This window comes from Vitis vinifera, chromosome 1 (assembly GCF_030704535.1).
Source record: "Vitis vinifera cultivar Pinot Noir 40024 chromosome 1, ASM3070453v1".
Lineage (NCBI taxonomy): Eukaryota > Viridiplantae > Streptophyta > Magnoliopsida > Vitales > Vitaceae > Vitis > Vitis vinifera.
Genome location: NC_081805.1, coordinates 26154702 through 26298880, shown reverse-complemented (window position 1 = coordinate 26298880; position 144179 = coordinate 26154702). Strand labels below are relative to the sequence as shown.

The 144179-nt window shown below is 31.3% G+C and overlaps 11 protein-coding genes and 2 long non-coding RNA genes across 20 annotated transcripts; 5 read left to right on the top strand and 8 right to left on the bottom strand.

Moving 5' to 3' along the window:
* Window positions 1-1530: 1530 nt before the first annotated feature.
* Window positions 1531-3298, bottom strand: LOC104880754 (uncharacterized). Its single transcript, XM_010658431.3, has 2 exons — window positions 3019-3298; window positions 1531-2587 (listed from the first exon to the last, which is right to left on the bottom strand). The coding sequence occupies exons 1-2, from the start codon at window positions 3024-3026 to the stop codon at window positions 2248-2250; spliced, it is 348 nt and encodes a 115-aa protein (XP_010656733.1). The 5' UTR covers window positions 3027-3298; the 3' UTR covers window positions 1531-2247.
* A 6892-nt stretch (window positions 3299-10190) lies between these two features.
* On the bottom strand, window positions 10191-12080 carry LOC104880633 (uncharacterized). Its single transcript, XM_010657914.3, has 2 exons — window positions 11789-12080; window positions 10191-11356 (listed from the first exon to the last, which is right to left on the bottom strand). Exons 1-2 carry the CDS (start codon window positions 11914-11916, stop codon window positions 11017-11019), a joined length of 468 nt encoding a protein of 155 aa, XP_010656216.1. The 5' UTR covers window positions 11917-12080; the 3' UTR covers window positions 10191-11016.
* A 10295-nt stretch (window positions 12081-22375) lies between these two features.
* LOC104880634 (uncharacterized) lies at window positions 22376-24132 on the bottom strand. Its single transcript, XM_019222310.2, has 2 exons — window positions 23823-24132; window positions 22376-23391 (listed from the first exon to the last, which is right to left on the bottom strand). Exons 1-2 carry the CDS (start codon window positions 23828-23830, stop codon window positions 23052-23054), a joined length of 348 nt encoding a protein of 115 aa, XP_019077855.1. The 5' UTR covers window positions 23831-24132; the 3' UTR covers window positions 22376-23051.
* A 10788-nt stretch (window positions 24133-34920) lies between these two features.
* Window positions 34921-36779, bottom strand: LOC104880748 (uncharacterized). Its single transcript, XM_010658416.3, has 2 exons — window positions 36422-36779; window positions 34921-35990 (listed from the first exon to the last, which is right to left on the bottom strand). Exons 1-2 carry the CDS (start codon window positions 36427-36429, stop codon window positions 35651-35653), a joined length of 348 nt encoding a protein of 115 aa, XP_010656718.1. The 5' UTR covers window positions 36430-36779; the 3' UTR covers window positions 34921-35650.
* Window positions 36780-53705: 16926 nt separating this feature from the next.
* LOC100853551 (uncharacterized) lies at window positions 53706-55534 on the bottom strand. Its single transcript, XR_786837.3, has 2 exons — window positions 55236-55534; window positions 53706-54169 (listed from the first exon to the last, which is right to left on the bottom strand). It is a non-coding gene; the product is annotated as an uncharacterized LOC100853551 (long non-coding RNA).
* A 1659-nt stretch (window positions 55535-57193) lies between these two features.
* Window positions 57194-59228, top strand: LOC100248988 (uncharacterized). 2 transcript variants are annotated; one of them, XM_002273733.4, is made up of 3 exons: window positions 57194-57315; window positions 57965-58692; window positions 58774-59228. In XM_002273733.4, exons 2-3 carry the CDS (start codon window positions 58066-58068, stop codon window positions 58984-58986), a joined length of 840 nt encoding a protein of 279 aa, XP_002273769.1. In that variant the 5' UTR covers window positions 57194-57315; window positions 57965-58065; the 3' UTR covers window positions 58987-59228. The 2 variants fall into 2 exon arrangements, with proteins under 2 accessions (XP_002273769.1, XP_010656202.1); XM_010657900.3 differs by having other exon boundaries at window positions 57232-57315; window positions 57954-58692.
* Window positions 59229-63085: 3857 nt separating this feature from the next.
* Window positions 63086-64376, top strand: LOC100254092 (uncharacterized). The gene has a single exon (XM_002273698.4). The coding sequence runs from the start codon at window positions 63217-63219 to the stop codon at window positions 64018-64020; it is 804 nt and encodes a 267-aa protein (XP_002273734.1). The 5' UTR covers window positions 63086-63216; the 3' UTR covers window positions 64021-64376.
* Window positions 64377-69976: 5600 nt separating this feature from the next.
* Window positions 69977-73924, bottom strand: LOC100243839 (uncharacterized). 4 transcript variants are annotated; one of them, XR_009465375.1, is made up of 5 exons: window positions 73810-73924; window positions 71720-73708; window positions 71003-71602; window positions 70497-70665; window positions 69977-70321 (listed from the first exon to the last, which is right to left on the bottom strand). It is a non-coding gene; the product is annotated as an uncharacterized LOC100243839 (long non-coding RNA). The 4 variants fall into 4 exon arrangements; XR_002030882.2 differs by having other exon boundaries at window positions 71003-71895; window positions 72712-73708; XR_002030880.2 differs by having other exon boundaries at window positions 71003-72746; window positions 73426-73708.
* Window positions 73653-78180, top strand: LOC100266157 (protein LAZY 1). Of its 3 annotated transcripts, XM_010657870.3 has the most exons (5): window positions 73653-73733; window positions 73844-73910; window positions 75642-76408; window positions 77119-77404; window positions 77823-78115. In XM_010657870.3, exons 1-5 carry the CDS (start codon window positions 73728-73730, stop codon window positions 77840-77842), a joined length of 1146 nt encoding a protein of 381 aa, XP_010656172.1. In that variant the 5' UTR covers window positions 73653-73727; the 3' UTR covers window positions 77843-78115. The 3 variants fall into 3 exon arrangements, with proteins under 3 accessions (XP_010656172.1, XP_019077836.1, XP_059591716.1); XM_019222291.2 differs by lacking the exon at window positions 77823-78115 and having other exon boundaries at window positions 77119-77457; XM_059735733.1 differs by lacking the exon at window positions 73653-73733 and having other exon boundaries at window positions 73838-73910; window positions 77823-78180.
* A 2442-nt stretch (window positions 78181-80622) lies between these two features.
* Window positions 80623-82534, bottom strand: LOC109121405 (pentatricopeptide repeat-containing protein At4g21065). 2 transcript variants are annotated; one of them, XM_010657881.3, is made up of 2 exons: window positions 82138-82534; window positions 80623-82024 (listed from the first exon to the last, which is right to left on the bottom strand). In XM_010657881.3, the coding sequence occupies exons 1-2, from the start codon at window positions 82420-82422 to the stop codon at window positions 80768-80770; spliced, it is 1542 nt and encodes a 513-aa protein (XP_010656183.1). In that variant the 5' UTR covers window positions 82423-82534; the 3' UTR covers window positions 80623-80767. The 2 variants fall into 2 exon arrangements, with proteins under 2 accessions (XP_010656183.1, XP_019077830.1); XM_019222285.2 differs by having other exon boundaries at window positions 80623-82530.
* Window positions 82535-84628: 2094 nt separating this feature from the next.
* Window positions 84629-91812, bottom strand: LOC100259208 (sphingosine-1-phosphate lyase). The gene is made up of 15 exons (XM_002273459.4): window positions 91396-91812; window positions 91246-91291; window positions 89682-89833; window positions 89495-89554; window positions 87856-88080; window positions 87623-87764; window positions 87319-87369; window positions 87155-87246; window positions 86833-86959; window positions 85988-86003; window positions 85780-85887; window positions 85616-85670; window positions 85377-85523; window positions 85016-85094; window positions 84629-84923 (listed from the first exon to the last, which is right to left on the bottom strand). Exons 1-15 carry the CDS (start codon window positions 91584-91586, stop codon window positions 84801-84803), a joined length of 1614 nt encoding a protein of 537 aa, XP_002273495.1. The 5' UTR covers window positions 91587-91812; the 3' UTR covers window positions 84629-84800.
* Window positions 91813-107721: 15909 nt separating this feature from the next.
* On the top strand, window positions 107722-109289 carry LOC100254080 (probable WRKY transcription factor 75). The gene is made up of 2 exons (XM_002275540.4): window positions 107722-108420; window positions 108953-109289. Exons 1-2 carry the CDS (start codon window positions 108029-108031, stop codon window positions 109128-109130), a joined length of 570 nt encoding a protein of 189 aa, XP_002275576.1. The 5' UTR covers window positions 107722-108028; the 3' UTR covers window positions 109131-109289.
* An 8145-nt stretch (window positions 109290-117434) lies between these two features.
* LOC100248973 (uncharacterized) lies at window positions 117435-134502 on the top strand. The gene is made up of 14 exons (XM_002270143.4): window positions 117435-117713; window positions 119769-119842; window positions 120636-120713; window positions 122549-122624; window positions 126640-126704; window positions 127144-127245; window positions 131901-131990; window positions 132082-132156; window positions 132265-132297; window positions 132394-132474; window positions 132725-132787; window positions 133005-133088; window positions 133829-133864; window positions 133954-134502. Exons 1-14 carry the CDS (start codon window positions 117671-117673, stop codon window positions 134134-134136), a joined length of 1083 nt encoding a protein of 360 aa, XP_002270179.1. The 5' UTR covers window positions 117435-117670; the 3' UTR covers window positions 134137-134502.
* The last annotated feature ends 9677 nt before the right edge of the window (window positions 134503-144179 follow it).

Sequence of the window (144179 nt, the reverse complement as noted above, 5' to 3'; positions counted from 1 at the left end):
TATTATTTAGAAATTATTCCATAATTTATAATTTAATGAATAATTATTTATCTATTTGTTGATAATAGTCATTGTTAAGATATAAAAGTATTTTACAAATATTGAATATTATATTAAACAATAGCATATATTAGTATTATATTATATTGTGTATAGATATAGTTTTAATATTTAAATTGTTTATATTTTCCTATAATCTTTTAAAGTATTAAAAGTTTGTTTTGTTTATTTACTTTAATGTTTTTATTTAGTTAAGATTAGATAAATAAGAAAGAGATAAGAAGTTAGTTATCTTTTTAGTATCCTTATCCTTATCCTTATAACTTCATCTTTTTTATAGAGAGACAAAGGAGTAAATATATATATATATATATATATATATATATATATATATATATATATATATATATATATATATATATATAATATTATTATTAAAGAATTTTAAATATTTATTTTAAATCTAAAAATTAAAATTTTACCCCTTTTTTTTAATTCAATAATTCAGAATCTATATGAAAATTTTATATCAATTTTTATTTCTATTTAGATTTAATACACATTTAAAATTTAAATAAATAAACAACCACTTTTTGTGGGCTTATGATTTGGCTCAATTAGATTGGAGACCAAACTATCCTAAGTGATATGGGTATCCAACCATTAGTTGAATAATATTTGTTTTAATAAATTATTTTCTTAAGTTTGATTTTAAAAAAAGAATTGTTAATACCATGAAAAAAGGGAAAATATTAGAAGACTTTTCTTGGAAAAATAAGAAAGTTTGGGAAAAGTAAACTCCTCAATAATTTAATTTTTTTTATAGAAAAAATTGGATACAATGTAATAAAATAAAATTATTTGAAAAAAAATATGAGTAACCTTTTGAATACAAAAAGACCAAATACATTTTACTTAACCAAATTGTAAGTAAAATTCATATTTATGATCTTCTATTAAATAATTTAAAAAGTTTTTAATTTATAAAATCAAAATACTATGTACGCCCAAAAATTTTGCTTTTATGAAAATAAAATATTACATAAGCATATAAATTATTTATAATTAATTAAACTTAAAATATTATTTATAAATTTTGTATAAAATCGGAAGATCATATTTGACTGGTCCAATATAACATGGGATAGGATAAGAAAACAGATATTATATCTTATCTCATGTTTGGTTAGTGATGAGATAAGATGAGTTATCCTATCACTTATCATATCCTATGTTGAACAAATATGGGATAAGATAAATGGGATTAGATAAATTTTAATGGATTTTTTTTCATACCATATTATATGACTAAAATAGGTTTCAATTATTAGGTTTAATATTATTTAGAAATTATTCTTAGGTTTAAAAATTCTCAAGCCAATCGTTTACTTTTTATTACTTTCATAAACATCTTTTACCTAATTTTTTTTCCTAATCCTTGAAGTAAAATAAAAAGTTTCCCTTAAAATCAATCAACAAATCATATTTTTAATACCAATTTATAGGTAATTGGAGAGATTCGTAGGACCAGCAGAGAAGGCATTTACAGAGAATCCACCAGAAAGGCGTGTTGTGGAAGTACCTGGATTGTGAAGCAATTCTTGGAGGATCTTGGACCTTTGTGCGGCTTAGAGAGAAGATGTTGATGATACGATTAAGCATTTGTACTCGCCTGATCTAAGTCTTGGTTGGGGAATACATGTGATTTAGGAGGTGAACTTGTTGAGGAGGAAGGAGGATCGGATTGTTTGGATGCTGCCATTAGCAAGCTTGTTGATCTTGGAATGAAGACGTAATTTTCTTGCCCTTTCATCGATCTAGTTGGTTTCCAAAGGCTATGTAAAAGTAGTTTCTATTTTCCTTGGTTTTTCAATATGCCCATTTGCTTGGAATTCTGATCCCTTAAAGCCTGTATCTTATTCTCAAATCTTTTCTTATCCGATGAAGTCCAATAGTATTAAATTAATGGAATTAAATATGAAGAAGAAAGAGATCCATAACAATTATATGCTTGAATGCTTTCAAAATGAGTATGATCCATAAAAAGGAGACTATTACAAGAGATGTGTATGATCAAAAGGTAGCTTTTTAGTGCATTTTAGTGTAACATCATGATCATAAATGCATATGTTGTAGCATGACATACCAATTCAAACACACATCCAATCATTTGGAATACATTCATGCAAAAAAATCTGATGTAATTGTTATGGGTCACTTTCTTCTTCATAATTTAATTTCATTAACTTAATTGGATAAGAAAAGATTTGAGAAGATAAAATCAGAATTCCAAGCAAAATGGGCATATGCAAAGAACAAGGAAAATAGGAACGAAATAAGGGACCGATGTCTTCTTACAACAAATATCTCTCGCTTGAACTCTGTGGCAAGACATCCAATGGCTATGTCATCTCCAAAAGCCGCTGCCTGACCTTCTCTATTCTCATCTACAGTCAATAAACACTCCTCGGAGATGATGCCATATTCATCATCAGGAGAACCAGAGATAGACATGTATTTGGCCCAACTCCCGCCGTCGTCCACAGCAATACATCTCTCTTTGTAAATAGACTCTGCTGCCATTTCTCTTCAATCATGAAAAGTAAAATAATAAAACCTCAGAAAACAAATTGATAGAACATAATGTTACAACAACCGGCCAAATTCATCATCAGTTTAAGCTTTTTTTCATACATCAGAATTTTCTTTAACATACTTTTACATTTCTGAAGCAAGGTTCATTAAAATCAATCTCTGCAATCCAATATAACAAAGAAAGATTCAGCAGAAACCAAGATGCATTTAGAGTAACAACCAGATGCTTACTGAGAGAAGGGGGAAAGTAAGAGAAAAGAAATGAAGGGAGAAGAGCCCAAGAAACAGAACGTTTAGAGCATTTCCCATTCTTTTCCTCTTCCAAGTCCCAACAACCAAACCAAGGGGAAAATGCTCAAGAAATAGAGCCTTTTTCCACCAACCTAACAGAGCCTCTCATCGATGAAAAAACAAGAAAATTACCTCTGCATTCCCGGATAAACATGCTCGTTAATGGAAGCATCCAAACCCACGATCCTCCTTCCTTCACCTCCTGATCACAAGTATTACACAACCAGGCCTCAGATAGGGGAGTACATATGCTGAATCGCATCGGCACCTTCTCTCCACGCTGCTGAAAGACCCACGGTCTTCCAAGAACCGCTTCACCATCCCCGCCGGAGCTCCCGCGCCTCGATCTCGCACCTCATCGCCCCTTCGTAGACGCAGTTAAGAAGAAGAGACTGTGCCATCGGGGTCCACATCTCCGCCGTTTGAATAAAACAATAAAATAATACATTTAACTTGTTCCAAAAAGGTTTAAAAACGTGAAAATCTTAAAATCATTATAAATTTTATTTTATTCAAGAAAACTATTATCATATTTTATTTGAGTGTGTTAAATTATTTTTTAGAATTTTAATCATTTTTATTTTGCTTTAATTGTTAAATAATTTTATTAGATAAACTTAAAAATTTAAAAGTTTTAATCACAATTTGAAGACCATTTCTTAGTAAAAAGAGACAAAAATATATTTCTTCTTTTATAATTAATTGATGTAAATTAATTTTCAATACAAAATTAGATTAATACAAATGAAAGTATAGTTTGATATAAAAATTAATACATTATTCAATTTGATATAAAGGTATAGTTTTTATTTATTTATTAGTTATAATGGGCAAAAAATTAATTTAATTTGAAAAAAAAAATTATATGACATCTTCTAAGTCCATAGATATACAAATTAGTTATGTATTTACTATATTCTAAGGAAAAATAAAAAATACTTAGATAAAATAGAGGTCAAAATATTAAATATGAAAAATGGCTTTTTTTTTTTAAATTGTATTATCTTTCATAAATATGAAAATTTTTATTTTGTTTCATAAATATAAAAATATTTGTTAGCCTAAGGGTTCTCCTAATCAGGTTTTGATGATAACAAACCATGATTAAGTAACTAATTATTTTAAATTGTTAAGAATCTCAGGCATAATCTCAAAAATTCATCAAGGACCAAACGAATACGGGATCGAGACCATTTGGAAGACTTGTGATCATAGGAAATGAATGTAAAATGATAGCATGAGTGCACTTAGAATGTTCATACCTTTTCATGCATCTTAGAAAACTCGGTTTATTCTTTAAAACTTGATTTTCTTTAAAACCCGAGTTTTATCAAATATACCTTAGGCAAATTGACTCAAATATGACATATTAACTCACCTAAAGATCTTGCCTAAGTATTGGAAAAGAAAGAAATAAAAAAGGATAGGTTTTCAGGGCAAAAAGGCTCATCCGGTCGAGGCTATGGCCAACCGGCTCAACCGGTTGGGGAACCGGTCAACCGGTTTCCCTTGTCCGGTCGAGGTCCGGTCGAGGGAGGCACAAAAACCTTCTCTCTGTCCCAGTAGCTTTGTCTTCCCGATCGAGCCCCACCCTTGTCCGGTCGAGGCAACGGTAACCTGCCATGCATTAAATGCTCTAACGGCTAGTGATCCGGTCGACCCTTTGCTCGTCCGGTCGAGGCTACTTTCTGCTGTTTTTGTCTCCTGAGCTTAGAAACCTATAAATTGAGAGCTCCTCTTCATTTATGACTAAGAGAACAATTGCATTCAAAGCCTACTTACCTGTTCTTGATCTAAAAAGCTCTCATCTTCATTCTTAGTGCATTAAACCATCACTTGCATATTCTTAGTGCGCTCTTGCAATTCATCCTAGCTTTCTCTTGTACTTGAGCCTTCCTTAAGCTAGGTTGAGAGTTTCATCCTTGTGTAAACTGAGTGTGAAAGCCTTCAAGTGGTTCAAATCTTGAAGAGATTGTGTAAGAGCCCATTGGAGCCGGAATCCAAGTGTAAGACGATTGAAAGCTTGATTGAAACTTCAAGTTAGTGGAACCCTCACTCGGTTAGGAGATTGAGGAGAGTGAACATAGGCAAAGGAGTGCCGAACCACTATAAATCTGAGTTTGAATTCTCTAACTTTATCTCTTTCCTTTATTTATTTTGTGCATATATTATTGTGTGGAAAAAGATTTTGAAAAACCCAATTCACCCCCCCTTTTGGGTATTTTCCTTAATTATTCATAGCCTTTGTTTTATCAATATTATTTTTATTTTAATTAAAACTTAAATCATATTATATAATTTTAATTTTATGATATAAAAATATTTCCTAATAAAATATTGTATTATATTTCATAAATGTAATATAATTATTTTGGTATTATTTCTCCAAATAAATTTTAAGGAAAGGTTGTTTGTTTTTTAGTTTTTTTTTTCTGAAAGTAATTTCTGATTTTAAGTTGTTTATTTTTTAATTATTGTAATTAATTATTTATGATAATTATAATATTTGTTTGTATTAGCATAATTAAAATAGGATAAATTCATTAAATATATGGAAAGATTAACAAGAAATAAAACTCCTTTCACATAGAACTCGACTTTCTCTAGCTTAAAATTTTATTAAAACAAATATTAGTCACCTAATGCTTGGATATTCTTTGGAATTTATTTATTAATTTATGGATATAATAGCTAGAAAATGTCTATAAATTGCATGATTTTATTTGTATAGATAAGATAAAATTAAATAACAATATTTTAAATTTTATAAACAATCAATTCCAAGACAAAATTCAAGATTCTTTAATATTAATTTTCTATAAACCAATTTTAAATTAAAATTTTGATTTACATAAATTACAAAATAAAATTTGGTCTAAATTACAAAACATTGCAAAATTGATTAAGAACTAAAATTTTATTTTATCAACATTATTCAAGGAATCGATAAAATAAGATAAGATAAATAATAATATAAAAAACTAAAAAATCTTGATTTGATGCACACAATTACAAAGTTTATAAAATATCTATCTTTTATTTTATTATCATTTCTAAATAATATTAAATGTGAAAAATAGTTTTTAAAAATATTGTATGATCTTTCATAAATATGAAAATTTTGATTTTATAAAAGTATAAAGACAAAAGAGAGATAAAAAATGTAAATAAATAAATAAAATAAAAATATAAAAGAATAAGGAAAGTTGTAATTTGATACATACCATTATCCTTATAAGTCTTTAATTGTCAGGAAGTTGCTTAGATATCCTCTCATAGAATATTCAAATAGTAATTTTTGTTTGTCTCTTTTTTTAAAGGATGAATAATGCATATACTTGTAAATAAGATTTATTTCAATAATTTTCTTTATGAATATTTTAGTTTAATTAGGATTTTTTATTAATAATAATAAATTTTATACGGGTTATGGAGTCTTTTTTTTTTTTTAAAAAAAAAGAGTTATTTAAAAACTCTTATTATTTTTATAAATACAATTTTATTTATGAAAATAATATAAAATAATTTTTAAAAACTCTTCTTAAAAATTGTTTTTTGAACCATTTTTTAAAACATTTCCAAACACACCCTTAACCTTTTTATCTCTTTATTTCCATACTTTCCCAAAATTTGAGTCAACTTGAATTATTTTTAAATTAGTAAGTGTCTATCTTTTTTATAACCATATTTTTTATATAGGCTATTTTCAAATAAACATTAAAAACGTAAAACATTAGGATTCGTTTTCTTGATCTTTTATTATTTTCATCTATTTAATAACTGGTTGTCTTTCTGAGTTCTTCCGTCTATACGACTTGACAGGCGTTGTGACTCAAAGAGGCAATCCCAGCTCTCCTAAACTTGGCATGACATCTACTCTTGCATAAAGATGATAGAAGATAGAGGGAGTTGATAAACTCCAAATTAGAATGATAATGGAAAAGAAGGAATCCATCAAGAATTGCATATATATATATATATATATATATATATATATATATATGGTGGTGAGCAATTTCTCTTCAACCTCTGAATTCTTCTTATTTTGAAATCGGAAAACCCTTAAAAGAAACATATTAAGTCATAAGGGTACGTCTTGTATAGCTTAGGGCTTCCATGGAGCCCTTTTTAGACTTGGTCTCCTTTCTTCTTCATCATTCGTCATCTATAATCCCAACCAGTTGAGATTGCATAAGTCCTGGATTCCTTCATCTCTATATTTTTTCAAAAGTTATGATCAAAGGTTGTTCTTTTTTCATCTCTGTTATATCTAATTTAAATATGTTATTGTGAAGGTGAGGTGATGTGAAGTCATTTATCTTATGGTTCAATAATAGTTAGTGTGGGTGCGATTCTATATTCTCTGATAGGGTTCCACATGTTTGAACACTAAAAAGGAATATAGGATCGTTACCTACCCTTACTTTTAATCCATAAAATGCAGTCAAAGCAACTTTCTCATGGTAATTAAGGACTTCCAAGGGTAAGTGTCAACATCTCAAGCCAATCTTTTACTTTTTATTACTTTCATAAACATCTTTTACATAATATTTTTTTTTCCTAATCCTTGAAGTAAAACAGAAAGTTTCCCTTAAAATCAATCATCAAATCATGTTTTTAAAACCAATTTTGGAGACAACTCAAATATTTTCTTGTATAACTTTATTTTCCTTTGGATTTATAGTAACTTGAGCATTTGTAGATCCTAAACTAAACATTTATATTATATTTGTTGATGACTTCAATAAATATAAATATTTAGTTGCTATTATTTGTTATATAATTATTGAATGGGTTTTTTTAAATCGTTGAAGAAGAATTTTCCTATCATACTATATGACTAAAACAGAGTTGTTGTTTTTTTGTTTTTTGTTTTTTGTTTTTTTTAAAGACAAAAGCAAACTTTTTGTTAAAAGCAATTTGATTTCAAACTTTGGGTTATATATTTATTTATTTATTTTTTATAATTTGTTATAATTTCTTTTTTGTTTTTTAATGCTTAATAGAAAAAAATGTTACAAAAATAAACAATTTAATACTTAACACTATTAAATGTTATTTAGTTTTAATTTCTATTTAGAATTAAGTAAAAAAAAAAAAACAAACAAACACCACCTAAATTTTAATATTAATTTAGAAATTATTTTATAATTTATAATTTTTTAAATATTTATTTATATATTTGTTGATAATAGTCTTGTTTAAGATATAAAAATATTTTGCAAATATTAAATATTATATTAAACAATACCATATGTTGGTATCATACTATATTGTATTATACATATAGTTTTAACGGTCCAAATTCCTTTTTATTGTAGTAAATAATTATTTATTTATTTGTTGATAATAGTCAGGACATAAAAGTATTTTATAAATATTAATATTATATTAAAAAATACTATATATTAGTATTATAGATATAGTTTTAAATTTCAATTATCCAAAATTCCTTTTTATTATACCTTTTTAAATTATTTTGGTTTCTAATATTTGAATTGATTATATTTTTCTAGAATCTTTTAAAATACAATTTAATTTGTTTTTATATTTTAATTCAGTTAAGATTACTTTTAAAAAATAAATAAATAAAAATAGTTAATTATCCTTTTAATATCTTTATCCTTATATCTTCCTCCCTTTCACGGAGAGATAAAGGATTAAATATTTTTAAAGAATTTTAGACATTCATTTTAACTCTTAAAATTAGAAATTTTACTTCTTTTTTTTAATTCAATAATTTAGAATCTATATGATGTTTGCATATAAACATTTATATTTATTGAATTATATATGATGTTTGCATATAAACATTTGTATTATATCTGTTGGATTTTTTTTTTTTTTAAGGAGGAGTTTCACACCATACTATATGACTAAAATAGGTTTCAATTCTTAGGTTTAATATTATTTAGAAATTATTCCATAATTTATAATTTAATGAATAATTATTTATCTATTTGTTGATAATAGTCATTGTTAAGATATAAAAGTATTTTACAAATATTAAATATTATATTAAACAATACCATATATTAGTATTATATTATATTGTGTATAGATATAGTTTTAATATTTAAATTGTTTATATTTTCCTATAATCTTTTAAAGTATTAAAAGTTTGTTTTGTTTATTTACTTTAATGTTTTTATTTAGTTAAGATTAGTTTAAAAGATAAATAAGAAAGAGATAAGAAGTTAGTTATCTTTTTAGTATCCTTATCCTTATAACTTCATCTTTTTTATAGAGAGATAAAGGAGTAAATATATATATATATATATATATATATAATATTATTAAAGAATTTTAAATATTTATTTTAAATATAAAAATTAAAATTTTACCCCTTTTTTTAATTCAATAATTCAGAATCTATATGAAATTTTTATTTCTATTTAGATTTAATACACATTTAAAATTTAAATAAATAAACAACCACTTTTTGTGGGCTTATGATTTGGCCCAATTAGATTGGAGACCAAACTATCCTAAGTGATATGGGTATCCAACCATTAGTTGAATAATATTTGTTTTAATAAATTATTTTCTTAAGTTTGATTTTTAAAAAAGAATTTTTAATACCATGAAAAAAAGGGAAAATATTAGAAGACTTTTCTTGGAAAAATAAGAAAGTTTGGGAAAAGTAAACTCCTCAATAATTTAAATTTTTTTTTTTATAGAAAAAATTGGATATAATGTAATAAAATAAAATTATTTGAAAAAAATATGAGTAACCTTTTGAATACAAAAAGACCAATTACATTTTACTTAACTTAAAGAAATTGTAAGTAAAAATCATATTTATGATCTTCTATTAAATAATTTAAAAAGTTTTTAATTTATAAAATCAAAATACCATGTACGCCCAAAAATTTTGCTTTTATGAAAATAAAATATTACATAAGCATATAAATTATTTATAATTAATTAAACTTAAAATATTATTTATAAATTTTGTATAAAATCAGAAGATCATATTTGATTGGTCCAATATAACATGGGATAGGATAAAAAAACAAATATTATATCTTATCTCATGTTTGGTTAGTGATGGGATAAGATGAGTTATCCTATCACTTATCATATCTTATGTTGAACAAATATGGGATAAGATAAATGGGAATGCATAAATTTTAATGGATTTTTTTTTTCATACCATATTATATGACTAAAATAGGTTTCAATTATTAGGTTTAATATTATTTAGAAATTATTCTTAGGTTTAGAAATTCTAAAGCCAATCGTTTACTTTTTATTACTTTCATAAACATTTTTTACCTAATTTTTTTTCCTAATCCTTGAAGTAAAATAAAAAGTTTCCCTTAAAATCAATCAACAAATCATATTTTTAAAACCAATTTATAGGTAATTGGAGAGATCCGTAGGACCAGCAGAGAAGGCATTTACAGAGAATCCACCAGAAAGACGTGTTGTGGAAGTACCTGGATTGTGAAGCAATTCTTGGAGGATCTTGGACCTTTGTGCTGCTTAGAGAGAAGATGTTGATGATACGATTAAGCATTTGTACTCACCTGATCTAAGGCTTGGTTGGAGAATACATGTGATTTAGGAGGTGAACTTGTTGAGGAGGAAGGAGGATCGGATTGTTTGGATGCTGCCATTAGCAAGCTTGTTGATCTTGGAATGAAGACTAATTTTCTTGCCCTTTCATCGATCTAGTTGGTTTCCAAAGGCTATGTAAAAGTAGTTTCTATTTTCCTTGGTTTTTCAATATGCCCATTGGCTTGGAATTCTGATTCCTTAAAGTCTGTATCTTATTCTCAAATCTTTTCTTATCCGATGAAGTCCAATAGTATTAAATTAATGGAATTAAATATGAAGAAGAAAGAGATCCATAACAATTATATGCTTGAATGCTTTCAAAATGAGTATGATCCATAAAAAGGAGACTATTACAAGACACAAAGAAATAAGAACCATTTTAGATGTCTATGATCAAAAGGTAGCTTTTTAGTGCATTTTAGTGTAACATCATGATCATAAATGCATATGTTGTAGCATGACATACCAATTCAAACACACATCCAATCATTTGGAATACATTCATGCAAAAAAATCTGATGTAATTGTTATGGGTCTCTTTCTTCTTCATAATTTAATTTCATTAACTTAATTGGATAAGAAAAGATTTGAGAAGATAAAATCAGAATTCCAAGCAAAATGGGCATACGCAAAGAACAAGGAAAATAGGAACGAAATAAGGGACCAATGTCTTCTTACAACAAATATCTCTCGCTTGAACTCTGTGGCAAGACATCCAATGGCTATGTCATCTCCAAAAGCCGCTGCCTGACCTTCTCTATTCTCATCTACAGTCAATAAACACTCCTCGGAGATGATGTCATATTCATCATCAGGAGAACCAGAGATAGACATGTATTTGGCCCAACTCCCGCCGTCGTCCACAGCAATACATCTCTCTTTGTAAATAGACTCTGCTGCCATTCCTCTTCAATCATGAAAAGTAAAATAATAAAACCTCAGAAAACAAATTGATAGAACTTAATGTTACAACAACCGGCCAAATTCATCATCAGTTTAAGCTTTTTTTCATACATCAGAATTTTCTTTAACATACTTTTACATTTCTAAAGCAAGGTTCATTAAAATCAATCTCTGCAATCCAATATAACAAAGAAAGATTCAGCAGAAACCAAGATGCATTTAGAGTAACAACCAGATGCTTACTGAGAGAAGGGGGGAAAGTAAGAGAAAAGAAATGAAGGGAGAAGAGCCCAAGAAACAGAACGTTTAGAGCATTTCCCATTCTTTTCCTCTTCCAAGTCCCAACAACCAAACCAAGGGGAAAATGCTCAAGAAATAGAGCCTTTTTCCACCAACCTAACAGAGCCTTTCATCGATGAAAAAACAAGAAAATTACCTCTGCATTTCCGGATAAACATGCTCGTTAATGGAAGCACCCAAACCCACGATCCTCCTTCCTAGCCAACGATCACAAGTATTACACAACCAGACCTCAGATAGGGGAGTACATATGCTGAATCGCATCGGCACCTTCTCTCCACGCTGCTGAAAGACCCACGGTCTTCCAAGAACCGCTTCACCATCCCCGCCGGAGCTCCCGCGCCTCGATCTCGCACCTCATCGCCCCTTCGTAGACGCAGTTAAGAAGAAGAGACTGTGCCATCGGGGTCCACATCTCCGCCGTTTGAATAAAACAATAAAATAATACATTTAACTTGTTCCAAAAAGGTTTAAAAACATGAAAATCTTAAAATCATTATAAATTTTATTTTATTCAAGAAATCTATTATCATATTTTATTTGAGTGTGTTAAATTATTTTTTAGAATTTTAATCATTTTTATTTTGCTTTAATTGTTAAATAATTTTATTAGATAAACTTAAAAATTTAAAAGTTTTAATCACAATTTGAAGACCATTTCTTAGTAAAAAGAGACAAAAATATATTTCTTCTTTTATAATTAATTGATGTAAATTAATTTTCAATACAAAATTAGATTAATACAAATGAAAGTATAGTTTGATATAAAAATTAATACATTATTCAATTTGATATAAAGGTATAGTTTTTATTTATTTATCAGTTATAATGGGCAAAAAATTAATTTAATTTGAAAAAAAAATTATATGACATCTTCTAAGTCCATAGATATACAAATTAGTTATGTATTTACTATATTCTATGGAAAAATAAAAAATACTTAGATAAAATAGAGGTCAAAATATTAAATATGAAAAATGGCTTTTTTTTTTAAATTGTATTATCTTTCATAAATATGAAAAATTTTATTTTGTTTCATAAATATAAAAATATTATTTTAATTTTAATTAAAACTTAAATCATATTATATAATTTTAATTTTATGATATAAAAATATTTCCTAATAAAATATTGTATTATATTTCATAAATGTAATATAATTATTTTGGTATTATTTATCCATATAAATTTTAAGGAAAGGTTGTTTGTTTTTTAGTTTTTTTTTTTCTGAAAGTAATTTTAGATTTTAAGTTGTTTATTTTTTAATTATTGTAATTAATTATTTATTATAATTATAATATTTGTTTGTATTAGCATAATTAAAATAGGACAAATTCATTAAATATATGGAAAGATTAACAAGAAATAAAACTCCTTTCACATAGAACTCGACTTTCTCTAGCTTAAAATTTTATTAAAACAAATATTAGTCACCAAATGCTTGGAAATTCTTTGGAATTTATTTATTAATTTATGTATATAATAGCTAGAAAAAGTCTATAAATTGCATGATTTTATTTGTATAGATAAGATAAAATTAAATAACAATATTTTAAATTTTATAAACAATCAATTCCAAGACAAAATTCAAGATTCTTTAATATTAATTTTCTACAAACCAATTTTAAATTTAAATTTTGATTTACATAAATTACAAAATAAAATTTGGTCTAAATTACAAAACATTGCAAAATTGATTAAGAACTAAAATTTTATTTTATCAACATTATTCAAGGAATCGATAAAATAAGATAAGATAAATAATAATATAAAAAACTAAAAAATCTTGATTTGATGCACACAATTACAAAGTTTATAAAATATCTATCTTTTATTTTATTATCATTTCTAAATAATATTAAATATGAAAAATAGTTTTTAGAAATATTGTATGATCTTTCATAAATAAGAAATTTTTGATTTTATAAAAGTATAAAGACAAAAGAGAGATAAAAAATGTAAATAAATTAATAAAATAAAAATATGAAAGAATAAGAAAAGTTGTAATTTGATACATACCATTATCCTTACAAGTCTTTAATTGTCTGGAAGTTGCTTTGACATCCTCTCATAGAATATTCAAACGGTAATGAGTAGTGATAAATAGTATCTAAATAGTAAAAGTTGTTTATTAATTTGACAACCTTGATTTCAAAACGAAAACGTGTAAGATACATGGCTTTTTCACCTTCAACAACCCAATAGAAACTTAATGCTTTCATCCGAAGGGGGAGAAAAGGAAGCCAGTTGTCTTCTACAATTATTCAAGCACGTAGATTTCATCAAGATTCAAGTCCGATATTTTTCCTATAAATAGAAATGCAACCTTCATCACAAGGTAGATACGCAAAAACGAACAACAAGTTTTCTAAAAATTCTCTTTCTAGCTTTTGTAATCTCTTTTAAAAAATCTAGTCCTTTGTATTCATCCATTTGTAGTCATCCCTCTACTGTTGTAATCAAAGTATATTTTAAATACAAAATTTATTTTCATATTCAAATATTTGTGTTCTTATGTTGAAATTTTTGCAATAAATTAGACAGAATTAGACAGTAATTATTTATGTTTCATGCTTGGATTCCTTAAACAAATTTAATATTTTGTGTGCATGAACTGTTGTATGTCCTGGGTGTGAAATGGTATCAGAGCATTTCACACCCAAGACATACAACAGTTCATGCACACAAAATATTAAATTTGTTTAAGGAATCTAAGCATAAAACAGAAATAATTACTGTCTAATTATTGCAAAAATTTAAACATAAGAACAAGAATATTTGAATCTAAAAATAACTTTTGTATTGAAAATATACCTTAATTACAAGAGAGATTTCATAACTTTTGTATTGAAAATATACTTTGATTACAAGAGAGAATTGTCGATTACAAATAGACTTTGAAGTTGTATATCTATTTATGGGAAAACTATCGGACTTGAGTCTTGATGAAATCCGCATGCTTGAATAATTACAGAAGATAACCAGTTTTCTTTTCTCCATCTTCAAACAAAAACATTAAGTTTTTGTAGGGTTGTTGAAGGTGAAAAGGTCATGTATCTTGCACGTTTTCGTTTTGAAATCAAAGTTACCAAATTAATATACAACTTTTACTATTTACACACTATTTGACATTATTTAGATACTATTTATCACTATTCACTACAATTTTTATTTATTTTTACTAAATAAATACAAAAAGACAAATGTATAAAGATATAAATGTACAAAAGATTCTTAAAATCTTTTATCTAAATTGACCCATAGTTTTACCATACAAGATGAACTCAGGGTCTACATATGAATCATCTTATAAAGTTGTATTTTCAGTTTCTTCATTATTTTGAGAGTTTGAATAAGTCCTTGACGATATTGTTCTAAATCTGTAACAACTACTAATGAAGTTTGACATTTGCTTTTAAGAGTTAGGAACTATGCCTGAGTCCGTCCTTGAGAAAAGCTTGCTGAATCTTTTGAATTTGATGATCTTAACCTTGAAATTATTTGCAAAATCTTTTGTTGACAAACGAACTTGTGATTAAATTTGTCCCACCATTTGATGGTGAATTATCTGGAGATAAATTCATTACAAATAGGAAAAATCTATGATCTATTACAAAGTCATTTATATGTCTAGTATTATTGAAAAATTTTCAAATTAATGTCAATATTCGTATCTTCAAAATTACCTTTGTCAACTCTTCAATATATGCGTTTTTCATCTAAACCATCTTTAATCTTCACAAAAACAACTTTTAATGGGTGTCTTTTAACAACCCCCATAAGTTTTTCTATGTTCAAGTCTTCTTGATCTTGAAAGAGTTTGTTACAACTCTCCAAAATTTTATTTTCTTATGGGCACTGCCTCATCACTACATCTAAGAAGGCGATGAGGTGCGAGATCGATGCGTGAGAGCTTTGGCGGTCATCCCGACGAATGGTGAAATGATTCTTGGATGATCTTGGATCTTTGAGCAGTGTGAAGGGAAGGTGCTAACGATGTGATTAAGCATATGTACTTGCTTGATCCGAGGTGTGGTTGGGGAATCCATGTGATTCAGGAGGTGAAGTTTTTGGCAAGGAAGGAGTATCGGTTTGGATACTGCCATTAGCGAGCTTATCGATCCTGGAATGCAGAGGTAATTTTCTTGCTTTTTCATCGATCTAGTTGGTTTCCAAGAGACAAATGCTTAATCTTATCATCAACATACACCATCTCTCTAAGCTGCTCAAAAATCCAAGATCCTCCAAGATCACTTCACGGCTTCACCGTTCACCACCGGAGCTCCCACGCAGTAACCTCGCACAAGCCACCAATCTCGCTGCCACCCCCGACTCATTGATCTGGTAAAAAGAAATAGTACATGGATGTAAATAAATGAGACCTATTTTAATCATAGGTATCATAAGAAAATTCTTCTTCAACACATAAAAAAATCCATTAAAAAAATTATACAAGAAAATATTTAAAAATTAAAAAAAAAATCCAAAAATATGTTCAATGTCCAACTAAACATTTATATTTCTTGAACTCATCAACAAATAACAATATAAATAGAAGGAATTCGGTATTTTTTTTTAGGTTTAAAATAATAATAATTAAATTTATAAGAATAAAAAAATAGGAATTTACCACTTTGATATTGAAATCGACCACAATCTTTAAGAATTATATCAAGAGAAAATATATATATATAAATTTACCACGATCTTCAAAAATTATTTCATGTTGATCACAAGTTGAAACACGATAATAAAAACATGAGAAAACAAAGGTTATGCTTAGTTAAGAAAAACACCTAAAAAGGGGGGGTGAATTGGGTTTTTAAAATCTTTTCAATCACAACAAATTCAAACACAATATAAGCAAAATAAAGAGATAAAGTTTAGAGAATTCAAACTCAGGTTTATAGTGGTTCGACACTTCCTTGCATACGTCCACTCTCCTCAATCTCCTAATTGAGTGAGGGTTCCACTAACTTGAAGCTTCAACCAAGCTTCCAATCTTCTTACACTTTGATTCCGGCTCCAATGGACTCTTACACAATCTCTTCAAGATTCAAACCTCTTGAAAGCTTTGACACTCAGATTTTTACAAGAAATAATCCCTCAACCTAGCTTAAGGATAGCTCAAATACAAGACAAAGCTAGGATGACACACAAAAGTGCACTAGAAGATATGCAAGTGATGATTTAATGCACTATGAAAGAAATGAGAGCTTTTTGATCAAGAACGGGTAGGTAGGCTATTGAATGCAAGTATTCTCTTCTCAATAAATGAAGTGGAGCTCTCAATTTATAGGTTTTTAAGCTCGAGAGTCAAAAATAGCAAAAAGTAACCTCGTCCGATCGAGTTAGGGGTCGACTGGTTCACTAGCAGTTGGAGCATTTAATGCATGATAGGTTACCTTTGCCTCGACCAGACCTCAACCGGTCCTCGACCGGGAAAAGAAGGCTACTGGGAGAGAGAGAAACTTTTTGGCCTCCCTCGACCAATCCTCGACCGGACGAGCACAACCGGTCAACCGATTCCTCAACCGGTTGAGCCGGTTGGCCATAACCTTGACCGGTTAAGCCTTTTTGACCCCGAAAACCTATTTTTTAATCCCTTTCTTTTTTAACACTTAAGCAATGTCTTTAGGTGAATTATTAAGTCAATTATAAAACATTTTGCCTAATGTACATTAGTTAAAAACTCGAGTTTTAATGAAATCGAAGTTTTAAAGAATAAACCGAGTTTTCTAAGTTGCATGAAACGTATGAAAGTCCTAAGTGCACTCATGCATTCATCTTACATTAGTTTCTTATGATCACAAGTCTTCCAAGCGTCTCGATCTTGTATCCATTTGGTCCTTTGATGAATTTTCGAGTTTATGCCTGAGATTCTTAACCATTAAACAAATTAGTCACTTAACCACGGTTTGTTATCATCAAAACCCGATTAGGAGAGCCCTTGAGCTAACAAAATATTTTCTTAATTCTTTCACATGCCAAATGTGTGTAGGACATATTACTTATGCATCCTAGATTTTGTTGAATTGGGATCACATTTTTCTTATGAGACCAATTTAGGGTCTCTCCCTTTTATAGGAAGTTACAAGAGATATTTATGAATGATCATCCACAAGTTACCATAGTGGTACAAAATCTCATATTTTATAATAGATTTTTAATATTTGAATTGATTATATTTTTCTAGAATCTTTTAAACTACAATTAATTTGTTTTTATATTTTAATTTAGTTAAGATTACTTAAAAAAAAAAATAGTTGGTTATCCTTTTAAATCCTTATCCTTATATCTTTCCCCCTTTCATGGAGAGATAAAGGATTAAATATATATTTTTTATATAATTTTTAAATGGAGTTTTTTTTGTTTGTTTAAGGAGGAGTTTCATACCATACTATATAACTAAAATAGGTTTCAATTCTTAGGTTTAATATTTTTAAAAAATTATTCTATAATTTATAATTTAATAAATATTTATTTATTTATTTATTTATTTATTTGTTGATAATAGTCATGGTTAAGATATAAAACTATTTTTTAAATATTAAATAATATGTACTACATTGTATTGTGTATAAGTATAGTTTTAACATTTAAATTGTTTATATTTTCATATAATCTTTTAAAGTACTAAAAGTTTGTTTTGTTTATTTATTTAATGTTTTTATTTAATTAAGGTTAGTTTAAAAGATAAATAAGAAGTTAGTTATCTTTTTAATATCCTTATCCTTATAACTTCATCTTTTTTTATAGAGAGATAAAGGATTAAATAAATATTTTTAATATTATTAAAGAATTTTAGATATTCATTTTAAATCTAAAAATTAGAATTTTACATTTTTTTCTTTAACTCAATAATTTAGAATCAATATGAAATTTTTATATCCATTTTTACTTCTATCTAGATTTATTACACATTATTTGGCCCAATTAGGTTGGACACCAAACTACCTATCATGGATATGTTTGGAAAACGTAAATTGAAAAATATATTTTATTTAACATAAAAAAAAAAAATCATCAATAAAAATCATGGTTTTAAAAACTAGATTTGCTGGTTCGATTTGGCGAATTGGATTGTGATTGAACTGAAATCAGACCGGGTGAACTGACGGTCCAACCGGCGAACTGGACAAATCGGTCAGTTCCATCAAAACCATCCGATTCAATTTTATTTTATTTTTCCTACATGCGCAGTTGTTCACATTGTTGTCAGCCACTAGAGCATTGTTTCGCTAGCAGCACCCCTCCCAAAACGTTGCAAAGCCTCATCGCCAACCACTCAACACCCACCCCAACCCCCCTACGTGCCCCTAAGCCCAGCAACTACAAAATTCCCCTACAACACCCCTCCCCAAAATGCTGCAAAGCCTCGTCACCGGCCACTCAACCTCCCCACCCCCCGTCGTGCGCCCCAGGCCTAACTGCAAAATTCCCCCAAAATCCCCTTGCGTTTTGCCTTCCTAGTTCCCACCGCCTTCCATTTTTGTTTTTTAAAATTTAATTTTTAATTTTTATATTTAATATCTTAATATTTAATTTCTTAATTTTTTTATTATAATTGTAATGATATATTTAATATTTAAAATTTTTATTTTTATTTTATTTATTGCACATTGAAATTTTAATTTATTAAAATTATTGGGTTAATTGACATCTATAGGTAAAAAAACTTTGTGAAAAAACTCAACATACAAAGTAGATATTATCAAAATTTAGATAAAATTTATTATTTTTATTTATTAATTTTTTAATTTTAATAATATATAAAATATATATTTATGACGGTTCAACTGCCCGTCCAACCATTGAACCGTGAACCGATAACTATTGAACTGTGAATCGGTAACTATTGAACCGTAAAACAATAAATTTTTTGGTTCAATTACTGGTTCTGAAAACATTAATAAAAATAATAAGAAAATTTTTTATTATATGAAATCAAGAGAAAATAATATTTAGTTGTGAAATGTTGAAATAATTCCACGTTTGTGAATTTACTTTTCTTTGAATTCTCCCCATATATTTAATTTTTTAATGTTTATCATAAAATTTATATTTTTAAAGAGAAACAATGGAGAACTAGAAAAAAGTGATTCTTTTAATATATTTGTTTGTATCTTTTTTATATTAGTCTCTTTTTCAAGAATGAATAATCGTCTTTAATTTAAATAAGACTTATTTTCAAAATTTTATTTATAAATATTTTAATTTAATACTTTTATAATAATAAATTTTGTAGAGTCTTTAAAAAAGGGTTTACTTAGAGCTAGTTTGGTCATTTTTTCAATATAAAACATTTTTAAAAAATATTAAGTAAAAATACTATTAAACAATATTTAGTTTTTATTTGTATTTAGAATTAAGTAAAAATAAATAAACACCACCTAAATTTTAATATTAAATTAGAAATTATTTTATAATTTATAATTTGTTAAATAATTATTTATATATTTATTGATACTAGTCTTGTTTAAGATATAAAAATATTTTGCAAATATTAAATATTCTATGAAACAATACTATATATTGGTATCATACTATATTGTATTATACATATAGTTTTAACGGTCCAAATTCCCTTTTATTGTAGTAAATAATTATTTATTTATTTGTTGATAATAGTCAGGATATAAAAGTATTTTATAAATATTAATATTATATTAAAAAAATACTATATATTAGTATTATAGATATAGTTTTAAATTTCAATTATCCAAAATTCCTTTTTATTATACCTTTTTAAATTATTTTGGTTTCTAATATTTGAATTGATTATATTTTTCTAGAATCTTTTAAAATACAATTTAATTTGTTTTTATATTTTAATTTAGTTAAGATTACTTTAAAAAATAAATAAATAAAAATAGTTAGTTATCCTTTTAATATCCTTATCCTTATATCTTCCTCCATTTCATGGAGAGACAAAGGATTAAATATTTTTAAAGAATTTTAGATATTCATTTTAACTCTTCAAATTAGAAATTTTACTTCTTTTTTTTTAATTCAATAATTTAGAATCTATATGATGTTTGCACATAAACATTTATATTTATTGAATTCTATATGATGTTTGCATATAAACATTTGTATTATATCTGTTGGATTTTTTTTTTTTTTAAGGAGGAGTTTCACACCATACTATATGACTAAAATAGGTTTCAATTCTTAGGTTTAATATTATTTAGAAATTATTCCATAATTTATAATTTAATGAATAATTATTTATCTATTTGTTGATAATAGTCATTGTTAAGATATAAAAGTATTTTACAAATATTGAATATTATATTAAACAATAGCATATATTAGTATTATATTATATTGTGTATAGATATAGTTTTAATATTTAAATTGTTTATATTTTCCTATAATCTTTTAAAGTATTAAAAGTTTGTTTTGTTTATTTACTTTAATGTTTTTATTTAGTTAAGATTAGTTTAAAAGATAAATAATAAAGAGATAAGAAGTTAGTTATCTTTTTAGTATCCTTATCCTTATAACTTCATCTTTTTTATAGAGAGATAAAGGAGTAAATATATATATATATATATATATATATATATAATATTATTAAAGAATTTTAAATATTTATTTTAAATCTAAAAATTAAAATTTTACCCCTTTTTTTTAATTCAATAATTCAGAATCTATATGAAATTTTTATATCCATTTTTATTTCTATTTAGATTTAATACACATTTAAAATTTAAATAAATAAACAACCACTTTTTGTGGGCTTATGATTTGGCCCAATTAGATTGGAGACCAAACTATCCTAAGTGATATGGGTATCCAACCATTAGTTGAATAATATTTGTTTTAATAAATTATTTTCTTAAGTTTGATTTTTAAAAAAGAATTGTTAATACCATGAAAAAAAGGGAAAATATTAGAAGACTTTTCTTGGAAAAATAAGAAAGTTTGGGAAAAGTAAACTCCTCAATAATTTAATTTTTTTTTTATAGAAAAAATTGGATATAATGTAATAAAATAAAATTATTTGAAAAAAATATGAGTAACCTTTTGAATACAAAAAGACCAAATACATTTTACTTAACTTAAAGAAATTGTAAGTAAAAATCATATTTATGATCTTCTATTAAATAATTTAAAAAGTTTTTAATTTATAAAATCAAAATACCATGTACGCCCAAAAATTTTGCTTTTATGAAAATAAAATATTACATAAGCATATAAATTATTTATAATTAATTAAACTTAAAATATTATTTATAAATTTTGTATAAAATCCGAAGATCATATTTGATTGGTCCAATATAACATGGGATAGGATAAAAAAATAAATATTATATCTTATCTCATGTTTGGTTAGTGATGGGATAAGATGAGTTATCCTATCACTTATCATATCCTATGTTGAACAAATATGGGATAAGATAAATGGGATTAGATAAATTTTAATAGATTTTTTTTCATACCATATTATATGACTAAAATAGGTTTCAATTATTAGGTTTAATATTATTTAGAAATCATTCTTAGGTTTAGAAATTCTAAAGCCAATCGTTTACTTTTTATTACTTTCATAAACATTTTTTACCTAATTTTTTTTCCTAATCCTTGAAGTAAAATAAAAAATTTCCCTTAAAATCAATCAACAAATCTTATTTTTAATACCAATTTATAGGTAATTGGAGAGATCCGTAGGACTAGCAGAGAAGGCATTTAAAGAGAATCCACCAAAAAGGCGTGTTGTGGAAGTACCTGGATTGTGAAGCAATTCTTGGAGGATCTTGGACCTTTGTGCGGCTTAGAGAGAAGATGTTGATGATACGATTAAGCATTTGTACTCGCCTGATCTAAGTCTTGGTTGGGGAATACATGTGATTTAGGAGGTGAACTTGTTGAGGAGGAAGGAGGATCGGATTGTTTGGATGCTGCCATTAGCAAGCTTGTTGATCTTGGAATGAAGACGTAATTTTCTTGCCCTTTCATCGATCTAGTTGGTTTCCAAAGGCTATGTAAAAGTAGTTTCTATTTTCCTTGGTTTTTCAATATGCCCATTTGCTTGGAATTCTGATCCCTTAAAGCCTGTATCTTATTCTCAAATCTTTTCTTATCCGATGAAGTCCAATAGTATTAAATTAATGGAATTAAATATGAAGAAGAAAGAGATCCATAACAATTATATGTTTGAATGCTTTCAAAATGAGTATGATCCATAAAAAGGAGACTATTACAAGAGATGTGTATGATCAAAAGGTAGCTTTTTAGTGCATTTTAGTGTAACATCATGATCATAAATGCATATGTTGTAGCATGACATACCAATTCAAACACACATCCAATCATTTGGAATACATTCATGCAAAAAAATCTGATGTAATTGTTATGGGTCTCTTTCTTCTTCATAATTTAATTTCATTAACTTAATTGGATAAGAAAAGATTTGAGAAGATAAAATCAGAATTCCAAGCAAAATGGGCATATGCAAAGAACAAGGAAAATAGGAACGAAATAAGGGACCGATGTCTTCTTACAACAAATATCTCTCGCTTGAACTCTGTGGCAAGACATCCAATGGCTATGTCATCTCCAAAAGCCGCTGCCTGACCTTCTCTATTCTCATCTACAGTCAATAAACACTCCTCGGAGATGATGTCATATTCATCATCAGGAGAACCAGAGATAGACATGTATTTGGCCCAACTCCCGCCGTCGTCCACAGCAATACATCTCTCTTTGTAAATAGACTCTGCTGCCATTCCTCTCCAATCATGAAAAGTAAAATAATAAAACCTCAGAAAACAAATTGATAGAACTTAATGTTACAACAACCGGCCAAATTCATCATCAGTTAAAGCTTTTTTTCATACATCAGAATTTTCTTTAACATACTTTTACATTTCTAAAGCAAGGTTCATTAAAATCAATCTCTGCAATCCAATATAACAAAGAAAGATTCAGCAGAAACCAAGATGCATTTAGAGTAACAACCAGATGCTTACTGAGAGAAGGGGGAAAGTAAGAGAAAAGAAATGAAGGGAGAAGAGCCCAAGAAACAGAACGTTTAGAGCATTTCCCATTCTTTTCCTCTTCCAAGTCCCAACAACCAAACCAAGGGGAAAATGCTCAAGAAATAGAGCCTTTTTCCACCAACCTAACAGAGCCTCTCATCGATGAAAAAACAAGAAAATTACCTCTGCATTCCCGGATAAACATGCTCGTTAATGGAAGCATCCAAACCCACGATCCTCCTTCCTTCACCTCCTGATCACAAGTATTACACAACCAGGCCTCAGATAGGGGAGTACATATGCTGAATCGCATCGGCACCTTCTCTCCACGCTGCTGAAAGACCCACGGTCTTCCAAGAACCGCTTCACCATCCCCGCCGGAGCTCCCGCGCCTCGATCTCGCACCTCATCGCCCCTTCGTAGACGCAGTTAAGAAGAAGAGACTGTGCCATCGGGGTCCACATCTCCGCCGTTTGAATAAAACAATAAAATAATACATTTAACTTGTTCCAAAAAGGTTTAAAAACATGAAAATCTTAAAATCATTATAAATTTTATTTTATTCAAGAAATCTATTATCATATTTTATTTGAGTGTGTTAAATTATTTTTTAGAATTTTAATCATTTTTATTTTGCTTTAATTGTTAAATAATTTTATTAGAAAAACTTAAAAATTTAAAAGTTTTAATCACAATTTGAAGACCATTTCTTAGTAAAAAGAGACAAAAATATATTTCTTCTTTTATAATTAATTGATGTAAATTAATTTTCAATACAAAATTAGATTAATACAAATGAAAGTATAGTTTGATATAAAAATTAATACATTATTCAATTTGATATAAAGGTATAGTTTTTATTTATTTATCAGTTATAATGGGCAAAAAATTAATTTAATTTGAAAAAAAAATTATATGACATCTTCTAAGTCCATAGATATACAAATTAGTTATGTATTTACTATATTCTAAGGAAAAATAAAAAATACTTAGATAAAATAGAGGTCAAAATATTAAATATGAAAAATGGCTTTTTTTTTAAAATTGTATTATCTTTCATAAATATGAAAAATTTTATTTTGTTTCATAAATATAAAAATATTATTTTAATTTTAATTAAAACTTAAATCATATTATATAATTTTAATTTTATGATATAAAAATATTTCCTAATAAAATATTGTATTATATTTCATAAATGTAATATAATTATTTTGGTATTATTTCTCCACATAAATTTTAAGGAAAGGTTGTTTGTTTTTTAGTTTTTTTTTTCTGAAAGTAATTTCGGATTTTAAGTTGTTTATTTTTTAATTATTGTAATTAATTATTTATGATAATTATAATATTTGTTTGTATTAGCATTGTTAATGTATATTATGGGTATATTATATGGGTATATTATGTTATGGGTTTTAGGCCCAGTTAGGTTACTTGTACCGCACACATATGCCTCCTATATAAAGGCACTGATGTATATTCTTTCTCCTATGAAAATACAATACAATTGTTCAGTATTTCTAACATGGTATCAGAGTCACTGCTCTGACCCTTTCTTAGCAGTCTGTCTTCATTAGTGTGACTTCCTTTCTTTTTAACGCTTCCGCCAATCACAACTGCTGCCGCAGCCTTTTGCCGTTGAACCTCCGACGTCATCCAGGCGTCGTCCTTGGGTTCCGGACTTGCAGTCCTTAAGGAGTTTCACACCGCACAAGATCACTGTTTTTCGCATCACCGCTGCGAATATTGCTCCGATTTCAATTTTGACGGTACCACTGAGATCGTCCAGCGCCGATCTACACATTCGTGGAAACCTCTTCGCCATCGGAGCCCGTACGTCATTCTCTCTACCACGTCAGCGCCACGTCAGCCCTAGCTACGTCACCACTGCTGACGCGTCAATGCCACGTTAGCCCTAGCTGACATCATCTACACGTCATCCGTTGACCAACGTTGACCGTTGACCCGCGTTGACCGTTTACCCGCGTTGACCGTTGACTTTGCCATCGTTGACCGTTGACTTTTTCCAGGGTTGACCAGGTTCTCCTTACCCAGTTTTTCGCGTAGATTTCACTTTTGCAGTCTGTTTTTGCATATTGTGTCTCTAAATGGATAAAAAGGATATTTTTCTTTCTCGCCCCATCAATACTGTATTGGAGGGAAATAAAAATTACTTATCTTGGTCTCAAGCTATGCGCAGTTTTCTTAAGGGTCGCATGCTCTGGCATTATTGTACTGGTGTAATGACTATTCCTGTCAAGGGAGCAAGTGAAGGAGATGCTGTTTTTCTTAATCGCATGATTGAATGGGATAGTCATAACCACATGATCCTCACATGGATTCGGAACACTTCCATTCCCTCTATTTCCAATCTGATGGGCAGCTTTGATGATGCAAAATCTGCATGGGATATGTTGGGTAAAAAGTACTCCACTACTCATGGATCCCTGAAATATCAGTTAGTGGTTGAATTACATCAACTCAGACAAGAACCAGGGCAATCCATCAATGACTATTATGATCAGCTTCGCTTTATTTAGGACCAAATTGACCTTTCTGATCCAACTTGGACATGCTCAAAAGATGCTCAGCAATATGCTTCCATTAGAGATGAATTTCGCCTCTATGAATTCTTGATGTCACTTCACAAGGACTTTGAGCCCATTCGTGGTCAGCTACTCAATCGCAGTCCTGCTCCCTCTCTTGATACTGCTGTAAATGAGTTGGTTAGAGAAGAAGCTCGTCTTGCAACCCTTCAAGCCCAGAATAAGTTCAATGTTTTGGCTATTACTCCATCTACTCCACTCATAGAGCAACCCCAGCAATCAGGTGATTCTTATGGCTCTAGCAATCGTCGCAAGCAGACCAACAAAAAGTTCTGCAACTATTGCAAGCGTCCTGGCCACACCATTGAGACTTGTTACCGTCATAACAAATCTACTGCTGTTGTTGCTAATATTGAGCCTACTCCGCCAATGGCTTCTACCTCAGTTGAGTCCAAGTCTTCTAGATCTACTATCAACCTCTCCTCCACTGAACTACATGAGATCATAGCTCAGGTTGTTCGTATGGCTGGTAATGCATCTCTTTCCACTGCCTTATCTGTTCTACCTGGTAAGTCTCAAACTTGGCTTTTTGATTCTGCCTGCTGCAATCATATGACACCTCACTCATCCCTATTCTCCAAACTTGACCCTGCACCACATCCTCTAAATATTCATATAGCTGATGGTTCCACCATGCATGGGAATAGTCTAGGTTTTGTTTCAACCTCTAATCTTTCTGTTCCTGGAGTCTTCCATGTTCCTGACCTATCCTATAATTTGTGCTCTGTGGGACAATTAGTTGAACTAGGTTATCGCCTTATTTTTTACTATTCTGGGTGTATTGTGCAGGATCCGAGGACGGGGCAGGAGCTTGGGACCGGTCCTAGAGTTGGGCGTATGTTTCCCGTGAGCAATCTTCATCTTCCACCTGTTGCTCCTGTTTCTATTGCTACTGCAGCTGCTGCAGTTTCTTCCTTACCTTTTCTTGCACTTTGGCATTCTCGTCTTGGTCATGCATCATCTTCTCGGGTACAACAGTTAGTGTCTAGGGGTCTGTTGGGTTCTGTGTCTAAAGACATTTTTTATTGTACTTCTTGTCAGTTAGGAAAACAGCCAGCTTTGCCTTTTAATAACAGTGAATCCATTTCTAATAGTATTTTTGAGTTAATTCATTCTGATGTTTGGGGACCTTCTCCTGTTGCTAGTATTGGTGGATCTCGATACTTTGTTGTTTTTATTGATGATTATTCTCGTTATAGTTGGATTTTCCCTATGAAATCTCGTTCCGAAATTTTATCAATATATAGCAATTTTGCAAAAATGATTGAAACACAATTCTCCAAACGTATCAAAACTTTTCAATCTGATAATGCTCTTGAATATACTTAACATGTGTTTCAAGCTCTGTTACATTCCTATGGCACTGTACATCATCTAACTTGTCCAGGTACATCTCAGCAAAATGGTCGAGCCGAAAGAAAACTTCGTCATATTCTTGACACTGTTCGTGCTCTGCTTCTTTTTGCCAAAATTCCTGCCCCATTTTGGGGTGAAGCGGCTCTTCATGTTGTTCATGCAATTAACCGTATTCCAAGTGCTGTCATCCATAATCAGACTCCGTATGAGCATCTCTTTGGGTCACCCCCTGTCTATCATCACCTTCGCTCATTTGGATCTGCTTGTTTTGTTCTTCTTCAGTCTCATGAGCACAACAAACTTGAGCCTCGCTCTAGACTCTGTTGTTTTCTTGGTTATGGTGAAACTCAAAAGGGGTATAGGTGTTATGATCCTGTCTCTCATCGTCTTCGTGTTTCTCGTAATGTTGTCTTTTGGGAACATCGATTGTTTGTTGAACTCTCTCACTTTCGTTCTTCCTTGACTAACTCCTCTGTTTTAGAAATCTTTCCAGATGAGTCTCTTGTTCCTTCTACAAATACTTTTGATCCTCCTTTGGACTTCTCTCCAGATATTTTTGATGCTTCTCCTAGACAGGTTGCAGATGAACAGATTGATGACGAGCTACCCCACTTTGAGACTGGGTCCCCTGCTCCTACTCTGCCTAAAGATCCTCCACAAGACATTCCACCTCGCCACTCAACCCGGGTAAGATCCATTCCTCCACACCTACTTGACTATCATTGTTACACTGCCCTTGCTACACTTCACGAGCCTCAAACCTATCGTGAGGCCTTTACTGACCCTTTATGGCAGATTGCTATGAAAGAGGAACTTGATGCATTAACCAAAAACCATACTTGGGACCTGGTTCCTCTCCCTCCTGGACAGTCTGTGGTTGGTTGTAAGTGGATCTATAAGATCAAGACTCGCTCTGATGGATCCGTTGAGCGCTACAAGGCTCGTCTTGTTGCCAAAGGCTTTACACAGGAATATGGGATTGATTATGAAGAGACTTTTGCTCCAGTTGCTCGTATCTCATCTGTTCGTGCTCTCTTAGCTGTTGCTGCTGCTCGTCAATGGGACCTTTTTTCAGATGGATGTTAAAAATGCCTTCCTTAATGGGGATCTGAGTGAAGCAGTCTATATGCAACCTCCTCCTGGTCTCTCTGTTGAATCAAACAAGGTTTGTCATCTTCGACGTGCACTTTATGGTCTTAAACAAGCCCCACGAGCTTGGTTTGCCAAGTTCAGCTCCACTATTTTTCGCTTGGGTTACACTACCAGTCCGTATGATTCTGCCTTATTTCTTCATTGTACTGATAAAGACACTATTTTGCTTCTTCTATATGTGGATGATATGATCATAACTGGTAATGACCTTAGTGGCATTCAAGAACTCAAGGATTTTCTCAGTCAGCAGTTTGAGATGAAAGATCTTGGACATCTCAGCTATTTCCTGGGTCTTGAAATTACTCATTCCACAGATGGTCTTTATATTACTCAAGCCAAGTATGCTTCTGATCTGCTGTCTCAAGCCGGACTCACTGATAGTAAGAATGTTGACACTCCAGTCGAACTTAATGCGCATCTGACACCCTCCGGGGAGAAACCATTGTCCAATCCTTCTCTTTACAGACGATTGGTTGGCAGCTTAGTTTATCTCACAGTTACTCGTCCAGACATCTCCTATGTTGTTCATCAGGTGAGCCAGTATTTGTCTGCTCCATGATCAACTCACTATGTTGTTGTTCTGCGCATTCTTCGATACCTGAAGGGTACCATTTTTCATGACCTTTTCTACTCAGCTCAATCTCCTCTTGTACTCCGTGCATTCTCTGATGCTGATTGGGCAGGAGATCCTACTGATCGTAGGTCCACTACAGGTTACTGCTTCCTTCTTGGTTCTTCTTTGATTTCTTGGAGAAGTAAGAAACAAACTTTTGTGGCCCGCTCCAGTACTGAAGCAGAATATCGTGCCCTTGCTGATACCACATCTGAGCTTCTTTGGCTAAGATGGCTTCTTAAGGATTTGGGTGTGTCCACCTCCTCTGCTACTCCCCTTTATTGTGACAACCAGAGTGCCATTCATATTGCTCACAATGATGTCTTTCATGAACGGACTAAACACATCGAGATTGATTGTCATTTTATCCGTTATCATCTTGTCCATGGTGCTCTTAAGCTTTTCTTCGTCTCCTCCAAAGATCAGCTTGCAGATATCTTCACCAAGTCACTTCCTACAAGACGCACTCGTGATTTAATTGACAACCTCAAGTTGGTCTCACATCCACCTTGAGTTTGAGGGGGGCTGTTAATGTATATTATGGGTATATTATATGGGTATATTATGTTATAGGCTTTAGGCCCAGTTAGGTTACTTGTACCGCACACATATGCCTCCTATATAAAGGCACTGATGTATATTCTTTCTCCTATGAAAATACAATACAATTGTTCAGTATTTCTAACAAGCATAATTAAAATAGGATAAATTCATTAAATATATGGAAAGATTAACAAGAAATAAAACTCCTTTCACATAGAACTCGACTTTCTCTAGCTTAAAATTTTATTAAAACAAATATTAGTCACCTAATGCTTGGATATTCTTTGGAATTTATTTATTAATTTATGGATATAATAGCTAGAAAATGTCTATAAATTCCATGATTTTATTTGTATGGATAAGATAAAATTAAATAACAATATTTTAAATTTTATAAACAATCAATTCCAAGACAAAATTCAAGATTCTTTAATATTAATTTTCTATAAACCAATTTTAAATTAAAATTTTGATTTACATAAATTACAAAATAAAATTTGGTCTAAATTACAAAACATTGCAAAATTGATTAAGAACTAAAATTTTATTTTATCAACATTATTCAAGGAATCGATAAAATAAGATAAGATAAATAATAATATAAAAAACTAAAAAATCTTGATTTGATGCACACAATTACAAAGTTTATAAAATATCTATCTTTTATTTTATTATCATTTCTAAATAATATTAAATGTGAAAAATAGTTTTTAAAAATATTGTATGATCTTTCATAAATATGAAAATTTTGATTTTATAAAAGTATAAAGACAAAAGAGAGATAAAAAATGTAAATAAATAAATAAAATAAAAATATAAAAGAATAAGGAAAGTTGTAATTTGATACATACCATTATCCTTATAAGTCTTTAATTGTCAGGAAGTTGCTTTGACATCCTCTCATAGAATATTCAAATAGTAATTTTTGTTTGTCTCTTTTTTTAAAGGATGAATAATGCATATACTTGTAAATAAGATTTATTTCAATAAATTTATTTATGAATATTTTAGTTTAATTAGGATTTTTTATTAATAATAATAAATTTTATACGGGTTATGGAGTCTTTTTTTTAAAAAAAAAAAAAAAGAGTTATTTAAAAACTCTTATTATTTTTATAAATACAATTTTATTTATGAAAATAATATAAAATAATTTTTAAAAACTCTTCTTAAAAATTTTTTTTTGAACCATTTTTTAAAACATTTCCAAACACACCCTTAACCTTTTTATCTCTTTATTTCCATACTTTCCCAAAATTTGAGTCAACTTGAATTATTTTTAAATTAGTAAGTGTCTATCTTTTTTATAACCACATTTTTTATATAGGCTATTTTCAAATAAACATTAAAAACGTAAAACATTAGGATTCGTTTTCTTGATCTTTTATTATTTTCATCTATTTAATAATTGGTTGTCTTTCGAGTTCTTCCGTCTATACGACTTGACAAGCGTTGTGACTCAAAGAGGCAATCCCAACTCTCCTAAACTTGGCATGACATCTACTCTTGCATAAAGATGATAAAAGAGAGAGGGAGTTGATAAACTCCAAATTAGAATGATAATGGAAAAGAAGGAATCCATCAAGAATTGCATATATATATATATATATGGTGGTGAGCAATTTCTCTTCAACCTCTGAATTCTTCTTATTTTGAAATCGGAAAACCCTTAAAAGAAACATATTAAGTCATAAGGGTACGTCTTGTATGGCTTAGGGCTTCCATGGAGCCCTTTTTAGACTTGGTCTCCTTTCTTCTTCATCATTCGTCATCTATAATCCCAACCAGTTGAGATTGCATAAGTCTTGGATTCCTTCATCTCTATATTTTTTCAAAAGTTATGATCAAAGGTTGTTTTTTTTTCATCTCTCTTATATCTAATTTAAATATGTTATTGTGAAGGTGAGGTGATGTGAAGTCATTTATCTTATGGTTCAATAATAGTTAGTGTGGGTGCGATTCTATATTCTCTGATAGGGTTCCACATGTTTGAACACTAAAAAGGAATATAGGATTGTTACCTACCCTTACTTTTAATCCATAAAATGCAGTCAAAGCAACTTTCTCATGGTAATTAAGGACTTCCAAGGGTAAGTGTTAACATCTCAAGCCAATCTTTTACTTTTTATTACTTTCATAAACATCTTTTACATAATATTTTTTTTTTTTCCTAATCCTTGAAGTAAAATAGAAAGTTTCCCTTAAAATCAATCATCAAATCATGTTTTTAAAACCAATTTTGGAGACAACTCAAATATTTTCTTGTATAACTTTATTTTCCTTTGGATTTATAGTAACTTGAGCATTTGTAGATCCTAAACTAAACATTTATATTATATTTGTTGATGACTTCAATAAATATAAATATTTAGTTGCTATTATTTGTTATATAATTATTGAATGGGTTTTTTTAAATCGTTGAAGAAGAATTTTCCTATCATACTATATAACTAAAACAGAGTTGTTGTTTTTTTTGTTTTTTGCTTTTTGTTTTTTTTTTAAGAAAAAGCAAACTTTTTGTTAAAAGCAATTTGATTTCAAACTTTGGGTTATTTATTTTTGTTTTTATTTTTTTATAATTTGTTATAATTTTTTTTTTTTGTTTTTTAATGCTTAATAGAAAAAAAAATGTTACAAAAATAAACAATTTAATACTTAACACTATTAAATGTTATTTAGTTTTAATTTCTATTTAGAATTAAGTAAAAAAAAACAAACAAACAAACAAATACCACCTAAATTTTAATATTAATTTAGAAATTATTTTATAATTTATAATTTGTTAAATATTTATTTATATATTTGTTGATAATAGTCTTGTTTAAGATATAAAAATATTTTGCAAATATTAAATATTATATTAAACAATACCATATGTTGGTATCATACTATATTGTATTATACATATAGTTTTAATGGTCCAAATTCCTTTTTATTGTAGTAAATAATTATTTATTTATTTGTTGATAATAGTCAGGATATAAAAGTATTTTATAAATATTGATATTATATTAAAAAAAAATACTATATATTAGTATTATAGATATAGTTTTAAATTTCAATTATCCAAAATTCCTTTTTATTATACCTTTTTAAATTATTTTGGTTTCTAATATTTGAATTGATTATATTTTTCTAGAATCTTTTAAAATACAATTTAATTTGTTTTTATATTTTAATTTAGTTAAGATTACTTTTAAAAAATAAATAAATAAAAATAGTTAGTTATCCTTTTAATATCTTTATCCTTATATCTTCCTCCCTTTCACGGATAGATAAAGGATTAAATATTTTTAAAGAATTTTAGACATTCATTTTAACTCTTAAAATTAGAAATTTTACTTCTTTTTTTTAATTCAATAATTTAGAATCTATGTGATGTTTGCATATAAACATTTATATTTATTGAATTCTATATGATGTCTGCATATAAACATTTATATTATATATGTTGGATTTTTTTTTTTTTTTTTTAAGGAGTTTCACACCATACTATATGACTAAAATAGGTTTCAATTCTTAGGTTTAATATTATTTAGAAATTATTCCATAATTTATAATTTAATGAATAATTATTTATCTATTTGTTGATAATAGTCATTGTTAAGATATAAAAGTATTTTACAAATATTGAATATTATATTAAACAATAGCATATATTAGTATTATATTATATTGTGTATAGATATAGTTTTAATATTTAAATTGTTTATATTTTCCTATAATCTTTTAAAGTATTAAAAGTTTGTTTTGTTTATTTACTTTAATGTTTTTATTTAGTTAAGATTAGTTTAAAAGATAAATAATAAAGAGATAAGAAGTTAGTTATCTTTTTAGTATCCTTATCCTTATAACTTCATCTTTTTTATAGAGAGATAAAGGAGTAAATATATATATATATATATATATATATATAATATTATTAAAGAATTTTAAATATTTATTTTAAATCTAAAAATTAAAATTTTACCCCTTTTTTTTAATTCAATAATTCAGAATCTATATGAAATTTTTATATCCATTTTTATTTCTATTTAGATTTAATACACATTTAAAATTTAAATAAATAAACAACCACTTTTTGTGGGCTTATGATTTGGCCCAATTAGATTGGAGACCAAACTATCCTAAGTGATATGGGTATCCAACCATTAGTTGAATAATATTTGTTTTAATAAATTATTTTCTTAAGTTTGATTTTTAAAAAAGAATTGTTAATACCATGAAAAAAAGGGAAAATATTAGAAGACTTTTCTTGGAAAAATAAGAAAGTTTGGGAAAAGTAAACTCCTCAATAATTTAATTTTTTTTTATAGAAAAAATTGGATATAATGTAATAAAATAAAATTATTTGAAAAAAATATGAGTAACCTTTTGAATACAAAAAGACCAAATACATTTTACTTAACTTAAAGAAATTGTAAGTAAAAATCATATTTATGATCTTCTATTAAATAATTTAAAAAGTTTTTAATTTATAAAATCAAAATACCATGTACGCCCAAAAATTTTGCTTTTATGAAAATAAAATATTACATAAGCATATAAATTATTTATAATTAATTAAACTTAAAATATTATTTATAAATCTTGTATAAAATCCGAAGATCATATTTGATTGGTCCAATATAACATGGGATAGGATAAAAAAACAAATATTATATCTTATCTCATGTTTGGTTAGTGATGGGATAAGATGAGTTATCCTATCACTTATCATATCCTATGTTGAATAAATATGGGATAAGATAAATGGGATTAGATAAATTTTAATGGATTTTTTTTTCATACCATATTATATGACTAAAATAGGTTTCAATTATTAGGTTTAATATTATTTAGAAATCATTCTTAGGTTTAGAAATTCTAAAGCCAATCGTTTACTTTTTATTACTTTCATAAACATTTTTTACCTAATTTTTTTCCTAATCCTTGAAGTAAAATAAAAAGTTTCCCTTAAAATCAATCAACAAATCTTATTTTTAATACCAATTTATAGGTAATTGGAGAGATCCGTAGGACCAGCAGAGAAGGCATTTACAGAGAATCCACCAGAAAGGCGTGTTGTGGAAGTACCTGGATTGTGAAGCAATTCTTGGAGGATCTTGGACCTTTGTGCGGCTTAGAGAGAAGGTGTTGATGATACGATTAAGCATTTGTACTCGCCTGATCTAAGTCTTGGTTGGGGAATACATGTGATTTAGGAGGTGAACTTGTTGAGGAGGAAGGAGGATCGGATTGTTTGGATGCTGCCATTAGCAAGCTTGTTGATCTTGGAATGAAGACGTAATTTTCTTGCCCTTTCATCGATCTAGTTGGTTTCCAAAGGCTATGTAAAAGTAGTTTCTATTTTCCTTGGTTTTTCAATATGCCCATTTGCTTGGAATTCTGATCCCTTAAAGCCTGTATCTTATTCTCAAATCTTTTCTTATCCGATGAAGTCCAATAGTATTAAATTAATGGAATTAAATATGAAGAAGAAAGAGATCCATAACAATTATATGCTTGAATGCTTTCAAAATGAGTATGATCCATAAAAAGGAGACTATTACAAGAGATGTGTATGATCAAAAGGTAGCTTTTTAGTGCATTTTAGTGTAACATCATGATCATAAATGCATATGTTGTAGCATGACATACCAATTCAAACACACATCCAATCATTTGGAATACATTCATGCAAAAAAATCTGATGTAATTGTTATGGATCTCTTTCTTCTTCATAATTTAATTTCATTAACTTAATTGGATAAGAAAAGATTTGAGAAAATAAAATCAGAATTCCAAGCAAAATGGGCATATGCAAAGAACAAGGAAAATAGGAACGAAATAAGGGACCGATGTCTTCTTACAACAAATATCTCTCGCTTGAACTCTGTGGCAAGACATCCAATGGCTATGTCATCTCCAAAAGCCGCTGCCTGACCTTCTCTATTCTCATCTACAGTCAATAAACACTCCTCGGAGATGATGCCATATTCATCATCAGGAGAACCAGAGATAGACATGTATTTGGCCCAACTCCCGCCGTCGTCCACAGCAATACATCTCTCTTTGTAAATAGACTCTGCTGCCATTTCTCTTCAATCATGAAAAGTAAAATAATAAAACCTCAGAAAACAAATTGATAGAACATAATGTTACAACAACCGGCCAAATTCATCATCAGTTTAAGCTTTTTTTCATACATCAGAATTTTCTTTAACATACTTTTACATTTCTGAAGCAAGGTTCATTAAAATCAATCTCTGCAATCCAATATAACAAAGAAAGATTCAGCAGAAACCAAGATGCATTTAGAGTAACAACCAGATGCTTACTGAGAGAAGGGGGAAAGTAAGAGAAAAGAAATGAAGGGAGAAGAGCCCAAGAAACAGAACGTTTAGAGCATTTCCCATTCTTTTCCTCTTCCAAGTCCCAACAACCAAACCAAGGGGAAAATGCTCAAGAAATAGAGCCTTTTTCCACCAACCTAACAGAGCCTCTCATCGATGAAAAAACAAGAAAATTACCTCTGCATTCCCGGATAAACATGCTCGTTAATGGAAGCATCCAAACCCACGATCCTCCTTCCTTCACCTCCTGATCACAAGTATTACACAACCAGGCCTCAGATAGGGGAGTACATATGCTGAATCGCATCGGCACCTTCTCTCCACGCTGCTGAAAGACCCACGGTCTTCCAAGAACCGCTTCACCATCCCCGCCGGAGCTCCCGCGCCTCGATCTCGCACCTCATCGCCCCTTCGTAGACGCAGTTAAGAAGAAGAGACTGTGCCATCGGGGTCCACATCTCCGCCGTTTGAATAAAATAATAAAATAATACATTTAACTTGTTCCAAAAAGGTTTAAAAACATGAAAATCTTAAAATCATTATAAATTTTATTTTATTCAAGAAATCTATTATCATATTTTATTTGAGTGTGTTAAATTATTTTTTAGAATTTTAATCATTTTTATTTTGCTTTAATTGTTAAATAATTTTATTAGAAAAACTTAAAAATTTAAAAGTTTTAATCACAATTTGAAGACCATTTCTTAGTAAAAAGAGACAAAAATATATTTCTTCTTTTATAATTAATTGATGTAAATTAATTTTCAATACAAAATTAGATTAATACAAATGAAAGTATAGTTTGATATAAAAATTAATACATTATTCAATTTGATATAAAGGTATAGTTTTTATTTATTTATCAGTTATAATGGGCAAAAAATTAATTTAATTTGAAAAAAAAATTATATGACATCTTCTAAGTCCATAGATATACAAATTAGTTATGTATTTACTATATTCTAAGGAAAAATAAAAAATACTTAGATAAAATAGAGGTCAAAATATTAAATATGAAAAATGGCTTTTTTTTTTTAAATTGTATTATCTTTCATAAATATGAAAAATTTTATTTTGTTTCATAAATATAAAAATATTATTTTAATTTTAATTAAAACTTAAATCATATTATATAATTTTAATTTTATGATATAAAAATATTTCCTAATAAAATATTGTATTATATTTCATAAATGTAATATAATTATTTTGGTATTATTTCTCCATATAAATTTTAAGGAAAGGTTGTTTGTTTTTTAGTTTTTTTTTTCTGAAAGTAATTTCGGATTTTAAGTTGTTTATTTTTTAATTATTGTAATTAATTATTTATGATAATTATAATATTTGTTTGTATTAGCATAATTAAAATAGGACAAATTCATTAAATATATGGAAAGATTAACAAGAAATAAAACTCCTTTCACATAGAACTCGACTTTCTCTAGCTTAAAATTTTATTAAAACAAATATTAGTCACCTAATGCTTGGAAATTCTTTGGAATTTATTTATTAATTTATGGATATAATAGCTAGAAAATGTCTATAAATTCCATGATTTTATTTGTATGGATAAGATAAAATTAAATAACAATATTTTAAATTTTATAAACAATCAATTCCAAGACAAAATTCAAGATTCTTTAATATTAATTTTCTACAAACCAATTTTAAATTAAAATTTTGATTTACATAAATTACAAAATAAAATTTGGTCTAAATTACAAAACATTGCAAAATTGATTAAGAACTAAAATTTTATTTTATCAACATTATTCAAGGAATCGATAAAATAAGATAAGATAAATAATAATATAAAAAACTAAAAAATCTTGATTTGATGCACACAATTACAAAGTTTATAAAATATCTATCTTTTATTTTATTATCATTTCTAAATAATATTAAATATGAAAAATAGTTTTTAGAAATATTGTATGATCTTTCATAAATAAGAAATTTTTGATTTTATAAAAGTATAAAGACAAAAGAGAGATAAAAAAATGTAAATAAATTAATAAAATAAAAATATGAAAGAATAAGGAAAGTTGTAATTTGATACATACCATTATCCTTACAAGTCTTTAATTGTCAGGAAGTTGCTTTGACATCCTCTCATAGAATATTCAAACGGTAATGAGTAGTGATAAATAGTATCTAAATAGTAAAAGTTGTTTATTAATTTGACAACCTTGATTTCAAAACGAAAAAGTGTAAGATACATGGCTTTTTCACCTTCAACAACCTAATAGAAGCTTAATGCTTTCATCCGAAGGGGGAGAAAATGAAGCCAGTTGTCTTCTACAATTATTCAAGCACGTAGATTTCATCAAGATTCAAGTCCGATATTTTTCCTATAAATAGAAATGCAACCTTCATCACAAGGTAGATGCGCAAAAATGAACAACAAGTTTTCTAAAAATTCTCTTTCTAGCTTTTGTAATCTCATTTAAAAGATCTAGTCCTTTGTATTCATCCATTTGTAGTCATCCCTCTACTGTTGTAATCAAAGTATATTTTAAATACAAAATTTATTTTCATATTCAAATATTTGTGTTCTTATGTTGAAATTTTTGCAATAAATTAGACAGAATTAGACAGTAATTATTTATGTTTCATGCTTGGATTCCTTAAACAAATTTAATATTTTGTGTGCATGAACTGTTGTATGTCCTGGGTGTGAAATGGTATCAGAGCATTTCACACCCAGGACATACAACAGTTCATACACACAAAATATTAAATTTGTTTAAGGAATCTAAGCATAAAACAGAAATAATTACTATCTAATTATTGCAAAAATTTAAACATAAGAACAAGAATATTTGAATCTAAAAATAACTTTTGTATTGAAAATATACCTTAATTACAAGAGAGATTTCATAACTTTTGTATTGAAAATATACTTTGATTACAAGAGAGAATTGTTGATTACAAATAGACTTTGAAGTTGTATATCTATTTATGGGAAAACTATCGGACTTGAGTCTTGATGAAATCCGCATGCTTGAATAATTACAAAAGATAACCAGTTTTCTTTTCTACATCTTCAAACAAAAACATTAAGTTTTTGTAGGGTTGTTGAAGGTGAAAAGGTCATGTATCTTGCACGTTTTCGTTTTGAAATCAAAGTTACCAAATTAATATACAACTTTTACTATTTAGACACTATTTGACATTATTTAGATACTATTTGTCACTATTCACTACAATTTTTATTTATTTTTACTAAATAAATACAAAAAGACAAATGTATAAAGATATAAATGTACAAAAGATTCTTAAAATCTTTTATCTAAATTGACCCATAGTTTTACCATACAAGATGAACTCAGGGTCTACATATGAATCATCTGATAAAGTTGTATTTTCAGTTTCTTCATTATTTTGAGAGTTTGAATAAGTCCTTGACGATATTGTTCTAAATCTGTAACAACTACTAATGAAGTTTGACATTTTCTTTTAAGAGTTAGGAACTATGCTTGAGTCCGTCCTTGAGAAAAGCTTGCTAAATCTTTTGAATTTGATGATCTTGACCTTGAAATTATTTGCAAAATCTTTTGTTGACAAACGAACTTGTGATTAAATTTGTCCCACCATTTGATGGTGAATTATCTGGAGATAAATTCATTACAAATAGGAAAAATCTATGATCTATTACAAAGTCATTTATATGTCTAGTATTATTGAAAAATGTTCAAATTAATGTCAATATTCGTATCTTCAAAATTACCTTTGTCAACTCTTTAATATATGTGTTTTTCATCTAAACCATCTTTAATCTTCACAAAAACAACTTTTAATGGGTGTCTTTTAACAACCCCCAAAAGTTTTTCTATGTTCAAGTCTTCTTGATCTTGAAAGAGTTTGTTACAACTCTCCAAAATTTTATTTTCTTATGGGCACTGCCTCATCACTACATCTAAGAAGGCGATGAGGTGCGAGATCGATGCGTGAGAGCTTTGGCGGTCATCCCGACGAATGGTGAAATGATTCCTTGGACGATCTTGGATCTTTGAGCAGTGTGAAGGGAAGGTGCTAACGATGTGATTAAGCATATGTACTCGCTCGATCTGAGGTGTGGTTGGGGAATCCATGTGATTCAGGAGGTGAAGTTTTTGGCGAGGAAGGAGTATCGGTTTGGATACTGCCATTAACGAGCTTATCGATCCTGGAATGCAGAGGTAATTTTCTTGCTTTTTCATCGATCTAGTTGGTTTCCAAGAGACAAATGCTTAATCTTATCATCAACATACACCATCTCTCTAAGCTGCTCAAAAATCCAAGATCCTCCAAGATCACTTCACGGCTTCACCGTTCACCACCGGAGCTCCCACGCATTAACCTCGCACAAGCCACCAATCTCGCTGCCACCGCTGACTCATTGATCTGGTAAAAAGAAATAGTACATGGATGTAAAGAAATGAGACATATTTTAATCATAGGTATCATAAGAAAATTCTTCTTCAACACGTAAAAAAATCCATTAAAAAAATTATACAAGAAAATATTTAAAAATAGAAAAAAAAATCCAAAAATATGTTCAATGTCCAACTAAACATTTATATTTCTTGAACTCATCAACAAATACCAATATAAATAGAAGGAATTCGGTATTTTTTTTTAGGTTTAAAATAATAATAATTAAATTTATAAGAATAAAAAATAGGAATTTACCACTTTGATATTGAAATCGACCACAATCTTTAAGAATTATATCAAGAGAAAATATATATATATAAATTTACCACGATCTTCAAAAATTATTTCATGTTGATCACAAGTTGAAACACGATAATAAAATCATGAGAAAACAAAGGCTATGCTTAGTTAAGAAAAACACCTAAAAAAGGGGGGTGAATTGGGTTTTTAAAATCTTTTCAATCACAACAAATTCAAACACAATATAAGCAAAATAAAGAGATAGAGTTTAGAGAATTCAAACTCAGGTTTATAGTGGTTCGACACTTCCTTGCATACGTCCACTCTCCTCAATCTCCTAACCGAGTGAGGGTTCCACTAACTTGAAGCTTCAACCAAGCTTCCAATCTTCTTACACTTTGATTCCGGCTCCAATGGACTCTTACACAATCTCTTCAAGATTCAAACCTCTTGAAAGCTTTGACACTCAGATTTTTACAAGAAATAATCCCTCAACCTAGCTTAAGGATAGCTCAAATACAAGACAAAGCTAGGATGACACACAAAAGTGCACTAGAGGATATGCAAGTGATGATTTAATGCACTATGAAAGAAATGAGAGCTTTTTGATAAAGAACGGGTAGGTAGGCTATTGAATGCAAGTATTCTCTTCTCAATAAATGAAGTGGAGCTCTCAATTTATAGGTTTCTAAGCTCGAGAGTCAAAAATAGCAAAAAGTAACCTCGTCCGATCGAGTTAGGGGTCGACTGGTTCACTAGCAGTTGGAGCATTTAATGCATGACAAGTTACCTTTGCCTCGACCAGACCTCAACCGGTCCTCGACCGGGAAAAGAAGGCTACTGGTAGAGAGAGAAACTTTTTGGCCTCCCTCGACCAGTCCTCGACCGGACGAGCACAACCGGTCAACCGATTCCTCAACCGGTTGAGCCGATTGGCCATAACCTTGACCGGTTAAGCCTTTTTGACCTCGAAAACCTATTTTTTAATCCCTTTCTTTTATAACACTTAAGCAAAGTCTTTAGGTGAATTATTAAGTCAATTATAAAACATTTTGGCTAAGGTACATTAGTTAAAAACTCGAGTTTTAATGAAATCGATGTTTTAAAGAATAAACCGAGTTTTCTAAGTTGCATGAAACGTATGAAAGTCCTAAGTGCACTCATGCATTCATCTTACATTAGTTTCTTATGATCACAAGTCTTCCAAGCGTCTCGATCTTGTATCCATTTGGTCCTTTGATGAATTTTCGAGTTTATGCCTGAGATTCTTAACCATTAAACAAATTAGTCACTTAACCATGGTTTGTTATCATCAAAACCCGATTAGGAGAGCCCTTGAGCTAACAAAATATTTTCTTAATTCTTTCACATGCCAAATGTGTGTAGGACATATTACTTATGCATCCTAGATTTTGTTGAATTGGGATCACATTTTTCTTATGAGACCAATTTAATGATAATTTATCTCACTAAAAATTTTAATGTCTACAAAAAACACTTAAATCTCAAAAATATTGAAAATTTTCATTTTTCTATATCGAAGCATAAGGAAATGATATTTTTTTAAAATAAAAATATTATTAAACTAACAGTTGGCTATTCTTATCCTTAATATAAATAGGAATAAAATTTTCAATAAAAAGTAAAAAATAAAATGTAAAATTTCTAATTTTTAGATTTAAAATGAATAACCAAAAATTCTTTAAAAATATTAATATTTATTTTCAGACATAATTATTAGAGAATTCATTACAATAGATTTTCTTTCTATTTTCATATTTTTGTAATTAGTTTTAATTTCCTATTTTTGTGTTTTAGGCTAATTTTAGGATTGTTTCCTATTTTTGTATTTTGGGTAGATTGTTTCCTATTTTTGTGTTTTAGGTTTTGTGTATATACATTCATTCTTAATCAATGGAAAAGTCAAGTCATTGTTTCTCAATAATCCTCTCTCTACTTCAACATGGTATCAAGAGCCTAATCTTCTTAGGTGTATTTTCTTCCTTTTTTTTCCTTCTCCTTAATGGCTTCCGGTTCATCCTTCTCTTCCACCAATGATCCTATCACCATCCAAAACTCTCAAGATCCTCAACATCCCCTCCTTACAATCAATCTCTCCAATATCACCAAATTGACATCCATCAATTATCTCACATAGAGCCTTCAAATCCAATCTCTTCTTGAAGGTTATGATCTTCATCACTTCATTGATGGCGCTCGTACTCCACCACCACCCACCGTCACTGTCACTGGTGTTGCATCCCCAAACTCGGCATACACAACCTAGAAGCGTCAAGATCGTCTCATCTTTAGCGCTCTCCTTGGTGCTATCTCCGTTTGACTACAACCGCTTATTGCTCGCACCACCACTTCCCTTGATGCATGACAAACCTTAGCCAATACCTATGTCAAACCATCTCGTTGTCATATTAAACAATTGAAGGAACAATTAAAGCGGTGTACCAAGGGCTCAAAATCAATTAGTGAATATATGCAGGCTATAAAAACTCGTGCCAATGAACTTGCCCTTTTGGGGAAGCTAATTGATGATGAGGATCTTATTGATCGGGTTCTTGAAGGACTAAGCGATGAGTACAAATCCGTCATTGATGCAATTAATGTCCGTGACATGTCAATTTCTTTTGCTAAGCTCCATGAGAAACTTTTCAACAAAGAAGCATCTCTTCAGATCGCTCAACCATCTCCTCTATCACTACCAGCAATGGAAAATCCTACAGCCTTCCGGAATAGTCCAAATTGGCGTCCACCAACCACCACTCCACAACAACCAGGCCCTACCACTGCGTTTTCTCCTCATGATCAATGCCAACCTAAACCTTATTTGGGTCATTGTCAAGCATGCGGTATTCAAGGACACACTACCAAGTGATGCCCGATGTTTCGGCTTGTCACTAATCAACAATCCCCGACACCTCGTCCTTAAGGCACTCAAGGACATCATCCCTCAATTCCCTTGCAACCACGAGCCAATCATGTTGTTCTTGGCAACAACACTACTCCTACTTGGTTACTGGATAGTGGAGTATCTCATCATGTTACGTCTGACTTGATCAATCTCTCTCTTCATAACTCGTATCAAGGATCTAATGATATCATGATCGGCGATGGACCGGCCCTTCCCATCACACATATCGGTTCTACCACCATACCTACTTCCTCTCGCACCTTTACTTTACAAAAAGTCTTTTGTGTCACTTCCATGCAAAAGAACTTAATTTCAATTTATCAATTTTGCACTAATAACCATGTTTTTGTTGCATTCTCACCCTCTGCATTTCGAGTGAAGGATCTAAACACAGGGGTAATCCTTTTGATGGGTGAACCTAAGGATGGCGTAAATGAGTGGCCGACTACATTCCCTTTTGTTACCTCTTCACCATTGCTTGCATTTTCCAGTGTCAAGACCACTTCGTCCGAGTGGCACTCTAGACTAGGTCATCCATCATTTACTATTATGAAAAATATTGTCTCTAAGTTTTCTTTACCATTGTCTAGTCTGTTATCCTCTTCCACACATTGTAATGCATGATCATGTAATAAAAGTCATAAAATTCCATTTTCTTCTTCTACCTTAACCTCATCCCATCCGCTTGAACTTCTCTTTTCTGATGTATGGACCTCTCATGTTTCTTTTGTTGATGGTTTTCAGTACTATGTTATTTTTTTTTATCATTATACATGGTATATTTGGTGTTATCCACTTAAACGGAAATCTCATGTGTATGATGTCTTTGTGGGCTTCAACGCATTAGTCGAAAACTAATTTAAACACCGAATTGTTACCCTCTATTCAAATAATGGTGGCGAATATCAAGCCCTTGATAATTTTCTCTCCACCAATGGTATATCCCATCTTACTACACCACCACATACACCTGAACACAATGGTCTTTCCGAACAACGTCATTGCCATATTGTTGAAATCGGTCTATCTCTTCTCACTCATGCATCGATGCCTCTAACTTTTTGGATTTACGTCTTTGCCACTACTATATATCTCATCAACCGTATGCCCACAACCACACTACATCTTTGATCTCTTTTTTACAAACTCTTTGAGTCTCCACCAAACTACACTAAACTTCGGGTGTTCGGTTGCTTATGTTATTTGTGGCTTCGTCATTATTCTCAACATAAACTTGACTCTCGTTCCACTCCTTGTGTTTTTCTTGGTTACTCTTCAACACAAAGTGCCTATATCTGTCTTGATCCGTCCATCTCTAAAACCTATATTTCTCGTCATGTCAAATTTCTTGAAAACACTTTTCCCTTTACCACTCACCAATCCCATCTAGCTCGTCCCACCCCAAAGTTCATCTCCAACTGGCTTCCACTGGTCCAAACTCTAACCATTTCAAATGGCTCACTCAATACGCCTTCACAAAGGGATTCCTCATGTCAACATCCGTCCCAAAATGCCTAACCAGTCAACCGCCTCTCCTCACCAATCGACCGTTTACCACCAGAACCACACAATTCTGAGACTTCTTATACTTCAACCACAACTCCATCCACCCATCAAAATACCCATCTCATGACCACTAGAGCCAAAAACAACATCCACAAACCCCTAACCAAGATGAATCTCGTTGTTTTCCTTTCTCAACCATCAGACATTGAGTCTCATACTATTAACTAAGCCCTCACCGATCCCAAATGGAGACAAGCCATGAATGATGAATTTGATGCTCTTGTTCAGAATGGAACTTGGGAGCTTGTTCCATCTACTTCTATGCAGAATCTTGTTGGATGTAAGTGGGTTTTTCGTATTAAACGGCTTCCTGATGGCTCTATTGATAGGTACAAAGCCAAATTAGTTGCCAAATGTTTTCATTAGCGACCCGACGTGGATTATCATGACACCTTTAGTTTGGTTGTCAAGCCGACAACAATACGACTTGTTCTAAGCCTGGCAATTAGTAAAGATTGGCAATTACGACAGTTGGATGTTAATAATGTCTTTCTTCAAAGCCATCGTTCCGAAGATGTCTACATGGCCCAACCTCCGGAATTTGTTGATAGAGACAATCCAATACATGTATGCAAATTAAAGAAGGCTATATATGGACTCAAACAAGCCCCACGGGCTTGGTATCTTGAACTTTGCCAATTCCTCATTGAGTCTGGGTTCACAAAATCTCATGCAGACACTTCTCTATTCATTCTCCACTCAGGTGACATTACTATATATCTACTTGTTTATGTGGATGACATTATTATCATAGGTACCAACACCAATATTATTCAGCGCTACATTGACCCCCTGGCACAAAAATTTTCAATCAAAGATCTTAGCGTCTTGTCCTACTTTCTCGGCATTAAGGTTCTTACCACTCCATCGGTGTGTTGCTTACTCAAGGGCGCTACATCTCTAATCTTCTTGGCCGGACAAAAATGTTTAGTGCAAAACCTGTTGCTACACCACTTGTTACATATGGAAATCTCACACTTCATTCAGGTACAACTCTGACTAATTGCACAGAATATAGAACCCTTGTTGGCAGTCTACAGTATCTTTGCCTCACTCACCCAAACATATCATATGTTGTTAACAAGTTGTCCCAATTCATGCATCACCCGACGTCTGAACATTGGAATGCTGCAAAACGATTGCTTCCATATCTATGTGGCACATTGACTCATGGATTATTTCTTCATAAGGCAAATACACTTTCTCTTCATGCCTTCTCATATGCAGATTAGGTTGGCAACAAAGACGACTATACCTCTACGAGTGCCTATATTGTCTATCTTGGTCGTCATCCACTTTCTTAGTCATCCAAGAAACAACGTACAATTGCTCGGTCATCCATAAAGGCTGAGTATCGATCAGTTGCCGCTACTACTTTAGAAATCAATTGGATTTTTTCCCTTCTCACAGAGCTTGGCATCACTCTACCTACACCGCATGTTATCTATTGTGACAATGTTGGTGTCACCTCTCTCTATTCTAATCCAGTCTTTCATTCGCGCATGAAACATGTGGCAATTGACTATCACTTTATTCGGGATCAAGTTCAATCAGGTGTTCTTCGTGTTACTCATGTTTCCTCAGCAGATCAACTTGTCGACGCTCTTACTAAACCGCTTCCACGAAGCCGCTTCCAAGAATTACGGGTCAAGATTGGTGTCTCCTCCGGAGCTCCATTTTTAGGGGGCATATTAGAGAATTCATTACAATAGATTTTCTTTCTATTTTCAAATTCTTGTAATTCGTTGTAATTTCCTATTTTTGTGTTTTGAGCTAATTCTAGGATTGTTTCTGTGAACCCGTATTTTTCACGTGCATCCCCACTCGATCGGCGAGACTCTCTTTTTCATTTGTGAAAAATTAATTTTTGGAAAAAGTTGGAGTCGCCACTTATTTTATTTTTTATTTTAAAGGGAAAATAAAATAAAAAATAAAACCCTAAGAAATGACTCCATAATTTTTAGAAAAGCGTGTCTTTGAAAAACCCGAGTCTAAGTCCAGGGATCAGGTTACCTGTTGGGAAGGTACCTTTAAAAAGTAGCACCCCTCTAAGCCCTATAAAGGTCTCTACTGACAAAGTTAAGGGAAGTGTGGCCATTAATCAATTAATTATGGATACCTAAGTAGGCTAGGTGATTTCAAATATTGCATGCCTAACAAGAAAACCAACCATAAGAGAGAGTCGAAGTGTGTACCTGAACGGCTTCTCAAGCGCTTTCATAAAACATAAAATATTAGTGTAGAAATCTATCACACCACATGTGTCTGATCTAAGCAAATCAAGTATATATTTAAACACCCAAGAATCACATCATGCATGGATATAGTCACCAATAGCATACATGTCCATAGAATTCTCGAAAAAGAAAATGAGAAGGAGCGTACCTGGATAGCAAGCTAAAGCGCCTTTATGGGAAGCAAGGTTAACCCAATAACAAATATAAAACAAATTCAAGCATTTCTCTAAGAGGAATCAAAATCAATTAAATACCAAACAATCATCTTTAAAATTAGTGAAGATATCAAGAATGTAGGACCCCCCACCAAGGTCCAAGTTGATTTTGCATGAGTCGATTCAATGAATTCCATTGTTTGAAATCATGAAGTTTGTTCATGCTTGAGAAAATCAAGAAAAATCAAGAAAATCCGTTGAAAACCAAATAAAATAGTGAAAACGCATGCCATGAGGGAAATGGCAGCCAAGAATTTATTGAGGATCTAGATTTAAGTGTCTATGAACTCCTAAGGATGAGATTTTAAAGGAAAATAGAGTTATTTAATGAAAAATATTTTGAAATCCAAATTTGAAATGAATGTGTAAATTCACAAGGGAAAGGAAAGCACCAGGAGGATAGGTAAACATGCAGGCCGAATAGGGGTGAGGCTGTATATAGATAAGCATGTGACCTACGGCTATGTATTCTGAAGTTGCATATCCAAGACCATCCTTTGCTATAACAATTTGACTGAATGTCATTTTGATTCACCGTTTTCTAGAGACAGTGTAGCATGAGTGTAAACCCTTAATTTTGTCCCTTTAGCACATGTCTTTAAATTTGTTTTCAGTGCTCCATAGTAGTTTCTTGGTGGCCCATTACTACTCGTATGACTTACCTTTTTCTGAGTCACCTCAGAGACTTTGGTTGAGGATTTATTTGACCTCTTATTGTGACTCTTGGCAGCCCTAATTTAGACTTAGGCTTTTTTGTTCATTTTTAGGATAGCTTTTAGGTACACTTAGCCCATTAGGCACTGCTCTAGGCCCATTTAGACACACTTGGCCCAGTAGGCACTTTTAGACTAACTTTTTGCATGACTTGCATGGCCCGCATAGGATTGACTATTTTATTCAATTATTTTGTTTTACTTTATTTTTTTTATTTTTTTTTTAATCTTTGATAGGTTGCAAGATTGCTAACTCTTTTTGTTTTTTATTCTCTCTATTTTCGTTTTTTCTATTGTTTGATAAGAGAATAGGGGCTGCTATTCAACTCTCACTAAGGTATGTGCACTCAAAAAGGTAAGAGAAATATTTTGTAAGGAAAAAGGAATTAATGTGGTTGCATACATATGGAAAGAGAAGATCCTACATGAGAGGAAAGGAGCATCCTGATTTTTCAAAAAAAATAAGGGAAATAGAAGAAAGGAAAGTGGATTCTCTTAAGCAGATTGAGTTTGAGAGGTTGATACGAATATAAGGAGAAAAGGAAAAGAACAGGGGGAGACATGAGAGGATCGTCTGGAAGAGAGGCATAGAAGAGAAGGACTTGGAACATATATAGAAAGGGAGAAGATTGGTGGACGGAAAAAGGTTTGGGGAGCAGATTTCTCAGTCGGGAAAAGGTGCAGCAGCCTCGAACCAAGCAATTGGAGAGGGGAACGTGCAGGTATGTTTCCAGATTTTTGCTATATCACCATTTAGTTTCAATCTTTCCTGACTTCTTAGTTTTCTGAAGATTCACTCTTGTCGTTTGGTGTGGACGCAAGGGCCACAATTTGATTAGTTGAGACTAGTTTGCTTGTATGTTTATGCTATTTTAATATTCCTTTTAATGTCTTTGGTTCCATCTGAAAGCAATCTGAATATAGGTTTACCTTTGAATTTGATGTTATGGGTCTTGTTCCCATTTATGTCCCAATCTGGCTTCAAAATACCCACCGACTATCTTCTTTTCCCCTGTTTTCTTTTCTTTTCTTTCTTGGTCTTTTTGTATGCTTCTGTATCTACGTTTTTTCCTCTCTTTTTTACCTTGGTATTCTCGGATATGGAGACCATGAGCATTCTGAGAAAGGTGGGAACTTGATAAAGGTTGTGTAAAACGGGTTTTCTTGGGGTTAAACATGTGGGATCCTCCCCAAAAATTGCCACGTGGCTCCCTCTCTCTTGGCTGCGCAGACCGTCCCCCTTTCGACGCATGGCATAGCTCATTCCACCCGGACGGGAATCACAGCTCATTCCACCCTCATTCCACCCGGACAGGAATCACAGCTCATTCCACCTGGACGAAATCATCGCTCATTCCATCCGGGTAGCAATTCTATCCGGCCAACGTCTACCTTCTCCGGATGTCTCACAGCTGCAATTCTATCCGACCGACATCCCACCTTCTCCGAATGTCTCACAGCCGCAATTCTATCCGGCTGACGCCACTTTTCTCCGGATGTCTCACAGCCGCAATTCTATTCGGCTGACGTTCCACCTTCTCCGGGTATCTCACATTCGGCGTCTATCGTCGGATGGGAGAGGAGGACGATTCAACTTCCCCGGGCAGACATGTCTGGATCCTTTGGTAACGCCTATCCAAAGTGCACGCTTGACTTATCCGCGATCCCCACACTTAGCTCCTGGGGTTTGAACCACCAAACCTCCAAGCTTTCCTTGCTTTCCGCCTAGGCTCTCATGGGTGCAAGGCCTACCCATGAGGCCTATTTCTCCGGGTCTGAATCAAGTGGCTAAGGGGCTGACACCTTCTATCCAAAATTTCCCGGCTTCACTTCATGGCAACCTTGCTATATATATCTTCTCCTCTATTTGTTTCTTTGATTGGGAACTTATTGTTTTAAATTGAATTTTTGAACCTTTGTTCAACTAAACATTCCTGGCTTTGAAAAATTCATCTTAGATCCTTTCTAGGTATAAAATCCATATTTAAACATACTTTTGCTGTCATTTTCCTTCCGGCATGCATTTTCACTATTTTATTTGATTTTCAACCGATTTTCTTGATTTTTCTCAATTTTCTCAAGCATGAACAAACTCCATAATTCCAAGTCATGGAATTTATGGAATCAACTCGTGCGAAATTAATTAGGGTTTTGGTGGGGGCCCGACATTCATGATACCTTCTTCAATATTGTTTGCTTGATATGTTGATTTTTTATTCTGCTTGATGATATACATGAATTTGTTTCGTATTTATTGTTGAGATGTTCTTGATTCCCATAGAGGAGTACTAGCTTGCTATCCAGGAACGCTCTCTTCTCATCTATTTTTTAGAACTCTATGGACTTGTATGCCATTGATGACCATATCCATATTTGACGTGATTCTTGGATGTCTTGATATATGCCTGATTTGCTTGAATAAAACAAATGTTGTGTGCTACATTTCTACACTAAGTTTTTATTTTATGATAGCACTTGAAGAGCCGTTCAGGTACGCACCCTAACTGTCCTTTATTGCAATTTGATTGTGTTTGGCATGCCACTCTTTAAAATCACCTAGCCTACTTAGGTATCCATAATTAACTGATTAATGGTCATACTTCCCTTAACTTTGTTAGTAGAGACCTCTTTAGGGCTTAGAGGGGTGCTACCTCCTAGAGGTACCTTCCCAATAAGTAATCTGATCCCCGGACCTAGACTCAGGTTTTTCAAAGACACGCTTTTCCAAAAATTGTGGAGTCATTTTTTTTAGGGTTTTATTTCTTGTTTTATTTTCCCTTTAAAATAAAAATAAAATAAGTGGCGACTCCGACTTTTCCAAAAATTATTTTTCATAAATAAAAAGTGAGTCTCGCCGACCGAGTGGGGGCGCACGTGAAAAATGCAGGTCCACAATGAGGTTTGAAGCATATGAGCAATTCTGAGCATATGAGCAATTCTGATCACTAAAGTCTGATAAACATAGTCTAGCAATTTTGGAGTTTTTTTGTCTATTATTGTAGGAAAGAAATCTATTTTAACTAATGTTGAATATTTGAGATCCATCTGACCAGTAGATGATAAGGCAGTATCCATCTGTTCTGCCTTTGGTGAGGTAAAGTCCACTTGATCTGAATTTGAACTTTCTTGCTGAGCCCATCCCTGAGTCATAGTATAATCTGAAACTCTGCCATCAAACCTTTATCAATTTTTCTACTACTTTATTCCTCTCGTTTGTGTCACTTCTCCTTCCAGTGTAGCTGGTTGAGCTGCTTTCACTTTCTTTCCCTTTTCAACCCACTTTTTCAACACTTGACTCGATCTGAGCTTATCTTTGTTATCCTCTGGCTCAAAGGAAACTGAAGTTTGCTTCATATTCTTCTCTCTCTTTCTCCATTCAAAAGCGAAATTCCTTTTTAGATCTTCAGAATTGGAGGCCATCTGGGCATCTCTCAAATTTTTCTCCAAGTGTGCTCAATTCTTCTGAGATTCATCAAGAAGTTTTTGACTATCTTCCAACCCCTTGCTTAGCATGGCAACCTCCTTCACCGCAGCTTTAAGTTTAGCTTCAGTTTCATCCGACTGGTTGGTCTTTTCTACAAGTTTACTTTGCAATTCCAGCATAATATCGTTGCTAATTTCAGGATTCATATCCGGTTCAACTGATCTATTCACAAGGTAAGACATTCAGTGGCTCAAGTGTATTTTCAGCAGTGAAACTGTTTGTTAGCGTCACACCTGATTCTTCTACCATCTTATATTTTCCATCTTTATCACTGACTTGCAATTCTTCAAGATGGGGTTCTGGCATTGAAGAATCCAACTGAGGATTTAGCGTGCCAGAGGAATCAGCCATGTTCTCATCCAAGCCTTCCTGGGATTTACTTGTTTGCTTAGGGAAAATCCCTAATTTTGCATCTAAAGAATTAGCGGCACAAGAGACCTCATCCATAGGTTCAGTGGTAGATATGTTAAGGGATTGTATGACGAATGCATTTCTTTACTCAAATAATCAAGCAAATTGTCCCACATAAATAGAAGTTGCCACAAGTTCAGTAGTGTCATTCTTGTTAACACAACTTTCTTCAGCAGTTGGTGGGGTTTGGGGATATCCTGAATCCACATTGTATGGAATTGGTGCAGGAGGTGGTCTATAAATGTCAAAAGGTGATGTTCCCAGATTTGTATCAATTAAGAGTTTTGTAAGGAGCGTGGAGGTTGTTCCATGATGAGATGATTAGAATTCATGTTCTTTTGATGCTTTTGGGCAATAATGGCATGCTGGTGTGTCATTCCATTCAGTTCCCTTAAAAGAACAGCAGTAGCACCCTCCCATTTCCTCGCAATAATCTCTGTCGTGCATCATAAACTATCAGCATTGGGTGTATTGTTGGAGACCGTCTGAATAGTTATTCCCTCTTCTTAGAATTTCAAAGACGGCTTGAACATTTGTGGGACTCAAAACTGATTGCGAACTTGTTGCTATTGACAAAACATTAGTCCACTTGCTTAGATTCCGCTTGAATGTAGGATATATTCAGCAACTTATGCTATATGTGGATATAGAGGAATGAGTAATCTTCCACTAGCTGAAGACTGCCCCATACCAAAAGATTCAATACTGCGACATGCCATGGAGTTTTGCAGGAGCATTGGCAAGGTTTGGGGAATAGAAGAAATCAAGGCTACGCCTACAGATAAAAGGGCGGTGGTTTCGCAGATATTTGTACATAAGTGTCGGGACTCTTATGGGAATCTCACTCTTAAAAGATCATCCAAATGTATTCTATTAGAAGGGACAGTACAGACTCCTGCACATCAGTTGATAATGTTGAACTGTTACCAAGGAGATTTATGAAGAAATCAAATGATCCTCCAACACAGTAGGCATAATTCGAACATAGATTTTGGGAGCATCAAGCAACTTAGAACGGAAGCATGTCTCCACATCCCTTAATGCAATACCAGACATGGAGGATGGTTGCAAACCCCAGATTTTCACAATAATCTTTACATTATCCTTCCCACTGTCCATGTCATCTGCAGTAAAAGTATCAAGAGCCTTTTTCACCTCCATGAAAAGCAATATCCAGACCAGAACTTATCCCACCGACAATCATATATGTGTCTTCATTCAAAACATTTGTTTTCAACTTCTTTCTATCATTTCTTTTATGCACAATAAAATTTTCGGAACTTCTTTTCCTTTTCAAACCCAACTCTTGAATTGTGGATTGACTACTTAGTGAAGAAAAGTAGTGTCAATAGAATTTGAGGATCAGAGAGCAACATTCGAACTCCATTCTCAATTTCTTACTTCAAAGGTGCCAGTCTATGCATCATTTGATTGTTGGAACAAGAAGTATGGTTAATAGCACTTATGAAAGAGTCCAAGAACTTCAGTTCCTCCAAGAGAAACCTTAAAGTTCCATGCTTCACAAAAAAACATTAGGGTGAAGTAAACCCCTTATTGACAACCAATCAAATTAATGACAAGACATATGACATTCCAGGTTTCTCCTGCCAACGCTTCCATAATATTGTATCGAATTTGCTCATAGTTTTTCCGTTACTCCATTTCCCTTCCGAGATTCCTCTCCATGTAGTCCAACTTCACTTGGACAAAATACCTGAAATAAGAAGCCATGTACGTCATACCAATACGCATTTCAGCACAAGTGCCTTTGCTTGCGGCAAACTATATTTTATACAGAGAATCCCAGTCCTCAACAAGGGAGTCCAGAATAGGAGAATGAACTTTCACTAACTTGTTAAATCGATGTAGGGACCTGAAAAGAAAGAAAAAGTGGAGTTTTATTACGAAATTGCTACTTTTCTTCTTCTAGTGATCACGAAGGTTTACGCGGGTCAGCCGTCACTACACTCAACGATCTCTCTGTATTTCTCTCTTTTTCTCTAAAACCGCGGAAGTATTTTCTTTTCTCTATCCCTCTCACTCACATTTATCATTGCAATCCGGAAAACCAAATTTCTTCTCATTGGTATTTCTTCAAACAACTCTCGTGCTGCTCAATTTGCCCTCAATGTATATACCCTGAACTGGTGGAATTCCGAGAAGCCATATCTCTGATCTCCATATGAATCCACAAATTTACATGACTGCCACCAACCTTAACAAGTGCATAGACGACTGACAAGCCACTTGGACATGACTATCTGGAAGAATCTCCTCTGGGTCTTGTATTGTGACAGCAGTTTTTACAATAGAACAGAACCATTAACAGGAAAAGAATGGCAACTATCATGGGCTTTCTCTTATATGAACCCACAATATGGCATGTCTAGCCAGAATTTTGAAGGGGTTGATCTCTTTGCTGAATCTCGTGATTGCATGCCCAAGCTTTGGAGTCACCCCCATATGAAGAGTTGATGGCCATAGGACGGGTAGGAAGAAAAACAAAAACAAGTATGGTAAAAAATAAAGAGAAGCCAAGGGGAACAAACATGCGAGATCAAAATAAGATAAAGTCACATCTCATGATTTTTCAATGGGCTCAGGCTAATGGGGGAGATTACAAACAGATTAGGGACAAAAATAAATAAGCAACCAATATCAACAAAACAATTTGTGGCCCTTTTCGTTCACACAAAATCAACAATACAACCAACATTCAAAAATAAACACGCTGAAAAATCGAACATGGGTAAAAATTCCAAGAGTAACGAAAAGCATACCTGGATAGCCTTGGTTGCAATTGCTCTTTTTCTCTTTCCTCTGTTCTTCACTCCCCAAAAATCCTCAGAATCCTCTTTTGCGTGCCCCCTCTCCTTTATTCTTTTCATTTTCTCACATATCTATATCATCCCTCAAGACCTAAATTTGTTTTCAAAAAAGAAAATTCTCCTATTTCCTTTTTTCTTCTCTTCATTTCCTTTTTTTAAAATCTTTCCATTCAAAAGCGATCTTCCCCATTTCGAATTCCCCTCTAAAACCTTCCGATGAGGGTCTCACCTTCCTTAAACTCCAATGATAAGTTTCCTTGCAAAAACATGAAATTTTTTTAAAGTAAATAATTGAATGAATGACTAAACAAGTAAACAAAATAAATAAATAAATAAATAAAATAAAATAAAAGTCTTAGTAGGCCTAGTGTGTCTAAACGGGCCTAAGGTGAGACTAAGTGGGCCAAGGTGGACCTAATGGGCCAAGAGTGCCTAAATGGACCTAATGAGCCAAGAGTGCCTAAATGGACCTAGGGTGCCTAAATGGGCCTAAGTGCCTAAGTGGGCCTAGTGGGCCTAGGGTGCCTAAGTGGACCTAAGTAGACTACCCTAAAAGCTATCTTAAAAAAGAATGAAAAGTCTAAGTCTAAAATAGGGTTGCCAAAGGTCGCAATAAGAGATCAGATAATCCCTCAACTAAAATCTCCAAGGTGACTCAAAAAAAGGTAAATCATACGGGTAGTAATGGGCCACCAAGGAGTTACTATGGGGCACTGAAAATGAATTTAAAGACATGTGCTAAAGGGACAAAATTGAGGGTTTACAGTTTCCTATTTTTGTGTTTTGGGTAGATTGTTTTCTATTTCTGTGTTTTAGGTTTTGTGTATATATATTCATTCTTAATCACTGAAAAAGTCAAGTCATTGTTTCTCAATAATCCTCTCTCTACTTTAACAATAATATATTTTAAAAACTTTTTTATAATATTTTTTTTAGGTTTTAAAAATATAAAAAATTCAAGTATAATATGTTTTCTATTCTAATTCTAAAATAATTTATAATTATTCATTTTGATGGTTTAGGAAATAGATTATATTTAATAAAAGGTCATAAATATTATTTTATTGAGGAATTTTTTATGTTAAATAAAATGTATTTAATTATTCAAAAATTAAAAAGCTCATTTTTTTTTTTCAAATATTTTCATTTTGTTACATCTTATCTGATTTTTTGAAAGAAAAATTAAGTGTCTTGTATCTTATGTTTTACCACTATTTTCTGATTTAAAAAGAAAAAGTAAAATAAAATATTTTAAAGATATGAAAGTGTAAATCTAATTAAACTTTGATGTGTTTATTTTTTCTATTTAAAGTAGAAATATATTTGTATTTTTTTTTTAAAATCATCAATAGAAATTGATGCAAAATATCTAAAAATAAAACTTATTTTTTAAAAATAAAATTTTATTAAAATATCTAAAATGTATCAACATTTCCAAAGAAAAGGCCAAATTGGGCCTTTATATGACTCAATATCACAACAAATTAATGAAAACAAACAGGGCCAAAGTCTACCACTGAATTGGGCCCCATTCAGGCCTGAGTGGGCTGGCTTGATCTCGGCCAACATTGGGCCAAATCTGAACCACAAGATATGTATCAATTCCTTGCAGCACATATTACACCGGAGAGATCACGACCGTGGATTTCTTTTGAATCGTACGTCTAAGAATGAATCTAACGAAAGTCCCCAAATTACTATAACAGCCCTGACCATGTAACGTTATTGAAATTCATTGGACTTTAATTACCCCTACAGAATAGGCGGTCTCAGGTGATAAAAATCTCAATCCTTAAACCGCAGAGGTAATATGGACAAGGCATTGGCCAGCCTCACGGGTGACACGTGTTAACACAGACAACCCACATGTCATGCAAAACCCACGCGTCAGATAGAGAAAGAAACACGTGACAATGGATTGTGAAGTAGGCACGGTTACGATTTTAATGTGTTCGTTCCCAAGATCTCCACCATGAGCTCTTCCTCCTCTTCCTCCTTTCAACTCGGAAGCTTTTGAGCCATTTCTCATCCTGTAAGATTTCTGATTGTTTCTCTTTCTTTTTCTTTTTTAAAATATTTTTTCCGAATTTTGCATGGTTAAAGCTTCAATAATCTTGAGTTAGCGTTTTGATTCTTGTGGGTAGGTGGGTAGCCCCTACAGTGTTTTTTTTTTTTTTTTTTTTTTTGGTGATATTTATGTGAATACTTTGAAATAGATTTAAAATAAATGAAAAAAATGGAAATGGCTGAAAAGGGGAAGATGATTGGGTAGTCATTGGGTTTGAGATGTGGGTCATAGCAAAGGGAATTAATTAGAATTAATTGAAAAATCTGATATTGTTTTCATATTGGTTTGTTGTTTATATTTGATCTGCTAATTGATGTTTATGAATTTTTATTGTGTTTGATTTGTTCGTTATGTATTTTGTAGAATTGAATTTTATGTTTGTATAAAAGCGTTTGGGGTGAATTCAAAATTTCGAAACTATTATTCCAATGGAAATGGTTTCTTTGAAATTTTAGACCCAAACAGACCGTAACTTTTTTACTTTTTTTTTTTTTTTTTTGCCTTTCCAAAATAATATATATACCATTAATTAATGTAGGTTAAGGAATAGCTTTAAATGTAACACTGTGATTCGATGACTTTACAAATGGCTTTAAATGTAGTTGCTTTTCAGGTTTCTGCAACTCCGCAAACATATAAATCACTGAAAGTGCTTCTTGCAAAGCAAACAAGCGTCAAGAAGGAGAAATAAGGAAGAAAAAACAGACATAAGAGATGTCAGGTGTATCCCTTGCCGTGGCTCCTCGGACGGAGCCTGACAAAACCACGACCACCCCAAACACGAAGCCCCAACAGCAGCCAGGCCGCCACAACCACCACCACCAGCAGTCTGTGGTGGGAGGCGTGATGGGATCACTGCGCGTGATCGAACTCCAGCTAGTAGCCTTCATCATGGTTTTCTCCGCCAGCGGTCTCGTCCCTCTACTCGACCTTATATTCCCAGCATTCGCCTCCGCTTATCTTCTAGCCCTCTCCCGCTTCGCCTTCCCAGCCCATGGCAGCACCACCTCCACCGGCTCACGGGAAATTTTCCAAGGAAGTAGGCTTTTCCGGCTCTACGTGATTGTGGGAACCGCCATCGGCCTGTTCTTGCCCCTGGCATACGTGCTGGGCGGTTTCGCCAGGGGCGATGAGCATGCAGTTCGGTCAGCAACGCCTCATCTCTTCCTCCTCTCATTCCAGATACTAACCGAGAACATAATAAGCGGGCTGTCCTTGTTTTCGCCTCCGGTAAGGGCACTGGTCCCGTTGCTCTATACCGTTAGAAGGATCTTTGTAATCGTAGACTGGATAGTGGACGTGTGGCTTAACAAGACGCTGCCTGCCAATGCACCCTTCAAGGTACTGGTTTTTCTAAAAGAAAGTGTTCATTTTTAATATCACTTCCAAACGAGGCTCTAAATATTATGGTGGTGTCGATAGGATGTTGCATGGTTCTGGTTCGGAAAGACGTTGGCGGTGGCGAATTTAGCATACTTCTCCATCAACCTGTTTGTATTCTTGATTCCCCGGTTTCTTCCAAGGGCCTTCGAGAGGTATTTCAGGGAGAGGGACGAGACTCGAGCAAAGATTGAGGAGGACAAGCGCTCTGCAGCAGCAAACAAGTCCCAACCCACAGATAAGAAAGCCGATTGATTGGCCTTTCCGTTTCTTCACCATTGCTGGTATGATTCGGAATGTATGATCTCCTCCTCCTCCTCCAAGTTAACATTACTCCTTTTTGCTGTGCTTTTCTCAGTAGTCCACTGAATTTATCGTCATTTGTGTATTATCCTTTCTTCACATGTAATGAATGTGGGCACATTACCACAATCGTTCGCCATGCTTGTTTTCAAATTTGGAAATTGTAATAAAATGATGTGAAGATCTTGTGCAAACTATTGTCTGAAAATAGGCATTGAGAACTTACTAATTTTGTTTCAATAATAAAATCTTCTAGTTATAAATTTTTTTAATGTATTAATTTAATAATTTCGTAAATTATTTAAGATAATAATTTTTTAGAACTTCTAATCATTAATTAAGTTCATTGAAAAATAGAAAAAAAATTATTATTTAATTTTTTACTATTTGTATTTTGCTAGATTTATTTATTTTGTTAATTATAGTATATTTGAAACCTTTTTATTTTTACAATAAATTAACAAACAAAAATTTTGTTTAAAAATCATATTTTTCATAAAGATGGTATACTTATAGAGCAGAAGTTTTCAAAAAAATTGGCTATGAAAATTTGTCTATATATTTTTAAAATATTTTTTTGAATCACTATTAAAATATTTTAAAAAAATAAAAATATCTTAAATCTGTTTTAAAAAAATTATAAAAAAAAAATTACAAAATATTTATTTTTATAAATTTATAGAAAAATCTCCATTTTTTTAAGAAGATTTTAATTTTTTATGATTAATTTTAATTTTAGAATTTTTTTCAGAGACACAAAAACTAAACCCTTGCCCATGACGAGCATGTCACTTTCTTGGGAATAATAGCAGTGTAACCACAGTTCTAAATAGGTGCATTCAACACAGCAGCCTCCTCTGCAACCTTCAAATAGAATCTCTCTCCCTCTCTCTCTCTCTCTCTCTCTCTCTCTCTCTCTCTCCCTCTCCCTCTCTCTCTCTCTCCCTCTCCCTCTCTCTCTCTCTCTCTCTCTCTCTCCCTCTCCCTCTCTCTCTCTCTCCCTCTCCCTCCCTCTCCCTCTCTCTCTCCCTCTACCTCCCTCTCTCCCTCTCCCTCTCTCCCCCCTTTTCTCCCACGCCTGCCACAGTCCTTTCAAACTTTTTCCTTCTTTCACTCTCTTTTTTCCCTACAACTGTAAAAAAAAATCAGTAGCTAGGTTCTGTCCAAATACTTTTGAATATTTTATTTAATGTGGTTGTATGTGAAAAGGTCAACAACCCAAGTTCAAGAAAGTATAGACTAATAAAATATAGTGATGGGACACTAAATGATTGATGGAGCCCTAATATTTGACTCTAACCCTTCATTATGCTCTATGGATTGCTTCTTTTGCTTCCTAAAAACATGAAAGTTGTTTCCCACCTTCTTTCCCACCAATTTAATATCCAAAAAGATAGATGGAATGTGCCTTTTTCCATTCCCAGGCTTCTCATATTTATCATTTTTTTATTTTTTTTATTTTTATATGAATTTTTAATTAGGATTTTATTTGGGTGGAGGAGAGATTTTATATTCCCAAAAATTATTTTTGAAAAAGCTTCCAATGACACCCTGGATGCTGTTTGTCTTTAAGAGATAGTACAACACTTGTCTTTTGGGAAGTGGTTGGAAAAGAAAAGAAAAAAAAAATTGAACTTTTGGCATTCAAAATTTACTAAAATATTTTTTTTTCATTTTTTTTATTGTAATTATTGTATATTTATAATAGTTTGGAGCAAGTGAGGATTAACTTATAAATAAGAAGAGAGTAAGGGGTTGAAAATATTATTTTAAAAATTAAGTCTTTGTCATCAACTCCCAAGTCATGAACCACGCCACAGCCATTTTTACAACTCTAAAATTTTGGTACAGTTTCCGAGTACTTTATGGTCGGCTGTCCTTATCCCTTTACCAAAAAGACTAATTTGCCCCTGGATATAGGGTATTATCACAAAGATTTGTGGGGTTTCAGGGGTCTGTCCTATCAAAGCAAAATGAAATAAGTTGGGGGACCAATTGCAATAATCGGTTCACGTTATATATCTCTAAGATCATAGTCATCATCACCTCTGGTCTCTGTCTTAACCCCACGTGCCTCTCCCGCGCGTGCCAAAACGAGCTACTTCATGATTTGAAGGAAAATTTCGTTGTGTGGATTTCTTTTTATGTTAATTAAAAAATGTTATTAAATATTTAAAATATATATATATATACGATTAATATAATCACAAAATATATTATTGTAATAAATTTTTTTGAATAAAATATGAAAAATTAAATTTTTTGATACAATATCCTTTTGTTACTTAAAATTTCTTAATTACACCATCTTTTAAATTTTAAAAAAATAATTTCTCAATTGATTATGATTACTTAAATAAAAATATACTATTTTAAATAGGAAAAATAGAAAATTAATACTCATGCTCATTTATATCCAATCAACGATAATTCATCCAAATTGGTAAAAAAAAAAAAATTAACAAATATTTATAAAAATATTTTCTCCTTATTATTATACAACAATTAAAAATTATATTTTATATTTTCAAAAATAGTAAAAGTCATAAAAAGGAAATCTTCTTTTTAGGATGGTTATTTTGGTATTATTTTCTTGTTTGGTCTTGACATGGGTCCTTGTGGTTTGTTTGGGTGTTTTCTTGAGATGTGATTGGTATATTCATTGCTTTGGCAAAGAAGTAGTTGGGGAGAGAGAGAGAGTTTCTTGGGGCATAGGAATAAGATATCTTGATTAGACATGAAATATAATGTTTGGGTTGGTAGGCGTTTTGAATATTGTAGTTTTAAGACATTGCTTAATTATGAAGCCAGATGGAAATGGACTTTGACTAGATTAGTTTTTAAGTCAAACCCGTCACCTTGGAGGAGTATGGAGAAAATAGAGTAATATTCAAGACATATAAATAAAAGTGTTTGACAAATTTCACAACAATTACCTAATGGACAAATATAATACCATGTTTTCAAAATTCAAATTCGAGAGAGTTTCTTAAATATTAAGTATAGTTGATATAAATTAATTCATATTTTATAATTTTTATGAATGAAATGCATAGTCTCGTGTTTTCCTAGGACAAATTAGTTGTCTTAATTTGTCGTTATATTCCTTTTTTAGGGCTATGTGAATAAAATTATATTTAAATATCAAATAAAGCAAAGATTCAACATAATAAAAATATAACATGTTAATGTTGACGTTAATCCTCACATAATTATCTTACAATTTCCCATCGAACTTTTAATGAAAAAGTTAGATATTTTAATATGGATTGAAATTTACATTGATTTAGAAAAAGTTACGAACTAAATTAACTATAAATGATTTTAGATATTACATATCAAATAAAAAAAAAAGTTTATAACATCGTATAAGTATAAATTCCTCTTATTTATGTAAATACATTTTAAAGTCGTGATGACTTACTTAGATCAAAGCAAATAATATCTATATAACTTCAGTGTGGTGGTGATTTGTTTGACCTCATAATCAAATTGCATATAAATGATTATCACATATAAAAAAAAAAAAATCAATAACATCATCATTGCCTTGCTACTAATTTTTGTGATAAAGGGCATAATTTATAATTCCTTCTAACCATTTAAAATGGTCCTATAAATGATAAATATTGATAAAATTTTCTCATAAAGCTTTCAAATTTAGTATATTTTTTCTTTCTAGTAAATTAAACAAAAAAAAAACATATTTACAAAATTTTCTAGAAGACTTTATAGCAAATTTTCTAGAAAAAATGTTTTAGATTTAGGGTAAATGTGAAAATATATTTAAGATATATTTGTCAAATTTAAGGTTACGTTTGGATATATTTGTTTGTTTTTTACAAAATATAAGAATTATTATATAAAAAGGTAAATATATTTTAAACTTGCTTCAAATCGATAAAGGGCAAATTTTTATTTTTATTTTTATTTTTACTTTATTTTTTATTTCTCTGTCGTTTCGTACCTCTCGTGAGCACCAGCATTTGGACACGCGCCTAAGATGAGGGGTGGGAGTGGCTGTGTCATAACCTGAAAAATAAGCTAGTGTGACTTCCCCTCTCTGCCGTGTTTATCAAGAAAATAAAAACCCTACCTTCCTTCGCTTCCTCCTTATTTCCCCGTCTCTCCTCACATCCACATACTCTCCTTCTTCATCTCTCTTCCCTTCTACCTGCGACTATGAAGATTAAACACAAGGGGAAAGTATACCCCTCTCCGTCGTCATCTTCTTCATCCACTCCACAAACCTTTATTTCTTCTCCAGATGCTCTCTCTGTTCTCAAGCTTCTTCCAGCTGCTATTCTAGTTCTAGCTTCGGTTCTTTCTGCTGAGGATAGGGAAGTTTTGGCTTATATGATTACCAGGTCCATCAAGACCACCACCACCACCAACCCATGTTCCTTTTCTCAAGATTCCAAGAAAAAGTCCAAGAAACAACCACCCGCCGCTGCAGGCGGCGGGGGCGGGGGCGGTGGCGGTTCTGCTCATAAACCGCCGGTGTTCGACTGTGGCTGCTTTGAGTGCTACACCTGTTACTGGTTCAGGTGGGACTCGTCTCCCAACAGAGAGCTCATCCACCAGGCCATTGAAGCGTTTGAAGACCATCTGAGCTCCGGCGAGAAACCAAAGAGAATCGGCGGCAGAGGGAAGAAGAAAGAGCGTGTTGGCCGTCGTATCGCCGATAAGCCGGATGATATATCTTGCCAGCTCGAAATGCCGGTAGCGGAGGAAGAAGCTCCTGAAGTGCCGAATACCGATGACGCCAGCGTTGCACCCGCCCCGACGGCGCGTGATGGGTGCGAGGAGGCAAAGGCGGAGGATAATAACGGAGACGTCCCTGGGGAAGAGTCGGCGGCGGAGACCTCGGAGATTGTACGGGACACGGCGGCGAGCAACCACAAGGGCTTGGCAAGGAAGGTGTTGCCGGACGTGTTGGGGTTATTGAATTCGCGCTTATGGGGCCTTTGGAGTCCGAATGTGTAATGTAAAATTTTTAAAATTTTTCCAGTCCCAAAAAAAAGAATATATATTTTGGTGGTTGGTTATATTCTCTACTCCATTATTGGGATTTGGCCCCTCCACATAAAAAAGGCTTCATTTACTGCATCTCTCTTTCTCCGGCCATCCTCACCGGAAAGTGTCTTCCGGTGATTTGGGGTTCCGGCTTTTGATTTGGAAAAATATTTTTGTTCAATTATTTTTTAAATTTTCTTAGAGGCTAAGTTTTGTAATTAGGTGAAGTAGAAGCTGACGTGGACCAGCCAAATGTGACCTCTTTCTTAGTAGTTAGTGGCGACCATATTATAAAACTTGAATATATGATGTGTTGCTTTTAATTATTCATTTCTCCCTTTTTTAGGTTTGTCAATGATGCGATTTTCTGTGCCCTTGAAACTTTTGATTCCTTTTGTGGACAACCCTCCCGAGTACTATTTTTTTAGGACCACTAAAATTTGGGCATGTTGCCCTATCAAAGATGTGGGTCGGAGTCCTAGAAATGAAGGAATGGTGGTGGGTGGTGAATGCCCGAAACCGTCCATGTTTAACCCAAATGAGTATGATCCTAAACATGGGTATTTTTGTCTTTTAAAAAAATTGGTGGCCCTTAGTTAGGGTTTTTCTTTTCCCTATTTGTTTTAGGTTGTGTATGGTGATGAATGGGAATGGTTGGAGGCTTTGTCCACTAGGAAGTGCCCTTTATGTTGGGTTTCACCAATGGGCCATGGTTTCTACAGTTGGGTGATGAAAGCAGTGGAGCTTTGTACTTGAATGCACTTTTTAGGGTTCTGATTTACCTTCACTGTCATATGGTCATTGTCATGTAAAATTTGTGAAAATTACAGTTTACTAATTTTCTCCTTCTTGTTGGGTGGATGATGATAAATTTGAGCTAAAAAAGGTGGGTTGTTTGAAGTAAAAATGAAAATTAACGAGTGTATAAGGCAATGGACATTTCTTATATCCCGTTTGGCAGTTATTCTAGAAAACGTTTTAATTTTTCTAATACTTGAACATTTTTATCATTTTAGAAATACTAGAAACGTATTTTTAGTTCTCTCAAACACACTCTTAATCATGCATTGAGATGATTGGTTGGTTTTATTTCTATTAGGAAAACCTCATTGAAATATATTCTATATTAATCATGCTCAACACTCTTAAGCATCCTTGCCTCCTCAAAAAGAACATTCTTATTTTTAGAGGAATAAACATCTGGGGTTAAGAGTGGTATTTTTGCATCTCAACAATCTCATCTTTCAATATGATATTTTTGTAACCCAAATTCCCAATCTTGATTCAACATTGCCAAACAATCCCTTCCCCTAACATTGATATGTTCTTGTAAATCGAATTCATGACCTTTAATTTTGAAATCAATTATTGATTGATAATCAAAATCAATTTTGATATTTAATAAAGATAAGTCAAACCTTTTATGATCTTCGATATTATTATCATCATCGTTAGGTGATTCATCTCCTTTAAATAAAATAAAAATGATCATGGTGGATTCCTCAAATTTCATTGATGGGTGATGACTGGTGAGGCATTTGGTGAAGGGTTTTTAACTTTTTTTAACTGAGAAAATGCAGAAGATTGGAACAAAGGAGAGAGTTGGCCTAGTTGGCCACAAGCCTTATCTGGTACATTTTGGGGGGTCACTATCATTGAAGAGAAGAAGACGCAAAGAATTGAATGTATATGATGGATAATAGAGGAGTGGCATTGTCTCCTTCCATTTTGTCTGCTATTGCTACTGACAAAAACTTGGAGCCCATCCCTTCTGAATCACCTATAATCTGAACCCAGTCTTGTTCAATCCGAAGCAGGCTTCCAATTTTTAATTTTAAAAATAAACTTTTATACAAAATATGTACTCCAATTTGGCTCATGAAGGTAACATTTTTGGAAATTTTCATAATAATTGAGAGGTGCAGCATGAGCCACGTCCCCACATTTGGTGATGATGAGAATTGGTGAACCCAAGGGACCAAGGGACCATGGGACCCATGGACTTCACCCGCGACACTGATGCTCGGAAGATCACATGCTAGGATCATATGGGTAAAAACTAAAGAGAGTAATTTCCACGAATGAATTGTTCATGCCACTTAGGATTTTGGTGCACCCTATTTCTGGCCCATGGGCTTTTCAGATGTTTGGTGCAAAGGCCCAATCCAGTCTTGTTTGGAACTCTTCCGGGCTTGGAAGAGGGACAAATGTAGATCCAATCAAATCTGAAATAAAGAAATAAATAAATAAAATGAATCATATTTTTCCTGTTTTAATTTTAATTTTATATTCATGCATATGATTTAATAGCAACATATGTTTTAAATTGTATATTATACTTGAATGATTGATTAGAACTCATTTGGGAGTGATTTTGAAAGGATTGAAAGCACTTTCTAATTTATTTTTATTTTTTTACCTTAAGAAATTTATCATTACCTTATTTATTGAAACAATTATTATCTATTGCATTTATTTTATATTTATTCCTTATAATCTAATACTTGCTTTAAAGTAGATAAGTATTTTTGTAAAATTTTAAATTATCAATGTCATTTAATCATTTTAATGAAAAAAATATTATTATTATTTTAATAATTTTAGAAACTTTTTTTATAAAGATAAAATAAAAAATATTAAAAAAAAAATACATTTAATAGGATGAAGGAGTTTGTAAAATAAAGAAGAAGAAAAAAATATACGGTACATTTAAGAAGATGAATGAGTTTGTACACTAGAAAAGATTAAAAAAAAAAATTAAGTGCATTTAAGAACATGATTGAATTTGTAAAGTGGAAAAGAGATATAAAAAATAATTAAAAAAGAGAGAGAGAGAGAGAGAGAGAGAGGGAGGAGAGAGAGAGAGAGAGAGAGAGAGAGAGAGAGAGAGAGAGAGAGAGAGAGAGAGAGTACATTTAACAATATAGAAGGGTTTATAAAGTAAAAAAAGAAAATAAAAAAATAGGGTGCATTTAGTGATATGAATTGGTTTGTAACGTAACTCATAAGAACAAATTTTGAAGTTACTATTTGTAGTTTTTCACACTTGGGGGATTTTTTTTAATTGGATTTTTGGACTAAAATAACTAAACATAAGGACACCTAATTCAATTTTTCCAAATTTAGGCCTAAAAAATAACATTACTCTTGAAGGGTGATCAAGATTAATAACTTAATTTAAATTACTAAACACATTAAATATATTTAATAAAATAATTCAATACTATAACTTAAAATTAAAAATAAATTAAATTAATAAATCAAAATAATTAAATTTTGTATATCTCAAATCTCTTTTACCCTAGTAGCATGAATCTTTTTTTTTTTCTTTTTTTCTTTTTTAATTTCTATCTCTTCACCTTATAACTTAATATAGTCAAATAGATATGTCCATTTAATAATTTTAAAAAATCATGATTATTTTAGAAACAATCATAATTCTTCCAAATAAAAATTAAATAATAAATTTTAAATAGCAATTAAAATTAAAATTATTTTAAGTCTTTAAACATTAAGCATTAAGTTTTACTATACCCTATTTGATCTTAGGAAAATATGAGGTAAAAAAAAACTATTTAAAAAATAATTTTCTCATATTTAGTTTTATTATAGAAAATATAAAATAAAATCATATATAATTTAAATTAGTTGAAAACTTACATATTTTGTCCATTGTTTAATCTTTATAGAACAATTCAAATGAGTGAAATGTGTTTGAAATATAATATAAAAATTAATTAATTGTTTATTTATTTATTTATTTATTTTTCTTTATATTCCTTTGCATCAATATAATGACTTATTCTCAGTTGTATAAATATTGTTTACTCATGACTTTAAAATACACCTATGAAACTTTTTTCCTTTAATAAGCAAGCACGATGTCCTTGTTGTGTCCCACAATATTGCAAGGTCAAACAAACTCCTACGTTGGAACTAGGATCAACTTTTATATCATTTATAATAATTCACTCCCAAATTTATTATTTGTATTCATCATTTTTTTTTAAGAATTTAAATGTTTAAACTCTCTAAAATTGATCAAGCAATGTTTTTCTAAAATATGCATTGACAAACATTTGTAACAATTCACTCTCAATCATGTAATATCGTTCGCTCCATCAATTGAGCTACTTAACCCTTATAGTAAGTAATTTTATAATTAATTATTTTTTTTCCAAGTATCAAAATGCTTGAATGTTTTAAAGTTAATCAAATAAATATTTTTTTTAAATATTTATTCAACTCTATAAGGGGTGTCTTTCTATTTGATCTCACAATCCTATGATGAAAAACAATAAAGACATCGTATCTGTATATAAATGATTGTGATATCTCACATTAAATTGAGAAAAAATTATTCAACACTATGAATTTTCTTTAAGGATATACTCGTTTTACAATCATGAAAGCTCGTTGAATTATAACTAACAATATTTACACAATTAAAAATGAGTTAGTACAACTAACTTCAATTTCAATAATCTAAGTCCAATCAATGATACAAAGAGTGGAAATTGATGCAAAAGTATATGGTAAAGAAGGACATCAAGAGAAAGTAGGGAGTCATTTGTGGGCCAGATCTCAAGAATAACGCACCAATCCATTTCCTCCATCTAAGGCAAACACTACAAACATGTGCTAACCTTGTCTATATATTCGACACGATAGGGAGGTCCATCCCTTATATTTGCTAGTCTACTCAAGGTGTAACCATACTTTTCCCTGAAACTTTTCTGAATCCAAACATAGTCTATGTCTATTTATGCGAGTCAAAGCCGCCATCATCGGGATATGGGTAGACTACTTACCAAAAAAGAGTGGTCAAAAACCGGCCACGTCACGTGGGTAGGCAAAAGTTTACCGACCATGAAAATTGGCTGATGGGAGGGCCATAGATCTTTTGGTCTACAGGGAGCCTCAGCCGTCAGATCAACAATTGTGAAAATGAGAAGGGAACATGAAGCGAGAGAGAGAGAGGGATGGATGTAGGGTAGACGTCCCGTCGGCCGGTGAAGAAGCCATAGAGAAAATGCTAAGAAGACAAAGGGGAAGAGGCCAGAGAGAGAGTTCCAATGGCTTGTTAGTCGTTGCCCTCTCTCTATCTCTCTTATCTCTCTTATCTCTGCTTTTATTGTTTAATAGGCTCAGTGCACTTCACTTTCCCTATTACATTCTACTCATGTCACCAATGGCTGCTCCTCACTAAATCAACCATTCACATCACTTCCTTCTCATTTCATTATCTTATAACAAAAAAATAAAATAAAAATTAAAAAGATTAAAAAGACATTTACCTTCACAGACCATTTATCTATGGATTTTTTGCTATATAACAAAATATATATATATATTTTAGAAAAATCACCTCATAATTATCACACAAGTACTTGAATAAGTGATTCTCTAAATTTTTAAAAGCCATTTTAAAAAATTTGACAAACACTCCAAGCTTGAAAACACTTGGAAGCTCTTGACATTCTCAACATTTTTTAAATTCACTCTTTTTCGAAGTTGATTATGTACAAATTATAAATGCTTCTTTTTACAAAAATTAGAGGATTGTCAAAAAATCACCTCATAATGCTTTTTTCAAAAATCTAACAAGCATTACTTCCAAACAGCCTTAAATTTCTTTTCAATCGAATTGAAAATGAAATCCATTTACAGAGCAATCAGGCCAAAAGAGCATAAATCACAAACATGCAGCTTAGAAGAATTGTTTGCGGGAAAAGCATCTTTCCAGAAAAACTGGAATGGTATCAAACTGGAAACTTTTATTTTATTCCAGTGTTTTTTTCTTTCCTTTTCTTTTATTTTTTTTTTCCTCCTAATTTTCCATTGAGAGGTCCTGGTTAATCCACAAAATGATTGCCATTGTATGGTTTGGCATGGCATGTGGGTGAGGCTACTCGCATAACGGATGTTGTAGATGAGAATGCAAGCTGGATATCTATATATATCATTGTTGTTGCAACAGCGTTCTGTGTCTTAGGAACCTTAAAACTATGACTAATCGATTGTCATACCTTGGCCTGATTGATGACAATTCGGTTGTGAGGCTTCAGAACGTCCCCAATTGAGGCAGCTTGCCACAACTCACCCATATGCAAACCCTTATCCCTTTGCCTGCTTAGTGACTGTTGGGTTGTGGAAGGGCTTGTAATCAACAGGAGGAGAAAGACAAGGCAGCATTTGTTTAAAAGCCGAGTTGAAAGTATATACCAATGACACCCTGACAAACAGCACCATCCCAATGGGTCCTATATATCTGCATGAGTGAAAGAGCTTTGGTGACCAATCAATGGCTGATAAGCCAACTGCACACGATGCAGTGCAGCTGGTAGAGGCTCCAGATGAGATACAAAAGGGCAGGCATGTTCATTTGTCGGTGCTCTTCCTGTTAGTGTTTAGAAAATGTGGATGAGGGGTTCGTAGTTTAGTACCTCGTTCACTTCTCAAAAGGAGGATGTCACGATCGTGTGCTCAGACCCTACTACAATTGAGAATGTGATCCACTTTTAGTATTTGATAAGCAGCAGATGGTTTGGTTTCAGTGGGAATGGCAGCATTTCCAGAGATCATATTTGTTTCATCCACACAAAATGAGTATTCCTGCACAAAAATTAAATAAATGGTCATGTAAGACAATGAAAACATCATTGAACTTCAAGAAAAAATCTAGCGGAATGAAGTGCTTCCACAGCCATTCAAAGCAGCGGATTCATGAAAGCAACAGAAAAACCCATTCCCACTATAGAGTTGCTGGTATCACAAAAAAAAAAATGATTTAAATTAATTAAAAGATAGTTATTGAAATGTAAATCCGGGAACAACAATCATTATCTACTTATTGGAGTTACAAGGAATGAAGTTAAGAATATATGAATGATACACAAATATTATACAACTATAACTAACTACACTCAATTGCTCTTATCAGCACCCGTACCATTATTCATGATGGATGTAGAACTTCATTTTAAGATCCAAAGGCAAGGATAGGGTACAAAGCAATAGCCCACTGTCATATCCATAAACCTCCCAAATTTGAATCAAACCCATTTCTGGCTTTAATCACATGACGGAGAACCTAAGGAATTGTTGATTGCCATACAGGAAGACAGGTGTTCATTTTTTTTTTTCCTCGGCGCAGAGATTTGCCCTCATCATCATACCCTTTCCGCCTCTATGCCTGTCCCTTTCAATTTCCACTGTTTGGTCTCCCACTCAGGCTAATCCATCTCCATCAGCTCAGTGACATTTGATGACCATGTAGTTCCTATCATCAAAACTTAAGACTGGTATTCAAAGCTGGATATGGTATGCTCTTTTAGGAGGAAACAAGATCCGAAATTATCGTCAGATAAAGCCCAATAAGCTTAGAGCTTTCTCCAGCAACTTCACAAAATCTAATTGACCAGGAAAGGAAAATTTTAGAGTGATGAAAATAAAATGAAGCAAGCATGCATGCTGATCATCAGTACAATTACTTGGTCTTGCTTTCAAACCTTAGAATGGAAACCTTAGTTGAACCAAAAACTCCTTGAACCTATAATGCAATAAGATTGTTATGTTTGTACACAATCACAACATTGAAATGATATAATAAAGGATATAATGTTCAAAACATGGTAAGTTGTCTTCATGTGAAGAAGCTTCTTCCCACCTTAATGATTCATCGGAGACAGTTCTTGACAAAACTATTTTAGAACTGGACATAATCATACAAAGAACAACAAATAGTAGTTGTCGCTATTGTCAAGCTTCTCATTTCTTATCAATTTCATCCTCAATCCTAGGCATCATCGTTTGGCCACTGAATTTCTCTCATATTCAATCAAACTGCTTAAGAAACAGCCAAAGCTTTAGTTAGAACCCTAATCACTCTAGAAACTGGCTTTGGAGATATAAAGTCCATGATGAAATTTAAAGCATTCACATCTATCATTTTTGTAGAAGCTACATTTTTTTTCAATATTCAAAGCTTCCCAAAAAACAATGTTACTTGTGTTGCTTTCCATACATTATCAAACAAACATCAAAGATGTTTGTTATCAGCAAGGATGGCTCTGTTCCCTTTGTCTCTAAGCTCAGAAACCCTTTCCCTTTTCTCTGTTCGCTCTTATTCACAGCGATGCTTGTGGGGTATAATAGATTTTCAAGGCCAACAGCCCAGTGCCTGATGGGCTCTGTGAAAGAATATGTATTGTATGAAAATGGTGGAGCAGAGAACATGAACATGACCGGCTAAGGCTAGTGCTTCTCTTCCTTTAAGCTATTTTAGGCCCCTACTTTTGCTATCAGACTGGAGAAATGCAATAATTCATACAAATGAAGCCAGATGACAGTATGCATTAAGCATTCTCATGTGACAATTTTATTGTCCTACAGCAATATATTCTGGGAAATAAGGGTGTGGGCTCAAGTTAAAAGATTTATATGTGATAACATTGTTGCAATACTAACAACTAACAATTCATATTGTTTATTCACCACAAGCAAGTAAAATAGGTTCTCAAGGACGGACCACAACTTTGCAACTAATTTTACTGCAACTCCAGCACCATGAAACAAAAGACATTACAAATGTTGATATAAAAATTGAAGGCTCGAGTAGCCTATAAAAAAAAAAAGGAAAATTTGAGGCTGGAGTCATACCTGTAGTAGTGTACCAGATCCCTTCACAGATTGACCTGTTCCAAATGCAGGGAACATTAGACATCTACAATAGCAGGAAGTTCAGTGCATCTAATTGCCTCTACAGATTAAAGTTGATTGCAAACAGCAACAAACACAAAGTTCAGAGTCATAGTTAAACATCAAATACAAAGATATTTGTTTGAGACAATCATTGGTATAATAGTATATCAGATAAGGGTCATTTCAGTTAGGAATAACTTACCCAGGAGTGGGCCTACCAAAAAGCATTAAGCGTTCTAACTTTTTTTATCCCAAATAAGAAAAGATTTTCCTCATTGTCAAATTGTCTTTGAACCCATAGAAGCCAACAAAATATTCTCTATGGCCCCACTTGCAATGGTGAGGTATTTCCATCAAATAAATGGTAATGTAGGTAGAATTATTAGAATGAAAAAGGTCCATCAGCTGATGCAAAAAGTGCATGTCCATAAACATGTCAAATTGGCAAGATCAATTACAGACCCACATCAAGGTGCACCTGTCACACATGGTTCATAACTGAACATGTTTACATGCATCCTAAGAAATCTACTGGACATCTGCAAAATACAACATTTGCCATCGTATTCAAGCATTGATAGGTGCAGATTGTGCAGTGATCATGCCAAATCATGTGAAGAAAAAAAGAAGAAAAGAAAGAAAGAAAGAAAGAAACATAAACCTGCAACCAACCTCACACATGCATTAAGTGCATGGATCAGACAGAATCAACAGCTTGTGGGTACTGGAACCCACATACCATTTGGCCACATGATTTGATCTTGAAAAGGAATAGCCAACCAAATCACCAAATCTTGTAACTTTCTGTGTGTTTCTCTTTACCCACCTGTAACTCAGACCCTTGGAAGCTTTCAGCAACAATTCAATATCCTATTCATAAATAGTCATGCGGCTTACTATCAAAAGCTGCTTCTCTCATCCTCTCCTCGCTACTGAAGTGATCAGACATCAAACTCTGAAGAAGGATTTTAAAAATGAAGGTATTCAATCTCTATTGAACTCTTCCATTTTGGAAGAAAATCTCTATTACAAGAGAACCAAAACTACCCTTCATACCATATGGGTTCACCATTGCACTTCTTTGATGCAGTTACTAGGTTGGATGCATCGCAAGTTCCGGCAGAATAGCAGTGAGCCACTCAAAGATTTTGCCATCGGTGAGTCCTGTTCTCTTATCTGCATTTTTCTGCTCATATGTTCCTAAAGACATACATCGTTTCATATATCCATCAAACTGGTTAGTCATTGCATGGCCATCCATGATAATTTAGTGTAAAATGTAGTTGCAGAATGAAACATGATCAATAGGTGACCATATTTCACATGTGTGTAAGCATGTATGCGCATGTGTGTATTAATAGAGTTCCTAGTGTGCTGGCTCATGTAAGCCTGCTGCTAGATGCATAATGGACCATGGGAAACTCGATAAGCTATGAGCTAAGCTTGGGAAGACAAGTGCAATCTAAATTAGACCTAATCTACCTGGTAACAGAATCACTCCAAGAAACACCTGTGTGTGTAATTTGCTAGCCTTTTATGAAGCACTTATCCCTTTTGGGTTTTTTTTCCTCTTTTCCTTTTTTGATAGACAAAGACCTTATATATCAGCAACGTCTAACAAAAGGGTGCATACAACCTTACATAGTATTCACAAAGGGGCCAAAAGGCCATCTAAAGCAAAGGGATACACAAAAAACAGCTCCCTCACCTTACTTAGAGCTCAGTCAATCAATAAAATTCATCATGGACAAAGGCACATCCCCATTGATAAATCCTAACAAACTGCACAGTAGTAGACACTAGGTTAAATTAAACTTTGACCCCTAAAATTACTAAATTACCCATTTATTCTGGAACTTTAAAGTGTGTCCAACTGCTTCCTGAGCTTCAAAGGGATCTTTGAATTTGGCAGAGATAAAAGGTGTTACAAAAATTCCACTTTTACCCGTAATCTTGTAATCATTTCTCCACATGCTACCACTCTAAGAATTCAATGGTGCCTATGTGATTTCACCACTTTAGCACCAAAAAGCATACAGAAACACCATTTAATGATCATATGTATTGAAGGTCATCCATGTTCAATTAGTATAACCTTTTTCATCAAGTTATTATGAAAAATAGAGCAAAAAAAAGAGCATGAAATTCCAATGCTTAAAATTGATAAAATTGAAATCTTTTATGCTATTGTGGCAAGATCACATCAAGCACTTGGATCTTTGTATTAGACTTGTATGATCTTGTCATGGCAGCACCATAAAGAAACGTTTCCATCTAATGGGCCAATTCAATGGATTAAACACAAGGAAACGACTCGTTTCAATGATTTCCTTCTAATTTTGGCTATATTTCCACAAATGGAAAAGGCTGTTTAAGAAAGGAAGTGTATGAGGCTGTGGATGATAAAAAATTAATCCAATAGAGATGGTTTTTTCGTAGTTAGTTGACTAATTAGGACTTATCAAATGGAGGATCCCGCAATATATAGATTTTTTATTCCTGATATATCAAGATCACACAAGTACCTAAACTTCAAAAGGCACACTAGTGTGACCTTACAACATCAATACAAAAAGGCATTGTTGATCCACCATCAAATTGTACTAAATCATCCACCAACAATGGCAAGAATTCTGAGGTAAGAAGACCTGATTATTGGGCATAAACAGACTAAAGAACCGTGATATTAGTATGCTAACATCATCTATTTGCTTGAGACATCCTAGAAAAGAGAGAAAGGATTTTAAAATTTAAAATAAATTAATAATAACCTATATGGCATTCCTGCTGAAATGCCAATGCAAAGTCTTCTCCCCCAGGTAACCCCATTATTAGCCTACTTCCTTCTACATTTTGCTTGTCAAATCAGTCTGTCAATTGTTTTTCAGGACAAAGATCACTGGATGACCAACAATACTACCCAAAGTCAAACTATGGCACCAAGCCCTTAAGGCAACGAGACTACTACCTTCGAAAGTCATTCGCTGGTCTAGAAGCAGCAAGAGAAGAAGAAGAAGATGACTTTGAAGAAGAATCATCAGCAGCAATTTCAGAACTCTTCCATGGCTTTCTAGCAATCGGTACCCTCGGCTCAGACCCAGTCGTCAATGACCCATCTACGCCAACATTTGCCATCTCTGTTGAGAACATTACTGAGAAAGAAACTGAAGTGACAGAGAATGAATTGAAGCTCATTAATGATGAGTTGGAGAAGGTGCTAGGAGCTGAAGCTAAAGAAGATGGTTACTCATCTGGGAGAAATAGTCATGTTAGCACAGGAAGAAGCAGTCATGGTAGCACCATCACACTTAGTGGCAAGCCAATGGAAGGCACAGAGTCCAATGGGAATGGAACAACAGTATGCCCACTCCAGGGCTATCTTTTTGGGTCAGCAATAGAATTGCCAGAAACAACCACAGTGGCGAAAAAGGAACATAGAACATCTCTTGGTGAGCTTTTCCAGAGGAGTAAGGAGGAAAATTCTGGAGCAAAATGTGAGAGGGGGGAGAAGCGAACAGATAAAGAAGCAGATAAATCTGCCGTGCATATCATGAAAAAGATGCTAAAGAAGAAAATGCTCCATGCTTCTTCAAGGAACTCTACTGCAGCTGGGGGAACAGTTGATTCTGCTTCCGCAGAAACGAAGCTACATAAGGTATGTACATGATACTAGCTATTCTATTTGGGACTCACAATACAATGCATCCACTGGTTGTGTTAAACAAGATCATTCCCAAGGGACATGTTCTTTGTTTACAGTGACTACAACATGAGCAACTAATAAGATTGTTTTATAGTCATCTAATTATAAATATAAATATTTAGAGATGGGTTTCTAGTTTCTATACCTACCTTTGGTCCACATATTTGCCTATAATCAAACATACATAATCTCATCTCAAAGTTTCATTATTGTGAACATATTATTTGCATCAATGGTGTTGCAAGTGTTCGCATGAACTTCTCTGGTATTTGATGTTGCAAGTTATGGGTGTTGCACCCAGAACAGTCCAACAGAATGAGTGTGAATACTCCCTTCACCTCATATGCTTACCAGGGGCAACTTAAACCATCAAAACCTGGAGACTCATCCCCATGCTATTCAGGACATGACCCATTAGATGAATCCAAATTAACAGATCTATGGATTGACCATTTAAGAACATTATTTTTTCTTCTTTTTAATCATTTACTTTATTCGGTTGTGGAAGCAGGGAGTTCATATGTTAATACACTATATTTCAGAACTTCTCTACCTCAATGGAAAGTTCTTTACAGAATTTGTGGATCCTCTAGGATGCATGAAATTATCCCAGTTATAGACTTTGGGTTGAGATTCCTAATTCTATGATATGTGGCATGTAGATCCTACATATGTTCCACAGAAAAGTTCATCCAGAAAGCTCAACCGCCACAGAAAAGCCAAACAGGCCCCACAAAAATGAGATCAAGAATGGCATCTTCTATGACGGGGGGTGCAACAATGGAGATCGGATGCTCCCAGACGAAGACATCATGATATTTCCTCAGAGAACCCTTTCGAAGGAGAGTATACGACGTTACAAGAGCCAGTCTAACCCTCCCCAGTTCACACTTTGTGGCAATGATTCAAATGGGAACAGGGAGTACTGGATCAAAACAGATGCAGATTGTAAGTACAAAAACCATGATTCACCACAAAACCTCATACAGGATGCTCCATGACAGAGTGATACTATAAACTGAATGCACAGAACCTAACTTATGGTCCACATAACTGGTGGTGTTTAGAATATCACTTCTTGATCAATAAAGATGAAAAGGCACCGTTTTTTGCTCTAGATTTATAAAGAGGATTTTCCTCTTTGAGGTCCTAGTCTAGTAATCCTTGGTTATGCTTCTAATTAGGACAACAGCGTATATGACAATAGATCACATTGCCCAAGAATAAAGCACTAGTGTGACTTTTCGAAGGACTGTGCTGTGCATCAAACAATTTGAGTGCTCAAGTCTTTCCTCTTTACAATAGCATGATTTTGAATCTAAATTTTTATTAGTTAACTGACCCATCTCTACTATTTGTGTTGTAGATCTGGTGTTGGAGCTCTAAAAGTCAGAAGAAGCAGACAAGTGTAGCATTGCCATCCTCCATCAATAAGAAGCATTGTGGTGTATGTTAAGAATCTCCTTATCGGTGAGTGTCACTAGTAATATGTGAGTGATTATATCATAATGGGCTTGAGAGAAACAAAAGAATAAAAGAGGCATGCCTCTTATCATCTTATTCCTACCTTTGAGTGGTGACCGTAAACTTAATTGTAAACACTGTTCAACTATATTCCAACTAGAGTTTGGAATGTTAAATTACCCTGGATTTGTATAACATGGAAGTCATGCCTTTTCTGTGGCAAATCAACCATTTAAGACAGAATCAGAAGGGTTTAAACAGATCCAGCTCAATCTGCTTCCTAACTTTTTATGATTGTCTTGACTAACAAGAACCAGCTAAGTTACCTCCTTAAAACAGAAGAGGAAGTTGTAGCCTAATCCAATCCAGACTTGCATTCTTCCCGTACCTTTTTTTTCTATACTTAAGTGAAAAGGAATTATTAAGTGTTGCTTTTTTTTTTCTTTTTTTTTTTGTTAAAAATATATATAACTCTATACTATTGAGAATAACATTTTTAATATCCCGCACTAGAATCAGATTCTAATAATTAGTTGCAAAAAATTCAAACCTAACTTCAAAACAATAATTAAGGCTTGAGAAGATTTAGAGGGACTTGTTGTGGGGTGGGGGTTCTTTGGAATATAAGACGCATCTTGTGAGATGGAATATTACTTGTAGAGAGAAACACTGTGGAGGCCTTGGTATTAAAACTTTCAATTCTCAATAAGCCACCTTTAGGAAAGTGGTTGTGGAGGTTTGCATCAGAGAGCGAGCCTCTCTGGAAGAGGGTTAATGTTGGGAAGTATGGGAAAGAGAGGGGTAGGGTTTGTAGGGATGGTTTTGGGTTGGGTTGTGGAAGGTCATCAGAAGGAGCATCTTCAACAAACGAATCTCTTTCAATGTGGGCAATGGCAAAAGGATGAAGTTTCGGAAAGATATCTAATGTGGTGAATCAACTTTTAGAGAATCTTTTCCCTCTTTACATTCCATATCCATGTCAAAGGATGCTTGGGTAGTGCACATGTGGGACCACTAGGATGAGGAAGGGCTTTGGAATCCCCATTTGAATGATTAGGAGTTGGAAAGGATGAGGAATTTCTCTCAAGGCTCCAAGGAAAGGAAATGAGAGGAATGAAGATGATGTAGAATAGATTGACACTAAGATGGGGAAATTTATAGTTAAATCCTTTGACCCATTTTTAGATAGAAAAGAATGGTTGCTTTCCCTACAAAAGCTATTTGGGACTCAATGATCCCAAACAAAGTTGGTTTCTATGGGAAAGGTTCTGACATTGGACTAGTTGAAAAGAAGAGGTTGGTCCCTTGTGAATCGATGATTTCTTTGTATGGAAGATAAAGAGTCAATAGATCACATTCTCCTTCGTTGTGCTCAAGCTCGAGGATTATAAGATTTGATTTTCTCCTTGTTTAGGGTGGCATAGGTGATGCTACTTTTGATAAAAGAGAATCTATTAGGGCAACATGATTCCTTTGTGGGTAAAAAATGGAAGAAAATTTGGAGTGTTATCCCATCATATGTTTTTTGGACATTCTGGAAAGAGAGGATCTAGAGATCTTTTGAAAGCAAAGAAATGTCTAGTCAAACATCAAAATTCTCTTTTCTTTATACTCTTTCGTTATGGGTCAGGATATACATAAATGGAGGCTCCTTCACCATGTTTGATTTTATAGACTAGTTAGGATCTTTGTTAAGGGGAGGTTGCCTTTTGTTGCTCTTTCTTTTTTGTTGCTTTCTTCCCTCCCTTTGTTTATGACCTGTGTACTTTGGTGCAACTTCAGATAGTGTTTTCAATATATTTATTTTACCTACATAACAATAACTGGTGCAATTTTTGTCATAGAATCCTTAAATTTAGTAAAAGGTTCACACTTTAAAGTCAGATTCTAACAAACAGTTGCAAAGAATTCTAAACGCATTAAACATAGCAGATGGAGCTTTTATTTAAACAAATCAAATAAATTAACAGGAAAGTAACCCCGATTTAGTAAAGCAATTCGATATAGAAAGACACAATTAGCCATGCAAAAGAAGGTCACTATGGTTGCCAAGAAAAAGTAGAAAATGACTTCTTCTTTTTTCAATGTAAAAAATATTTGATATATTGATTTTCAATGTGTCGACATGGTGAAACCAAAACTTCACTCAACTGACTTCATGCAATATCTTAATTGTAAAATGATATAAAACATTATAGAACTTCACTCAACTGAATGTAATGCAACTGTGTCAATAGCAAAACAACATAAAACATTATATTCTAAATTCTCTTTTTTTTTCTTTTCCTTTCTTTTTCTTTCCTCAATTCTCTGAATAACCAAACAGAGAGATTAAGAAAAAATAAATAAATAATAGATACCTATCAAAAAACAAAAGGAAAAAAAAAAATAATAGATGGGGAAATCAGGCTTGCCTGGAAAACAATTTAGTTGTGGTCAGTGATCCAAGATTTTGGTGTTGGGCATCCTAGTGTTGTGACCAGCACTTGAAACCAACATGTTCTAGGCCTTCAACACTGGTTTTTGATGACAATGAACAAAATTCTCTCTGATTGAAGTGAAAATGGAGTTTCAGCCACTGGTGCAAAACCCTAGCTCAGTTTGGACCAAATTAATGCTACCAAATTCAATTGTCTGGTCAGCCTGAGATCATCACATGTATGAATTTGCTTAAACTCATTAGTTGAGATGCCCTCTAAATGTTGCTGTCTTTCAAATAGGTTCTCTGAAGTACTTATTCATTGAAATGCATTTATGACATTCAATCATAATTTGAGAGCAAAGACACCATATATTTGATAGTTTAAATACAAGCACCATAATGGAGGGCTGAAAATGGTGCATCATTCACCAATAATCCCGGCAAGAGCATGATCCCTTACTAAAATGATGGAAACGGTTTCTGTCCCGGATGATGATCTCCCTTTCAAATACATCTGAAGCATACTTCATGAAACAATGACAATCATGACAAATTCGAAGATTCTTCATGACCCTAATGGTCCTACTGTCCTTAAAACAAAGGAGGGCAAAGGCAACAGCCAACTTCTCACTATGGTAACCAAGAGTACTCTCCTTCTCCTCTTCTTCGATGTCAAACAATACATTTGATATATCAGGAGTATAACCCACAACTTTCAAACTATCAATCATTGAAACCAAGAACTCCCTAATACTCTCAAACTGGGGATGATTATTATCTCCTGCAACAAACTCATGAATCAAATGGTTCACATTAATCAAACTACAGCCAGGTTTCTTGCTGATTCTCTTCTCTCTCATTGAATTCCTCACCCCAGCCTTCTCAGCCCACCGACCAACTCCACCATACACATTTGATAGAAGCACATAATCACCATCATGGTAAGAATCAAGCTCATTGATCTTCTCCTTCACTTTCTCTGCCAACTCAATATAATTGTGGTTTACACATGCTCCAAGCAGAGTCCTCCAAATGATGGAATTTGGCCTAATTGGCATTCCATCCACAAATTTGCAGGCTTCATTAAGCAAGCCTGCACGGCCAAGGAGATCAACCATACAACCATAATGCTCAGGCAATGGTTCCATGCCATATTCATTCCTAATGCTTTCAAAGACATGCCACCCCTCACTGACAAGACCTCCATGACTGCAAGCCACCAAAACTCCAGTAAAAGTAACATGATCCGGCTGAAAACCATGATTCCTCATCTCATAAAACATCCTTAGCGCCTCTGCACTCCGTCCATGCACCGCAAGCCCATTAATCAATGCAGTCCATGTCAACACATTTCTTTCACCCATTTCATCAAACACCCTCATCGACTCCTCAATGCACCCACATCTAGAAAACATATCAACCAAAGCCGTCCCCAATGAAACTGTAAATTCCAACCCATTTCTGCTAATAAAACCACGAATCCACTTTCCCAATTCCAAGTCCCCCAAGATAGAAATCGCAGATACCACGCTGAGAACGATAACTTCATCGGGTTTCACAGTACCCACAAGCTGCATTCTCTGAAACAACGCTAAAGCCTCATACCCAAAACCATTCTTCGCAAAACAAGCGATCATCGAAGACCAAGAGACCAAGTCTCTTTCGGGCATTTCCTCGAACACCTTCAATGCAAAATCCAAAAACCCACAACATCCATAAAAATGGATCAACCCATTTTGCACATAAACATCAGAATCAAAGCCAAGCTTAAAGAGAAGTGAGTGGAGGTCCAGACCAGTTTGGAGACGGGCGCAAGCCTTGAGAACAAAGGGAAAGGTGAAGTGGTCTGGTGAGACACCGGCCATGGCCATTTTAGAGAAGAGCGAAAGAGAAAAAGAGGGGGAAGAGTCGGCATGAGCTCTAATGATGGTGTTGAAAGCGAAAGTGTCTGGAAAGGCGATGAGGTCGAAGATGGAGCGCGCGTAGGATAAGCTGGCCGGAGCAGAGGCGGCGCACGATAGAAGGAGGCGGCGGAGGGCGAGTGGGTGGTTGTGATGACCGGTTTTGAGAAGACGGGCATGGAGCTTGTATATGTGATTCATGGAACATCATGGCACATAAATTTTTTTTTGTTTTCTCAGCGTCTCTCGAGCTCCCAAACGGTGAGGTATGGTAGGCACAAGTACGATAACGTGACAACATGGACAAAAACAAACGGAGCATTGACACTCGAATCGTGGGACCTGGTTGGTCCCGGGAAACTAGGGGCTATTTGGGAATTCCATTGTTGAAAACATTACCATAGGCTATATAATTTTAGGCAATGCTTAAATTGTTTTTTATTTTTATTTTAAAACAAAAATAAGATGAAAAACAGTCTTTTTTTATTAAAAAAAATTGATTAAAAGAGGTGAAAAAATCTCAAATTTATAAAATTAAATTCTTTTATTTTTTAACTTGAAATTTAACTCAATTTTGACATATATGCCCTTCAACATTTTTATTATTTACATATGTATTTTAAAATAAAAAGTTATATTTTATTGCACAAAAATGAGGATATTTTTATCCAAAATAAATATTTTTTAAGTTTAAAAAATGTGAAGGATTAGTTTTACAAGAAATAACTCTTTTTTTTCTTCTAAAATTTGAGCTCAAAAACTGAAAAAGAAGAATTAAAGGATCAATTTGGTGTTTTCAAAATTTCCTTAAAAGAAAATATTTTCTTAAAAATTGAAAAGAAAAGAGAATAAGACCATATAAAATATTTTGTGAAGCCACTATTATAAAAGAAATATTAATATAAATAAAACATTATCTTATATATTAAAATCAAATATTATCCTAAAAGTATGATATGGAAATTTTATTGATTTATTAGTTTATAAATTAACATATATGAATATAATGTTATATTAAAATAAATTATTTTATTAAAGAAAATAGAAAAAATAGCATTTTTTTGGATTTCCATATTTAGTTCTTTAAATATTTAAGGAAAAAAATAAAATAAAATAAAATAAATAAAATAATAAATAAATTTATAGGTAATAAATTATTTTTATGTGCTTCTTTTCTTGTCTATATCTAAATCAAATGATTAAATTATTGCACTTTTGATTTCTTCTGTCATCTTAAGGAAATTGTTGCACTTCGTGTCACATTCAAAATTCTATGACATTTGTGGAAGAGATAATCAAATTTCAGTAGAATATCTATACCCGCTTTTTTTTTTAGAGAGATAATTGTGTTTTATGTTCAATTGGGCCCAAAAATTAAGGTTTGATCCATATAACTTACATAATTGATGAAAAGGATATAGGATATCAAAATACCAAAATACATGTTTACCTTTCACATAAGCTTTTTTGGTCTTTATTGCACCACTATTCATGCAACCATAATAATTATATTTTAACCATTTGGATTTTTCATTGTTTTTTAAAACCTTTTTTTTATATAAATAATTGAAAATCAACATTATTTTCCATTTTAAATTATAAATAAAGAAAAATTATGTTCAAAAACTATTTTAAAAAATACTTTCTAAAAAAATGGTAATATGATTTATATTTTTTATTTTTTGAAAAAAAACATTTAATTAAAAAATGAAAACTATTTTTAAAAATAAAAATTGAAAACCTTGTTTAGTACTATTTTTAATATGAAAATAAAAAAAAAAAATTAAATTTCATTAATTGATTATCCATTAAATTTTATATGAAAAAATTATATCTTTACTTATAATATGAGTAAAAAAGATTAAATATTTTTTAAAAAAAGAAAAAAAAATAAAACAAAAAGTGAAATGAGTAATACTTAATTGGGAATAGAAAAGAGAAAAAAACAAAAAAAAAATGAAATTTACACTCATATGTCTATGTAGGGGTTAAGAGTATTTTAGGAATTAATGAAGGATAATATCCTTCAACTTAATTTTTATATTTTATTTGAGTTTTGGGTTTAAATGCACATAATATATAGATCTTTGATCAATTTTTGGACTCAACTGGACCAAGACACAATTCTCTTTTTTTTTTTCTTTTTTTTTTTTATCAGTACCCCCTAAATTAAGGACATTATTTTAATATTGTGGATATCTTCATCCTTTGAGTAACACTACAGGCAGTTCAAAAGAGGAGCATTATAAATGCCCTTTCAGACCTCCCAAAAAAATAATAATAATAAATTTCCGTTGAAGCTGCTTTAAATCCTTAAAGAAATTCAGAGGAAATATCAAGCAACAGTCAAAAATTAACATTAGGGAGCTGGGCATCATGCAATAGTTGAAGAAAATCAAATAGGGGTGGTTCATTTATTTTATGAGTTGATAAGAGTTCTTTTACAACAGAATCTCGGGAAACAAACAGAACCACATCCAGAGAGTACAGTGACTCTCAACAGCACAAATTGATTGAAATTACCACCAGTTGTGGAGTACAGTGAGTGCTAATGCCACTAGCATGTACTGTCCATGAAATTTACCAGCAACTCCCCAACCATTCCCCTGTCGGGCATCTTCCCTGCTGCACCATATATCGGAGCAAGTCCTCCATTGATTGGACCTGGGTTTTGTTTTACCTGAATCAGAACATGGAAATGAGCACCATAGCAATGGATATAACACCAGTGATAAAGGAGGAGGAGATCAATCGAGATGGTTTGGTACTTACAGTTTGGACAGATTCCTTCAGATCCTTGAGGAAGTCCTCAAGGATGGTAACATGTTGAAGGGTCAGACAGATGTGAATGCTGATTCATGAAATCATAATTCAAAAGATAATGAGTTTCTTGAGCAAGACCATACTATGTCTTTGGAAAGAACAGAAAAGGAAAAAAGAAAAAAGAAAAAAACATTTGGAAAACGAGGGCGGGCAAGCCATCAATCAGGAGTTTAGAATCATCCAATTAGTTAAAGTTTCAGAGGCCTGATAAGCTTAGAGTAGAGAAACAGGGAGTCCAATGCCGTAATACCCTAAGAAATTCATTGCTTAATATGCCTCAAATATTATAGATAATGTTTGAAACCCCCACCTGTTGGGTCTCTGCAATGCATTCAAATGCCAGCCTTTGGATGACAATATGTCATTGACTTCGAATATGTCTACGACATTAGATCCAAATGCCACAATTGTCATGTCTGGCCTTCCAATGACAAATAACTCGGGAATATCCTTTATTCTGCATGTTAGAAGACCATTAATTAGTGATGTCCCAAATTTGAGAAAAAAACAAATTTTTTTTTCTTTAATAAATAAAATAAACCCACATACCCTCTCTGTAATTTTTTTGATACTTCCATGGTCTCTCTTGTGTTATTCAAATATCCTACAAAATGAAATGGAATAAATAAATAAATAAGTCCACAAGGTGTAGCAATTAAGAGGAACAAACAATTGACAGAACCAAGATTTGGGAATAAAACGTAATTTGGCACCTTCTTGTCCTAAAGAAATCATTGCTGCCCAAGCCCCAGCAATCAAAGCACCAGGCCTGCTTCCAGCTATGGTTGGAGAAACGTAAAGCCCACCCGACCATTCAGTAACTGCACCATAAATATACAACAAAAACAAAAGGATATATGAGGACATAGGCAGCAGAAATTGATTATTCAATTCCATCATTAACATGGAAAGTAAACTTACCAGCAACAAATTGATGCTATTGGAGAGGCGAAGCCAAAAGCCAATACACAGCATATAGATGGTATCCCACCAGTAAAGATGCAATTACAGAAAGGCATATCAGAAAAAAATCAAAGCAAAATAGTATAACCATGCTAGTCGATGTATGAGTCTATGAGAATTCAAGCGACATAGTTTATCTCAAATATGGATGTTAACACTCTGTTCTTATCTATTTACCTGCAATCCAAATTCCAATAATAGAGTAGAAAACCGAGTTCTCAAATGCTACACATCTTGCATACATATAGTTACCCAATAGAACAAGGCAACACGCAACTTAATACAATGTTTTGAAGAACATAATTTGATCATGGAATTGAGACATCATAGTTGAATAGTTGCATAATTATTGTAAAGATGAACATGCATTATGGGCCTCAACTTAATTCATTGTGTCAAGGGACAGAACTTGATCCCATGCTAGAGAAACCACATGGATCATGCAAACTTTTTCAAATTAGATATTTTTAATGATTCCCATGAAATGATAGTGTCCTTGTCTCACAAGCCACAGGCAACCACTAAAAGGTGTTTATAGAAGCATGATTAAAAAAATGTCCTGGGATTTCTTCAAAATAGATGCCAATATCACCATGGAAGATCTTCCTTTGAGATAACCAGAAGAAAAAGAAAATAAAACAACTCAAATGAATCCTACTTCTGACTGAAACAATTATTCAAAACCTGCACACAAATCTGAACAGCAGCCTGGTGGCTGACAGCCCTCACACCTACCAACTATAACAGATTAGATAATACTCGTTTCTAAAAACTGGAGCAAGAAAAGGGGAAACAGAGACTACCTTTCTGATGTCATGATTTCTATATAAAACTACACTTGTTCCTTTGGGAGCCAGCCCATATTTGTGCACATCGACTGATATTGAGGTCACTCCTTCCACAGAAAAATCGAAAGGTGGAATTGGGTACCTGAAAAGAAAAGGTTAGAGATTAACAACCAAATAACTGATTGACTAAACTGAAGAAAACCAGTAATTGCTTTGTAAAGTTGAGACAAGGTTTGAGGAAAACTCAACCTTTTCAGAAAAAACAGACCCCGTAATAAATATGACTTTGTGATCTTAATTTAAATTGATCAGTCAAAGGAAATCCAGACAGCCATACCCAAGTTTACGAGCGAAAGGCAATACAAAGCCTCCAAGACAAAGATCAACATGAAAACAAATTCCAAAACTAGAAGCCAATTCACCAAGCTCCTACAAAAGCAATTGCTGAGTTCTCTAAAATAAATCCAAGAGATTCAGAATAAACAAGTCAATTTCACATACCTCAATAGGGTCGATGATGCCATGTGGGAACCCAGGTGCAGAGCCAACTATCTGCATATCAGAAAAATTTACATAAACTCGTACATATAAATATTCCATTGGGAAAATCATCCCAAACATAACAGAGAAAAACAAAACCATAAAAAAAGAGATAAAGCAAGAGAGGTACACCATTCATTGTCTTATTTTTTTATTTAATTTTTTTTTTTAACTATAAACAATGTTAAAATGCTCCTCCACATATTGTGAAAGAAATCATCACAAAGAAAATAAAATTTACAGAGTAAGGTTTAGATATATATACCAAAATGGTGTTTTTGTTAATATGCCGTCTAATCCCTTTGACATCTGCTTGAAATTCTTTATTTACAGGAACACGCAAAAGTTTGATGTTAAAATATTGTGCCGCCTTGTCATATGCCGAGTGTGCAGATTCAGGTATTATCCTAAGCTTGGAAGAAAATTATTTCCATAAATAATTCTCAGATCAAAAATAGATTAGAAGAAAATAAACATCAAAGACAGGAATGTACATACATTTCTGGCCTTGTGATTCCCCTCTTTGCTTTCATATAGTCACGTGATGTTTTCACAGCTAATAATATACTTTCAGTTCCTCCAGAAGTCATGTTTCCACAAATCTGTCCCCCAGAAGCCTTTTCTTTACTGCCAAGTAATGCAGCCGTCATGGCCACAACTTCCACCTCAAATCGAACTACACTTTGGAATACATCCATATGCAATGGGTTCGTATGTGCAAACCTGAAAATCAATTTAAAGGCATGATGATAGGTGCAAAAATGAAGATAAACTGAAGCTACTAAACTAGTTAAAGACACCATGGTAAAGCTTATTGCAACGGTGAAACCTACCCTGTGAGGATAACCTAGATAGGAAAAGCACCATGAACCATTTTGTTGTAGAAATCATGTTCATAAAGGTATCAAATTCCAACTTTAATTATAAATTGAAATATTTCAGTGTGTCAATTTATACACTATTCTACTAGAATTTTTAACAGGAAGATGTTAAAGTTTCAAAATGGCTGGAAATAAAAGCAAGGAGGAAAAATATTTTTGGAATTTCATGGAATACTGGAAATTGTGTGTGTTAAACATCAGAACTGGTGCTTGTGTACGGTGTTCTTGAAATTTACATATTTAGTCAAAAATACGTCCACTGTTCTCTTGCATCAATCAAGAGAGAACACCTTGTGCTAGTTATGAGAAAATATCCACTATGCCCTTGAGCTAATAAGAGACCACTTCCACATGGACACACACCCAAGAAATAGAGCAATTCAGGATGATTTCTTCTAGACTTCAAAAGTAGGGATGATATGAAGACATAGTAAGAGTACAAAATATGATATTTAAATTGACATACACTGGTATGAGTGGCAGTCGATTAGTAAATGAAATATCAGTGGCAGGACAAAGAAAATTGTGACCTTGTGAACAAGAAAAATATAATTTTTCGAGTCATAAGCAAATGCATTATTATAATTCTCTTTCTGAGTGGTACTCAATTTAATAGGAATTTAGTGTTTCCATGTTTATAAAGCCATCTCAACAGTTGCCAGTATTTGGCTAGAAGCATTTAAGTACAAAAGTAAAAGGTTACTTCTGCACTGGTCACTGGAACCTTTGGTTTTTGCATTACCTAAATCATAGAGTTTTGAGCAAAAATAATGTCTAAAAAAATTCAGAAAGTAAATCTCCTACCAAATTAATTCTCAAACTAGTGCATCTCAATCATCTAGGCATCCATGTGGCCTGAGATTTTTATTTTCTTTTTTCTTTTTTTGCGTCACAAAATGTAGTTAGTAACTATGATTTTGAATTTTTTTTAAACATAAAACTATAGTTAGTGACTACGGTTTTAAATTTATCTTTAAAACCATAGTCACCAACTTTAGTTTTAAGCTTAAATTTAAAGTCGTAGTTGGTAACTACAATTTTGACTATTTTAAAAAAGATTCAAAACTGTAGTTACCAACTACGGTTTTGTGATGTGGATACCAACAAAGTGAATTTTTTTTTTTAAATAAATTATTTTACTCAATACTCCTAAATCATAATCATCAAAGTTTGAATCAACAAATGCAATTTTTATTTAAATTAGGATCTGCTCTGCAGTACAAAATACAAGTCAAAGAAGTGCATATCTCACTGACATGGAATACGCCTCATTTATCAAAGAAAAATGTCCTTCTGATTCACTTCCTCCAATGTAACTGCACAAAACCATTAACTTATCAACATAAAATTTGTACTCAAGCATAACCAAAAATAGAACCAACTGTTCAATGTTTTTCTATGGACACAAACATATAGTTCTTGTTCTGATAATCACAAACATACACTGTACCGGAGCATTTGCCTTGCCAAACCACATCATTTCTTTTCTCTTCTTTCATTTTCTCTATGACTCCTTCTCCCAATCCTGTCCTTGGCAACTCTGTACTCCAACCATCTCTTTTAGATTTACTACCAGATTGCAACTTATCAACAACCTGCACATTCAAGGAATCAACACACCCACAAAAGTAATGGAATTGTTAGTTTCATCAGTAATAAGATTTCAGCAGGAAGGGACCCATACCATGTAGGCATCAGAAGTAGTTTTCTTGCCAACTAGAATTGTTGCTTTCAAGTTCCAAATACTTGGATCCATTAAATGTTTTGGAATATGAGGTTCACAAGAAAAGCCATAGTAAACATCCATATTAGTGGTCCAACGGTCATAGCTCCATTGGAACATCTATAAAGTAATATGCAGTTGTGCCAGTGTTCATTTATTTCAAAAGACACTAAATATATTAACAATGGCCAACATGCTGTAGGTCACTGTGAACATGATTTCAGAGGAATAATACTGCTTTTGCCCAGGACTGATGACCCTGAGACAAATCATGGTTAATGACTAGCATGTAGATCTGAGCAATGTAATAGTTTGATGAGGAGCCTCCTAAAATTGGGTACGGGCTTTCTTGCAGTGAGTGGAACACACCCAACATATCAGGTGTCTGATGAGAACATCTCTTTGATGAAAATTCAATTCAAGTTAATAAATTGAACCTCCCATTGTAGGCCCCCTGAATATCATAGCATCCATAGTTGTTTGCATTCCTCTCAAAAAGTCATCTAAGTTTAGAACATTCCAGGTTCTCCAAAAATGACCCCATTCATGTTTTACTCCAGAGATCATACTAATCTCTCAATATCAGACCATCATCATTGACTAACATGCAATGTAGAACATCTCAGTCTAATTCAATTACCCTGCAGTGCCTACCCAAAAATGACCTTGTACACATCTATTTAGGTGATTATTCTGCATTTTCAAAATCAGACCAACAATTACTATGCAGTGCTGGACGAAAATATATTAAATTCCCCAAAAGCTGCAAGCCTGAACCCATTTATTTACTTGGTATCGTAAGTACTAAGTACAAGACTTTGCTCGATGCCTGGTTCAATAAAAGCATGGGAGAAAAAGGAAGAGGCCACCTATATGGGGCTAACTGCTTGTAAAAGAAAAGACACAACCAACTACCGTCATTAAATCTAGTCGGTCAAAAGCATGTAAATGCATTCACAGCTTACCAATCAAACAAAAAATAACGAATTGCACATGAAAATGGTGAAACATGACAAAGGAACTACTAGAGCCCCACCAAGACTCGCAACTCCAATCGCTTCAAGCCTTCAAAATTCATAAATACAAGGCATTTAATGCCACCTTAACTGTACAGTGACCGCAATTTTATTTTTTATTTTTTTCATTTTCTCAAAGAAAAAAAAAAGGACATCAATTGCTCTCTTTCGATTCGATCTCGAATTATCCTGTTGCCAGAAAACACCTTCTCCGCTTCACGAAGCAAAAACACAAAAACAAAAAACAAGAAAATCAAATCTCTCTGACCTTTTGCTTCTCGGCATCGATGTACCTCTTCACACCAGGAACCAACCTGCTCTTCACAAATCGGCGAATGAAAATCAGATAAAAAACACACTAATTATTTTTTATTTCTAATGAAGAAAAAAAAAAAACCAACAATAGACGAAGATTTACTTGACGGAGGTGATGAGAAACCCTAGAATCGTGGCCTTGAGTCCTTTCTCATTGACGACGCCAACGAAGCATTGAAGTATGCGAGCGATGAGGAGAGCGAGAAGAGGAGCGAGAAGCAGATTCAGAGGCTCGTACTCGGATAAGAATGAGTTCGCAGCAGCTCTCATGTGAGAGAAGAAAGAAGATTCCATTGAAGACGTAGAGAGAGATGCTGAGCTTTGTTCAATGGCGTGAGACGATGCTTCTATTTGTTTTGGCGGGGCTGCGTTCGTTGAGCTGATTGTTTTTGGAATGGTACGATATTTTGGATAAGTTCTATACTTCTATTATCATATTTGTTCACTGTGACAAGAAATGAAATTATCAAGCCATAAAATTTTGATCAGCGACATTTAGACAACTCAATACGGCTTTCTAGTTGTTGGTGATTAATGGTATAAAATAATAAATAAAGCATTTAAAAATTCATCGAAGAAACAAAAATAATAATATTTAATTTATAAAAAAATAATTTATCCATTTTAATTATAAATAAAAATTACAATTTATTTTGTCTTTCATGAGGTCAATATGGTGGAGTATACGCAACGATGTGAGGTGAGATGTACACATCATAGACATAGGATAACAACTTCATTGTTTAGTAAAAAAGGACAAAAAGGTAAATGCGATTATTGTGTGATTGAATATTATATTTAGAATTAAATATAAAAATAGTTATAGTATATTAATATTAAATATAAATTTGTTAAGATTTAGATTAATCATATTAGGAAGTATAAGATTTATGGTTGATCATTCTGTTCAAATACTTTCCAAATGTGTAAAAAAACCCAAATAAACCAACAAAATTCTCCAAATGTCAATCAGAATAAATATTTTTTAATAATTTTAGTTTTCCAAATATAAATTCGAACAATAATTTTTTATTAAAAAAAACTAATAATAAATCAAATTGAACTAAAGTTATGGCCTTATTTGGTCATTGTTTTTTAAAATAATTAAAAAAATAGTTTTTTAAAGTTATTTTTTGATTTTTATATAATAAAAGTTTGTTTAAAAACTTAAAATATTTTTAAAAATAATATTTCATATATAATGTTTTATTTTTAATCTTTTTAGGAGTTTGCGTACTTATTTTTTAAAATAATCATAAAAAATAAGTGAAAACAATATAAAAAACTAAAACATGCTTTATGAAAACACCTTGTTTTCTATTTTTAAAAATAGAAAACAAAAAACAATCTTTTTGTTGTCAAAAATGCTTTATATGTTTTTGTTGTAAAAAAATAGTTTTCATATAAACCTATATACCTCCTATGGTTTTTGGTTTTTTATTTTCATTTTTTAAGTATATATAATTAAGTTATTTTAGTATGGGTGGTATTTGTTGTAACAATAATTAGTCATATGATTTGTGCAAGTCTTCACATATGTTAGGAGAAAAAAAATCTTTATATTCTTTTTTGGGCCGGACCGGTTCATGGTTTGATGGGACTCAAACCCAGTCTAGATTGGGTGGGCCCAAGACCAGTCCATCCAAAAAATTTTGTGTTACAAGTTGCTGGTGAAAATTTTGGGCTCAGCCCAAATCAAAGTTCAATTTCACCTCTCAATTAAGACTAATTTAAACCTTATGCTAATTATTACTTAATTTAATATTTATAAGGGTGTAACTTGTGTTGATTGAGCAGGTTAGAAGACGTTATCTATTGTTATATCAAACCCTAATCAAACTCAACTTGGGGTCGGAGTGAGAATTCTCGAACCTAATATAGGTCATAAGGCAATTCGGGTCCCTATGAGTTCGTATGTATGCTTTATTAAACTAAAGGTTTAATATTAGGATGCAATATAATTTTTATTTTAAATAAATATAAATATATTAAATTAATTATTTATTTGGTTTACCAATAAAAATAATATAATTAAAATAGCTAAAAACTTATATATTGTCAAATTATTTAAGAAATAGAAAAATAAGTATTTATTTGGACACAATTTATATTTTTAAAATAAAAAATAATATTAACTTTTATGTAAGGTATCCTTAAAGATCACTTGGTACAAGATTGTCTAAATTTTATAGAAAAGTTTTTAATTTAATTTTTTTAAAAAAAATCTAAAATAAAATAAGTTTGAACAAATACATTAAGTGTAACACCCCAAAATAAACTTTAGGGGCAAAATAGTAAATTAAAAATTAATTAATTAATTAATTAAACTCATTAAAGGTAAAATAGTCATTTTACAATTAAAAATTCTAAGTATAAATTAGGTTTTTCTCTTTATCAAACTATATTAACTGAAAATCAAAGAATTGGAGAACGTAAGGCTAAAGGTTTGGAGGTCTAGAGTTTGAAGTTCAAATTTTTCCATGTAAGATTCTAACCCTAATTAATATATTATATTCATTAATAAGTTTTGAACATATTAGATATTCTTTAGAAAATTTTAATTTAGATTAAGGTTAGTTTAGTTAATTTATTTTAAGATCAAAATATTGAAATTATGAATATAAGTTGTTTCATTGGTGAAAATAGGGAAATTCAAATTTTTTTTAGATGAATAGATCTAAACAATGAAAATTTTAAAATTAAATGAGTAAATAATTTTATAATTATATGTAGCTTAAGGGATTGGAAAATAATAAGAAAAAAATTTGCATGTTTCTAGATTTTGGATTTGAGGCACTAAAGAAAAAAATAAAAAATAATATGTAATCGTGAGAGACAAAGAGTGGTAGTGGAATTAATTAAAATAATAATAATGAGTAGAAGTTGTGGGGTCGTCGAAGTTGTTAAAAGTACATGGGGTATTTTGTTAAGTAAGAGGGGACATTGAGATTAATAAGAATAATGATGATAATAATAATAATAAAAATAATAATAATAAATATAATTGGTGGGGCATTGAAGTTGTTAAAAGTACATGGGGTATTTTGTTAAGTAAGGGAGGGCATTGAAATTAATAAGAATAATGATGATGATAATGATGATGATGATGATAATAATGATAATAGTGAATAGAATTGGTGGGCTGTGAGAGTTGTTAAAAGTACATGGGGTATTTTGGGTATTTTGTTAAGTAAGAGGAGATATTGAGATTAATAAGAATAATGATGATGTTGATGATGATGATAATAATAATAATAATAGTTGGGATTAATAAGAATAATGATAATAATTATATTAATAATAATAATAGTAAGAATTGTCTGATTTGGATGCTTGTGAATGACTTTGGGGTTGTTTTGATGTTACGGGGTATCGAAAAAAATATAATAATAATAATAGTAATTGTTTTTAATAAAAGTTTTAATTTAGTCTAAGTATATAAAAGAAATAAATGTTAGAATAAGATTCGGAAGAAATATGAGTTTATAAAAAATTTGAAAATTCATTAAATTATATTATTATTGTTTAAGAAGTTGAAAATAATATTGGGTAGTAATAATATTAGCATGGAAAAATAATTAGGATCACTAATACTAAATAAAATATTTTTAGGATTGTCAAGTGTTTACCTTTAGATAATTATGTATGATATTATGTTAGATAAGGAGTAAATTCGTCGAGCTAAATACTTCAAGTTTTTTAGTGCTTCTTTAAGGTAAGGAAAATTAATGCAGATTTTTATAAAATGAAATAATTTTCTTTTTATATTGTATTTTGAAATGTGTAAAAATATTATTTTTATCTTTTTGCATGGATCAAATATGTGTTTTGTGTGGAAAGTATTTTTGAGAATTTTTCTTGTTTATGAAGAGTGAAAAATTAAGGAGATATGATATTTTGTTTTGTAAGTTTGAATTAATGAAATAAAGTATTTGACTCTGGATTATCTGACCTTAGTCAATAGGTTATAATTGTTGACATTTTTTTATCTCTAATCAACGGGTTATAATTGTTGATATTTGGTTTTGTTCACCTTAACTATAACAAATTTGAAACTAGTCACTCATTTATAAAGTTTCACCTAATTGGGTATCATTTGTTATTTGATAACCAAAGTAAAGATATTTTGAATGCATTCGATTTGATTTTGATGAGAAATTGTTTTGAAATAGATATGAGAAAGTTTTGTTGAAAAATTTAAATGAATTAGTATTTTGAACTTCATGAAAATGAGTATATGTTATATCTCCTATTTGCAAGCATGATTGAAAATGTATGATCGATGAAACTGTATTAATATTTTTTATCGAGCTCATGCCCCTTCGTTGATAATTTTTCAAGTACTCTCAGTTCGGGTGAGGAATGATGGCTAGACTAGAGAAATTTTCTTTGTTAGGATTTTGGTTAAAACTTTATTTTGTACATTGTTTAGATATTAAAATTTAATCATCCATTTAAATTATTTGAATTTGGAGTTATTTGGACAATAACACTCCGGTTGATGTGTTAGTTTTTTTTTAAAGTTGATACTTTGAGATTTTCGAATTTTGTCATACTACTCTGAATAGGAATTTGATAATTGGTAAATTTCCAGTTACAATATGAACGTTTGTGTCGGTTCCACTTAGAGCCCTTGAACTTGAGGTGTGAAATGATCGTCATGCCCTTAGAGTGGGTTTTGAGGCATGACATCAAGGGCCTATTTGGTAACTGTTTTCGAAAATAATTTTGAAAAATAGTTTTTTTAGAACAGATTTTGAAAATTGTCATCTGATTTTTATAAAACAAAAGTTTGTTTGGAAACCTAAAATATTTTTAACTTATTTTTAATAATGGTAAATATGTTTTAAAAATAATTTTTATATACAATGTTTTATTTTTAATCAGTTTACATGTTTGTATAATTATTTTTTAAAATAATTCTCCCAAAATAAATAAAAATAATATAAACAATTAAAATATGTTATATGAAAATACCTTATTTTTTATTATTAAGAATATAAAACAAAAACAGTTTTGTTACGGAGAACATAAAACCATTTTAAAACACAGCTCCCAAGGAGCCCTAACTTCAAATCAAATTTCTATTTTTCTTTCCCTGAAATGTTCCCGGTCCAAACATGGCCTAAAGAAACTTCTATAATCCAAGAAAACAAGGAACTCAGTCAAAGATACATACACAAGATGATCGGTTGCAGACTTGGAGGGAAGCCTGCAGGTGTAGACACAAGCTTTTTTCAAAGCCCTTTTCATTTATACATATGTCAACATCTACAGATATATCAATGCATATGCAATCTATAGACAGGTATATAATATAAAAATTGAATGGAATAATAAATAAAAAAAATGAAGGAAAAATTCAATCTGTGTGTGCCACAATTTTCAGGCTTCTTCTGAATTATCAACGTGAAGCAGCTGCATCTGTATCTGCATGTGTTCCGAAAAGCTTGACTGGAATAATCATGGTTGAAAGTTGAAACCCAGTAGAAGCTTCTTTTTTCCGTGTCATCATCCGATATATATACGACAGAAAAGTGTTTAGTACTGGTACATGCACCACGATGAAGTTACTAGGAAGCTCACTGAGGGTTAGGAGATATTGAGAGGACTGCACTATTCCAAACTCACCATTTTTGACCATCAGAACCCGCCTACCTCTCTATTATTAATTATTTTCTATCATGGGAAACAACTATGAGGTCTCTCTGGAAACTTTTTTTTTATTTATATATATATATATATATATATATATATAAATGATAGAAAATAAAGCCGTGTCTCTCTGGTATTTGTTTTCAATATATTGTTTACAACAACCAAAATAAATAAATAAATCTATTTGATAACTAGAAAATTATTTTCTGTGTTATATTCTTAAAAACATAAAATAAGGGGTTTTTTGTTTTTTTATTTTTCAAAATAAAAAAAAGGTGTTTTTGGATAACATTTTTTTGTTATTTTCATTTTTTTAAAAGATTAATATTTTAAAAAATAATGTAAAATGATTAAAAATAAAACACTAAATATAAATTTTAATTTTAAAACATATTTAGAAATATTAAGAGTAGATTAAAAACGTTTAAAGCTTATTTGACAACTATTTTCGAGAACAGTTTTATGTTCTCCAAAACAAAAAATAAGGTAAATACGTTTGGCAACCAAACCTTATTTTCTATTTTTTGTTCTTAAAAACAGAAAATATATTATTTTTAGATAATATCTTTTAATTATTATTTTTTGTTTGTTTCACTTGTTTCTTAAGGATTGTTTCAAAAAATAATTATATAAATATGTACAATGATTAAAAATAAAGCACTAGACATAAAAATTATTTTTAAAATATTAAAAATGGATTTAAAACATTCTAGGTTTCCAAACAAATTTTTATTTTACAAAATATCAAATAACAATTTTAAAAAACTATTCTCAAAAATTGTTTTTCAAAACGCTTATCAAATAGACCCTTAAGTTATCAAACATATTTTTATTTTAGAAAACATCAAATGAACAATTTTAAAAAACTATTCTCAAGAATTGTTTTTCAAAACACTTATCAAAGAGACCCTTAAGTTATCAAACATATTTTTATTTTAGAAAACATCAAATGAACAATTTTAAAAAACCATTCTCAAAAATTGTTTCTCATAATCATTTTTGAAAATTGACACCAAACATAGCCTAATTTTTTAAAAATTTATGGTGAAAAAAAAATATATTTGAGCTATTTTCAATTTTTTTATAAAATAATTTTTTAGTAATAATTGAAAATATGGAAAATATTTTGAAATTTTTTATATAATATGTTCATAGAAAATAAGCAAAGAAAACTAGCCATTGGTTGGTAACTGTTTTTTAAAATAATTTTGAAAAATAGTTTTTAAAAACAATTTTTGAAAGTCGTTCTTTAATATTTTGTAGAACAAAAGTCTGTTTGGAAAACTAAAATATTTTTAACATGTTTTTTATTTTTTAAAAATAAATTTCATGTTCACAACTTTATTTTTTATCATTATATATATTTATATAATTTTTTTTTAAAATGACACTCCGAAAATAAGTGAAAATAATTTTAAAAATATTATCTAAAAATACCCTATTTTTCAGAAAATAGAAAAAGTTTCTACTTGACAAACCATATGTTTCAGTTTTTTTGTTCTAAAAAACAGAAATTTATTCAAAATAATTGTTAAACAGTCTTCTAGTTTTTATATTTAAGTTAAGTTTTTATATTGGGAGGATTATCTTTTGAGGGTAGATGGACCCCCAAATTAACAAAAGGTCCATATAACTCTTCAAATTGAGTTGGAGGATATGAAATATTAACGGACAAATATACCATTTAAGAACACATATAAAATATTTTATAAAATTAAATTAAATAATTTTTTTTTCAAAAATATTAAATTAAATAATTTTTTTTTCAAAAATATTAAATTAAATAATTTTTTTTTCAAAAATATTAAATTAAATTTTTTTTTCAAAAATATTAAATTTAATAAAAGTATTTTAAAAAATATTAAATTACATAAAAGTATTTTTTAAAAATATTAAATTAAATAAAAGTATTTTTCAAAAATACTAATTTTTTTTCTCAAAATCAACAAATGACATTTTTGGAAATAATGAAGGATGATATCTTTCAACTTAATTTCCATATTTTCATTGGGTCTTGGGTTCAATTTAAAAAGTTACATGGACCTTTTGTTAATTTGGGGGTTCATCTACCCCCAAAACATAATTCTCCCTTTTATATTTGAGTTAGGTGTGTATTGGTGTTTCAGAACTTGGAAATATTTTTAGCTTTTATATAGAGAAAACATGGTCTTTATGGTCTACATTTCATTTGGAGTTTTTGGAAGTGATTCCCCTTTAAAACGAGGTTAGTTTAGGAGATTGTTGTTGGTATCATTTTAAAAAAAAAAAAAAAAGAGTTTAAAATATTTTTGGTAATAAAATTTTTAACAAAGAAAAAATCATTTATCATGTGCTAATTTAAAAACTATTTTGAGTCATTTTCTATATTTTAAAAATAATTTTTATAAGGAAAATGTTTCAAAATAGTAAAAATTGTTTCCAATTTTCCATTAATTATTCCCAAGGCTATACTTGGATCTTGCAAAGTTTGAAGAAAAATGTGAAAAGAAGAAACTAGAATAGGAGATACCCATGGATATAGGCATGATTGTCAGAATCGTGTAAAAGCTCATGTTATCTTTATATTTTTGAATTAATTCGTCAATATAACAATTATAATATTTTCTTAATTTCACAATTATAAAATTTTCTTAATTTCAATTACAAAAATATGTTTCCTTTCAAGTACTAATAGGGGAAAAAAATTATATAAAGTTAATGCTATGTTTAGTTTCAAGAATGTCGTTAAGGAAAAAAATGTCAAAATTTTTTTTTTTTTTTAAATCTTTTTCTTCTATATAAAAAAAATCAAATATAATTAAAAATTATACATATCTTCAAATTACTTAATTTTCATATAAAATAATTTTAAAAATAAAAGCAATTTATCAATTATAAATTTTATTAACTTTCCTTCTACTTTCCCGACCTATTTTCTTTCTTCGAAATTTTGGGCCAAACATAATCATTATCAGAATTACTCATTTTGTATTTGAATTGATGCTGCAGATTCAATAGTGTACAAGAAGCTGGAAAAATGGTTGGAATCTTTGAATAGTTAGGACGGTGTCAACATCAGATTACCATCATTTCTTACGTATGAGAGGGCGTGGCAGCCTGCTCAAACTACTACCATGAATGCATTAATATACACCCATTGTCCTGCGTTTCTCCAAAGTCATAGACTTCAAACCTTTATGATCTATAAATAATAGACCTTCATCATTCACTTTGTTTGATTGCTGCCAATCCTTTTCCACCTCCGTTAATTCTACATTTTCCTTCGTCACCAAGTTTACTTCTGCCAACATCCGTGCAAACCATCGCCTAGTCCAAAACACGTGTTTGGAATTAAGGATGAAAATATTTCTAATATTTTGATCAAAATATCTATAAATATGAGATGTATTGATATTTAAATATTCATTTTTATAAACGTCATATAGAATTTTAAATACATCACAAATACCCGTCCGTGACCATACTTTGACTATATTTGGTTCGGTATTAAAAAAATATTTAAAAATATGATTTTTTTCATTTTTGATTTCGTTTTAGAAAATAATTAAGATTTTATAAAATTTTAAAATTATTAAATATTTTTAAATTATGGTATTGATATCGAAAAAGGGTATTGGAATTTCATTAATATTTAATTATTCATTTTTATAAATATTATATAGAATTTTGAATTGATAGTCATGTAAATCAAATCACACTTCGATAATATTTGATTTAGTTTTAAGAAAGTATTAAAAAAAAATTGTTAAGAAATCATTTATTTTTTTATATTTGGTTTTAGTGAAAAACAATTAAAATTAATTGAAAATTTATAAATTTTAAAATAGTCTAATATTTATATAAAAAAGAAAAAAATAAGTAAAATTAGCTTAAAGTAATATTAAAATAATTTATTAAATTTAAATCTTTTTTTTTTCTTTCTTTTTTTTTTCTTTTCTATTTTATTTTTATTGCATTTTATCTCAAAATTTTCAAAAACCAAATATGGGGTTGGTGATATTCTTTTATTGTCTAATATTATTACACCATATCTATATTAATTTATTAGAAACCTAATTTAATATACGTATTATTAGTGTTTTATCACTTTGTGTAAAATTATTACAAATTATTTCTCGTAGGACCCAAATATTTTTATAAAATTGAACTATCAATATTCTATGAATTTATGATCTTTTCATGAAGAGACTTGTAAATAAATTTTTTTTTTAAAAAATACCAATCATTTCATTCCAAATCTTTATTTCTTTAGCAAAATATGATGTTTTTAGCATATTAGGAAAGAAAAAATTTATGGTCCAACTTCCATTAATGTTTTTGAGTTATTCTTGTAAAATTGTCTACTCTTTTGCAAGCATATCAATATTTTCCATTACCATAAAAAATTTGGAGTCAAAGGACAATGTCAATGACGTGGTTACATGAGTTGCAATTAATTTAAATAATATTAGATCATGAAGAAATGTTTGGATGTGGAGAAAAGAGAAAAAAATAGTGTTTGAAGCCTCTTTTGTCTTTGTTTCCTCTAAAAATATTCCCTTCAACGTTTGCTAGAAAATAACCAATGCATTGAATAATAGAACTAGTCAATTCAAAGGAGAAAAAACCATAGAGTTTGCACACTTGTTCAGATTCATATTTGGAACCCCAACGTGATATAGATTTGTCAAATAATAATAAATAAAAACTATAATAAATAAAAACAAATGAAAAACTATAACGTGTGTAATCTACACAAGACTGTTGGCTTGTTTAGAAAATTTTTTCTATCCATACTATGAATGTATTTTGAAAAACAATACTTTACTTTTGAAGCGATCTGCTGTTAAAGAAATATTATATTTATTGATTAAATTCAAAAGAGAAGCAAATCAAATTATTTTTGAAATTTAAAATATTTTTTAATTAAGAAAATTAACACCTGCATTATATCTAGTTGTAGAAATTTTAAAAAAATTAAGAAAAATGTTTATTTTCATATTTAGTTTATTATAAAAAAATATATAAAAATCAAATATATTTAAAAATAAATAAAAAATATATATATATTTTAAATTCTTTAATTTTTATATATATATATAAAACAAATGAATCAAATTCAAATAAAAGGGTGGAAAATAGCTATAAAAGCTTTATAAAAATAGACTTCAATCTCTTTCATGAGTCCACATACAATTAATTACATATAGATTCAAATCTAAAATGATAAGGTTTGGGGGTGAAAATGACCCTAGTTTGAATTTTAAACCAATTTTTCCTCTCTGATACCGCGTCCCCTTCAAAAGCTGGTGGTGGGGTCTTGCTGCCTAGGCTTTATCCATTGAACTAGGAAATGAGGAGGCAGCTGCATGCCACTAGCCCACAACCCTCCATCTTAGCTTATGTTAAGCTTGGAATCCACGCACATCACGCAATAATGTCTGGCCCATTACCCTCATCTTGTTGCAAATTTCATCTATACTTGTTACCCATTTTTATGGGAATATTTTATCATCCACGTTGTCGCTTTCGAGGGATGGAGAAGCTTTTTATGCTTATAAGGTTCCACTCATTTAACGTATGTGAATACGAAAAAAATCTAATCAGATTACATAAGTATGATATCATAGCTTATAATTACTTGAGAAAAAATGTGTATAAGATGATAGTCCACGTTAACATGTCTATCATTCCATAATGGAACTAATGCGTGCCATAAAAGTTATAACAAATTAATCTCTAATCCTTTATATATATAGGTTTAGAATATTTTAATGGATACTCTTATGTATATTTTCAAAATAATTTTAACCATCTTCATGAGGTCCCATGACTTAATACATTCTTTATAGATAATGTCAAAAACTTTTTTCCTAAAAGACTAGATGTTTTTCCCAAAAGCCCAAATTGAGGTTAAGGATTAACCCATTCATTTCAATGCTTCTATATGGATAATGTCAAACATATATTTTTTTTTCTTAAAAGACCCATAATGTAACGATTTATTCTCAACCATATAGATATTATTTACTTTAAATTTGAAGGATCCTTATGATTTAAAAAATTATCTACAAAGTTAAGATGAATTCATACATATATAATATCAAAAACTTTTTCTCTTATCTAATGTGTCTTTGTTATCGCCTAAAGGATCTTCATGATTATAAAAATTGTCTACAAAATCAAAAGGAACTTATACGTATATAGTACAAATAACTTTTTCCTCTATTCAACATGTCGTCATCGTATCTCATAAGATTACAATGTTAAACAAATAAGAAATCGATTATAATACCATTTGTAATGATCCCTTTTCAATCATGAAGATATTATTTATTTTGGATTTAAAGGACTCTTATGATTTTAAAAAGTATTTATAAAATTAAGAAAGGTCTATACATATATAACACTATTTTTTTTTTTCTTAATCCGATATGGGATATCGCACACATCAAGGCCGATGATCACTCTAAGACCAACAAACTCTCATGACTTTAAAATACTTTTATATGGTTAAAAGAGACCCATTATATATATATAACATTAAAAACTTCTCCACCTAACCCATGAGATATCACAAAGATACATCCTATATTTAATATCCTCAATTTTTATTTTATTACAAATATATGAAATTATTAGCATCACATTGGTCAAAGAAACAAATTAAATGATCCAACCATATCACATTTGTTTCTATTCTAAAAAAAAAATTAGAATCAAATAGAGAGGAGCAAGTAAATCCACAATGGCCAAATTCCGAGAAATCAACTCATGGACTACTAAAATTTTGAAATAGAAAGGTCGCATAGCACACTGTTTTGACCAAACCCAACCTCCCATTTATCATATCATTATTATTAATTTTATTACTATTATTTTTGGCACATAAAAAAAAAGGGGATTTCAAAGCTCGTGCTGTCCTGGATTAGAAAATTCAGACCCATGTGTTCATAATGCCTCTGTGACTCTGTCGGTATGATTTTAGTCTATGTATTGTAGAAGATATGATATGATATTAAATGATTTATTTAATTGAATTTAAGAGTTGAATTCTTCTTTATTTGTTATGGGGTATGTACGGTTATCTGTTTCGTTGAATTATCTATTGGGAACATGTACGGTCTTTTTTGGTGGAAGAAATTTTTAATTAGGAGAAGAATGGTCATAGACGGAGTGGGCTTTAGTTATATTGTTTTTTTTTCTTATTGTAGAAATTAACTGAGATATATTTTTAGCTAACTTCTTCACAAGGGTGACCATGCATGAATAATTTAATAATTATGTAATGCATGTTTAGTAATGAAAATGAAAATCATGTTTTCTTTTTTTGAAATTGTTTAATTCTTTTTCATTTTGAAATAAAAATAATTCATCAAGTTAATTGGGAAAATTGTCAACAAAAAAAAAAATGAAAATGGATTTCGCATTATCATGCAAAATAAAAAGAATATTTGATTGTGAACCCTAAGTTTTACACTTAGTTTAGATATCGAGATTGAGATGCATGATTAGCTCACGGGGTTGAAGGGGCATCATCATTTGTTTCCTCTATTATATATTTAATTATTTTATGTTTTAAGGTATTATTTTTTAGAGATTTAGATTGCAATTAAGAGGTTTTTTTTAGAGTTTCACCATTATACTTTTTTTTTTCTTTCTCATTTGATTAGTGGATTATTAAGAATTTGTACACTTCGTGGATGTAGGGATGACATTAACTATCAAATCACATTAAAATCTCGAATTATTTTTTAATTTTCTTCTCGTGTATGTGAACGGTTTTGATTAACAAAAAAAAAAGTCACAAAAATTTTTGAAAGTGCAAATTACATTAATTATTAACATTACCTCTCTTTTTTTTCTTATTAATATCTATTTGGATTAACTTTTAACAAATAAAATATATTATGACATGTTTGGTTGCTGTTTTTGAAAATTGTTATGGAAAACAGATTTTGAGAATAGTTTTTAAAAACGGTTTTTTGTGTTTTCAGAAAAAGAAAAATTGTATTTGGGAACTGAATTTTGGAAAACAATTTTTGTTCTTAAAAACAAAATAAAAACATGTTTAGTTGAATTAATTTAAAAGTTTTTTAAAATAAGTAAAACAAAAAACATGTTTGAAAGTTATTCTTTTTAATTAATATAGTGTTTTCTTCCATTAACTTGATATTATAAATATATAAATAATTTTCATATGCACAATTCATTTAAATTAAAAAAAAAATATTCAATTTTGAAATTTTTACATCAGTTATAATTTTTTTAAACAAATAATAACTTTGTTACCATGTGTAAGTATATTGATTTTAATAATTTAAATAATAAAAAAGGGTTTGCGGGTGTGGTAATTGGGTGGAGCTTACCTTTGTAGAAACACAAAAAATAGCTAAGAAAACACAAAAAGAATGAAAAAAAAATATGAAAAACAATCTATTATTTGAATAGTGAAAAAATAAGGAAAATATCTTTTTATTATTTTCAAAAAAGTGGTTTTTGAGAATACGAAAAACACATCCTCTTCCCCCAAATAAGTTTTTTGTGTTTTTTATTTTCAAGAATATAAAATAGTTATTGAAAATAGAAACCAAACATACTTAAACTTATTGGAGTAATTTTGTATAAGTCATTCTCTTAACTTATATATATATATATTTAACTTTAAAAAAAAGTAGCCAAAGCCAAAATAAAAAATAAAAAAATAAAAAACTATTAACAAATTTAACTCAATGTAAGAATATGTTCATTCCATGTAGAAATTATATGCTCTAAGCCCAAAAAATTTTTATGACCTTAAAATGCATATATATAATTAAAAAAAATCACATTCTCATTAGGTCTTATGAAATTATAAGATCATTTAAAATATGCTTAAAGTCGCGCATCAAGATTAGAAATTAACTTTAAAACTATTTTTAATGACTTATTTTTTTTTTTGTATAAATATTATTCACTTTGGATATATTTAGTTCTTGAAAAATATAAGAAAAAAAAGGTCAAAAAAATAATTTTATCATATTTAATTGTTTTATAAAAAATATAAAAAAAAAATCGAATATACTTAAAATTGATTAGCAATTTTTGCATTTTTAAACCATTTAATTTTTATCTCAAAATATAAAATAATATATAAAAGTAATTAATTAATTTAAAATTTATTTATTTATTTATATATATATTTTTCGTCTACTTTTTCTTTTTATTTTCTTTCTCTTATAATTTTTTTCCAAATGTTCTGAAACGAGGTTGAATAACACTTCCCCATTTTAAAACACGTTGATTCGATTAAAAACAACCAACCAACCACATATATGGTTTGGTAGCTTCAAAAACTTATTCCTCTGGTCCACATGGTACATCCCACTTAGTATTTATAAAATTAAAAAAATATGATACAAAACTATATTATAATAAATCGAGTGACGACTTTGAGGAGGTAATTGTGGAAGGAAACAAAAGAAATCATTTGAACCCACGTGTTTTCTTTTCAATTGTCAGAACGAACAGCTGCTTTGACCAAAGGAACGGTACTGGTGGGCTATCCACAATACATAGAATAGTCTAAAACGATATTTAATGTTTTTAAAAAGATTAGTTTATTATTTACATATGATGAATATGTAAATTATGGTTTATGGTTCATCTTTTTCAGAGATGAAATCTTGTACGAAATCTGAATATTTGGTCAAAACCAAACATGACTAAAAATGGTATATGTAAAACCCCATTAGTAAATTGGATTTATTTTCCAACCCCACTGATGGACCTACCCCTAATTTCTCATTTTATTTCACCCTTTTCATACACGTAGTGAATTTGGGTCACCATCACCATTAATTAGGATAAAAAGAAATTATTAGTTGTCATTCCATGATAATTAGAACAATAATTTTTTACTTCATTTTAGAATTAATTTTTGCCTTCCATTTTACCCTAAAATTAATGGTTAGAATAGTAAGAAAAAATTTAGAGACTAGTTTTAATGTCCAGATATATTACATACGTCCAAAAAGAATTTAATTCATTTATTTCTTAAAACTAATGATTCTGAAAAAAAATATATATATTTTTATTTATCAACCTTATAATTAGAGGATCATTTATTAAACATTGAGAGTTATAATGAAGTATTAATTTTTAAATGTCATAGTTACTAAAAAGATAGAATGTCTTCATTTTTGTTATAAAATTGAGTTAAAATAAAAGATTTTAGGTTATGTTTGATTCATTATATATATCATGCTCCTTATTCCTTAACACTCTCTCATATACCGCTCTATACTCGCATGTTAAGAGATGCCAAAAATATTTATTTTTATTTATTGATCTTAGTATCTTAAAATTATAGGACTGAGTTATATTGACATGTTAATTTTTAAATGTAATAGGTACCAAGGGGTGGGATGTTTTCTTTTTTGCTATAAGATGAAACCAGAATCAAAATTTAAAGTTATGTCGGTTTTAAAAATTAATAAGAAAAGAAAAAAATACTAAAAAAACATTATTTTTTCATGTTTGGGTTTATGAAGGAAAAATAAGAAAAAATCAAATATAATTAAAATTAATTTAAAAAATTATATATATTTAAAATATTTAATCTTTAAAAAAATAAATAAAATAAGTTTAAATTAAAATATAAAAATAATTAATTAATTTTAAATCCATTTTTTATTTTTCTATTTTTCCTATTTAATTTATTTCTCTTACACCTTCCCTCGAAATTTTAACTTATAATTGCATCATTCGAAAGCAAACCCACTATAAATTTAACAGTATGATAACATTGATAGGGAGAGCCATTAAATTAAAAAGGAAAATTGAGAGAGAGAGAGAGAGAGAGAGAGGGGAAGAGAGAGAAAGGATCATTGTAGTGATAGGCTCCTTGGAAGCATCTCTAACAACTCCTTGAAACATTTTCCGTGCCGTTTACGCCACCAAACATAGGATGAGTTGAGGTTTGATCCCCACCCACCACACGGCCACCAAGCCCCCCAGCCGCCTCCCTTCACTATTCCACCTTTTATAATCACCCACACATCTCAAACTCTTCCATTTCTATTTCTTCTTCTTCTCCTCCATCTGTTAATTTTCTATCCATGGATAGCTTCTCCACTCTCTTTCCGTGCCCACCTTCAACTTCTTCTCCCTCTCCTTTCTCTTTTCTCTCCATGGTCAACAACAGTTCCCATCATGACTTCCAAACCCACAAGCCCAGTGATTTCCTTGGTTTGATGAGTGGCACCACCGCAACAGCTGCTTCAATGGAAGTTCCCGCCTCAGACATCACTAATGTCGATTCTCTCCAGGCCAAAGGCCTTCTTGGCTCCGATGACGGCGAAGTCAAGTCCTGCGGCAAGAAGAAGGGAGAGAAGAAGATTAGAAAGCCCCGATATGCTTTTCAAACCAGGAGCCAAGTAGATATTCTTGATGACGGTTACAGATGGAGGAAGTATGGGCAAAAAGCTGTCAAAAACAACAGGTTCCCAAGGTATTTTACTCCTCTTATTGTCACATGGAGCCAATGTGAAGATCAAAATTTTTGATCATTTGATTGAACTCAAATTTGTTAGGAAGCCCACTTGAAATGAATTCAAATCAGTCATGCTAATCAAAGCCCAGAAAAAGCATACAATAACAGTTCTTTAAATTTGTAAACTAATATTCATGTAAATGACTTATGTTTTTCATTTCTCATGACCCAATCACCAAGTTATCATGCTTTCATTCTGATCTACTAATGGAAAGACAATGATATCAATTAATATTGGAGGTTCGACTTTAGGATTTTGTGGAAAATGGCTTGGATTTGCATTGCTAATTGCTAAGTTAGCATCAAAATCCATAGAAATTATTCATCGTGTTAATTAAAATCCGGAAATATTAATTCCCATTATAGTAAGATATGAGATCATTGCAGCTGAAAGGCTGAAAAACAAGTCCAATTAAGTACTACCTTGTCTTGTAGATTTGAGATCCAAAGATTTGGTGTGACAATAGTAATTTAAGCTCATGTTCTGCAGAAGCTATTATCGGTGTACACACCAAGGGTGCAATGTGAAGAAGCAGGTTCAACGCCTATCAAAAGACGAAGGAATCGTGGTCACAACTTATGAAGGCATGCATTCGCATCAGATCGAGAAATCTACTGATAACTTTGAGCATATCTTGAGCCAGATGCAAGTTTATGCTTCCTTTTAATTAGTCCATTGATCTACACAAAAAAAAAGAAGAATACTTTGTAAATTAAGTACTTTGAGAAGTAGCTAGACTATACAATAAGATCATGTGATATTGGGGAATGGCCCTGTGTTTTCATGTAGAATATTTTAAACCAGTTAGTTTGATTTCATTTCATTTTTTATTTCTCGTCATCAGATTGTTGTGAATGTGCAAAGAAAAGAGATGTTACAAATATCATGGTGAGGAGATTGCATATTTGGATTAAAGGAGTCATAAGATATGATTTTAGAACTATGATGTGAAAATTCTAGTTATGTACACAAATGATACAAAATTAATTGTGTCATAAAGGCACATAATTCTAGTTGTGGTGCGATGGTATTGATGACACTCTCGGCTCAAACACAACCATGCCCCATTATGTTATGAGGGAATTGACTTATAGCTGAGGATTTCGTCTATTTCAATAATTTTGTCTAAATCCTCATTGTCTTCGAAACAAAGGGAAGAAAAAGATCTCCTGGGGATCCCTCTTGTTTCTATTTAATTTCCTTTGTTTTGAAAGTTCTTTCCATTTGTACATCTATTTTTTCCTAATCTTCCCCTCTCTTTCTTCGGTTTCTTGAAATTTTTTTAGGAAGAATGAGTGACAATATTATGCTTAAGTAGTAGACATAGGTAATAAATAACAAAATCTTAAATATTTGAGTCATAAAATTTTCCAATTCTAATATAGGAGATCACAAATTTAGTAGTTGATGTAAAAAAGGATAGTGATGTTGAGTGATAAGAAGCTCAACAAACTCTCTAAATATCATAAGCTAACTTGAAAAAAGTCATTTATTATTGGTTTTTTTTCTTTTCATTTGCTCAAATTGCTTCCATATAATTGATTTTGTTCAAATCTTCCTTTTCTTCTAAACAAAGGGGAGGAAATATATATATATATATATATATATATATAATAAGCAAACCATACAAAAGTCTTGAATGGCTTCTTTGATTTCTCAAAAAAGAGAAATATAACAAAATTTAGTTCAAATGCGCATGTAAAGAGTGATTCTACATGGGTTAAAGTGTTTTTTAATGCTTCAAATAGATTGATTTGTGATTTCTTTTTCCCAAGAGTGAGGTATTTAGCATATTTTAAAAATCATATTAAAAACCCATTATATACTTTTTCTTTTCTCCATATGGATGGGCAAAGTTTTAAAACACATTTTCAAATCACTTTGTGTTTTATATCTAAATATTTAAGAGCAAGTATCATTGAAATAAGTGCTACATATCAACTACACTTTACTCTTAAATAGGTCTTGATATGAGAATTTTGAGATGAAGTTACTTTTTAGGCTTGGTTTGAATCATCCTAATATGTGAAAGTTAGAAAATTGTTGTTTCTCACTGGGCTTAGAAACTATATTTTACTCTATGTTGAAAATTATTTCATATCTAGTAGACTTTTTGTACCACTAATATCCCCTTTTGGAAGCTTCAATCTCTGAGGGTATAAAAAAACGAAAACAAAAACAAAAACTAAGATAACAAAGAAATCTTGAAATTGATTAATTTAAGATACATATGATAAATAAATTTTGTTTTAAATGGACAAGGAGAGATGAAGCAGATGAAACATGACACATGTAATATTTCATAAGATAATACAATTATCATTAAAATGTATCTCACAATTTGTAGTGATAAGTTTTCGAAAAGTTATTTAAAATCATTTATAGGTGAATAAAAAAATTGAATTTCAAAGTGATAAGACACTCACGGAATTCAAAATAAAATGTCATGTTATAATATAACATTTTCAACATTGTTTTAAAGATGCATTCAATAATCATCACCCATAACTACAAATAAGGGCCCCTCTATTTTACTAATTCCAAGAAACATCCATCTCTCTTTTACTAATTACAAGAACCATTTGTCTCTCCTTAAATTCAAAGTCAAGTACATGAGGTGCATTCTCAAATGTAGTGGTTCATTCAAGTCTTGCACTTCGTTCCTGTCCAAGTTATGTATAATGTATATCATGCAATTCTAAAAGTGTGTTTGATGGTGTTTCTATTTAAGGAGTTTTGTATGAAATTTTTTTCTCTAAAAATGTTTATGGTAGAATAACTCATCAAGTGTTTTTTTAATTTTGAAAGTCCTTTTTAAATTTTATTAATGGTATGATTTTTTTTTTAAAAAATACTTTTTATATTAGAAGCGCTTCTTGAAAACATTATCAAATTGACTTTAAATATTGTGTTTCATTTTACGTCAAGTATAAACTATGAGTGTATAGTTTTGAAGCATCCAAAGCTTTTGTAGGGAGTAGAAGACATTGGATTTGTGTTGATTTGAAATGCTACTGTTACAATGAAGTGATTGTTGTACCATGGGAAATGATTATGATTACAGGTAAGCTTTTAAGAGGAGCTAATTTATTTGAAGGATACATAGTCAAACTCTAACACCCATATTTATGAGTTTTAATTTTAATTTATTTTACATACTTATTAGTCCATATATTGCTAATAATCTGCATAATAATAAATGTATCATGAGCTTTGTTTATAAAACATACCTGAAATGTGACACAAAAAGTAAAAAAGAGAAGGTTGTTTTTTTATAGAAAAGAAAATGATAAATTAAAAACATTTCTTCATAAAATGAGTGGATATTACACTTTATTTGAAATGTGTTTTTGAAAATAGTTTTGAAAATTAGGGTTGTTTGCTTCCTGTTTTTAATAACTATTTTATGTTGTTGAAAATAAAAAACACAAAAAATTTGTTTGGGGAAAAGGGTATGCTTTTGTTTTTCGTGTTTTTTGTATTCTCGAAAACCATTTTTTTGAGAATAATAAAAATATGTTTCTATTGTTTTTTCATTATTCAAATAATAGATTGTTTTTCGTATTTTCTCTTCCTTCTTTTTGTGTTTTCTTAATTTTTTTTTGTGTTTCCACAAAGGTGAGCTCCACTCAACCACCACATCCTCACCCGCAAACCCTTTTTTCTTCCTTAAATTATTAAAATTAATATACTTACACATGGTGACAAAGTAATCATTTGTTTAAGAAAATTATAACAGTGTAAAATTTTAAAATTTGAATATTTTTTTAATTTAAATGAATTGTGCATATGAAAATTATTTATATATTTATAATATTAAGTTAATAGAAAAAAACATTTTATTAATTAAAAAATAAATAACTTTTAAATATGTTTTTTGTTTTACTTATTCTATTTTTTTATTTATTAACTCAATCAAACATGTTTTTTTTTGTATTTGAGAACAAAAACTGTTTTCCATAATTCAGTTCCCAAACACATTTTTCATTCTAAAGATACAAAAAAAAAATGTTCTTAAAATTTGTTTTTTAGAACAGTTTTCAAAAACAACAACCAAACAAGGCCTTAGGGCCTGTTTGGTTGGTGTTTTCAAGAACTGTTTTATGTTCTTGAAAACAAAAAACACCAAAAACTTGTTTGGTAGAGAGAGTAGTTTTTGTTTTTGTTGTTTCCCGTGTTCTCAAAATGGCACTGTTTAGAGAATAACAAAATGGTATTTTCCCCGTTTTTTTACTGTTTATAGAACAAAAAAACCCACAGTCGCGGCTTCTCCAGTTTCAAAAAAACAAAAACCTTACTTAAGGACATGAAAATCAAACGGGAAAATCCAGGCTTGACGGGTAAAACACCTCAAGGAAAATGGAAAAAAAAAAGGAAAAAAATGGTGAGAGTGAGCAATGGGGGAGATCTGTAGGAGAAAAAAGAAAAAGGAAGAGAATCGGAAGAAGAGGAGGTGTTGAATCACCAAGAGCTGTTTCTCTTTTTAGACCTGCTCTTTCTCTCTCTCATCCGGACTCCAAAGCCTGATTAAATCCAGTTGATGACCATGGACCTCCGTTCTTTTGCTTCCCTTCTTCCCACCTTTTGATCTCATGAAAGCAAATATAATTGAAAAATTATAATAAAGTAAAAAGTAAAAAAATAAAAATAAACAATAAATTCAAAATTATTAAATTATTTTCTATATACTACTTCAAACTTATTTTAATTTTTCCATATGATTATATAATTTAAAATATATAAATTTTAAATAATTTTAATGGTATATTTTTGTAATAAATCAAAATAAAATAATTTTTTTAATTTAAATGAATTGTGTATATAAAAATTATTTATAAATTTATAATATAAATTACTTGAAGAAAATATTTTATTAATTGGAAAAAAAAACATATTTCAAACATATTTTTTGTTTTACTTATTCTAAAAACCTTTTTTATTAACTAAGCCAAACATGTTTTTTTTTTTTGTTTTTGAGAACAAAAACAGTTTTCCAAAATTCAGTTCCCAAACATAATTTATTTTCTAAAAACACCAAAAACCGTTCTTAAAAATTGTTCTCAAAAACTGTTTTTCAAAACAGTTTTCAAAAACAGCAACCAAACAAGCCCTTAGTTTTTAAAAAAATTTAAATGATATTTTGTGAAATAAAAGTTTGTTAAATAACTTAAAATGTTATTAATTTGTTTTTTTTTATGTTTTTAAATAAATTTTATTATAATGTTTTATATATTTTTAATCATTTTTCATATTTATATAATTAGTTTTTTAAAATAACCCTGAAAAAATAATTGAAAAACAACTAAAATATGTTCTAAAAAAATACCACTTTTTTTTTTTTTTTTTTGTCAAACTTTTCTTCATGTTGTTTTTTAGAAATTTAAAAATTATCTTCAAAAAATAGTTGAGCCTTTAGTCCACTTGACCCAATATATGCATTGAGGTCAATGATTTATTGGGTACTTAATTAATATTTAGAAACATTTCAAACACAAGAAAAACAGATCATTATTGAACTCTACATCATTGAAAACAAAATTTTGGCACCAGTTTTGGAACTTTTCTTTAGATTTAAAAAAAATAGTTTTTAAATTTGAAAAACACATCCAATGATCATCTAGAAAATGTATTTATTTTTAGAATAAATTTGATATTTTTTTAAAATAAAAAGTTAGAGAAAATTATTTTTTATATTTTAATTTTTGAATAATTTTTTCCTTGAATTAATTAAAAATTATTTTAAGAATCATTTTGACAAACTGATTTTTGAAAGCGTTATTTGAATCTTCTTCTCCATGCATAGAATCCTAGTTTGAATAAGTCTTAAAATTTACGAGATAGAAAGAAAAGGATGAAGCAAGCCTTCTGCATGGAAGAGGCTTGTGTAAGTAGCGTTTTAATACTTGGGACCACCCCTTTGCGGCTAGTGCTTAGACATCCATACTACCAGACGTGGCCCATTTGCTTCCACAAGCCAAAATTTCAATCTCTTCGGGTTTGAGATGGGCTTCAAGATTTTTCTCACCTTTGAAAGGGCTTTTGCAACTATGGCATATTCCAAGGTATGAGTACCCAAGGGCCACATTTCTTAGCACAATACCTAAAGCTTTTTGCTATAGTGCTTTTGTTAGCAACATTTTTATAGAAATATTTTCTAAAATAGTTTTATATTGGAATATAGAGTGAAAAAAAAATTTATTTTGATAATATTTTTTATAGTATATTATATAACAAAATATTAATTTTAGAAGAATCGTTGAATCACTTAAAGTGATAAATTTTTATAAAAAAAAAAAAAGATTCCATGTATTAGGATGCGTTATTAAACATTAAACATATTTTTAAATTTTTGATAGTGATTGGTCAAAAGATAATAAAATTGCGTATCATATTTTATTGTTCTTAAAATTATCTTCTTATTTTTTCATTTTCCCTTTTGTTTTTTAAAACATACAAACACAATACCTACTTATTCTTTAAAATTATTTCCCAATTCACTTTGTTTTTAAAAATAGTTTTTAGAGAATAACAATGAAACGAAAAATCAAATTTTTAAAAACAATTTTTTGTTTTTTTTTTACTTGATATATGTTATTATTGGTCAACAACTATGTAACATTTTGATGGATTGCTTTATTTTTCTCATTTTTAAAATTTATGTTCAAATTAAAATATGAATAAAAACTTACTTGAATTGAGGAAGGCTACTAGGTGAGTTGCTACGAGACTATGACTAAAAAAGTGATTTATTTATTTATTTATTAAAAGTAATTTACTTTTTGATTTTAAGTTTTTTTTTTCATGACTTATTATAAATTTTTTACTCAATAAAAAAAGTTAAGATATTTAACTTTTTCTATGAAAAAAATAACATATTGATTTTTCTTTAATTTTTAATACTTAATATAAATAAAATATTATAAAAACAAAAAACTTGATACCTAATATTATTAAACATTATTTAGTTTTAAGTTTTATTTGGCCTAAATGTTCTAGGCCTTGTTTGAATTACCATTTCACAATTCGATAAACCCCATTTTAAGCTTAGTAAAAGGTTTTTAGAATGGTTAGGTAATTTCACAAAAGGAATTTGTTATACTTTTTTATAACTTATTACGAAATTTTTGCTCAATAAAAAAAATCAAAATATTTTACTTTTTTAATGGAAAAAGTAATATATCGATTTTTCATTATTTTTTAACATTCAATAAAAATAAAATATTATAAAAACAAACAATTTAATACTTAATACTATTTAATTTAAGTTCTATTTCAAATTGAGTAAAAAAAACAAAAACTACATAAATATTTGGGCCTTGTTTGAATCAACATTTCACAATTTGAAAATCCCCTTTTTAAGATTAATAAAAGGTTTTTAGGATGCTTAGGTAATTTCACAAAAGGAATTTCTAATTTTTCTTTTTCCAAAAAAAGGTTAGCAAAGAAGTTCTAAAAATATTATTTTTTTAAAAGCCTTTTCTAACCTATATAAGAAAATATATATATATATATTTTTTAAAAAGACTTAACAAAGAAGTAATGACAATATTTGTTTTATCCTTTTTTTTTTTCTATAAAATTATTTTTTAGCTTATATAAGAAGAAAAATTCTAAATCCATTCACCAAAACTCCACCTACATTTATAAAATTCTTTTAATAAAAAATATGCATATAAAATACTTTTTTCGAACTTAATAAGGAAGTTACGATGAAATTGTTTTTTAGCTTATATAAAGAAAAAAAAAAATTTAAATGCATTCATCAAAGATCCTCGTGCGTTCATCAATTTTAAAAAATAAAATATACAAATAAAATACCTACCATCATCTTCAACCTCACTTCCATCATTTCTTTCTCTTCCCTTCATTTTCTTCTTCAACCTTTATTAATATTTCAAAGAAAATAAAAAAATCCCAATCAATTTGCCGAGTGAACTGAGGCAACGCTTGCCATGCAGTAGTTATCAAGAACAAGATAAGAAGACAGAATAACAGGCTGAACGGTGAAAATCCACTTCAATTAATATTTTCATAAATTATGAGTAATCAAATATTAATAATATTTTATTCTCTTAATTTATAAAATAATATTTATATTTAAATAAATCAATTTAAATCAAATATTAATAATATTTTATTTTTTTAATTAATTAAAAAATAAAATAGGACACACGGATGTGTTATCTCAAGTGAAAAAACAAAATTCCTCATTGAATCTCATATTAGATAAATAAAATTAAAAATAAATTCAAATAGTATAAGTTGTTTGTTTTCTAAAATTTCATCATTAGTCAATAATAAAATATAAAAATTCTAAAAAAATAAATTAAAAGGATAAAAATTTAATATAATTATTTTTAAATACCATTTTTTCTCTTATAATATTTTTTAGTTTTTATGATTAATTTTTATTAGGATCTATTGTTTAAATTAAACAAATTTTAATATATATGTTTGTAAAAATACATATTAAATATACGACTATAAATTTTTATATTTTATAATAAAATTTTATTTATTATAATTGGAGGGCTTAATTAAAGACTAAAAGTATAATATTAAAAAAAAAAAATTAAGAATTAGTTTTGCAAGTTCGGGTTGAAGTTACCCCTTTATAATTTGCATATTTATTTCCTCATTTGATATTTTTATTTCTTAATTTTCTATTACATGGTATCTCAGAAAGAGACTTACGATAAATATGCTAATTCAACAACTTTTTGTTTAATTTATTGAGGCATCAAATTCTCGTTAGCAGAAGTCAAGGGAACGAAAAATTAGCGGTTCAACAAGTATAGCAATTAGATATAATTTTTATTTTTATTTTTATTTTTAATTTTTAAATAAGAATGATAATAAGTCCTATTTAAACTTCTTTTGAAAAAAAAAATAATGAATTTAAATTTTATTTAAAAATTTTAAAAGGTAATTTTAAGCACATAAAGCATATCCATCCTTTGTGATATATTTTGGTAACTTAACAAAAAAACGGAATCCATCTCTTTTAGGGTTGATTGTAATTTTTATATAAAATCAAGGCTCCTTTCAACAAACCGTACAAATAGGGTTGTTTGTGTCTCTCAGTCCGATTGATGCCCAGTTCTCCACTGGATCAGAAGCTGCTTTCTTCCTCCCCAAGCTTCAAGGCTTCGATGCTTTAGATTCTCCCATAACCATCGATTTCGCCGCACGAACGCATATCCGGCGATGGCTCTCCCTCTCGGAAAGCTTACCCTCCTCGTCGGTGCAGGTCCGTACCTTCTCCACTTTATTATTTCTGGTTTTAGTTTTTGATCAGTTTTATCAGCCTTTTTTTTTTTTTTTTTTTTAGCGATTTTAAATTTCCATCGTTTAATCGATTTTTTTTGGTTATTTTATTCCGTGTGTTTGTGCTTCTGATTTCTCTGCACTCCTATTTGATCGCCGATTGAGCCCTAGCTTGGTGGTTGTTTGTATCTGTTTGACCGAATAGCGATTTAGGGTTTTGGTCCAGTACTACATTCGAGTGTGTCGTGATATGACGAAAATAAACATTGCATTGTTGGAAAAGAAGAGTATGTTTGAGCTTCGACCTTGGGTTCAGTTGGGCTGTGTCATTGCTATTTTTTACCTATCCAAAAAAAAAAAAAAAAAAAAAAAGAAGAAGAGGATGTTTGAGGCTTTTTCTTTAAATTTTTTAATTTTTTTTTTTGGTGAGGGAATTTAGGTATAAGAGAATTATTAATGAGTATGATCGGGATGTGTATGACATTTTCCCTTTGGACTAAAATGTAAAGCAATAAGCTTATCTATATCATTCCATCTGAAAACATTGGATACTTGATTTTTGAAAAGTTCAATTTAACAAAATACGAGTTTATAATACAGGTTCTTCACAAAAATTGAACTTTTTAAATTTATGGAGATATAACTTTTAGTTCCAAATTTTTCTAGGCATATGTACTTATATGTGTTGTTAGTATATGCCTTCACATATCCTTTCCACAGTTTCACTATATTTTCAAAATTAATATATTAGGTAAAATCTTTTGTTCATTAATTAATATCATTTTAAATGTCAAAATTCAAATCATTTAAATGAAAATTCCTCGATGTTCATTGTAAGAATAAATTTACTCAACTTTCAATATGACTTTTGACAACAAAATGTAGTTTTTTATACCGGATTATTTACCTCTCTCTCTCTTTTATGATAAATTTTTAACCTTATCATACATTTTAAACAAATAATATCATATTTCTTTCCAAAATTTTTTTAATATGATTTTTCTTAAAAATTATGAAAAAAATTGTTAAAGATGTATGTATCATTATATCTCATATAATGTATCATATATGTATTGTAAGATACTTAAGATATGATATAGATTCTGATACATATTGATTTTTATATAAAATGTATTGTATTGTTGTATCATATCGTGCATCATAAGTTTTTAACAACCATGATGCTAATTTCTTTTCTCCCTTTTCAGTTCCCATTTTGTTACCTAAATGGCCCTTAAATTCTTTCATGAATTGATACTATTGATTTAGATGATATAGAACAATTGCCAATAAGAAAACAAAGAAAGAAACTTAGGTGAAAAGATGCAAACTTAAACTTCAGCATGAATTGGCTGGCTTTCTATTCGCTTCATGGTTACATGGATTCAGTCTTTTTTGGTGCTTTGATATACATTCTCATATGTATTTAAAGATTATATTATGAAATTTATGGTGCTCAAGTTGGACATTTGGTGGGTCTTGAGGTGTGAGTTTCTCACAAGTGCCCCTTGCATGGAGGCTCAAGTTTAGAAGATGGGCATCTAAAGATTCTCTTTGGGGTTTTCAGTGAAGATTGGTTGAAACTGGTTGTCAAGTATATGAATATAAAAGGCAATCCTTTTTAGTTGATTTATATTTAATTAGGAAATGGATGGTTTTTGTGACTAATTAAGTACATGTAACTCCAAGCTTTTTATGTGTTCTCTATTGTGTTACTTCCATAGTCTCTTCAGCTAGATGATGTCATCCAAAAAGTTCCAATTAGTGTTTATACAATTTTTTGAAAGAGAATGCTACATGCACTTTTGCAATGCATATTAGACTGAGGATCTAATTTGCAATTGAGATACCACCTATGGTCATGATGTCATCCAGAAAAGATCTGTCCAATATTTTTTTTCCTGTTTCTTTCTCCTACGATAACAGTTTCTTATTTTTTACTCCTTTAGGAGTTCTTTACTGTTCAAGTTGATTAGTCATGTTGCCCAGTAAAAAATATACTACCTGCTTACCGAATAAGTTATTTCATGTTGTTTAGGTATTGTTGGGTCAGTTCTTGCAAAAGAAGGGCGCATGTCGGATGTCTCTAATTTTTTCTCAGGTGCTTTCAAGGTATTGCTCTATTTGTGGGATGTCTCAGCAGATTTCTATCTGATATATTGGAATTTATACACTTGGCTCTAGGAATTACCTATCATAAAATTTCCATCATTATAGAAGTTTTTTTTTTTTCTTTTTTTTTTTTTGTTGTGTAATGACATGAGAATTTAAAGAAGATGAAAAAGGGGGAAAAAAAAGAGGAAACAAAAGAAAAGATAGGTTCTCGGAAGTCACATGTAGGGTTCCCAAAACAATCATAATACAGAAGAAGACAATCACACCCTCAAAAGAAACAAAATATACACTGAAATTTTTATTAGAATTCCAGTTCTGTGCTTTAAAAGGCTAATTAGGCATATATAGACTCTTATGACTCCCTTATGCACTAGGACAACTTTCTTAATTCCTTACCTTTCTTGGAAAAAATTGGAAGTTTAGAAATTAAAAGAAATATAAATTTTCCTAATATAATAAAAGGACAAAAGAAATAGGAACTTGACAAAAAGTTTCCTAAAATAAAAAGTCTGTCTTGACAATGAGTAAAATATTAAAAATTAATCCTACTATAATAAAAGACTTTAGATAGGACAATGCCATCAACCTAGCTTTGTTTTCTATTTTTGTGAATAAACCCTAGGAGTACATTCCTCATCAATTGGTCTTGGCTGGTTAGAGGCCATTTTCATTTTCTCGTGGAGTAGTTTTTACTAGTTTCATTTCTTTCATGGGAAATAGGAATGTTATTCTTTCATCTTCTCTTTTCCATTACATATGATTCTGATAGTATAATTTTCCTTCACCTCAGATTGCTTTAAAGCAACTTAAACAAGATGATTCAACCTCACCAACTGTCAAGCCTAAGAACGATGCTTTGCTGGCTCAGGTTTGCATGTTGCCCTTGAGTCTCGAGTGATGCTCATTTATTTATGTTATTTCTTGTACACTAGTAAAGCTCCATAAGCACAACCAACTCTGATTTGTCTCTCTTGTTTTCCTGGAACATGAAGGAAATGTGTTATTGAGGCTTTCACTCTGATTTTCTTTTCACAATTTTTACTTAATTTTATGTGGTTTGTGAATTGAAAACATACTGTTGTTTACTCTGCATGAGATTTAGGCAATAAATGAATGTAGAGTATCTCTATTGTTAATAATATTTTCCTGCTTATCAGAAAAAAAGGGAAAAAATGAATGTAGAATATGTTGATTGCTCTTTAAGGAAAAGCATGTAGGAAGTTGCACATATTTACTTTGCCTTTGTAATGAAGAAAATGAGTCTATTGATCATATCTCGTCTACGGGAGATGGACTGTTGGATTATTGTCTAGGTTATTCTCTTTGTTTGGTGTTTCTTGGGTCCTTCCCATTTAGTTAAAGATGTCCTTAGTTTGTGTGGTGCTTTTTTGGGAGCCAAGTTCAAGTGTGGGGGTTGATTCCTTTAAGTATGTTTTGGACTACTTTGAATAGCCTCGGGATAAAAATCTATTCGATCCTGATATTCATCCTCTAAATAAAATTTAGTTGGATCCAAGGAGACCATGTCTTCATCCACATGATCCCACGTGCCCAGATCAATCGGAAGTTTGATTCTACTCGAACTACTCATTTTCAAATGATATCCACATTCTTCGCAAATATTTATTTTTTACTTTAAAAGCTTGATTTTAGCTTTAAGAGCATTAGAACTACTTTCTCTTATACTTAAATCACTACCATTTGTGCTAGTTAGTTTATGAAAACTTTTGCTTTCACCCCTAGTTCTGCTTTGACCACAAATGTTATCATGAATGTAATTGTCATTGTAATTGTTTCTACCACTTAAAGAACTTTTGAAGGAGTGGTGAGATCAAGCATGGAGACAAAGGAAATGCTTCTTAAGACTTTGTTTTTGTGGTCTTGTGGTGGTTCAGGTTCTTTTTTCTCATTTTTATTTTATTTTATTTATTTTTAACTTGTGAATGGTATAGGGATTAGTTAGCTTCGGTGTGATTCTGTTTTGTTTTCAGGTGTGTTGCTTGTGTACACCTTGTACATGAGTTGTGATCTCTTCTATTTGGCACTTTTAATATAGCATCTTTTTTTGCTATCTAAAAAAGTGAAAACCTTGATGTGCCATTGGTGTCAATTTCAGGAGAAAGCTGCTTAAATATTTGTTCCACCTTTCATTTGGTTGTTTAGATTATTTCTGTTGGTAATTAATTTCATTAATTCTCTATGAGTGATGAGATTTGTGTCTACAACTCTTGGAAACAAAACTTTTATGTGCTTGACAACTTTCTTATATTCATAGAGTTATCTCAGCTAAACTGTTTGTAGTTAGTTTGTTGAAATGATTAGCATATATGGCAAAGAAATAAACTACCCTTAATGGTCCAACAACATTTAGTAGGTTCCATTTGCCAATCACAAGGTGTATCCCAGTTCTCAGTGAGTTTAATACATATGGAGCAGTGGTTGTAGCTTAGAAGTATTACTAGAAAAAAAAAATTTAAACCCTAAGGAAGCTAAAGTGTAGTTTATTTGTTTGCTACATTTGCTAATCATTTCAACAAATTAAGTGGCTTTTACTCTATTTGTTGGACACTTCTTTTAGAATTTATTATAGTTGTGGTCTTGCAAACTGACTAGTTATTTCAACAAATTATACCACCTTTCTCTTGTTTTTTTCCTATAAATTCTTGTAATTGCAAATTTTGATTGAACATATGATTTTTACAGGTTAATAGCTTGAGACAGGAGTTGCAAATCTTGGCATCAAATAGATCAATTACAATTGTAACTGCAAGTGGAACAGGTTCAGTTTTAACACATTTTATATATGAAATCTGATTCTACGCAGGCATATCCACTATATATTGTGTTTTAAGCGTGGTATTGAGTCTTATACCTTGAGGCTCACTTCTGCCTCAAGGCAACACCATGTAACTTAGCCTTGAGGTTGTAACCTCAACATTGTGTAATCAAGGCTTAACCCTCACCTTATTGAGGTGATATTGAGGATTAATTCTCAAATATTTAAAGGATTTAATTGGTTTAGGACCTTTATGAGATTTTTCTATGTATTTTATGAGAGGTTTAAGCCTCAATATTCAATGGTTTTAATGAGTTGTGCTTTTTTGAGGTTTTGTTATGGATTTGTGAGTTTTGTCTGAGGTCCAAGATTAGGATTAAGCCTTTTACAAAGTAAAGGCATAGTTAGCTACCAATTTACCCTTTAAAAGGAGAGGGAAAAGATAATGAAAAGAAAAAGTAAAGAAGTAATTGGCCATTGTAGTAGTTAGCTCATATATAATCATGATCTTATTATTGATAGTTAAAGGAAAAAAACCCATTGCAATTGATGGATGGAAAAGAAGAATAGGTGAATATTAACACTGATTAGGGTATAAAAGAGCAATTGGATATTATTCTGACTCCTTAAGGATCCTACTAGGGATACTTACAGTAGTGCTGAAGATTATTTGATGAAATCATGAGGGAGAGTTGGATTTAGAAGAGATAAAAGGAATTAAATTAGAAATTATTAACAATGACAAATAATTAATTTTGTTATTATTAATAATATGATTTTTTATTATTATTATTCAAATTTCATGTGGTTTTATTTGTATTTGTTCAATGATTAAGATTTTTTCCTATTTATTTTTTAAGTTGAGGCTTATCCCTTGTTTTGCCTTGAGACTTATTTTTTGCATCATAGGAAAAATGCCTTAGCACTACCTTTAACCTTTTAAAAGATATATCTGTATATATATGTGTGTGTGTGTGTGATTAGCAAAATGCGCGCAATGATAAACACAAATGAAAACTGAAGGTTACTCAAAACACTAACATTTTGCTATTGGTATGCTTGAGTTTACATATTTCTACATTGTGATACTCTTTGATTTATTCTTTAAAATTTAGGCAAAATATATTGTTGAACTTTACAACACCTGACATTAGCCATAAACATGGCTTCTTTTATTTTGTTTATTTATTTTAAACCAACACCTGACATTAGCCACGGATGTGAACCTGAGTTCTCATGTTTTTGTGTTGGACAACCATTCACTATATTAAAAGACTGGACTGACGAAGAGTGCATCTAGGTTGGAATCCCCTTTTACTGAAGAAGAGATTTCTAAAGCCATTTTTAAGATGGATAGGGATAAAGCACCGAGGCCTGATGACTTTACCATTGCAGTGTTTCAAGATTGTTGGGATGTGATTAAGGAGAATTTAGTGAGAGTGTTCGATGAGTTTCACAAGAGTGGGATTATTAATCAAAGCACTAATGCGTCCTGCATAGTTCTGTTACCCAAAAAAAGCATGGCAAAGAAGATATCAGACTATAGACCCATTAGCTTGATCACTAGTCTTTACAAGATTATAGCCAAAGTGTTAGCAGGGCGTCTAAGAGGGATACTTCATGAAACTATCCATTCCACTTAAGGAGCTTTTGTTCAAGGGAGACAAATTTTGGACGCAGTTCTCATAGCCAATGAGATAGTGGATGAGAAAAAACGATCAGAGGAGGAAGGAGTTGTCTTCAAAATTGACTTTGAAAAGGCTTATGACCATGTGAGTTGGGATTTTTTGGATCATGTGATGGAGAAGAAGGGGTTCAATCCTAGATGGAGGAAATGGATGAGAGGCTGTTTGTTCTCGATGTCTTTTGTAGTCCTAGTGAATGGAAACGCTAAAGGGTGGGTTAAGGCATTTAGAGGTTTAAGACAAGGAGACCCTTTATCCCCTTTTTTGTTCACCATAGTAGCAGATGTATTGAGCAAGATGTTATTGAGAGCAGAGGAAAGAAATGCCTTAGAGGGTTTCAGGGTGGGTAGGAACAGAACAAGGGTGTCCCATTTACAATTTGCAGATGACACCATTTTCTTCTCTAGTACTCGAGAAGAAGACTTGCTAACTCTCGAAGAGTGTTTTGCTAGTGTTTGGGCATATTTCTGGACTGAAGGTTAACCTTGACAAAAGTAATATTTATGGCATTAACCTTGGTCAGAATCATCTTCATAGGTTGGCGGAGTTGCTTGATTGCAAGGCTTCTGGGTGGCCCATACTCTACCTGGGTCTTCTTCTGGGTGGGAACCCCAAGTCTGGTGGTTTCTGGGATCCTGTGATTGAGAGGATCTCGAGCAGATTAGATGGGTGGCAAAAGACGTATTTATCTTTTGGAAGTAGGATAACTCTCATTCAATCTTGTCTCACTCATATGCCTTGTTACTTCCTTTCTTTGTTTAAGATTCCCGCCTCTGTGGTAGCAAGAATTGAGAGGTTGCAAAGAGATTTTTTATGGTCTGGGGTTGGGGAAGGCAAAAGAGATCATATAGTTAGCTGGGATGTAGTGTGTAATCCGAAGATGAAAGGGAGATTGGGTTTCAGAAGGATTTCCTCGTGGAATTCCGCTCTCTTAGGGAAATGGTTGTGGAGGTATCTTAGGGAGGGTTCAACGCTGTGGCATCAGGTCATTTTAAGCATTTATGGATCACACTCTAATGGTTGGGATGCCAATACTGTTGTTAGATGGTCACATCGTTGTCCTTGGAAGGCTATTGTACAAGTCTGCCAAGATTTTTCCAAGTTTACTTGGTTCATGGTAGGAAATGGGGAAAGAATTCGGTTCTGGGAAGACTTGTGGTGGGGGGATCAACCTCTGGGGGTCCGTTATCCAAGACTACTTAGAGTAGTCACGGATAAAAACATTCCTATTTTTTCAATTCTTGGATCCACTCGCCCTTTCTCTTGGAACTTTAACTTCCGCCGTAACCTTTTCGATTCCGAGATAGAAGATTTAGAAAGTCTCATGCGGTCTCTTGATCGTCTACATTTATCACCTTCGGTTCCAGATATGAGATCTTGGTCTTTATCTCCTTCATAACTTTTCAGAGTCAAATCTTTCTTTCTTGCCTTATCCCAATTTTCTGGTTTGCCTTCAGTTTTCCCTACCAAGTTAGTCTGGAATTCTCAAATTCTTTTCAAAATCAAGTCCTTTGTATGGTTAGTGGCTCACAAGAAGGTAAATACTAACGACATGCTACAGTTGAGAAGACTCTACAAAGCACTTAGTCCCGACATTTGCATGATGTGCATGAAGCATGGAGAAACAGTAGATCATCTTTTTCTTCATTGCTCTTTGACGATGGGGTTGTGGCACAAATTATTTCAGTTAACAAAGACAGATTGGGTCCCTCCTAGGAGCATCTTTGACATGTTATTTACCAATTTTAATGGTTTTGGATTTTCTAAGAGAGGGATTGTTTTATGGCAAGCTACGTGTATCACTTTAATATGGGTGGTGTGGCGGGAAAGAAATGCAAGGATTTTTGAGGATAAAGTAAGGAATTTAGAAAACCTTTGGGACATGATTCATTTCCTTGCTTCTCTTTGGGCTTTTTGTTCTAAGGTTTTTAAGGGGATTCCCCTTAATGTGATACATCTTGATTGGTTAGCGGTGTGTAACTCCAATGGGTTGGCCTAACCTAGAGCAGTTGTTTGTTTCTACTTTGTATTTTCTCGCATTTGTTTCCTTGTAGTTTTGTTTTTCTTTGGTGGGAGGATTCCTCATCCTTCTCTTATACTTCCTTTTTATCAATATATTCCTTTGTCGTTTCCTATAAAAAAAAAAAAGGCTGGACTGACATGTTTTTCTCAAGGCATCAAGGGACACCCTCTTGTGCAGGATTGTTTGTATTTTCATTTTTTCTGACAGTCACAGCTCCTACCTATTCATTTATTTCATTAGTTCTTGTAGCACCTTGTATTATACCATACTAGCTCTTGAATGTTTTTTAACTTATTTTTATGATGTGCAGGTAAAAGCAAATATGGTGTAGTGGTTATTATTGTCGTAGTAGGATATGGCTATGCCTGGTGGAAGGTAATGACCTCATATTCTTCTTATAATTTTCATCAGTCAATGGATAAAAATACTGCAAAATATCTTGATATACAGCCATAGAGTGTGCATGTTTCATGTCTGCACCTTATATTTCCAGTCAGTTGGGTAGCTTCCCATAACAAAAGAAATACTAAGGCTGTGAGCTTTGCTGAATTGAGGTTCAGTTGTTCTGTTAGATGAAATTCAACATGCCATGAGTTTTCTAGCATGGCCTTGGTTTTGGATTCTCAGCTTAATTTGGTTGAAAAAAATTCTCCAATACTTTAATTGAATTTGAAGTGCTGTTATAATACTCTCCGTAGTTTTTGGGGTTAGATTGTTTACTGTCAAACCAAATCATATTTCAATAAGAGTGCATGATAACGCCTAAATGTTTATTTGTGATTAGCTGATCGACTAATTGCAACTTTGAATTTAGGGCTGGAAGCTTCCTGATATGATGTTTGCAACGAGGCGTAGTTTATCAGATGCTTGCTCTTCAATTGCTAAACAGCTTGAGAATGTTTATTCATCAATTGCAGTAAGTTTCTTTTTATGTTCTGGAATCTCATCCATCCTTTAATTTTTTCCATGATGTTTACCTGTTCAACAGTATCTCATAAAGGTAGCTATTGTATACCAACAGAGTCAGTACACTTCTGAGCACTCTCATGGAAAAAGAATACTTTTGATTGCCAGTTTATGTGGATATGAATTCAGTAATTTATGTTGCTTCCTTTTTTAAAGGACTTGACAATTGGATGCTTGGATTGCATTTCTGATTTTGTATTATTTTAGTTCATGATACATCTTTGGGAAATCAGGTTGATCCATCTTTTAGATGCTAGCATTAGCACTAAAAAAAGTGTACATAGGCAGGGGCTATATGCCTTTGGTTGACTTCAGGTCTTTGTCAAGGGAGGGAGTACTTTTGCGTCCCTTCTTTTCTGCTTTTTTTTAGTGCTCATTGTATATGACCTGTGTAATTTTGTGTGCTTTTTGCGTTTATATAATACACTCTCTTATTTATCAAAAATAAAATAAAAACTATGAACATATAATCTGCCAACTGGGTTGAGGGTGCTACCCAAAAATTATACTTTTATGTTAGTGTGTGCTTATGAGCTTATGAAGGAACATACATGCAAAAAGATGCACTCATCATTTCAGGTTTTTCTGTTAACAATTGTCTTGTTTTTGAGGTGTCCCTGTACATGCTTTCTTGCTATATGAAACTACTTAGAGGGGAGGGGTGAATAAGTAGACTGTAGACCTTTAAAAGTTAAAACTTTAGTCCCGATTGATTGTAAAGGCCCAATCTTTAATTACTAGACATTTGTTAAGATGTAGAAAATAATAAATCAACCACCACAATACCATATATACCAGGAAACCTCTTCAAAAATGTATTTCGTTCGGGTAAAACCATTGGTCTATTTGGCTGCAAGGGCAATCACTAAATCTTAAGGAAGTACAGGATTTCTCCAAATTTGAGATACACTCCTCCAGAGTCTTATTCTTGATCATGCTTACACTCTCCACATCCTTGATGCAGCAAACTCCTATTACCTTCTTAGTGTATTGCTACGTTGGACTCCATTTGAAGCGCATGGTTCAAAATGCCTCACCTTTCTCTAGAAAGGTTAATCTGAATTTTCGAACTTCTAAAATTTTGAGGTTTTTTGATGAAAGATGATACTGCAGATTTCTGACTTTTTCTCCATGTATATGAAAGTTTTTTTTCTTTATAGTAGACAATCAAAACCCTGAGTTTGAGTAGAAGACATACCTCTAAATACTGGGACAAGTGGCCAATCAAATTATTTAAAAACAAATTTATTTTAATGAAAATCAGAGAACAATCAGTGGGTGCCGGATCAGTCCTTGCAAATTTAAAAACCAGTGTTGATTCTGCTACTAGGGTGATTAATCATCCTTGGGGGTGATTGGTTGGTCAATGTCCTATCAACGGGACAATTGATGGTCCTTGATGGACAATCAGTCAGTTCTTTTGCAGTTCATATTTTCTGCAATTTTTCACTGCTTACAGACTTCAATCATTACAAAACCCAGAACCAGTACATTCACCTTAAATGTTAGTGGAGATCCCAAATCAATATCATGAGCGTGTTTGAAGCTATGCCTTCGCTATTGAATTTGAATAAATACCCAGTTCAGTACCGGCAAACCCCAATTTCTGGCTCGGATTGGAATTGCCAAACCTAACCAAGCACCAATAGTCCCTTCCTTACATGATAGCTCTTCATTTTTTTTTGATAGGTATACATGATAGCTCTTCATTGCATGCCTCATCTTGAATCATTTCATCTGTTAAGAGTTTTGACATGCTCTTGTTTTCAACTTTTTTTTAGTTCTTATTTCATTTTGTGTTTTAATTTTGTTTGCAGTAAGCGTGTATTCAGTATGCGACATGCTTATTAGATTCAATAAAGTGCAGATAAGGAAATATTTTCAAAGTTTATCATTGTACTGATATGATGTTGCGTGGTAAAAAAGTTTGGTGGTGTCACAGTGCATGAATCCTTATAATGGACTTGAGATAAAAGAGTTTGGCCCATGAATCTGACATGTAGACATGGAGTGTGGCTTTTATCACAGTTCTTAGAAACATATTTTTTAGTGGGATAATGTAACTGTTGCAAGAGAATTGAAATAAAAAATGTACTGTCCAAAATTTTGATTTCTGTTGCTTTTCTGGCGGCATTGTCCTTTAGTCTTTGATGGGCCACACCAGGAAGCGGTAGAGCATTCTTACAAGGCAAACTGCAACACCAACGTGCATAAATATATATATATATATGAAATAAAAATTTGCTGTCCAATATTTTTATTTCTGTTGCTTTTCTGGCGGCATTGTCCTTTAGGCATTTGATGGGCCACACCAGGAAACAGTAGAGCACTCTTACAAGGTAAACTACAACACCAACATGCATATATGTGTATATATATATGGTATTATAGGCACGTTTGATTTTGCCGCTGTGGATATTTCTAGTGAAGGTTCACTAGAAATCTTCTGTTTTCTGGTGCATTTCCACTGTAACGTTTTCTGTTTTGATCAATGGCACTCCGGTGGGATTCTTCAACAGTACAAGGGGGCTGCGTCAGGGGGATCCACTTTCTCCCTATTTATTTGTGATCGGGATGGAGGCTCTTAGTAGACTCATCTTTAGAGCAGTGAGAGGGGGGAATCTTTCAGGCTGCAAGATAAAGGGAAGAAGTGGAGATGGGGTTTCGGTCTTTCATTTGCTGTTCGCTGACGATACTCTAGACTTTTGTGAAGCTTCCCAAGATCAGATAGTTTATTTAAGCTGGTTGTTGATGTGGTTTGAAGCCATCTCAGGTTTGAGAATCAATTTGGATAAGAGTGAAATTTTGCCCGTGGGGAGAGTAGAGAATCTAGAGGTTTTGGCTCTTGAGTTTGGTTGTAAAGTGGGAAGACTTCCAACTTCTTACTTGGGGCTACCTTTGAGTGTGCATCACATGTCCGTGGCTGTTTGGGATGGGCTGGAAGAGAGATTTCGGAAAAGGCTTGCCATGTGGAAAAGACAATTTATCTCTAAAGGAGGGAGAATCACTCTAATTCGAAGTACTTTGTCAATTATGTCCATCTATTTGATGTCTTTACTGCATATTCCAAGATTGGTTAGTTTAAAATTGGAAAAAATTTAAAGGGATTTTTTGTGGGGTGGGGGAGCTTTGGAGAGGAAGCCTCATCTAGTAAAGTGGGATATTGTATGTTTGGACAAAAGGAAGGGCGGTTCGAGAGTTAAACGTCTTTCTACTCTCAATAGAGTTCTTTTATGTAAGTGGAACTGACGCTTTTCGAATGGAAGAGAGACTCTTTGGAAGCATATTGTTAGTAGGAAGTTTGGGGAGGAAGAAGGGGGTTGGTATACTAGGAAAGTGAGGGAGGGTTTTGGAGTAGGTTTTTGGAAGGAAATAAGGAAGGAAGGGTCTCTTTTGCAAAACAAAGTTGTTTTTTCTATGGGGGACGGTAGAAAAGTGAAATTTTGGAAAGATAAATGGTGTGGGAGCTTCGCTCTTTGTAATTCTTTCCCCTCTTTGTATGCCTTTGCGGCTTTTAAAGAGGCTTGGTTAGTGGAGTTGTGGGACTCTTCGAGAGAGGAAGGGGTTTGGAGCTCTACGTTCTCTAGGCCCTTCAATGACTGGGAGGTGGAGGAGGTGGAGAGATTACTTTTGACAATCCAAGGAAGGAGGCTTAATCCTAATTTGGAAGATAGAGTGCTATGGAAAGAGACTATAAAGAGATTTTCTCTGTCAAATCTCTTTATAGTGCTCTAGTTTCAAGAAGTGTTGTTCAGTTCCTAATAGCATCATTTGGGGCCCCTGTGTTCCTACTAAAGTGGGTTTTTTTTGCTTGGGAAGCCTCTTGGGGTAAGGTGTAAACTTTGGATCAACTTAAAAAGAGGGGGTGAACTTTAGCTAATAGATGCTTCCTTTGGTGTGTGGAAGAAGAGTCTATTGATCATATTTTAATTCATTGCACCAACGCAAGAGTTTTATGGGAGTTATTGTTTGCTCTTTTTGGCGTTATTTGGGTCCTTCCTTATTCGGTTAGAGATACCCTTCTTGGTTGGCGTGGTATTAACATGGGCAAGAAACGTAGTAAGGTGTGGATAGCAGCCCCTTTGTGTCTTTTTTGAACGGTTTGGAAGGAAAGAAATAGGATTGCATTTGAAAATGAGGAGCTTTCGATTCATAGGTTGAAAAATTCTTTTGTATGTAATCTTTGGTTTTGGACTAAGTCGGTTGTAAATGAAGGACCTCTTCCTTTAATCAGTTTTTTTATTGGTTGGGTTTTAGTTGAGGGTTGGTTTGTATCCCCTCTTCTTTTTGTTCTTGCTTTTTGGTGCCTCTTGTATACCCCCTGTATGCTTTTGGGTCAGCCTTAAGGTGCCCTTTTTTCTAATATACATTTTCTCTGTGTGTTTACTTATCAAAAACATATATTTCTAGTGAAGATTCTATGTAGAACTGTATAAATTGCTTTAATTGACTGTATTTAGAAATTAGCATTTTACTTGAGCAACTTGGAATCTCACTGGAGAAAACTCATTAAACCAGATTAGTCGATGTATTCGGAATTATAATGAAAACTCACAATATTGTATTATTGTATCTGAATAGAGTTCTGATCTGCTTTTTTTGCAGGCAACCAAGAGGCATTTATCTTCCAGAATTGACCGTGTCGATTGTAGTATAGACGAGTTTGCAGAACTTACTTCTGCTACCAAGGAGGAGGTGAAACCTACTTAGATATTAGCTAGTTATTGATGTTTTCTATTTGTTGAGGTTTCAAGTCAATTTACATAACATTTATTTTGTGCTTTAGGTCTTTGAACTACGAGGTGGCATGAAGATGATCGGTGGGGATGTTGCATCTGTTCAGAAAGCTGTCCAAAATCTGGTGATTGTCTTCAAGATACTGCTTTTACTTTTCTGTTGCTTAACCACATGTATAAGCTTGTTCCTGGATGTGAATTATAGAGTAATTTTGATTATTTCCATGTTTCAGGAGAGTAAAATAATTGAAATAGAAGGGAAGCAGGTACTAACTATATCCACAACTGAACTTGTGGCATAGGAATAAAATTTTTGTATTCTGTCTTATGGCGATGGCCGTGATTTCTTGTTATTTGCTTAGGATATCACAAACGAAGGACTAGGGAGACTCTGTCATTATGCCTGGAACTTGGAAAATAGCAGAACAACAGAGCGGATTCAGGCATGGACTGAACTTCTACTCTTTCTTCTGTGTTTTCTTGTAATAGTTTTCTATTTCCGGTTTTGCTTTTTACTATTTGTGAGACTTAATAATCTTTTTGTGAGACCACACGATATAATTTTTCCTGTTTGAATTTTCTGCCAAAGAAAATCTCTGCACTTTGCATGGTCTTAGGCCTCATAATTGGATATGATTATTCCTCTCTTTTTCCCCTAATATTTTCACTTTGATTATATGTCCTCTGCTGTAGGCATCACCATCCAGTTCTTTCAGGCCAGCTCTTGAGTTACGACAAACTACTCCTCCATTGAGGGTAAAATTTTCTCCTCCAGCCTGTGGATAGAATAAATTAGATTAACATGTGTATGCGATTGTGGGCGATTGTTGGGTGTTGGAGATTGGTTTTTGCTCTGTTTTGTCTTGGTTCTTGATCAAAACCCGAAACTGTTAGTGGAAGTTATGTTCTTCATGTCACTCAGCTCTGCTTCTCTGACTACTGCTCTTTTTATTCTATTTTTGTGATGTAGCAGACTGAGTCTTTGCCTCCTACGGTTCTATCCCTGGAACCACCGCCATCTCCCTCAAATCCCTCAAATTCAAACAGATCTCCTAAGGTTTGTAAATTTCTCATAGTAGTTAAAAAGAGATTAATATGCGATAATCACTTTTTCAGCTTAACAAGAATATCCCACCTACTAGATACATCTTTTTTTTGGTGTTTTTGTGCATAATGGGTCCACCTCTTGTGTTTTCATTTGAGTCATATTTAGTACATGAGAATGAGGAATGAAAATAGATATTTTCTTTTTTATTAATATATCTCAATTGAATATGAATGAATTTGGTGATTTCAATTCTTGTGTTTGGATGTATATAGGAATATAAGGTTTGAATGATTATTTGTTTTTGTTTCAATGTTTAGTAACACTGAAAATGAGAATAAAAAAATAAATAAATTGATCTCACCCATAGTTTAAAATACTTTTTTATTTATTTGAAGAGAACATCTTTTAAGAGGTTTTTTTTGGCTAAAAAATGAGATTAAGAATAATAATATTTACTTAATAAATAAAAATTAACTGTAAAAAATCATATAAACTTAGTGAAAATGAAAGAAGAAAATAGTAATTTTAACATGTTTTGTATCATTTTTGAGAGATAAATTGAAATTATTTTTTGTCATTCTAATAGTCGTTTAAGTTATTCAAATATGAGAACGGATGAAAAAAGAAATGAAAATATTCATTTGCATTCCTCATTCCTATGTATCAAACATGGTATTAATGTGGAAGCAAGCCTTTCTTGGAGATAATCTTTTTCCCCCTTCCTGATTCAAGTTTCCATTTTGGTTCAGCCACCCCTGCAGAATGCTGCAGCCTCAGGCCTCAAGGTTATCATCTCTAAGCTTCTATTTATTTTTCCATCACCTTCGCTGTATCTTCATGCATTGAGTTTCTAACAAATCTTCATCAATTTCAGGAGCTTGATGGAATTTCAAAAGCGGCTGAGACAACAAACACTCCTGAGGTTTCAAATGGGATCGGAGGTTTGGAAGAGACGAGGAATGGGTCGTCAGGTTCTAGCCTGTTCGGAGTGAGACTTAGCTATCCTTCTTTTATTACAAGAACACGCAGTGCAACACAAGCGTTCGCATCCAAGTAAAACTGCATCCATAAAATCTTTTTTTACGTTCATTTCTATGCTACCTGCCTCAGGAGGAAGGACTTCTAAAGTTAAGGCTGCAGCTGACCTTAGGCCCCTTCCCTCATATAAACATAAAATAGTGTGTGCCCTTAGCCAAATCCCATGGAAGCAGTGGGCACTGAATTTTGTAGAGCTGGTATTGGGATTACAAGGTCAAAATTAGAATCATTCTTGGGAATTTAGAACTTTGGGTTAAAAAATGTCTATATATAAGTAGTGGGAAATGGAAGGGAAAAGGTAAATAAAGAGGTTTTCCTTGTTCATCATCATGTGAACTCTGAATTTTGGATATTTAAGGTCAAAGAGTTTTTATTATTATTATTATTTTTTGTGTAATGAGTTGCATTCATCTCTCCTTGGTTAAGACAATTTGAAAAACATAGGGGAATGCAAGAAATAAAAATTGTTTATGGGTTTTCAAATTATTGCAAATTAAAGTGGATAACAAATGCTTACCGCCAGAAATTAATTTTCACCATTATTAATTGAAGATCCTATGTTTTTAAATCTGTTTTCTTCTTTGGATCAAGAATGTAATACTTTGTGCCGGCTGTTGCTCTACTTCATTCCAGAACTCCAAAATGTATGCAACTCGTAAGTTATTTTTGTTAGTCTTTTTGCAGTTATTTTATAATATTTGGGAAATAATAGTCCATATATATATATATATATATATATATAGTGTGTGTGTGTGTGAGAGAGAGAGAGAGAGAGAGAGAGAGAGAAAAATATTTATTTCTATTAGTATTAAATAATTTATTCATTTTAGCACAAAAAATTTAGAAGGAATATAATTATATAAGTACCTGTTTGTGAATGTTTTGTATTTTTAAAATTTTGTTTTAATGTAGAGCATAAAAAATGGTTGACAAGTTTTTAAAAATAAAATAAAAATATATTTTTATTTATTTTTTGCAAGATTATATTGATATGAGAATTAAATTAAATTTAAGTTTGTTAAAAACAAAAAAATCATTTGACAATTATGAATGAGTTAAAGGTAAATTGCTTTTTGTAAAATATGAATTCTAATATTATAAAGAAAATCATGGAAGGGTTAAATACAATTAATTTTCGTTAGTTTGAAATTTCATTAAATACTTTTTCAATTCTATTTTCACTCGGTACCTTCTCCTACTTAAAAATAAAAGATGTAAGTAAGTTCACCCTTTTTTTTTTTTTGTATATGAATAAGGTTTTTATTTATTTATTTATTTTATTTAAATATACAGTTTACTGTTAAATTAATGATTCAGGATTTTGAATTATTTTTGTTCATGAATTTCTAATATAATTAGTTTAAATTTTAAATTCCAGATTATCAAAAAAATGTGAGACACGTTTAAATTAAAATCTATTTGTTTAGAGAGAATCGGAAAAAACAAATTGTAGTTATATACAAAGAAGAAAATGTGGAATCACTATGGTTTTCTTAGTATTTATTAAGTTTATATTTGAGTTCTAAATTATTAAATTTATTAACAAATTTAAGTTTTACATTATAAAATATAGTCATGTGTAGAGAAGAAACAATACCAGGTGATTTTGGTCCATGAATTTTTTATAGAACATTATTTTAGCTCTAAATTATTTTTCAAAATTATAAAAATTTGTTAACATTATCCAAGTTTGTTTATGAAATTGTGGTATTAATTAGGTCAACAATATAGTTTCAATTTATTTTTAAAAACTATTTAATAGAAAAGAGTAAAATTTTTTATGATTAGTTTGACCATATTTTCTGATGCTTGTTTTTAAAAATTGTTTTTAAGTTAAAAAATAAAAAACAAATTTTTAGTGTTTTATAAAAATAAAGATGCTGGACAAATTGTTTTTAAAAATAAAAAATGAAAAATTTGTTTGGATGAGTTGTTTTTAAAAATAATTTTTTCTTTTTTTAAAAATATTGTAAATTCAATTCATAAAATATTAATTAAATTTAATACAAGTCTTATTGAAAATGAAAATAATTGTGTAATTACAAATAAATTTTAAATTTTTTTTTATAACACATGAATAGTAATATTATAATAAAATCATAAATTATGTATTTTTTTTAAAAATATACTATTTTATTATATATTTGAAACATAACAAAATTAACATCTTCATAATTTTTTTATTGTTAAAAATGAATAATAATAATTTAAAAATAATAATTGTTAATAGTACTTTATTTAAAATGAATAATGAATACATTTTAACTTTTATACATATAAATGAATTAAGGTTTTTATTACATGCACACATTTAGTACTCAATTACAAACATGATATTTCACAATATTTTGATCTAATAAGCAATCAATTGGATCAATTTTTTATTCCAAATTATTCCTAAAAATTAAAAGATTTATTAAAAAATGTAAATTATTAATTTTGTCTGTCTTAATTTATAATCTATTTACCTAAAGTCATTATAAACCATTTTATCTATATTTTTTTTTTGTATTAACAAGTTTATTATTTGAATTTCAAATTATTTTTTAAAATTGATAGAGTTGTTAATGGGTCCCAAATATTAAGTTTGGTTTAATTTGGAGTTCATTTGCTTGACGAAACAAATTCAAAAAATAATGATTTTATGTAGAAGAGAAACAATAGAGTTATTTTAAATCAATTTTTGTTCATAAATTTTTTATATTAATAGAGTCATTATTCGAGTTTGAAGTTATTTTTAAAAATTACTGGACTCGTTAATAAATCCAATATGTTAAGTCTTGTTAAATTTAGAATTCATTTGCCAAGTGAAAAAAGTCAAGAAAATAATTATTCTATGTAGAAAATAAACAATGGAGTCATTCTAGACCAAATTTTGCTTATAAATTTTTGGTATTGAGTCACTATGTGAGTTTTTAAGTTGTTTCTAAAAATTATTAAACCCATTAATGAATCCAACGTATTAAGTTTTATTTAATTTGGAGTTCATTTGTCAAGTGAAAAAAAAATTGAAAAATAATTATTTTATGTAGAAGAAAAACAATAGTCAATTTTGACCAATTTTTGTTCATAAATTTCTAGTATTAATTGACTCACTATTTTAATTTTAAGTTATTTTTTAAAATTACTAGATTCATTGAGGAACCAAATGCATTAAGTATTGTTTAATTTGGACTTCATTTACTTAGTAAAAAAAAATGAAAGAAATTATTTCATTTACCAAATGGGCTCTTAGTTTTTATCTTATTGGAAGAAAGTCACTCTCACACTTCCCTTTTTCAATAAATCAAATTTAGTGCACAATATAAAGCCAAATCCATTTTTTAAAATTTTGGATAATTATTATTTTAAAAACTAGCTAGTTAAAGTACCTTTAATTTTATGCAATTTGATTGGTAAATAAATTTACTATAAATTAGCAAAGTTGTTTTCAACTAAATAAATAAATATGAATTAAATAGGTTATAATTCTTTTATTTTTACTTCTCTTATTTCTAAGAAAATTTAAATATAAAATTTTTGTTATAACCAAAACCTCGGGGTGTTGATTGCTTTCACCACAACCAACACTAGGTAATTCAAGGCCTTCAACAAGCAATAGTAGAAATTGAATTCAGGATTGTGTGCCCCTACCACACATCTTGGCATTCGCCTTAACCAATTGGGCACCTTGACTAGCAATGGGCTCCCATATAACTCTAAAAGACAATTACACTATTAAAAATAGCCTTTATGCAAATATGATATTCTCGTCGTATCTCGTAGGATAGCATATTAGATATCATAATTGAGTCCAGTACGTATATAATGTTAATAATTTTTCTCTTATTTGATGTGGGGTATCAATTGACTCTTATGATTTTAAAATATGTATACACAAGTAAAAGGAGTCTATTACATTTATAATATAAAGAAAGTTTTTCATATTTCATATGCAATATCAATGGGTCATCACTATAAAATGCATTTACATGGTTAAGAGGCACCACAACGAAGGCTAATGCCCTCATCATGTCACATGGGTTAGCATGTGTGATATCATAATTGAGTTCATTACATATATTGTATTATGTACTTCTTCCTTATTTAATGTAAGATATTACAATCCATGAGATTGTTAGCTTAGTTAGAACACTCACTCAAATTCCCACACCCTATACTGTATAATGTATTACGGTTAGAGATCGACTCTTATATTATTTGTAACAATATGCTCCGTTTTATGTAAATATTATCCACTTTTAAGTCCAATGAGCCTCCACAACTTTAAAACTCATAACATAGTGAAAAGGTGTCCACATAGTGTTAGAAACTTTTTCCTTTATCTAATATGGGATATCACAAAACCATAGACCTTATTTAATCACTAATTCAGATAGTCATGATTATGAACTTGAAAGCAGAAACAGGGCAAAGGAATGAATGAGATATTGTAATAAATTCAGTGAGCAATGAGTTAAATAGGCAAACATTTCTTGGTAGGTAGTTTGCAAACATTACTGGTGATCACATGTCGCCCATATTTATTTCATGATTTTTAGCTGTATTTTTGTAATGCAATATTACTTCACAGCATATATTTTTGTTTCTAGGCATAATGTATGATATCTAGAAGAATCAAATACTTACCAGTACTTCATCAATATCATTGAATGTCGTGGCTTCCATGTCTGGTTTATTGAAAGAGGTCTGCAAGCTCAATCATAACACACCCATCCAACTCAATTGCATTATAGCTTTTTCACCCGTGTTTTTGTAAAGCTATCCAATGATTAGGATTGCTTCTATGTTTTTTGGAAAGGGCCTTTCGTTTTTTTTTTAATTGTTTTTCTCTAATTTATCTTTTATTTTAAAATTATATTGCCCTTTTATTTTTAATTATTTCATATTTATCTTATCAATCCTATTTTTAATAATGACTATCACTTCATTTTTATTTTTTTATATTTATTATTTTAATTTTATTTAATTTTAAGTGTTTTTATTTTAAAATATTAAAAATATAAATTTATCAAAAATTGCTGAAGTATAAAAAAAATATAATGAAGTTATAATATTTTATAAATTAAAATTAATTTAATAAGAAAAATTATTAATATAATTTTTAATAATTTTAGTTATTTAAATAAATTAATATTAATAGCAAAAAGTTGTAACCTACAAAATTGTAACAAAATTTTAGAAATTATACCTCAAATAGAATATTTTATATATATATCTTAGAAATGATTTGATTTTTTATATAAAATATAATAAAATAGTTTTAAAATTTTAAAATAAATATATTAAAGGAATTTAAGATAATTTTTTTTAAAAAAAAATTGATAAATATTATCTTTCATCATACCTATTTCAATTAAATTTATAAAATAACTTCAATATTCGCTTATTTGATCATTTTTTAAGTTTTTTCAAGTATTTTTATTTTTTAAAAATATTTTTTCAAATATTTTAATGAATTTTAAATAATTTCCACCTTACCATATTTTTGTTAAAATATTTAACAATATTTTTTTTTTTATATTTATGATATATTCATAAAATTTAATTACCGATATATATGTTTTACATATATTTTCATCTTATGTCATAAACCTTCATATCACGTCTCGCAACCTAGAACCACATAGTAATATCCTTCTTGGACGTCCGGATTATCCTTCCTACCCCAGCTATTAGAGATGTATCTGTCTGGGGCCATTGCTGGTACTTACACCAAATTATTTCAAAGAACTTGTCCTACAAAAAATCTCTCTTCTTGGCCCCAATTCGTGGGGCTATCTCAGACTTGCCACTGTATCCTTCAGGATTTGCATTTAAATCAAAATGTTGTAGGTGGATATTTTAGGAGAAGGGAAATGGGAAAGTTTTTCTGGGTTCTATCATGTGCCTAATAGATGTGGGAAAAGAGTGAAGAATTGAGGCTTTAAAAGCCTAATAGATGTGGGAAAAGCGAATGTCATCTTAGACATGAAACCTGGTGAAAGCTAACTATTCACACACATGGAAAATGAGCTTTCTGACAAATCATGAAGCCCTCGTTTTTTGTCATTTTTTATGTGGCAGTGAGGAGAATTTAAGAGCAGCTTTCTGCAAATTGGGAGTGGGTAATCATGCATTGGAGGATGTGGTAGACAAAGCTCCAAATAGACATTATCAGGTCATACAATTGCCAGCTGTCTTCAGATTTGCATTAAGGTGCTTTTGTTTTTTTATTTTTCTTAACATAAAGGTGTTTCTGTTAATTGTGAACATGTTGGCATGCGCCTTAGCATTTTAATCTGTCCATGGCCCGTCCTGTGATGCCGTTATGTTATGAATCATCCAAATCAGTACTTGAGTGACAGCCAAAAGATCCTGCATTCAAAGGTATATATCCTGCTCCTGCTAGATGAAATTCCTATAATAGCTGTGGTGATTTCAGTTTTAAGGTACAGCTTAATAGAGGACAATTTTAACTTTGACCTCTTGGTGTGCCTAAAAAGGCAATGCAATGATCTACAAATGTGTTTTGAGGCTATCAGTCCTCCTTATCCCTTAAGTTGGCATAGCCCCCGCCCCCACCCCCACCCCCACCCCCACCCCCTCCCTCCCCCTCCAGGCTGCAAGGGTTGAGTTCTAGCTCGACCTCCTGCCACCTAGCACATTAATAGCCCTGCTTGATTGGAAAAAATTTGGTGAAAATGGTGAGGAAGGAAGCATTCCTCAGATAATACACAAGTTTGTTAGCTTTTTCTTCATGTAGTTCACAAAGTTGTAAAACCAGTAGCATTGGTCAAAATATACAGGCATCTTCTGCTTCTGCCAAACAGTGCATTGAGTCGGCTTGTCCAGTTGTTGGTTCATGGGTGCTTCACCACTTTGCAGCTGTAAATGCCCAGTTTGTTGGCAGTTCCCATTGTAATGGGTTCCCTATTATATTCCTGTGCAGAGTCATTCAGACGTGTAAAAGACAGTTGAGTTCTTTTGGACTTGCACTAGGGGTCTCATTAGGCTCCCTGCCACAACTGTTGCTGCTGCCCTTTGGCCCCTTCTCCCCTGGTTTGAGTCTCATCAAGACACACACTGACACACGCCACCCACCCCCTCTCTCTCTCTCTCTTAATTTGTTTGTTTATATCCGTTAGATAAAGATGAAGAGGCCCCCTATAATTGAAATGCTAATTAAAGCTTCAAGGGCCTACACATATGCTAGACGATTAGAGCTATGAGTTGAGTTTGATTTTGATATGTATATATACACTGTTCACACCTTTTTACTCCACGAACTCCTCTAAAAGTTGGCTTTCTGTTTCTCCCCCTTTTAATTAAAATATGGCAAAATGGGAAAGCTACTAGTGGATGAGACTAAAGCTGTGGCTTCTGTTCCCTACCACTCCTGGATGGCCTCAGATTCCACACACTTCCCCCACCCCCTCCCCCCAAAAAATATCCCCAACAGTCTCACTCGGCTTTGCTTTCGTCCTCCAGTGAAAGTTGTAAAAGGCATCTGCCTATTTTCTCTCATTCTCACCTTTTGAGAATTTCATCTTCTCTTCTCTTCCCACTCAATCTAGTAGGCACAGAGCATTGGTAGTTGATCCTATTTATATCATCTCATTAATTTGGGTCGGTGATGTGAACTTGTCCTGTCTAACAACTCTTAAATAAATTATTGTTCAAGGTTTTGCACATTGTCAATGACTCAAATCTCTTTCAAGGAGTGTCCCTTCTAGAAATTTGAGCTCTCAAACAACAATTTTTAGGAGAGGTTTTGAAAATCGATTTTGGGGGACACCAAATGGTGTTCAATTGTTGAAAAAATGCATATGCATGAGGAAAAAAATGCTTTTTATCGTTGGCTTGTCACCTCACATATAGTTAGTTAGTTATATGATCCATGACTTTTCTTTTGAACTAACCACATTGGGGAATTCAATTCCCATGTTGAAGAAAAAAACCTTAAGAAGAAATCTTTTTTAGTAGTTGTTGGGTATTGCAAGATGGTGATAGTTGGAGACGATTCTTCTTAATTACCAACATTAGTCCATTTCCATTTTTAAAAAAAAAATAGAGAGCCATATGTTGAATATGTTAAAATAGTATTTTTTATTTATTAATTAAACTAAAAATAATTTATTGATATCGATTAATATAATTAAAAAAAATCAAATATTATAGTAACAAACATCACCTACACCTAATGCCTAATAAATAAAAAAATTCCTTTATATTTTGGGCATTCAATTACAAGAGGAATATCAAACCACTATTTCAAAAGTTGGGGTCATTCCAAAAATCTAGGGCAGTAGGGAGCCATTTTCTTATTTTAACATCTTTAGACAGCCACAAGGGCCACAGCCAGAAGAGCGTGCAGAAGAAGTTAGAGAAAATAGTGGCCCTATTCCAAATAGCCTTTGCCATTTATTCAGCCTACTGAGCCTTTTTGACCCACTAAAAGTTGGTGCCACATTCACATTGGTAGGTTTTGATCACTTTGGAGTTGGGAAACTCTCACTACCCTCAGCCGCAAATTTTCTCTCTCTCATCTTTAGGATTTACTTTTTAAAATTGATTTTTGCAGGTATTGAGGTGTTTGTGGGGTGGGAAAAAGTGGTACTTTCCATTTTTGAGCATATATATCTTTTCCATGCTAGTCTTGTTCTACTATTGTTAATTTATTAATGATAGTGCATCTCATTCCTTCTACTTCGAATAAACAATTGGAGCTTAGGAGGGCGTGAGTCGAGGGGAATTCTTTTCTTCTTTTTGATCTCTATGCATGCATGCCCTCGTTACTTTATGGTATTTTATATGAAGGAACCTCTCTTAAAAAATCTTCTAAAACTAGCACTCATTACAATAATACACGCCCTTTCATCCACTCTACATAAAAAATGTGAGATTGAACTACAAGAATAATTATAAAAGGTGTCAGTCCAGAGGATTCTTCTCTTCATCTGCACCATGCATCTTTGCTTTTAAAGAATTGAAAAGGTTGGATCTCATGTGACACTTAATTAAAGGTGATCGTATTGTTTGAATCGGTTTGCAAGGGCTCTTCCGACAAGGAGCCACAAGACGAAAGTAGCATTTGGGTTCCATTCACGAGAGAAATATATCAAATGGGGAGAGATGAACTTCCCTAAAATCAAACTTTGATTCATGTTGAATTAAAGATTAAATTTATGAAATTTAAATTTACTGTGCATATCATTCTCTTTAAAAGAGAATAATACAGATCCATTATATATATCATATGCAGTTGGACGTGAAGGCTAATTATCAACTTCACTCTAATATATTTTAAATATAACTTTTTAAATTAAAGTTGGTATGTGTATCATTATACTATTTATATTGATTTTTATACCATTTTTTAAATGTCTTCCAAAGCAAGAAAATCATTACTCATGTTTGAGTTTTAGTTGATCAAATTTCATAATTTTTATCTATTTCTTTTATTGCTTAGCCATTCATAACTCAAATTAAAAAATAAGCTTAATAAAAGGCTTTGTGCCTATTTATTTAATTTTATCAAAGGGTTTATGGTTTTAAAAAATGTTAAAAATAAAAAAATAAACAAATCCCATTTAAAAGGGAAAAAGGGTGGAAGCATGGTGGATGTAAACATTGTAAAGGTGGGTTTGGAGGCTAATATATCACCTTTACTGAAGGGTGGGTGAGTGAGACTTGAGAGTGACAAAAATATATCAATTTGGTTGGAACCCACTCTATTAAATTCAAACATAATGCACTGTGAAAGCCATTAATTTTGGTCGCTTTTTTGGGCTTTGGGGGTTGGTCCCACTCCCACAATATGTGCTCTATTTTATTTTTATTTTAAAAAAAATAAAAATTGTTGTTGTCACCTTTTCTTTGAAACCCAACAACTCAGACATAAGATGGATTTTAAAAGACTTGTTGTACGAGACAAACTGGCCCGAAGAAGAAAAATGAACAATATAATAACTAATAAGAGCTAGTGGGCTGCAGAAAGGCTTGACCATGCCATGACCATCATATAAAGTCACCATCCCTATCTTCAAAATCCAAGAAATATTCTATGAGTTCATTCATTCA

Bases quoted from the DNA above. Each gene is read 5' to 3' on its own strand.
- LOC104880633 (XM_010657914.3), bottom strand. From the start codon at position 11,916: ATGCGATTCAGCATATGTACTCCCCTATCTGAGGTCTGGTTGTGTAAT. The intron at 11,357-11,788 runs GTAATTTTCTTG...TCATGATTGAAG, and splicing joins GTTTATCCGGAAATGCAGAG to AGGAATGGCAGCAGAGTCTA.
- LOC100248988 (XM_002273733.4), top strand. From the start codon at position 58,066: ATGTCAGGTGTATCCCTTGCCGTGGCTCCTCGGACGGAGCCTGACAAA. The intron at 58,693-58,773 runs GTACTGGTTTTT...TGGTGTCGATAG, and splicing joins CTGCCAATGCACCCTTCAAG to GATGTTGCATGGTTCTGGTT.
- LOC100254092 (XM_002273698.4), top strand. From the start codon at position 63,217: ATGAAGATTAAACACAAGGGGAAAGTATACCCCTCTCCGTCGTCATCT.
- LOC100266157 (XM_019222291.2), top strand. The intron at 73,911-75,641 runs GTGAGTCCTGTT...ATTGTTTTTCAG, and splicing joins ACTCAAAGATTTTGCCATCG to GACAAAGATCACTGGATGAC. The intron at 76,409-77,118 runs GTATGTACATGA...TGTGGCATGTAG, and splicing joins CAGAAACGAAGCTACATAAG to ATCCTACATATGTTCCACAG.
- LOC109121405 (XM_019222285.2), bottom strand. From the start codon at position 82,444: ATGAATCACATATACAAGCTCCATGCCCGTCTTCTCAAAACCGGTCAT.
- LOC100259208 (XM_002273459.4), bottom strand. From the start codon at position 91,586: ATGGAATCTTCTTTCTTCTCTCACATGAGAGCTGCTGCGAACTCATTC. The intron at 85,671-85,779 runs GTGCCAAATTAC...TTCATTTTGTAG, and splicing joins GATTTCTTTAGGACAAGAAG to GATATTTGAATAACACAAGA. The intron at 84,924-85,015 runs GTAAGTACCAAA...GTTCTGATTCAG, and splicing joins TGAAGGAATCTGTCCAAACT to GTAAAACAAAACCCAGGTCC.
- LOC100254080 (XM_002275540.4), top strand. From the start codon at position 108,029: ATGGATAGCTTCTCCACTCTCTTTCCGTGCCCACCTTCAACTTCTTCT. The intron at 108,421-108,952 runs GTATTTTACTCC...CATGTTCTGCAG, and splicing joins AAAAACAACAGGTTCCCAAG to AAGCTATTATCGGTGTACAC.
- LOC100248973 (XM_002270143.4), top strand. From the start codon at position 117,671: ATGGCTCTCCCTCTCGGAAAGCTTACCCTCCTCGTCGGTGCAG. The intron at 117,714-119,768 runs GTCCGTACCTTC...CATGTTGTTTAG, and splicing joins TACCCTCCTCGTCGGTGCAG to GTATTGTTGGGTCAGTTCTT. The intron at 120,714-122,548 runs GTTTGCATGTTG...TGATTTTTACAG, and splicing joins ACGATGCTTTGCTGGCTCAG to GTTAATAGCTTGAGACAGGA.